The 144,179-nt window shown below is 30.1% G+C and overlaps 4 protein-coding genes across 18 annotated transcripts in view; 3 read left to right on the forward strand and 1 right to left on the reverse strand.

Annotated features, from left to right (window-relative positions):
• The window catches only part of LOC145185138 (arginyl-tRNA--protein transferase 1-like), a 19,432-nt gene extending 6,021 nt beyond the window's left edge, over positions 1-13,411 (reverse strand). Inside the window, exons 1-8 of one of the 3 annotated variants that reach the window (XM_090098939.1) lie at positions 13,325-13,411; positions 11,345-12,473; positions 11,108-11,171; positions 9,678-9,740; positions 9,104-9,387; positions 7,102-7,181; positions 6,011-6,121; positions 3,906-4,034 (exon numbers count right to left, since the gene is read on the reverse strand). In XM_090098939.1, coding sequence (XP_089955065.1) covers positions 3,906-4,034; positions 6,011-6,121; positions 7,102-7,181; positions 9,104-9,387; positions 9,678-9,740; positions 11,108-11,171; positions 11,345-11,444 — 831 coding nt within the window. In that variant the 5' untranslated portion in view covers positions 11,445-12,473; positions 13,325-13,411. Of the gene's footprint in view, positions 1-3,905; positions 4,035-6,010; positions 6,122-7,101; positions 7,182-8,537; positions 8,613-9,103; positions 9,388-9,677; positions 9,741-11,107; positions 11,172-11,344; positions 12,474-13,324 lie in introns of those variants that run through there. The other 2 variants (XM_090098940.1, XM_090098941.1) reach the window with 2 other exon arrangements.
• Positions 13,412-48,085: 34,674 nt separating this feature from the next.
• LOC149883625 (uncharacterized) lies at positions 48,086-65,859 on the forward strand. The gene is made up of 6 exons (XM_090099297.1): positions 48,086-48,209; positions 48,443-48,638; positions 62,335-62,805; positions 64,631-64,756; positions 64,945-65,218; positions 65,336-65,859. The coding sequence occupies exons 1-6, from the start codon at positions 48,087-48,089 to the stop codon at positions 65,697-65,699; spliced, it is 1,554 nt and encodes a 517-aa protein (XP_089955423.1). The 5' UTR covers position 48,086; the 3' UTR covers positions 65,700-65,859.
• A 19,703-nt stretch (positions 65,860-85,562) lies between these two features.
• LOC145186169 (eukaryotic translation initiation factor 4 gamma 1-like) lies at positions 85,563-113,498 on the forward strand. 3 transcript variants are annotated; one of them, XM_090097173.1, is made up of 25 exons: positions 85,563-85,726; positions 85,869-85,939; positions 87,150-87,187; positions 92,697-92,870; positions 93,661-93,805; positions 98,670-98,986; positions 99,306-99,678; positions 100,833-101,005; positions 101,706-101,787; positions 101,986-102,416; positions 103,753-103,953; positions 104,457-104,603; positions 106,902-107,009; positions 107,329-107,469; positions 107,550-107,796; positions 108,221-108,354; positions 108,442-108,632; positions 108,709-108,988; positions 109,196-109,368; positions 109,474-109,681; positions 109,767-109,865; positions 110,083-110,202; positions 112,803-112,884; positions 112,984-113,130; positions 113,234-113,498. In XM_090097173.1, the coding sequence occupies exons 2-25, from the start codon at positions 85,930-85,932 to the stop codon at positions 113,428-113,430; spliced, it is 4,218 nt and encodes a 1,405-aa protein (XP_089953299.1). In that variant the 5' UTR covers positions 85,563-85,726; positions 85,869-85,929; the 3' UTR covers positions 113,431-113,498. The 3 variants fall into 3 exon arrangements, with proteins under 3 accessions (XP_089953299.1, XP_089953301.1, XP_089953300.1); XM_090097174.1 differs by having other exon boundaries at positions 85,704-85,747; XM_090097175.1 differs by lacking the exons at positions 112,803-112,884; positions 112,984-113,130.
• Positions 113,499-122,825: 9,327 nt separating this feature from the next.
• LOC145186060 (dynein axonemal heavy chain 7-like) overlaps positions 122,826-144,179 on the forward strand; it is a 50,969-nt gene continuing 29,615 nt past the window's right edge. For 5 of the 11 annotated variants that reach the window (XR_016455348.1, XR_016455349.1, XM_090096988.1 and 2 more), the window contains exons 1-30: positions 122,826-122,958; positions 123,507-123,573; positions 125,326-125,410; positions 125,505-125,670; positions 126,096-126,189; positions 126,328-126,432; positions 126,513-126,591; positions 126,936-127,008; positions 127,153-127,278; positions 127,406-127,525; positions 127,962-128,595; positions 132,940-133,518; positions 133,661-133,933; positions 134,010-134,273; positions 134,378-134,526; positions 134,822-134,953; positions 135,210-135,264; positions 135,699-135,785; positions 140,207-140,313; positions 140,427-140,625; positions 140,812-140,952; positions 141,027-141,183; positions 141,473-141,528; positions 141,614-141,723; positions 141,895-142,063; positions 142,172-142,274; positions 142,965-143,092; positions 143,257-143,340; positions 143,507-143,635; positions 144,034-144,132. Coding sequence is in view for 9 of the 11 variants with exons in the window: in XM_090096988.1 (XP_089953114.1) it covers positions 123,508-123,573; positions 125,326-125,410; positions 125,505-125,670; positions 126,096-126,189; positions 126,328-126,432; positions 126,513-126,591; positions 126,936-127,008; positions 127,153-127,278; positions 127,406-127,525; positions 127,962-128,595; positions 132,940-133,518; positions 133,661-133,933; positions 134,010-134,273; positions 134,378-134,526; positions 134,822-134,953; positions 135,210-135,264; positions 135,699-135,785; positions 140,207-140,313; positions 140,427-140,625; positions 140,812-140,952; positions 141,027-141,183; positions 141,473-141,528; positions 141,614-141,723; positions 141,895-142,063; positions 142,172-142,274; positions 142,965-143,092; positions 143,257-143,340; positions 143,507-143,635; positions 144,034-144,132 (4,569 nt within the window). In the remaining 2 variants the exon portion in view is untranslated. Of the gene's footprint in view, positions 122,959-123,506; positions 123,574-125,325; positions 125,411-125,504; positions 125,671-126,095; positions 126,190-126,327; positions 126,433-126,512; positions 126,592-126,935; positions 127,009-127,152; positions 127,279-127,405; positions 127,526-127,931; positions 128,596-132,939; positions 133,519-133,660; positions 133,934-134,009; positions 134,274-134,377; positions 134,527-134,821; positions 134,954-135,209; positions 135,265-135,698; positions 135,786-140,206; positions 140,314-140,426; positions 140,626-140,811; positions 140,953-141,026; positions 141,184-141,472; positions 141,529-141,613; positions 141,724-141,894; positions 142,064-142,171; positions 142,275-142,964; positions 143,093-143,256; positions 143,341-143,506; positions 143,636-144,033; positions 144,133-144,179 lie in introns of those variants that run through there. The other 6 variants (XM_090096995.1, XM_090096992.1, XM_090096990.1 and 3 more) reach the window with 6 other exon arrangements.

The following is a 144,179-nucleotide window of genomic DNA, read 5'->3' on the forward strand; positions in this document are numbered from 1 at the left end:
AACCCTGACCTACGATACTTTGCTCGAAATGTAGAAAAATGTTTGCAGGGACTGATCATTACTTCATTATGCTGTAGTTTTATGAAGGTTATTATAACAACATTGATGTTTAATTTACTTTAGTTAAAATTCAGTAATGTTATTTTAGTTATTCTACATATGCTAAAAAATTTAGACCTGAGTACCAGAGTTATTAGAGGGAGAAAATGTAAATGTTTTATTTGTGAAAATGGGTGCAAATCAAAAATGGAAAAAATATTTGCCCCTATGGTTGAATGTGTGTCGGGAAAACTTGTTTATCAAGGCGCTAAAGATGTTTCAAATAAACCTGCAGAAAGACTAATTTGTCAAGATTGGTATGCTCAAGTGGGACATGGAATTCCACATCCCTGTATGAAATTAGAAAGTCAAAAGAATTTGACAGCCATTGTAAAATCAACATCCCCAACAACGCAAGGAAAAGTTCTGTCCAGTTCTATCAAAGATCTCAGCACTAATGACTCAGGGAACACCTTAGCTTTGAAAACTTTTGGTCCAAAGCAACTCACTGTCTGTTTCGGAAAGACTGAGGTTAAGAAACCCTTCTTTTCTTTAGATAAATTGAACAAGCTTCAAATAAAACTACATTCCAGGTAAATTTTTGTTGCTTAAAAATACTTTTAAAAATACATTTGTTATGAGTTTAAAGCGAATTTTATTATTAACTTCAATATGATTTCTGAGTAATCGCAACACGATTGAAGTTGCACAATTTCTGAGAAGTGAGGCAGGACAGAAAAGTGTGGAATCTGGTTTTAATATCAAACTGATTGAGAGCAACAAAATCATTGGAAAATTTTAAAAGAGATTGAAAAAATTTATTTGAAAATAATTAGTGTGGGTTACAGTTTGTTAATCAATATCTAAGATAAACATCTGCAGAGTGTCCTACCAAGGGCAGCATCATTTGGAAGGCAATGCTTGCAATAAGTTGCTTAAAAACATAGACAGCTTTGAACTGTTTTTTCAGGAGTCTAGTCTTGGAGTTTCCGCTGCCAAATACATTAAGGTACTTAGAGATTTTGAAAAAATAGTTCATGATTGTTTTGGAAAATCATTAAGCTCCACATATGTTAAAGATTTAGAGGAGTTCTCTATGAGCTATAGAAATCTAAGGGCTACAAATCCTTTGAAGGTACACAAAGTTGAGAAACATATCAAATTCATCGACATGAAAGATGAAGTCTTCGGTATGAATAATAACTTTTAAATTTGATAAAAAATAATTTATAATATTAGTAATTAAATACTCTATTTCAACAGTTGAATCGTAAAAATTGCTTAAATTATGACGAATTTATCAAATAAACTTGCATTTCTTTTGTACTTCTTACATTCTATAGGCTTAGGTTACTGGACCAAACACGCTCTTGAATCCATTCATCAGGATTTCAATCAGTTTTGGCGAATGAGAAAAGTTGGAAAGCATAGCCCAAACTGTAGAGGCGCTAAAAATTGTGGTTGTTGCTTACAACTACAAGCACTTTTAAAATAGCTTTCTATTTGCAGGAATGTAGTTTGTAAAAAGTAAAATATTAAACTTCCTATGAACAAACGTTTAGTATGATTTTGAAATGTAAAATATCAATCATAATCTAACCATAAAGACCAGAAATTTTCTTTTTTACTGTAATAATAATTGTAGCAAACCCTTCTCGACCCCTAATAGCCCTCCTCAAGGGTATGGTTCCTAAAAACCCTTTTCAACTTTTTACTTGTTTTTTATATTAAACTAGATCATTTATCATTGACAGATTTCAAATTACATCAAAAAATATTTTTCGTTTAAAAGTTAAGACCATTTAAAGTTTTTTCAGGGGGTAATTTTAAGCTTTGCATAGTTATAAATCTTAAACAAAAAGAGATTTTTTGATGAAATTTGAAATCTGTCGATGAATTTTGATCTAGTTAATGATAGAACAAAAAAAAAAAATTTTTATGATTAAAGGAGACTTAGTTCTAGGAAGGGGGCAGTTAGGGGTTGGAGCGGGGTTAGTTTTGCTCCAATTACCCTAATTTTTTGCAAGTCATTCTCATTCAACACCAGTATCAACATACTAGAAATTTGAGTATTCCCCATGCCTCTTAGTTACCTATCTTGAACAACAAAATTTCTGGGGATGTGTTTCCCAGGCCCCCACTAAAAAAAGTTGTCATTTACATTTTTTGAATAAGGAAATGTTTTCTAATGATAATCAAAAAAAAAAAATTTCTGGGGATGTGTTGCAAGGTCTTTGAGCATGTTCCTATGCACCGTGTTAACTAAAAAAACCGTAACTAAAGTTAGCTGACTAACTTTTTAGTCTAACTAAAATTAGTCAACTAACTTTTTAGTCTAACTAAATTTAGTTGACTAACTTTTTAGTCTAACTAAAATTGGTCGACTAACTTTTAGTCTAACTAAAATTAGTCAACTAACTTGTTAGTCTAACTAAACTTCGTTGAGTAACTTTTTAGTCTAACTAGATTAAGTCGACTAACTTTTTAGTCTAACTAAATTTAGTCGACTAACTTTTTAGTCTAACTGAAACTAGTCGACCAACTTTTTAATTTGCAAAAAATATATTGTTACTTTTACCCAAAAAATACTTTTTTAAAAACAATTTTATTACCTAATTGTCACAAATTATATTACGTACAAAACAATAAATTTTGATGTCTTTAAATTGATTTATTTGTCATAACTCGTATTATATTTATATAACTTCATGGTATTGGTTATTCAGTTTTTTTTAGCTCTAAATCTTGCTTTAGTCAACTTATTTTAGTTAGACTAAAAAGCTAGTCGACTAAATTTAGTTAGACTAAAAAGTTAGTCGACTAATTTTAGTTAGACTAAAACTAACCTTAACTCCCACCCCTATATTATTCCTTTGTTAAATTTTCCAGCTACTTAATGGCTTATAATTTTGCATAAAAGCCTTCACTTAGGAAAGGTTTTGCTAAGAATTTTAATTCACATTATCTTATATCCTTTTGTTACAAGTTATCATTTTTTTTGAGTAAATTATACTATACAGTCACATTATAAGAACAATTGTTGAAAATTTCATTCATTTTCAGTGAAAATGAATTTCATTGATTTTCAGTCAAAAAGTTATGATGAAAAAACTGTTTAGCTGTTTATTAACTTTTACACGCTACTGTAAATTAACTTATTATTGCTTTCATATAATGTTACCTGCCACAGCTTTGTTTTATATTGTTCTTCACTTACTTTAAAACTAAAAAATTTTACAATTCTCCTTAGATGTGCTGTAAAACAAGTATCCTTGCAAAACTTAAAAAAAAAAGCTTGAAGAGCAGCAAACTCCTCAGTGATTTTTTTTAAAAAATTTTTAACAGATTTTTTAAAATGTTTTCAACATGTCGCTTAAAAGTGATGCATGTAAAGATCTTAACTTTTAATTGTTTGGTTCTCAACTGATGTTATAATTGAAACAACTTACAGGCTAAGCTTTTTCAAGTTTGCTTAGCTTATAAATTAACATTTGCTCATCTACTGCATAATATAAATCCTACTCACAAGATCATTTGTAATTTTCTACTTAAAAGATATGCTACCTGACTCAAAGCTGCCTATTTTGTAATCAAGGTCTATTGTTGTTGTAGAAGTTTCTTTGAAGAAAGTTATTTCTTATGAGGTTTTGGTTACTCTTTGATTTTTTTTTACAAATTTAGAATACAGACCGCAAAAAATAAAAAATAAATAAACTTTGATGTTTAGATACTAAAGGTGTTTATTATTAGTAAAATAAAATTAAATTAAAAAAAAAAACAAAAAAAAAATTTTTTACATATTAGTTCCATTTAAATTATTATGTAACTGAAAAAGGTAAAGTTTAAAATTGATAGTTGTAACAAACCTTTTCTCGAGAACAATCACTAATAGATTCTTTATGAATAGACATTTGGTATTTTGTAAAGAGTAAATGTTCTTCATGAAAACTACGTTTAAATTCCTCAGATTTTGGACAGCACCGGATAAGCTTTACCTAAATTTGATGATTTTAGTTTATAATCTAATACATATTTATGTTAAATGTACATTCAAAAAAATTGCTCGCAATCAGCACCTTATTATAAGTAGTTTATGGACTGATAAGATATTAAGATGATAAAAAAATATAGATTTCTGCTAACTTTCCCATACTAAGAAAAGACCTTTAACAGAGATTGTCAGTAAACTTGACCTAAAAACTGAGTAATATAGAGGGATTGTAATGTTCCAAAATATTGAATTTTTTGTAAAATCTGCTGGAATGGTTTGGTTTAAGATTTAGTTGTTTACCTGTAAGATTGTATAAAAAATATTCATCTATAAAAGCACCAATATTTTAGATTTGTCAAAAAATACTTGCAAAAAAGTGCCCTAAAAATGAAATACATCACATTTCGAAATACAAAAGGTTTTATTAGCCAAAGTAATTACATTCACAAACAATGAGTTTCTACCACATACCTTTCAAGGAATCAATGCCTCTCTGTTTCTCAACTCCAAAAACTGTCTGTTTTTGGAGTTGAGAAATCTATCAACCTCCTGTTTCAGTTCATGCTCATTATGAAATTCCATGTTCTTCATGACATTTTCCATTGCTCTGAATAAATGATAACCTGGAGGAGAGATATCTGGTAAATATGAATGGTGAGGCAGAACTTACTACTCCATCTCCATCAGCTCCTGTTAGGTCTTCTTTGCCACATGTGATCAGGTGATGTTATAGACCAGAATTCCTTAAAATTAACAGCAACCAGCAAGTGTTTAGCAAAGATTTTTTAATGCATTGGAGCTAAGCACAGTATATCTTGACAGTAATTGTTTGCCTACTTCATCACCTCATGATAAACCATTCCAAATCTGGCCCAACAATTACACAAGAGAAGCTTGTTTAGAATAGGGTCAGTTTTGGTCACTTTCTGGGGTAGTTCATCTGGGTCCAGCCAGGCATTGGTCATTCCAAAGAACTCTTTTACCACTTTTAAGTCAGATACTAAGGTATCTGGCTTAGAAGTGGTTTTCTTTTTTTAGTAGCAAACTTTGCAAACCAGTCCTAAGTGAAGACTGTGCTTAAAGAGGCATCAAAGGATATTTTCTTTTTCTTTTAAACTGCCTCAGTTGCATTCTCTTCTTTGTTGAAATAAAAGAGTAAGCAATGAGTATGGTCATTGAGCTTCATTTTTGACTCCTGTAAAAAGTTACTTTCTTTTTCCCTTATATAGCATCATGGAAAACTCTCAAAAACTAACTCAATTTTTTTAGAATGAGCATAGAAGCCATTTTGCCTTTGAAAAGTATATGTACATCTTGATATTAAACAAAAAATCCAGGCAAACTCCAAAAACTGCTGGCCAAAGTATCAGAGAACTTGGTATTGATCATCTGGAAAAAAAAAAGAAGCAAAACAGCACAAAAATTTGTGCTGTTTTGCTTCTCCACATTCTGTAAAAAAAAAAAAGTTTAGATTTTGCAATCGCAAAGGATAATTGTATTTGGGGTATTTTTTTAGCAAACATGCTTGGTATACAAAAACTTATTTTTGATGACCCTCTTTAGATCAGAAATATGTTTATGTAAACGCCAGATTTGAAGAAAAATGATCAGATATCAAAGTGGTAAGGCTGCCTGATATTATTTCAGAAGAGAAAAGATTTTGAAAAAAATTACTAATTATTGTCTTAGAATAAATTGTTATGAATGAGGGGTGTATATTAAAAATAAGAAGAGAACTTGAAAATTGGATGTACTGTATTTAACCCTTTCACTACCAGCATCTCCAATAGGAGTCAGCAGTTTGGTCGGATTTTTTTATTAATAAAACCAGATTAAAGGGTTAAGAATCTAGTTTGCTGCACAGTTATTAATGTAAAAGACTAAATATTCATCTGATACCAATTTTACAACTTAATGATTGAACTCTTAATAAAATGTACTTTATTCTATTTATTAAAATTAAAAAAAATAATAAATTACCTCAAGTTTATGAACAGAATTTGTTGGTAAATCTTCTACTAACATTTCTATAGATTTTTCCAGAGACTTTTGTTTTTTCTGATAACTGGATTCATCAAATAGCAATCCATTCTAAAACATATTCTAATTAAATAACAAAACATGTAAAACTCAGTATCATAGCAACCATTATATGAATAACTGTATTGTATGATCATGTCTAAATTGATAAGAAGATTATGCTCTTGGATGTTTTATTTTTTTTTTTTAAATTACATAAACAGTTTGCTAAGAAATTTGTTAAGAATTCAAAACAAGGTACTATAGTTTATTGATCAATAGTTCGTTGAAAAACACATGAATTACATAGCATGCAAAATATAAAAAATATTGTTGGCCAGGTGTTAGTAAAGACAAAAAAAGATTATGGTAACATGTGGATCAAACAGTCCTGGGTTTAACTACTAGATGGAGCCTCTAACAAAATATCCATGTAATATTTTAACAGAGACAACATTCAAAAGATATTTATCAAAATTTCATAACAAACCAACCATTAGTTTAGAAGTTACAGTGGATTAATTGGCACTGTTATGTTTAGAAAAACAATTCAAACTAGTTTCATGTGTTAATTTATAATTGCCTTTTTAATGGGAAAAAATACTGCTCAAGCAGAGCAATCACTTCAAAAGTGATACCCAGACTCTGCTCCATCAAAGATAACCCACCAACTTGCATGTATTTTGCAAACAGCTTTTATAGTGGACTAAAGACAACTTTATTTGGCACATTCAATAACATCTTAGGCTAAATCAATCTGCTCTAGTGATATTTATATAACTTTTTGGTAAACTTTTAAAAATAAAAACATTTTCATGTTACTTCAAAATTTCCTTATTTTATAGAATTGTAAATGTGTAAATATTGGCATTAAAAGACAGTCCAAATAGATCATTTATTTTTTATTAGATTAAATTATTTTTTATACTCTAATAAGGGTAAAAACATCTAAATATTAGTAAAATGAAAATCCTATGAATGATATTTGAATTTTTTTCGGTTGATTTGATATGAAATGAAGCTACATCATTTTAAAATATTATTAGCAGAACCTCCTCAGCTTTCTTTGCCAGTTTTGCTAGTTTCAATTCCCTTCTAATAACCTTGGCTTTACGACATTTTATAGATATATCTAAACAACACAGAGAAATATATTTAGTAAAATATATTCACAAAAAAAAAATATTTGCAAAGAAGACATACTTTGGCAATCTAAAAAAAATAATTCATCAGCAAATTGTCTTAATCTAAGTCATAAAAGTTTTAAAGTACACAACAAATAAAACCCATTTGCAAGCTTTAAGATAACACAAAAAATGGCTTTTCTACCATTTCATCACAAAAGTTTATAAAAAAAAACTGTTACAGGGATGGTTTTTAACTTTGCATTAATTAGAAAGAGGACAAGAGGAAAATGATGCCATACTAAAATGTTTTCTGTGCATTGTCAATATTGTAGTGATGAGAGCTTCTTTAATGATGTTTGAAAATTTACTCTAAGGAGTATTATCTGTTTTACATTATAGCAAAACTGCTGGAAATTTATCATCAAGATTGAATGCATATTTACATATAAAGAATGTCATCTTGCTCCTAATTGAGATCAAAGATCTTGATTTATACAGTACAACTATTTGGTATTTTTTAGAGAAATAAATTTGGATTTCACAATTGTTTTCCAAACTATCACTTGCTGTAGTGCATGTAGATGTGTTTTTGTTAAGTCTTCATTATAAACCATCTTTATAGATGCAGATGACATTAGAATCACTTGTACATTAAGAAGCAATAACGCAACCTCACAATCAAATTCTGCAACTTGATTGTAAAGCTGCATCACTGCTTCTTTAGGTACAGATTTCACAAATAAATAATAAAAACTCTTGATGAGCTAATTTTGCATTAAAGGATCTATATTACTGATGAGTTAACTACTCTAAACATCTCACCAGTCAAGCTCTTGGTGGCATTAAACCAATCTCATCAAAATTCACACATTTTTGTGCACTAGTTTAAGCTTTCCTGTGAGAAGTACTCTGAACAGCATATTGGGAAAGCCTATACCTTATAAAGAACTCATCCTACAAAAAATTCTTTTAACTGGATCTAATAAAAAGAATTTGTTCGACTGAAAGGAAAAAAAAGAAAAAGATTTCAACAAACTTGAATTTTTTGGTTTGTTTGTTTGTTTTTTTTTTGTGTACAGATCATGTTAAATCTACATTTATAAAAAATATACTGTATGTTAGAACATTTCAGAAATATTTTGAAATATTTTGATGCCTAGGGGGTATTGAGTGCTGTTCTGATAGTAATATTTTATTTCAGACACCTGTCTTAGAACTCTACAAATGTGTTTTATTCATCAGATCTTTATTTTACCAAAAAAAAATAAAGTTAATTATATTTACAACAATTATGACTTTTCCGAGTCTATCATAGATTTAGGTTTTAAAAAGAGAAAAAAACTTGGGTCATATGAAATTACCTACATTGGTCATCCTTTGGAATTCCAATAGGGGAGGTCAGCAATTTACAGTCCAACTTTAGAAAGTTATGAGTTCTAAGACAAAAATGTTTGCCCATCCTTGAAAATTTCTCAATACCAAAAAAAATGTGAAGTAAAAAAATGAATAAGGTTTTCACTGTTGAAAAATTGTTTTCACAAATGGAAATATGCAAACCTTATCATGGCCTGAACTTTTACAACAATGAAAAACACATTTCAATAAAAGAGAAAACATTTTATCCAGAGTCATTGATATTTGCTTAAAATGTTGAAGAGTTTTATTAATTAGATAAAAGTTGTGGCAGAGAAAATCCATCTACATTCTTTTAACAAACAAAATATCTTTTATGCTAAAGAATTCTATCGCACTATATTTGTTTTTTAATACTATACAAAAATATGCTTGACATTTGTAATATGAAATAACAGTGAAATAAAAATTATTGACCTTGTACTGGATCGATTATTTTTAAGTTTAACATAATTATAGTATATTATATAACTTAGTTGTGCCTGTATTCTTATAATCCATAAAAAGAGTATACCTTTTATAAAATTTTTATCTTCACAAGATACACTTTCACTTTCACTTTCAAAGGTAGAATGGTCTTCTTGGTTTTCATTTGTACTTTGATATGTGTTGCAATTCTCTTGGAACTTTAAATCAAACTGCATGACTTGGGGGACATCAGGTAAGGCACCAATAAAGTCTTCTGCTTCATTAGAAGAACTTTTCTTTAGTTTACGATGGCCACTGGCAAGAAATTTATGAACTCGTTTTACAACTTTCTTCTGAGATTTTGTTAACTTAATATTTGTAGCATCACATCTATGTAACAATATTAAAAATTACATATTATAAGACCACACATTATAAAATCACTGGAGTAACTAGTTTTTGTACTATTAAAATTTTAATATTATTTACCAGTAAAATGCTTGTTTATACTCATTTTTTACAAGAAAATATTTCACTGAAATATATTATAACTTTCAAATCTACTATCTTCAAGTGAAAAGGGAATAAATTCCAGAGTAGAGAAATTTTGTAGAAAATAACATGAAAAATAATTTTAAACTATTTAATATAAAATGGAAAAAACAAGATGCTGAACTAACCTGATAGAATATTGTGGACAACAGGTTCTATTCATAATAGGTTTATAGCAATAACTTCCACTTCTAAGAAATACAACTAATTTCTATTACATATGCTTAGAGATTGCACAAATATAGTAAAAATATAACAAATCATTTGCTACTGACACTTTGTTGTACTTTTTTTCTTTTGAAAAATATCTGGTTCTGTTTGGATCTTAAAGCTAAAGACAACTCAAGCCTAACAATCCCCAAAAGATAGAGATTCTTATAATTATTATCAAGAGAATTTGCTACAAGACTTTTGTTGTTGGGCACAAACAAATGCTAGTCTTTTACATAATTTGAAAAAGAAATGACAAATTAATGCAATTTCATTGCAAATAAAAATTATTTTAATTATAATTTAAATGATTTTTTAAAGTCCAATTATTGGACCATGACTTCAAATGTCTCCAATATGTATGGAAGAATAATATAAAAATGATGTATCCATCCAGATTTTTAAAATACAAACATCAAAGTTCACTTTCATTCTTAGATGTAATACAGACTATTCAGATAACTTTAATTTCAAAGGTTATTTCCAAAGGGATTTAGTTGGAATTATACTTAAAAAGTTAAGGTTAGTTTTAGTGATTTATATTTAAATCAAGTGTTTTAACACCTCTTTCTGTGACTTATATTTAATCAAGTGTTTTAAAAATTTCTTTATGATGACTTTTGACATTAACTCTTTCTCTAAGGAATAACATTTTTGCTATCAACAAATTGGATAAATACTGGAAAATGCTCTTGATAATGTTTTTCAACTTTGTCAAAAATTATTTTGATTTTTTATATTTCTTAGAATAATCTTTTTGAAACATATCATATACAATTATACTGATATGTTCATTTTTGGATTCTTGGTGATATGAACTTTAACCACTGGAGCATTTTTCAGTTACTGCATTTCTTAAATTTGGATATCATAAACTATTTGCTCCTATAATTTTCTAAAATAAGAGTTTATAAGAAATATAAATATAAAAAGCCTTGTTAAAAAGAAACATTTCATTAGAAAAACTTTTTTTTTTTTTCACACATCCTAATGGTTTAATTTCTATTTGAATAGCCCTTGCTTTTTATCAGACATTAATGATAAAGCCTTATGCCTGTTTACAACAAATAATTAATTTCTATATGATTAAAAAAAAAGGTAAAACTGCAGAATAAAAAATTTCAGAACCTTATTTGGCTGTGCCATTGTCAATAGATTCATTAAAATAACTGTGATTTATTTCTAAATTTTTTCTTGAGCTTAAAAATTTTCCTCTGATGTGGTAAAGAATAAAAATTTAATCAACAAATTAACAAGATGATGCTTTTATTTTTTTAGTAACAGCTAAATAAAACCTAATTTATATGCAAAAACTAAATTAGTCAAACTTAATGATAAATATACACACCTTCGCCACCCTCTGTCTATCAAACTCATATAATCATCACACTGCAGACAATGAGCCCACATTCCTATTTGTATACATATAAAACTTGCAATTTTTGTTAAAAAGTAATTTGAAAATACACTGATTAAGAAAAAAAGTAAGAATTCTCAAATTATTTTCAGTTTTAACAAAAAATTTGAACTTATTGATTTTAGGATTTTTTAAAATAGTCAGCAAAAGCAAAAAAAAAATACTTACCATGACTCAAACTTTCGTTAGATTTCTTGCAATACCCACATGAATGACCTCCATTATCATCCTCACCAAAATATTGAACAATTCCCTTATTCATGCTCATGAATAATAACTTAAAAATTATATTTCCCAATTCAGCTAACGTTAACAAGGCATTCAAATCCTAATTTTCATCCATAAATGTTACAAGTTTGATTTTGTTGAGTTACAAACATTATTTTTATTTTTATTATTTTATAAAATGAACAAACACATTTCTAGGAAAAATAAAACTATTACTTCAAAAGCTTTAGTATAAAAATAAACAATATAAATGGTAAAAAGCTTAGAAATATGCCTGGGAAAGCAAGTTTAAAACTAATAATTCACAATGTTTCTGAGACCAGTATGGATTTTGCAAATAAAATCTAGCTTTATACCCTAAAGATTTTACAACAGCATTAGTTGAACAGACTTAGAGAGGACCAGCTGAGTAAGTTAGATAGCAAGGTTTTTTTTTACTGTGAAACATAACAACAATTAAATGTTAACATTGTTTCACTACTTCAATAAAAACGTGACACTTTAAGGAATACACAGGTTTTTACTCTTGTGGATAGGCAACCCTACTGAAGCATATCCACAAAATTAAGAGCTCTAAACTGTTCATTTAGAAATTTTAATTTAAAAGTAAGCTTCTGAACTCATTTAAACAGAAATTTAATGCTATACCATGAGTAAATTTTGAAGAATTGTTACCACAATAACCACATTCATTAGGACCACGATGTCCAGAATATGAAACAATAGTGTTAGATGCCATCATCAGTCGAATTAAGGCTAAATATTTATAAATGTTATAATTGCTATGTAATTTTCTGATTTAAAAGCAGTTAAAATTTAAATAAGTAAATGTGTTTTGAATAATAAAATATTTGAGCCATTTAAATTTGAAATAGGTTTCAATTACTTTTTTAAACAATTGCACTCTACAATATCTATGATATACTTTGATATGCGATTAAGCAGTATCACGATTACTTGGTTTTGAGAACTGTTAGTGAATAGGATAAAAAGAACGAAATGCGGTCGGTAAAAGTATATTCTTAAGACACTTCGCGATGAAAGTTTTTAAATAGGCAGGTAAAATACACTAAAATAAAAGTCCTGCATATCTCGGGTGATTTAAGGCCAGTCGGAGAAAACTTCGTTTTTTTTACGTGTTATTTTTGTTTAAACGCGTGTGAAGTGTTTTCACCTCGCGGGATTAATCACATTTAGAATTTGACGTTAAGTATACCGTTTTCAAAGGCCGACATTTTTTTTTTTTTTTTATAGAAACAGCCTATAATAGATAAAAAAAATATACAGGTAAATATAAACATTTATATTTAATAAAAATAGTACACATACATGTTTATATTTACCAATTTAAAGTGTATGTTCTTAATGAACTTGAGGTTCCAAAATTTTACATCCTTTTTGAGAACACTGCTCCGAAATGTCTTTATTGGTTTACCAACCAAATTCTTCTTATGGACAATTTACTAGATTTTCTGTAAAAGTATCTTTCTTCGATATGAATGTGAAGAAACTGGCACTAAAAATCTTCATACTTTTTCTTTTTTTGAGAATGATGATTTCTTTTAGACCTCCTAAAATTTCAGCTTTCATATAAAAACACTCAAACAGTTCAGCTATGCTCTTAGGTTCGAATTTAAATGTTCAAAACCTATTCAACTTTGTTTACTTTTTTTTTTTTTTTTTTGCTAAATTCGAAATTTTCGCAGCAGAAATAGGAAAAACGTAGTAAAATACTTCTTAAAAGTCATGACTTTTTAAGAGGTAATTGTTACTCGCCTGTAATACAAAAAGGCTAAAGGTCGACCCTGGTGTATGTTTTTTTGTTTATTTTTAAAGATATTCTCCTTTTTCAGAAAAGACTAAATGTGAATTGTTTGCCAAAAAAATTTATACTCAAAAAAAAATGTTTAGTGGTGCAACCACTGATCTCTATAATAACTGGATAGCGCAACTCCGAGCAAAACTTCTTATTTTTTGACGCCAAAATCGCCATATTGGAAAGCCCCAAAAATTTTAATCCCGTAAGCTTTAAGTTCTGTTTTTCGGCTTATCGCTTTATCGCTTTATCACACATATCAGATTTCATTGTTCTGGGGCTTTCCAATATGGCGATTTTGGCGTGAATTTTGATATTTGAGATGCGCTATCCAGTTATTATAGAGATCAGTGGGTGCAACCGAACATTGATAAAAGCCAGACATGCCTTAAATCACCCGAAATGCGTGCATTCAAAAAAAAAACGTCAAAATACTTTTTAAGGTTATATGAATTCCTATGGTTAAATTAAGCCTAACGATAATTCTTGTTAAACTGTAAGCAAACTAGCACAAGATTCAATAAAATTTATCGTTATTTCTAATGGCATCTTTAACGTTTGAAGGTGTATTTGTGGGAAAGAGGAGGAGGGGGAGGGGGACTACCAGGAGTGGTGCCACCTCAATAAATACGCTAAAAGAAGTATGTATTTAACCGTTTTTCGTTTGTTTTTTCTCAGTTTATTAAAAGAAAATGCAGAAAAGTAATCGAAAAGGTTTCAATACAAAAAAGCAAAAACAAAAAATATACCAATAAACAAAACGATTATAAAGTGGGACTTTTCTTGTTTCCATATGTTCACGAATGTCAATTGACATGCACAATTTGTTTTCTATTTATCTTTGAAAAATAATTTTTGAAAAAAGCAACAGAAATAATTATTGTTACTAACAAACTCACGGCGACAGTAATATTTAAGAAAATGTTCAGGAAGTGCATGCTGATTTATATAAGCGTAAAATTGGAAAGAAGATCAAGATCGTTATGATTTTTCTTCAATAATGAAGCTAATAATTTCACAATCTTCCTAAACCTGCATCTTTAAATCGCAATAAAGTTCAAACTAAATTTAGAAGTTCATGATCTCTTTAAACCTCTCCTGTAAACTTGTATTTACCGTGGCCATCTGTAAACTTGTAAACTTATATTAATCTCATGTAAACTTGTATTAATTGTGTGCATTAGTTGGATAAAGTATATATTGTTCTTCTCCTGTTTGTTGGTCGACTTTATCTTGTATTTTATGCAAAAAGAAACAACCTTTCTTTTAGTTAATCCTTCTGAGTTCGTCTTGCTGACTTAAAATTCCTCTGCTAAACACCTGGCAGTTAACTTAACACAACAAATATCCTATTCCTTATACTTTGACAGCTTCGTTTTAGATTCCACTCGCGCTATTTGACCATATAGACATATAACTTTTGTGACCAAGATCTGTGTAGGTAATTACGAACGGTTCGAAAAACCGTGCTTCCACACCCTTTTCACCCTTTTCACCCTACTTATTTAAAACTTTCTTCGTGAAGTGTCTTAAGGATATACTTTTACCAACCGCATTTCGTTCTTTTTATCCTTTTTATTTAACTGTTCTCAAGCTTAATCATCTTATGCTTGCAACTGTTGAGAGTGTTATTGAACTCGAGGAACTTCGAGAAAACTTTTTTTTTTTCCGTTTTAAGAAACATCTGCGAAAACAGAAAAAAAAACGGTTTGGAAAAATCTCGCAGAATGTTTTTGAGATTTTTTGAAGAGAAAACGAAAAGGATTTTCATGGGATTTTTTTTTTCCGAGAGTAGTTCTACAAGAATTTTTGAATACGGACGTCTTTTGGATATTTTTCTAAATAGAACTAGTCATTCCCAGCAAGAGGTATATCTTTGACTATTTTTGAATTTTATGATAATAAATTTTTGTAACGTGCATTAAAAATTTGTCCCATTTTGTTCATTAGTTGTGAACTTTCTTTTTTGAGTATCTTTTTGAAGGGCTGAACCTTTTTTGAAATCAATTTGACGAATTTCTTCTTTTGAAATTATGTTTTGAATTTTCTTTGAAATTATGTTTTGAAATTTTGGTTTAAAAAAAAAGATAATTTTCTTAACGAGATCATAATAGTTTTCAGTTTTTGAGAATAGAACGTATTTTACTGAGTATTTATTATAACAAAGTCTTATACTAATTAAAAAGCAACTGCTGATTAGCGAGTCGGAAGTTGCTCCATTACCATGCTACTTACCATGAAATATTTGACATAGCAATTATTTATTTAATTGTGAATATTACAATGGTAAAACCATATGTGGTTTACCTTCATCATCGTGTTTGAGCATATTTTAGCAAGTAAGTTTTGATTGGTTTAAACCACTTTTGCTTTCGATATGATGATGTTAGGTGTGGTGGCATATTGCCACCAATACTATAATCCTTTGCTATATTAAATGCAATCAAAGTAAATACAGAACTAGAGAACTCATTGCAAATTACGCTCTTATTTGAATATTTGAGGAAAAACGAAGAGAAATAAAGAAAAATAAAAAGAATAAAACTATTGAATTTATAGGTACGTTGTTCTTTATATTTAATAAAATTTTCATTTCTTTTAATCTTCACAAATATTTTAATAACAAAATATATATTTAAATCAATTATAACAATCAAGAATATATATTGTCTTTGAAGTAAGACCATTATATTAATAAACGCTTTAAAGAACATAAAATTGTAATTTCTGTAAGGGAGCATCATTTTGGGTTTTTTTATAAAATATTTACATTAAAAATACGTTAGGGGTAGAATTAATTCACTACGTAATGCTTTAACAAAAAGAAACCATTAACCAGAAATGTAAAACTGCAGTATAACTTTAATCGTTTTTATTAGGCCCCTGTAAAGTGGAAGTTTAATTAGATTTTTGAGTTGCATTTTCTTGTTAAGTTAAAAATGTTTCCCTAAAATCGGTCTGTAAAGATTATCAAAAAGTGCAAAACAAAACTGTATTTTATTTAAAAAATTGTACTTGCGTGTTGTTCAACTGCAAGCTATAATTCCTTTACGAAAACTGCCGTCCGGTATAAAAGAAGAAGAAAATTTGTATAGAAATTTTGTTTGAAGAGTTTATTGTTGTGATCTCATGGATGAGTTGCGAGAAAACTACACAAACAAACACTTTAAGTGTTTCACAGATCCCTTGAATTAAAAAGTAATCAAGAAAAGTCCAGGCATAGTAGATATCTATGGCATAGTAGATATCTATGGCATAGTAGATATCTCGCTTTTTTGTATGTAGCTTGTTTTTTTTGTACTTCTTGTAGTTTCATTCCTGTCTTTAAAATCAAAACGTCTTTAAACATATTTTGAAAGACGGTATTTAAAGTGAGTTTCCCTCAATTTCAAGAGATTTAAACATTAAACCTATTTAATTTAAATAATTTTACAATTATCCTAAATTATAAAATAATGCTTGAATAGAGACTTCTTTATGTTTGCCATTAGATGCATCATAGTATTCTTTTAGATACAATATATAATCATCTTATGTTTGCCATTAGATATATGTGAATTCAAAAGAATCTTCTGAGACTGGTGCTATAACTTCCTTCAAAGGTTTTAAAACACATCTAGAAAATAAACCTTTTAAAAAATGGAATACATATTTATTTCGTGAAAATGTATCAAACTTTCATAATGATCGATGGTTATAAATAAGCCATGGATGTAATGCTTATGATGACAAAAATTCCTCTACCATCTAACCTTAGTTTGGAAAACTTCATACTTGTATATTTTGTAAGCAACTTTTTGAAAGTCATTGACTTTAATTTATATTACTTTAATTACAAATTTAGTCCTACATATGGAGAAAGAGAAGGTGGTTCTAGAAATCAACAAATATTTTATACTAAGGCATTTCAAAATCTACTTCAAATTTTCTATCATTTTTAGGAAGTGCAGTAGTGACCATTTCTTGAGTGTCCTTGATATAATCTGTATTCATACAGCAAATGCTTCTAATAAAACAAGATAAGCTCATTAAAAAACGTCTTTTTAAGGGAGGACTGAATAAGAAATTCTATGCACCTTTATCTTATTTAATATTTGAGCTTCATTTTGAACGAAAAAGATATGCACGTAATTTTCCTCTCCTACACTGATCTTTAAATTCATTAAGGGAGCTCACAGTTTTATAATAAAAGCATCTTTAACTAAATGCTTTAAAACAAATAGTTTATTGTTATGACATACGGGCTAAACATAGATTTAATACATGCAATAAGTAAGACATGTACCGGAAAATATCTGCGCGGATATTTTAAAGAATATTTATTCAACTATTGTTTTTTAACATTGAATGTTAAATAAATATAAAAAATGTTAATATTCTTAAATTTCACTTCAGTAAGTTTGTGAAGTTGTGTACGTGAGAACGCACGCACTTTGCGTTTTAAGGTGAGTTTCCACTCATCCGTTTTTGCTACGGGAAAGGGAATGGGAAGGGAAAATTAATCACGTAAGCGTGCGCAGTTTATAATTTAATTTTGAAAATTAATCACTGCGCATGCTCAAGTAATTAATTTTCCCATCCCTTTCCCTTTCCCGTAGCAAAAACGGATGAGTGGAAACTCACCTTTACACTCGACTTCAGCTTTTGCACGGTCTTCGGCTGGACTTTCTTGCTAGCTCTAACTTATTTTTTTTTTGAAGTGTTGTATGTTTTTAGCTTCTTTTACATTGAAACTCAGTTTTCCTTTGACATTAGCCCAATATCTTTCGATAGGACGTAGTTCGGGACACAAGGTAGATTGCAGTGTTTTTCAACGAAATCTACTTTATGTTCTCTAAGCCAGTTTAAAGTTGTCCCTGAGTAGTGACATGATGCTAAATTGGGCCTAAAAAGCAGATTACCCATATTAGATCTTAAAAACGGCAAAAGACGCTTCTAAGGGATTCTTTGATGTACATTTCGGTGTTATTTATTCCCGTAGACTAAAAACAAAAGCTTCTTTCTCCACATTCCCAAATTGCTGAATGATATTGGTGTCCTGGAAGAGATTGCAAATATGCAGCACAATAAGTTTCATCATCAATAATCAAACAAGATTTTTTTGCACATCATTTTTTATAGAGCAGCTTTGAACCACGAATTGAAACATTTTAAAGCTTTTCTTCATGACAAGGAACTTTTTCCTTTTTATATTATTTATATTCACAATTTCTCTTCACTCTGTATAACAGAAACACATGTCTCAAATTTATTTGCTAAAGTTTAATCAGAAATCTCCGGGTTTCTGTCGAAGGCATTTTTCACTTTTATAACAAGATCTCGTCAAACGAAACCTTTTTTTTTTCCACTTCCTGATTTCTCTTTGATTTTACCAGTGTCCTTAAATCGTTTCACAACACTCTGCGCTGTTTTCAAAGCAATCTGCGGCTCTTTAGAAATTGTTTTATTTGACATACCAGGACTTTCAACGTGAAAATGAAAAACTTTTTCTCGCTTCATACCTTCATTTGATGACATTTCAATGAAGATTAGTTGTTTTGCTAACACTTAGAGTTTTTAGTAACACTAGTATAATGACATTTTAAAACAATTAGCTACTTTAAATACTACCCGGTTACCGTTAGCACCACAAAAAGAAAAAGAAGAGAATGTTCATGAATAAGTTTACATGGTGAGGTGTTTGCAAAATCACAAAAAAGTTGTTAAAGTTTTTCATTAACTTATATGATAAAAAATAAAATAAAGTAAAAAAAAAAAACGACCAAAGAACACCAAATAACAATGGGTATTGCCTGATTAAAATACGTCTAAACGTCGTTTGTATTGTATAAACAATTAATGTTACCCTTAGGAAAATGTGTAAATCTCTTGGTTATGGGGGGCATCTTTTTTCATCATTGGTTACAATAACATCAATTTTAAATAAACCCTCAAATCTAGACTTGGAGAAACAACATTTAACTATGACGGATTCCACCATGCTGCCTCCTTGTAGGAACACACACTCTGGTAACATCATCTGTTTTTCGTTTTGATAAACATATGCTCGTCTTTTTGAACAAAATATTTTGAACTTCAATTGAGCACTCCAAATTACGTTTTCAAAGTTTTTCATAGTCCATTCATAGTGAGTAAGAGTCTATTCTTAGTCCTTTTTTTATTTTAAGGTCCAAGTGATGGTTTTCTTACAGCAGCTCGAGCAAACCGATTAGGTTCTCGTAAACATCTTTTAACTGTAGTAAGAGATTTATTTCGTGTTTTGTTCACTTCAACGTGAACATCTGGTGCTGTGAGTCAACATTTTTGTTTGCTGATTACAGCAATATGCTTCTATTCTCTTGTTGTTTTAGCTTTTTGCCTTCTTAAGCGCAAATGATCAGAATGGCTTTCCGTTTGTCTGTATCGCTGTACCGCACGATGAACGTAATTCTTTGGTATTTTTAGAGTTGTTGCAATGGCAAGTTCATATTTTATAATCGTCGTGTAATGTTAAATCAGCAGATCGCTTTTCAACATTTAAATCTTATAAACGTTCCATTTTAGTGATTTCTTCATTTGAAATAAGTTAATCAAAGACTATAGTGGCTTTTGGGTCATGTAAGGCCGCTTGTTTACCACTTCAAGTTTCCTGAGATTCTTCCTTACTAGATTGAACTACGTAAAATCATGTGAGAGACAAATGTTAGAGACAGATATCGTTAGTACCATTGCTAGAGAAAAGTTTTACAACATATATTTTTCAAATTAAAAATTTTGTCTACTAAATTTAGTTAGACTAAAAAGCTAGTCGACTAAATTCAGTTAGACTACAAAGTTAGTTGACTAATATTAGTTACGCTAAAATGTCAGTCGAATAACTTTTTAGTTACGGTTTTTTTAGTAAAATTTGTTACAATTTTTAGTTTTGGTCACAGTACTACTTTTTATAGCGTTTGTACAACACAGTTAGTCGACTAAATTTATTTTATATATACGTGTATATATATATATATATATATATATATATATATATATATATATATATATATATATATATATATATATATATATATATATATATATATATATATATATATATATATATTAAGTTAGTCGACTAAATTTAATCAGACTAAAACTAACCTTAACTCCCAAAAGCGTAATAAGCGAAAATTAAATATTCAACTGTGAGAATATGTCAAAAGGTTTTCTAAACGCTTTTTTACAATCTATGATTCAAAATTTATAAAAGGTTGTTTATCTAATTTAGTAACATTTTGAGTCTATTCAAAAATATCATCATATATCTTTTTGACATTTATGCTTGACGCATCCTTCTGCTAAGCAAATTTGTCAAGATGCAGTTGCGTCGATTCTCAAACCCGTAAACGTAATGGGATATTTTTGATACTAGTTTAACAGTTCGCTCTACAATCAGGGAGTGAGATGGGAAGTCCAGAATATCTGGCTTAACAGAATTGTCTATGAAGTATTGAATTTTAGAATTGTAAAATGTTACGTAGTAGGCTCCGTAACATCTGGAGCAGTGAGGTCTATCAACTCATACCGGTGATTGGCATTAAAATTTTTTAAAGGAATTTTTTTCAATTCCTTTTGCAAAATGGTCAAGTTTATTCTGTAAATAAAAAAAAAATTCTTTATTTAAGTTACTCAGTCAATTAAATAATTTAAAAAGATACCTTTGTATAAGAGTCAGTATTGATTGAAAACCATGATTTCGGATCTTGTTGTCATCATCTTTAACCATGGCATAGAGAATGTTTTCAGGTCTCAGGCAGAATGCGTTATTTTTAATTTTCTGCTTCACAATATATATCACATCATCAAATGGGAGAATATTTAGCCGAATGATAACAGAAAAAAGAAGACGAGGAGAGTCGTGCAGCTTAGTTGATCTTTTATTTCAAACCATGCTGGAGCAAAAACCTGAACAGTAATATAGACTAGTTTTTTTAAAGACTTGTTTAGTTGATTGTCTCTTGTATATAAACAGAGAATGTAAACAGAGAATGCAAATAGCTAGAGTTAATCTCCTTACATGGTTAAGTGGGCCAATTTTATTATCAGTGTAAAATCAAGGCGACTACATTTCTATTACAGATATATACTTCTTTTTTCTCTCTGTCTGCTTATACGTAGTTGTGCAATTTATATACTTTTTCGGAATTCTCTTTTGCGTTATTTCTTACGCCATTGTTGCAACATTCGTATAATGAAATAAGCATAACAGTAAGCTATTACAATAAGCAGCTCATTTATCCGCAACTTTACCAGACCCTATTCCTTTGCAATACTCAAATAAAAGTCTTTGATTACTACTTAGGTTTTTCAGTACTTCTTTTGGAACATACCCATCAACTATAGGATTCGTGCTAGGTTAAAACAAAACTTGATGTGAATCCTGAATATTTTCATCACATCTTTAGACAAAAAGCCCATTTAAGCTTCCTAGTCAAGTTGTTACACCATCTAGTTTTTTAAAAAGTGCTTTTAAAGGTGGTTCGTTTTTATGTAGCGTGCACCCAATGAGGTGCAGTTTTCTTTTTAATAATTCAAGTTTTACCACTAAACCACTTATTGCGTCAGTATTGGTAGCATTATTATCAAGAAGAACTGCTGAATTCTTTCAACACTGTTAAATTCTTGCAAAACGCTAGACGTCTCTTTTGCAAGAACTACACCAGTTGCGCCAATAATAGGAACTGTTCTATGAGTCAAATAGGTTCCATTAGATTTTCCATCTTTATACGTAAATGTGAGGTGATGTTCAGATTCAATAGATTTTTTGAAAGGGAATTTCAGGTGAGTTTATCATGCTAGAAGTTGGAGTGGTCTGATAAAGTTTGCTATCCACACCAATGGAAATTAACTGATTTTTTTTTTCTAAATCTTTACTTTTACTATCTTTACTTGTGCTTTAGCCCTACCTAATTTGCACTTGTCAATCAAGAAGTGATTGATATCAACATCGTTTTTCAAAACATGCTTGATGTCATATAGAAAAGCATTTGCAAGAGCTACACTTGAGTTTAACAAACACTCATTTCTGACGAATCCAAAAAATCCAATCGAATTGTTGAGGTTTTCAAATTATGGAGATTCGAATTAGAGAGATTGTACTGTATTTGTAATTCTTTTTGAAGTTTTTGTTTACTATTTTATATTTATTTGTTTATTCCTTTAACAATCGCTAGTGCGCTGAATTTGCTGCTGTAACTTAAAAAACATTTTATTGGCTGCATTGCATATTCAAAAAGGTATTTTGAAACGAGATAACTTGGAATTTAAAATTTCAGATTGAAATTCCAAATATTTTAGCAACTTAAAAATTTAGTCCGTAACTGAAGACTTAACATACAATACCGTAAGCCATTTTTAATACAGCATTCTTGAAATTTGGTGGAGCTGTTGTTATACCCTAGTTACATATATATATATATATATATATATATATATATATAACTACTACAAAATGCGGGTTCTGGCTCATGGATATTTTTTTTGCGCATGCTCATGGATATTTTTTTTGCGCATGCTCATGGATATTTTTTTTGCGCATGCTCATGGGCATTTTTGCGTATTTCCATTTTTGTGGATTTTCATAATGAGATGACATAATGAAAAAAAAGGTTGTGAATGACTTAATTTATTCTTTGTAGTTCAAGTATGGAAAAAGATGTTTATATTTTTCTCTTCGCGTTTCTCTAATTCTTTGTGCATGTTGTTTTTGTGTTGATCATCGTGGAATTGTATGGCCATTCTGTGTAATTCTGGATCAAAAGTGGGATTAATTATTTCCGGTAGTTCACTGTAAAGGAATTCCTCAAATTCTTCTTGTTCTGTAATACTCATCTTTTTATAGCAAGAAGAATTTATTTAAGTCATTTTCATTTTTTTATTTCATCTGTATAATAGATCCATAGAATTTCGCAAGTGATTTTTTTTTAAGCGTAGTAATAGACTTGTCCTAGAAGAAGGTAAAAGCTTCCGGATTGACCGACTTGAGCATCACCAGAGTTGAGCGTGACAACGAGTCTTCTACCAGCTGCGACAGTAGGCATAGAATCTGCTTCTCCGAAATTTCTGTAAAAAGAGATGGTAGATGTAGAGCCGATGGAGGATGTGGATTGATACAGAAGTCCAGTCGATTTGTTGTTGAATGAAGTTAAATTTGCTCCATTCCATGAGGACAAGTAAAAATCTTCTAGTCCAGAAGAGGAAAAGATGCATGTGCTGTCACCGTCATATCCTGGAAAATACGTGTAATTGTTGGTGTTGTACGATGTCCAAGGAGTGAGTACAGAGCCGTTACCTGGAGGTATATTCCCATCATACATTCGAACTCTAGATTCCCACCAGTTTCCAGAGGCGCCAATGATGTGCATCCTGATGTATTTCAACGACACACCATTTCCTTTTCCGTTGGTGTTCATCAAAACATATTCGCTGCCGTAAGTGGTATTCAAATATCGAAACGTTCTGCAGTACAGTTTGTAAAGAGGGATGGTTGCAGGAATAGAAGCAAGTGTGGAAATGAACGGTTGAATCCAATACGTGATGGCTGTTGCATTTCTGTTGACGAGTTGAATGGAGACGTCGTTTCTGAAAGGCATGTCCAATGTGAAATATCCTCCCAAGGAAGTGGTGTTAAACATGTTGCATCCCTGCAAAGAGTTGGCGTAAAAAGCTCCTCCCAATGGTGAAAAAAGCAAATCGGTAGCAAGTCCTGTTTGATCCACTCCAACTCCTTCCGTGGTTTCTGCATAATTCCCTACATTGATTTCTCCGTCAGTGAAGATTCGAATGAAAACTTGACCTGGAATATTCGTTCCAGAGGTGCTGTATAAAGCCAGCCACAGTCTTCTCAACACTCCGGATTTTCCAGAAAACGCAAACACCGGCGAAGTGGTTAACGCTGCTACCGTCTGAGACTTGAATCCTAAACTGGTAAAACTAGATCCTGGAACGACACTGGTCAAACTCGACTTTTGCATCAACAAGTCTACATAATTCTTTGTTGCTCCATCTTGCGCGTTGGTTGGATCAGTCACATTAATTAATTTATGCGAATTCAAATCCAAATCTGCATTTCCAACAGTCGTTCCACCTGAAGCATGCGTGTCCACATAATTTTTCGTAGCTGAATCCGAAGCTGATGTGGGTTCTGCTAAATTAGTCAGTTTATGAGCTGTCATGTTAATGTCGGTGTATGAAATAGTGTTGTAAGAGACTTTGGTGTCTACATACCCTTTTGTCGCTGCGTCTTTTAAAGCGGTAGGGTCGGAAACGTTGATCAACTTGTGAGAGTTCATGTCGATGATCCCTGTGATGGTGCTAGATCCATCCGTTTTAACACACTGGTTCGAGCTGACGTCGACGTAATTTTTAGTGGCAGCGTCATGAAGATTAGTCGGTTCGTTCAAATTGATCGCCTTGTGAAAATTTAAATCCAAATCTGCAGTTCCCACTACAGTTCCAGTACCACCTGTCACGTGATTGTCTACGTAATATTTTGTAGCAGCATCGTGTGCGTTGGTGGGTTCACCCAGGTTTATGATTTTATGAGAGTTGTAATCCAAATCTGCAGTGATGGTGCTCGATCCGTCCGTTTTAATATAAACGTTGCTGGCTGAGTCTGATGCAAGATTATCAAAATAAGCACTGAATTCGTTTCTGTTGAATTTGTCAATCATTTTTTAATGGTGAAAAATTTTTTTAAATCCTTTGGATACATGGAAATTCTTCGAATTTTTAAATCCGTTTGCAGATCTAAAAAAATTCACCAAAGGGTGTTGACAACGTCTTGAAAGCTGTCTCCCTCTTCGCATTTTTTCAAGACGTAAAGACACAAGTGACCACAATAAGACGTGTTTCCAAATTGTACCCTTTCACTGTTGTAAAAGACAGGACTTTTCAAATAGTCAACGAGCTCGACGAGAGGTGGTTGAGCGTAAGAGTCAAAGCTGAACTTTTTGTCTCCGTCTTTGAACCAACACACCCAATGAAACCCATCTGTGCTCGAATCACCCGTGTTGACAATTCCACATTCTTTTTTTCTTGGCTTTTTTGGCAACGCGTCTCTGACAAAAACTCCTCGAAAGTTTTTTATTTTTAGTTTTTTTGCTGCTTCCATCAACTGAATAGTGGATAAAGCCTCGTTTGGTAAAACAATTCCCTCCACATTTATTTTTTTGTTTCTCATTTTTTATTTTGTTATTTTTTTTAAATCTTTCAGATCCGTGAAAAATTCTTCATTTTTGTCACTTACCTTTTTGTCTCTGCGATTATACCTCTGCACTCTTCGATCAACCTTTTTGACTTACCTGAAATTTCTTTGTTTTCCTCGATTATCTTTCTGCACTCTGCGATCAACCTTTTTGCCTCTGTCATTGGTTCTGCTTCTACCTCTACACCGTGTTCTTCCTCTGGCTCATGTTCTACCTCTGTCATTGGTTCTACCTCTACACCGTGTTCTTCCTCTGACTCATGTTCTACCTCTGTCTCTACCGATTTTTTCAACTTGTAGTGTCCATAAGCCAACGTGTGTATTCCATCTTCCAAAATGATCCTTTTGTCATCGTTAGAGCTGAGTGCGACTTTGTTGATTTCTTCGGTGAAAACATCGTGATGATGAGATCGTAAGACGTTCATTTTTCTGAGCTGATTTTCTTTTGTCATTAAGCATTCTTTATAATCTTGATGAGTGATGTGCTTTTCAACAACACATTTCTGAATTCCTTTGCATTTTTTGTGTTCTTCTTTTTCATTAAAGACCTCATAAGAGTAGAGCTTAGGACGAAGCCCAACAAACTCTTTAATTTGCTTACCACCTGCTTCATCCTTAAACTTACCGATAACCTTTTTATTTTTAAACCCAACGTCAAATGCAAAGTTTTGAACGGCAGGATGATCTTTAGGAAAGTCGCTCGTGTCAAATTTAGCTTCAATATCGTCAGCAATGTCTTTGTAAAAGTCTTCTGTTTCTATTTCATAAAAGAGCGAGTCAGTATCAGTCATGAGTAATTTCAGCTTATTCCCATATTTAGGTTTCATGTAGTCGTAGTGATGTTCATACATGAGTGTTTTGCTGATGTCAAGAATGCTCATTCCCAAGAAAACAGGTTTGTCGTAAAAAACAACTGCCTTTTCCATGTGAACCGCGATTAAGTTTTCATCAAAAATGGTGTTTCGTTTATATTTAATTTTTTTAGATAATTTTATAGCTTCTTTTCTCGTGGTAACGAGTCTAACATCAACGCGTTTTAGAATATTCTCCATGGTTTTCCCAAAGACAGAGTTGTTCATGAGTTTGAAAAATTCTTTATCAGATTCGCTTGTAGCTTTTGCTCTTTCTTTGGTGTTGAAGTCAATGTAGTCTTTCATGAAAGGTTCTTCTTCAAAGGTGATAGCACGATGAATTTTGGTAATGATCAACCCCATTCGTTCATAGAGTTTTAGGTTTTCATGGTGAATGACATATTTTTCCTTGTTGTTTAAATTGGGAACTAACTTTTCCACTTTTCCAACGAGCATTCTTTCAGGAGCTAAAGGGTAATCATTGTGTAAATCGTGAAGACTTTCAGGATAATCTAAATCGACTTCGAGAATGCAAGGTATGGATTTCCAATTTAAAAGTTCATCCTCTGTCATCCATCTAAATCCTCTAACTGGAAGAGGTTTGCTCATAGCATATCCATAAAGATTATTGGCGTCTAAATACTGAAGGAATTTCGAAGGTTCTGAAGGTTTATAATCATCACTCATGTATTTGTTGTTAGCAGTTCCATGTCGATTGGAGATCATGCAGATTCCACCGCGTATTCCTTTTCGAATCATGTTGAGCATATCAATATCGGTTATAAGATCTATTACAACTTCAGTTTTCTTTAGCATAGCATCCCAAGCCAAACCAGGAGAGGTGTAATACCAAGCAGGATCAAGACCGTAATGTTTCATGCAAGTGTCTCTAAAAGTTTCAAAGACATCTGCCAGTATTAGCACATCCGACACGTTGTACAAATCGTGATAATCTCTGAACGTTTTGCATTGAAACGTACTCCAAACCTTTTGCGCATGCGCGTATTCTTCGTCGCTTATTCCCTCGTGTCTAAGTTTTGAGAAAAACGCCTCTTTTGGCGGTAATTGCGTTTCTTGAAATTTATCGAATCCGTCCACCCAATCGTAAGGGTACACACCTTTTTTACAAAGCAAATTAAATTTTTCACCTTCAAAATGTAATGCAAGGCTTTTAAACTGCTCTGGCTTTAAATTTTTAGACAAAGTATCCAAACTGAAGGAAAGGAATTTAAAGCTGTCGATGAACCTCAATTCAATTTTTTTGTTTTTTGGTTTTCCATCTTTTCCAATGTACTCTCCCACTTTGATTTTTTTCGAGAAGCTGATATATTTTTCTTCATTGTTGGGTATACAGGTGATCTTTCCACCTAATTTCTTGATGAACAAATGAGTGTCGTAACCAGACAAATTATGAAAGACAACAGGAATGAATTTTGGAACTTGAAATTTTTTATTGCATTCGTCGTGAGCCGCTCCACGATATTTTCCAGTAAAATGACAGTGATCGCGTACTTTGTCGTCTTTGAGTTTTTTATTGCAAATGTGGCAAACTGTTGCGGATTTGAAATTATTTTTGTCCTCTTTTGTAAAAACCATCTTTTTTTTCTCGATTTTTCCAAAAAGTTCTTTTATTGCGCTTTCCAAATTTTCAACAAAAAATTGAGCCACGTCTTGGTTCTCGTTTGACGATACGGAAATGACTGGATCGTGCTCTAAAACGGTTTCATCAAAACATTTGATGTAATAGGAAAAGGAATTTGGAATGTGCCTTTGAAACTTTTTTGTGTAAGACTGGTTTGAGTTGGGAACGCACGAGTCTATCGGCTTGATAAAGCTTTCAAAGTCAGCATATACGATAAATGGAACCCTCATTGACTTTCCGATTCCTTTAAACTGTAGAGTTGAACCATTTCTAGGAAGTTCAATTCTCATTGGCGCGTTTTTATAACAATCTTCTCGATGATTTTGAAGCTTTTCTTCTTGATCATAACATTGAAGACACCTTCTACAAAAATGTTGTTTTCTTTTACCTTTTGTTGCTGAGGAGCCTGCAAATCGACTGAAACTATTAATGAGACAGTAATGTTCTGTGTCTTTGTTTTTAATATACAGCAAATCAACATTATGCTTTCGATCGAGAAAGTCAGATATTTTCAAAGGGTTGGGTTTTTCATTTTCATACTCAAAAACGTTGATACTAATGTCTGGATTATTTTTTTCAAACTTGCTAATATTATGGTAATTCACAGGAAACTCCATCCCATCCCAATTCAGCTTTTTCGACTTTTCAATCAAGTCTTCATCAATTCTTTCGTTGTTTTTATTTTTCATATTCAGCGCTCTGGTAACTGACCATTTAAAGCATTGATTGTCGTTGTTTTTCATGTTGATGATTGCCTTTTTGTCTTTTAGATCGTCAGTCAGCTCAATGTGGGATCCACCGCTGAGAGGTGTGTATTCGATAAAGTTTATATCCATTCTTAAAATCTTAGATAGGATGCTATTAGAACCTAAAGCATTGTATTTGACACTATTTTCCAAGACTTTTTCTTCCATTTCGCTCATTAACTCTCTTACATCTGTAGCTGCTAGAATAATTTCCGAGCTGGATGAAAAGCTTGCTTCACGAGTCACTTCTTCACCAGTCATCATGCTTACAGATTTCATTTTGCATGTTAAAATAATTCTTACTTTTGTATTCCTTTCTCCTTCCATGGTTTGAATGGCAGACTCTCTTACCAAATTAAAAAAGGATGCAATGTCTTGATATTGAGAAGAAGGCTCGTAAGAATATAACCTAGCAATACTACCCAATGCGTTTTCAGTCAACTTGAATTTTATTTTATAAGGCTTTGGCAAGGGCTTTTTATACACTGTTTTTAATACAAGTGATTTGATAGACTGTATCTTTTTATCGATTTGTTCCACTGATTCTCTTACCTTCTCCTTGACTATTTCAGGAACGTAGGGTTCTATCCATTCTTTAATATCATTAAACTTAGTTTTAACATACGACGCTACACTTTTTGCAGCTGCCTTCAGACTTGGAATAAATGAAGGTCTCGGTGGAATGACTGGTTTTGGTGTTATGACAGGTGTTAAATCTGAAACCGGTTCATCAAGGATGTGTTTTTGCAAATGAATTGGTTTAGGAGCAATAGGAGGCTTTACCACAGGTCTCGGTGGAATGATTGCTGGTTTCGGAGCAATAGGAGGTTTTACCACAGGTCTTGAAGGTTGCAAAGTCATTATAAGCTCCCCTTTTCTCATTTTAGAATACCCTCTTATTTTTTGATCTTTAGCGATTTCTCGCAATTCTTTCAACGTTTTGTTTTCCATTTTTAATATATCAAGAAATTTATTTAACTCAAAATCATTTTTCTAATATTTTTTTATTTCTTTTCAATTCTCTGAAAAAGAATTGAAAAATTTTTTAAATCCGCACGTGGATTCATGGAAATTCTCACTGACTTTTTCTTTCTAGCTTTTCCGAATTTAAAATTTCAATCTTTATTCCATCTTCCACTTTTCCATTTCGACGTTCTAAATATCTCCATCCATGTCCTGTGTTTTTCATTGCTTTGTAAAGGGATTTGTATTCAACCACTTCCCCGGTTTCCATATTGGTTGTTTTCACAGACACAGGCTTATTTCGAATTGAAGCAAGCCTCTCGTATTTTGGATCGATCGGTTTTTTTTCCGTTTTCTCATTTTTCATTTTTATTTCTTTTTTTGGTCGACCCACTGCCCTGTGTTCTTTTACACCTTTCAAAAGCGAATCTTTACTTATTAGATTATTTTCAATCGCAATCATCATCAAAGGTAACAATTTGTTTGAGGTTAATGTGATTCCATTTTCCATAAGCAAATTTTTCAGATAATTTTTTGTATATCTCATGTTTTAGTTTTAAAAAGAAAAAAATTTATTTAAATCATTTTTGTTAAGAATCTCATGACGGTCTTTTAAACCTAATAAACAACGTTCATGCTGGTTCCGTTGGATTCGAAAGTGATCAATCTGTCTGAAATGATCACTGCAAAAATAACGGTGTTTTCTGGTACTGCTGTTCGAAATTTGAGGTTGAGCACCAATTCTGCCGTTTCAGAAACAACTCTTTCTTTTTGCTTGCTAATGTCTACAAAAAACAACGGATACAAATTTTTATATTCAAGCAGAGTCAAACCAGATTGACAAACAAGTTCGTTTGTACCGTAATATTTATCGTCAAAAGAGAACGCGTCAGAATGAGCCATGGTAATTCTCTTTTCTCCAAAATTCAAATCGTAATCGTAATATAGATATTTTATTCCATTGACGGTTACGAAAAAATTGCTGACATCACAATGGTTGAAAATGGCTGGATTTAAAATTTGACTGGAATTCTTGTTTGTTTGAAGCCCAAACACGATATATCTCGGAACGCTTTTGTCTACGATTCTTCCAAGAGTCCAAGTAAATTCTGTAAGACCAGCAGGAACGACCTGTCTTTCGACTCTGTTTGACTTATAAGCTACTGGGATTTTAATTTTACTTGCCATTAATTTCAAGAATTCTGATTTATTCGAAACATCCAACTCTATTCTAGGCATAAAAAGTCTGAATTTTTTAAGGTCGATCATTCCTGCGGCAACAGTCTCAGCTCTGTAAATGGCGTCGTCGTAATCTTTTTTTGCAAATTTAATGACGTGTCTGAATCCATAAACAACTTTGTCGTAAGTTTCGCAAAAACCAAAAATGTGTTTTAATGGTATCTTGAACGAAAATGCGCCAATGGATGTCGTGTCTGCAAACAAGTGGTCTCGTCTTATAACAAATCCTGGATTTCCGGTGGCGGCTGAAGTGTCTTTATACCACATTTGCTTCAATCCATCTGAAAGCTGAAAACTAAAAGGGTATTTCAACAATCCAAGCATGGTTGTTCCTTGACCTGGATACATGACCTTTTCCACTTGTTGCCCTTCTAAATCATAGGTGACATAGCTGAACAAATACATGATGGCATTGTTTACCAGAGCAATGTTGTCTGCTGCTGTGTATGCAGTTCCATCCGCTTTTTTGAGAACCCCTTCAACAAGTATGTAAGCCTCAGACGGAACTGATTGACAATCAATTTCAAAATCGATCGATCCTGAAGAATTTAAATCGAGGACTGTTGGGTGGTACTCAAAAAAGTTGATTTTTTCAATTCCAGTGTCATACTCTGGCATTTCATCAACTCTTAATCTATCGGTGTTTATCATTTTTAAAATGAGAAAAAAAAATTTATGTCATTTTTGATTTGTTAAAAAAATCAAAGATTTTTCCATGGACATGAAGGGTTTAAAAAAATCAAAGATTTTTCCATGGACATGAAGGGTTTAAAAAAATCAAAGATTTTTCCATGGACATGAAGGGTTTAAAAATAATCAAGCAATCAAAAGCCCGCTCCCCATTTTAACGAGATCTTGGATTCTAGCCGCGTTCTTTTTCGTCATTTTCTTTTTCACTTGAATGGAAGAACCAAGCATTTTTTTATACAGCTCTTCCATTGGATTAATCCAATGATCAGTCTTTACCTCTTCGTTTACATTCGTGGCTAGTATTTGGTTTGGATTCACTGTTCCTGTCTTGGCGTAAACTTTTTCAAGCGCTTTTTTTCCTTTGTCGATGGCAACGTCTTTAGCAGTGGATATAGCTGAAGAGGCTAATTCTTTTCCAGCTGATTTGGCGGCTGTGATTGCTTCTCTTCCAATTTCGCTTGCGGCTGCTTTTCTCAATAAATGAAGAGACGATCGTGAAGCGTTTGAAGCTGCCATTCTCCTCAAAAAATTTTTAATCGCGTCCATGATTCCTCCACCTCCAACAACGTTCTTTTTAAAATATCTTCTGTTGTTCACAATGAGCATTTTTTAAAATGAGAAAATATTTTTTTAAATCCTTTGGATTCATGGAAATTCACAAGTGAATCCGTTCTCACGACTCGATGTATTTTTGAATCGCTCTGTATTGTTCTTTGTTTATTTCCCCCTGTCTCAAAAGCTCATCACAAATGGCAACGGCTTTGTTTCTCGATACTATATTTCCAGAATGTCCTGCGGCGATGCTCAAGTTAAGTTCTTGCGCAAGCACATTCGGATCACTCGGAAGAATGATCACTCCTCGACCTTTTTTTACCCTCTTTAGTGTGTAATTTTTTTTCCAAATTTCTGAAACAATCGTTTTCCACTTATAGCCTCCTGAAGATTTTGGCGTGTTTGGATTCCCTTTCTCCATTGCATGAGTGTTAATAAGTATATCTTCATAATTTTTAAGGTCGTCATCAGTGTACTTGGTTTTATCAGGTTCAGATCTTGTGATCAACTCCCAAAGACCTGTCGTCCCCTCGTACTTTTCTCCATCAATAGTAACATCGTTATTGTCGATAAAAATTTCTTTGTCTCCAATAAACATTTTTCCGCGTTCTTTTGCGTGAATTCCAAACACTCTGTCTGCTGAATTTTTTTTGGCTGCATATTTTGACAAATATTTCATTGCAATATCTCCAACATTCATTTTTCCAAAAGTTTTATCACTTTTTAGACTTTCAAAAGACGGCTTGCTTTCTGGATAAGTCAAAGCAAGTGGAGTGTTTTCAACCTCTCTGTATGCGATGCTTTTTAGTTCGTTTTTTATATTTTCATTGCTCTCAATCAGAGGCTTAAAAAACTTGTTCAAATCAGTCTGATAATTTGCATCTGAAATGTTGGTGTTGAGACTTTCATTGTAAAGCTTTTCTCTATTAGCTTTATATTCTCTCAAAATCTCATCTCGCTTTTCAGGATCTTGTATTCTAAAAAAAGACATTTTTAGAATACGGAGAAAAAAACTTAAAACAAAAACTCGATTGCGTTTACGATTGCGTTTACGATTTCTTTTTTTGATTCTTTAATTTTTCTTAGATTCTATGAATCCCATGGAAATCTACTATTTTTTAAACAGGTTGTTGAATGCTTTTATCGCGTCTTCTCTTCCTTTTTGGATCAACGACTCTTTAGTCAATTCGTCAATGACGCTTTTTGTCTTGGTTCGGATTTCTTCACTCATGGCTTTGAATTTTTGAAGCTCGCTGAGAATGAGTTCGTACTCGGAATCACTCACAAATCCATCCATAAGAGATTTTGAAATGTGGTCACTAATCGTATTCAATTTTGACTCGGAAAGAACTTTCAATTTTTCATGCTTTTCACCCTTTAGCATCATTTTTTTGTTCTGATGATTTCCGAAAATGGATAAAGCTCCCAATACAACAGCAACCCCTTCACACGCAATCGAAACTGGAGTAGCAACAACGGTTGATAAAAGTGCAATCCCTGTAACCCCTAAACCAATGCATACCGTTTGCAATCCGTCGTCGGTGAAACGAATTATTTTTGCCGCTCGATGGTATTTTTTACTCAAAGCCATTCGTTTCACTTTTTCATCCTCTATTTCTTTTTGGATCTCACTGATTTTTTGAAGTCGATATAAATGCCCTCCATCTGATGGTGCCGTTGGAAGAACTGGATAAATTTTTTCAGTGTTTTTGATTATCTCCATCTTTTTAACAAAGACACATTTTTTTTAATTCGAATCGATGTAGTTTATTTTACAAAGCTTTTCACCTTTTTTAACGGTGACTTCCTGGTTGTTATAATTGTGTATGGTCATAACTATGTCATCCACAGACTCGGAAAAAATAGCATCGTTTTTGAAATAATTCAATTGGTTGCTTATTTTATCCATCAAAGTGACGACAGCAATTCCTTTGTCTAATTGTAAACCTACAGACAACGATATCTGCTTGTGAGATACAGGAAGAAATTTAATGTCTTGTTGAGCAAAAATCTCGTGCTGTCTGTTGGTGTTGAAATAGGTGGGATAATCCAACTTTTTCTTTGTTACAATAATGTTTTTCGTATTTTTTTGTTCCAACTCTTTGATTCTATCCTCTAAATAGCTCAGTTGGAAATTAAAATTGTGAATCTCTACTGAGGCGCTGTTTTTAAGCAACTTGTGTGGGGCATGCATTTTTTAATATGAAAATAAAATGTTTTAAGTCGTTTTATTTTCAGTTTTTTGTGCTTTTACATTTCCTCGTCTAATTCTTTTACCTCTAAATCCAAGTCTTCACACATCATGATGCTATGAGACAAAGATGCATTTTTCACGATGACTGCCTCGACCAGTTTAACTTGAATAGACACAATCGAAGGACCAATATACACCCCCTCAATTCTAAGTCCTCCAATAGCGTAACATCGTTGGTTGATAAAATCATATCCAGAAGAGTTGACCAAATTTTTATTACTACGTTCTCCTTTGACTCCATTTTTTATATCAAGAGCTGTTTTCCTTCTATGAAATGTAGAAGTAATGAATATTTCGTCTTCATTTTTAAATTCGCTTGCGGATTCATGGAAATTTTTAGATCTTTTAGTAATATACATTTTAGCATAAAACACTGGCGCTGCTTCAGGATGATCAGGCTTATATTTTAAAATACTCAATTCGTCTGAATTAATTTGCTTTTTTCTTCCTCCTTTTTTAAGTTTGGCTGACAATTTATCTACTTCACCTCTAATAAACAAAGTAATCTTTTCCATTGTACTAATAAAATTTGCTTCTTCTTCAGTTTTACCCTTTTTAGCATCAAAGCAAACAAAGGACATGGAATACCCAGTCAATTTTTGTGTTGTCGGATCTTTATTCTCACACACACCATACGAAAATAATATAGGTGTTCGTAATACAAGAGGACCATCTCCACTTGGATAAGAATATTTTACTGGCACTTTTTGATAGACTACTGGTTTGGTTGCTGCGTAAATTTCTCCAACTGATAATTTGCTCTCATCAAAATTTCCAATTGTAATAAAATTCATTTCTTTTCTATATACAAGATTTTTATTTAACTCAAAATAAAAATTTTTTTCACTTCTTTATTATCCTAACCTTTTGACTAAGGAATTAACTTTATCATCATTTGAATTATTTCACTCATTTTACGACAGCAAAACTTCAAGTTATTCTTGGTTGTTCTAAATTTCATATTTTCTCTATTCCAACGATATTCATCTTTTACTTCTAAATAATCATCAACCAATTTATATTCTAAATCATACATCTTTTTAAGGATATCATTCATATCATCTAAATTCTCTGCTTCATACATACTACAACGTAATTCATTCAACAACAATTGATACCTAGACATGAACATATGCAAATCATTATCTCTCATGCGCTTATACATAGAATTTCAGACACATTTATTAATTCAATCATCGCATTCATTTCTTTTCTATATACAAGATTTTATTTAACTCAAAATCAAAAATTTTTTTCTTGCCATACAAAACGACTATTTTTGCAAACGTATCAATTCTTCATTATCCACCCACGAGTTGAATGAATCTGGATATCCTTTCCATTTGACTAAAGATCTGTTCTTTTGCTTTCGAATGACTTTTTCAATTCTAAATATGTCTTGATTGGTCTTTTGCATTTCTTGTTCATAAAACGTACCTTTAATTTCTTCACCGTTAGCATCAGCGATTTTATACGTGGGTGGATTCGTATGCTGAACTTTTGACACGGTAAAAACCTCTTCAGTCCATCTCGGTGTATACCCCTTTTCAAAATGAGACTTCTTTTTTACGATCCTCACTTTGTCTCCCATTGAAAATTTTGGTTCTGCTCTTTCTGTTTGCGTCTTTCCATTCAGGTTCATCCAAACCCTATATTTATTCTTTTTATCCCTGGCTTCCACTGGTGTCATTTTAATGGAAGAGTGTTTTGTGTGGTTGTAGTTATCAACCATTTCATCTAATACGTCAATGTATTTATTGGTATTGTTGGATGAAAAATATTTAAACATTCTCTCTTTCATCGTTCTATTCCATCGCTCGACAACAGAACTTTTTTCCTCGTTTTCAGTGGAGTATAATTGCACGCCTAGAGCTTGTACATGCTTGTTATAAAACTCTTTACCTTTATCCACCCACATCTTTGTACACCTTCTCTCCTCAAATATTTTGCCTAGAGCGTTAGCTACATCAACTCCAGTTTTACTCTTTAACGGAACAATCCATCCATACTTTGAAAACACGTCGATCACCATGAGCAAATATTTTACACCGTTGTTGAATTTTGAAAACGATTGCATGTCAACCAAATCTGCAGCCCATATTTCATCCATGTCGTTCACAAACACTTTTCTTCTTTGAAAATGATGAATGACTGGTTTATGAAGCTCGTTTGCAAGCTGATCCGTCCATTTCAGGTTCTCCGGTGCTTTTTTTTAAATCCTTTGGATACACCTAGACCGAATTTAGCTTTGGCTTTGATGATGGGAGTGATCAGTTTTCTTTCGTTTATCTCTTTTTGAGTAGGGTTTGGAATGGAGTTCATTTCTTCAAGCATCATTTGATCTGCCAAATTTCTGCTTTGAACGTCGTTTAAATATTTATAAGCTAAATCGTGGTGGTATGCTGCATTGTCCACTCGATCTACCGGTTTGCTCCACTCTTGATACATATCGGTAGATGTGAGTCTTTTGTCCAAGTTTGTGCCAGGTCCTGCAAAATTCATTCCTGGAATGTGCATTTCTCCTGGAAATTTTGCCCATGGAAGCTTTATTTTTTTTGAAAAATTGTTGATCGATTCCACCAAGTCTCCTCCTTTTGCCGTATGCGAAGATGATCCTTTGAGTGCATGCGAAGAAACAAACTTACATTTGGTCGTTCCGCAAACGTTACAAACCCCTTTAACCATATGTCTGTTGTTTTTTGTGATTTCGTTTCTCAAATGATTCGTTTCTGTTTTCCTTTTGCATTTAACACAATACATTTTATTTAAAAAAAAATATTTTTAAACTAAAAATGGAAGTGTCTGATTTGTCATGGAATATTGGAAAAATCAAAAGAAACAACAACAAGCTTTTACCGAGAAGCATTCGAGGAATCATCGTTGGGAAATCCGGATGTGGAAAAACAACGCTGCTTCTCAATTTATTGCTCAGGCCTGGATGGTTGGATTATAACCATTTGCAAGTTTTTGGAAAATCTCTTTTCCAACCCGAGTACAAAATACTAAAAAGTTCGTTCGAAAAAAAATTATCAAAAAAAATAATTCTCGACTTGTTCAAGGTACAAACCGAAATTGAAAAATTGAAACTAGATCCTGAATGTGTTATCAAAGATCTTTCAAAAAATTTTTCCGAAACCGAGGATATGGAGTGTGAATTTTTTGAAACGGCTGACGATGTGCCTAATCCTGAAGATCTTGATTCATCCAAAAACAATTTAATGATCTTTGACGATTTGCAATTGACCAAACAAAACAAATGTGAAAAATATTACATCCGAGGAAGACACTCTAACGTCGACTGCTTTTACCTCGCTCAAAATAATTTCATGCTCCCAAGACAAACGATCAGAGAAAACACCAATTTTATCTGCCTCTTTCCTCAAGACTTAAAAAACATTAACCACATTTATCAAGATCACGTTTCGAGTGATATGGGAAAAAAAGAGTTTGAAAAGTTTTGCAAACATTGTTGGTCTGAACCTCACGGATTTGCGGTGATTGATTTGTCGTCAAAAAAAGACAATGGAAAATATCGAAGCGGATTTGACACTTTTTATTTTCCAAAAGAAGCCATTTAAGAAATCGTAGATTTCAATGAATCCAAAGGATTTAAAAAAATGTTACATAATAAAAAATGTCAAGCATAATCATCGACGTGGATGGAAATTCCAACGTAATCATAACAGAATTTTTAGACAAAATCGTTTTTGACAAAGGAAAAACTTATGAAATGGCTTTTTTTGGGCTTGAGACGTACAACAGCTTTCCAAACATCATCAGCAAAAACAATTCTTTCCGGTATAGCAAGAACAATGGAGCTCATTGGGAAAACGTCGTCATTCCAGACGGGAGCTACGACATCAAAGACATCAACAATTATTTACAAAAGACTGTCTCAAACACAATAAAAAATTATGCGACTCAAAGCGCAAGCTACGTCACAGCAAATAAAATCAGCTACTCTCCTGATAACATAAAAATAGAAGCCAATTTAAACACTTTAAAATCAAGCATCACACTTGGAATGAATTATTTGATGGATTTGAACGTGGATAACAGCATCGCCCCACTTTTAGGATTTACAAAAAGACAATTGGACTCCAATTCGACATACGAGTCTGACGATATTGTTAGAATTTCAAGCATCAACACGATCAGAATCCTCAACAACGTCATCGGGTCTGCTTACGTCAACGGAACCCCGCTCAATTGCATCTACTCTTTTTATCCAGCTGTTGGTCCTGGTTTTAAAATCATCGAAAGACCCACTCATTTGACTTTCCTCCCTGTTAAGGTTCCAGAAATTTCCACAATGATCACTCGCGTTGTCGATCAAAATGGAAATTTGGTTGATTTTCGTGGAGAGGACATTACAATCCGTTATCTCATTCGAGAAGTGAAATAAATATTTTTTCTCACATTTAAAAATGAGCAAATATGTTAGTGTTAAATTAAATGTGCCTCAGGGGCAGATTGAAAAAATAAAAAAATCAATGATAGCAGGTAAACCTGTGAGCATCCGTATTTCAAAAGATGATTTTAATGGAAACGACGTTTTACTTGTAACACAAAATCAACATCGAAAACTTTTGGACGCTCTCCATCGAGGAGTTGGAGTCACCATTAAATTGAGCAAAACCCAATTGGAACATAACGCAAATGTGAAAGGAGGATTTATTGGAGCTCTTCTACCTTTATTAGGTATGCTGGGTAGTACACTTGCAACAAGAGTAGTTCCAGCTCTTGCCACCGGATTGTTAGCAGGCGTAGGATCTTCTGCAGGTTCTGCTATGGTTGATAAAATTGCAGGAAGAGGTATCGTTTATTTGAAAAAGAATGGAAATGGAATGAAAATGGGAACGCACAGAGGAAATGGATTATTTTTAACACCCTGGCCTAAAGGAGGATCATTCAAAGACGGAGTTTACGTTAAAAGCGGAAGAGGATATGAATCTATCGGAGCTGGTTTGCTTCTCGGACCAAACTCACCCTTTAATAGCATTCCCTTTTTAGGTGCTATTCTATGAATAAACTCTTGTAAATTGTACAAAGAAAAAAAACTTTTTAAAATGATATAAATAAATTTTTTCTTGCTATAAAAAATGACATACTCCTTTAAATATTTTGATAAAAGATCAAACAGCTACCATACATACAGCTCCGAAAATTATGATCAATATATCAGAAAACGTATTCATCTTGATAAAGATTCCAAAGCAGTTTGTATAGAGTTTAAAGCATATCTACGGTATAAAAAATTGTTAAAAGAAATAGAAAAATTAAATGAACTAAAAAAAGGTAAAATAGAGTCGTGGAAATATGATCAGATGCGCATAATGAGAATTGAAGAAAAAGAACAAAATTTAAATTATCAAAAACAAATGCTAGCAAGACATTATAAATATATAATTAAAAAACCTGCCCCGTCTGAACTCTTAGATTCACATTAAAAACTATTTTATATATTTTCAGATATATAAAATTTACATCTTCACAATATATACGTCACTATCGTTTACTGTAGAATAGAAAAATACGATGATCAACACAAAAACAACATGCACAAAGAATTAGAGAAACGCGAAGAGAAAAATATAAACATCTTTTTCCATACTTGAACTACAAAGAATAAATTAAGTCATTCACAACCTTTTTTTTCATTATGTCATCTCATTATGAAAATCCACAAAAATGGAAATACGCAAAAATGCCCATGAGCATGCGCAAAAAAAATATCCATGAGCATGCGCAAAAAAAATATCCATGAGCATGCGCAAAAATGCCCATGAGCCAGAACCCGCATTTTGTAGTAGTTATATATATATATATATAACAACATCTATCAAAAAACGGCGGAAGCAAAGTTGCACACCTACAGTTACGGAAAAAAGTATCCGGACAAACTATTTTTTGGTATAATTCTATATTAAATGAAGGAAACCTCCTTCTGTTATATATATATTTTTGTAGCTCTCGACAAGCTCTATCTAAGTGTACCATCAAACAATTACTACACTACGTAGATGTCTCTTTTGGTAAGAAAAACTAAAATGACTGTGGAAAAAAGTATCCGGACAGTTACTTTCTGCTAATTTTTGGTCAAGATTTTCAATAAAGTTCATGATGTAAGATCTTATAAGCATCCTAGTAGTTTAGGATAATATAAGTAAAAATGATAAAAACTATAATTTCTAATTCTGTAACATTTAGAATCTATTGACAACCGTTAACATGGTGAAAAGTAAAGAAGTTTACTGAAGTTGCTAGGAAATAGATTGAAGTGCTCTCTCAAAAGAAGGAAAACGGTTCGAGAAATAGCACAACAGCTTGGTATGCCCAAATCAAATATTCAAGATTTTCTGGGGAGAAATAAAGAGCATGGAGTACTCAAAAGTTTGCCAAGATCTGGACGAAAACGAAAAGCAACTCCAAGAATTGATCGAAAAATTGTCACTTTGGTTGAGAACTCTGTGAGACCAAATGCATTAGATATTGCGGATCAACTCAGAGAACTCGAGTTAGTCAATATAATTCCTCGAACTGTTAGAAACAGGCTGCATGAGTATGATTTATTTGGTAGAGCACTTGCCAAAAAACCGTTACTTACCAAACGACATATTGCAAAGAGGTTTGCGTTTGCAAAGAAGTATCAAAACTGAACCGTTGATGATTGGAAGAAGGTATTATGGTTGGACGGAACGAAAATATGCCTTAATGGTTCAGATGGTAGACGTTGGACATGGAGAATACCAGGTGAATTAATGCAACAAAAGCATGTTAAACAGACAATAAAGCATGACAAGTATGTCATGGCCTGAGGATGCTTCAGTTGGATTGTTGTGAGGTGTAATCATGATAGAGAGGATACATTGAGGATTCCTAAGTATGTTAGAATACTTTCAAATCATATGCTACCATCTGCTCAAAAGTTATTCTATGGAGAATTCTAATTCCAGCAAGATGTTGATTCAAAATATACGACAATAAATATAAAAGCCTTGCTCTAAGGCAAAAGTATCGAGGTGTAAGTTTGGCCAGCACTAAGTCCAGACTTGAATCCTATAGAAAATCTGTAGAAAGAAGTCAAGGAAAAAATCGGTAAGCTCATATTGACGAAAAAAGACGATATCAAGGAAGAACTCAGAAAATGCTGGAATTCTATATATATAACGAGGTGTAAGAGCCTGGTTGAGTCGGCGCCTAAGAGAATTGACGAAGTGTTAACTAATAAAGGAGGATGGACTAAATATTAACGAAACAAATTACGATAAAAAAAAAAAAAAGTTTTGTCCGGATACTTTTTTCCACAGTCATTTTAGTTTTTCTTACCAAAAGAGACATTTACCAAGTGTAGTAAATGTTTGATGGTACACTTAGATAGAACTTGTAGAGAGCTACAAAAGTATATATAACAGTATGAGGTTTCCTTCATTTAATATAGAATTATACCTAAAAATGGTTTGTCCGGATACTTTTTTCCGTTACTGTAATATACATATATATAAGATCTGCATTTTTGACAACAAATCCTTGGTTCTTTAGAGCAAGACAGCGAATAAAGTTCATAACAATACAAAAATGCTGTATCAGATTCGAAATTCATTTTATTATTACTTCCTTTAATCTCCTCATTGCAGTATTTTTCTTCAACAGCCGTCTTTCTTTTTGTTTTTTTAACTAATTTTTCCTTTTCTTTGTTATCTTTTTCTTTTGCCTTATCTTTTAATTCTTGAATATCCGGTGTGGTATTCAGAGATCCAGTTTTTCCACGTTTTCATGCCCTTTTCAATTCGATTTTAGGGGTTGCTAAAGGCACCGGACACAACTTTTATATACTAGACCTTATCCTTTCGTTGAAACAGAAGATCCAATGCATATTGTAGTTGCGTCATTGTGTAATTCATTGTGCACAATGAATATGTAGTTCAATGACTATATATGGCTCGTTGTGCATAATTCATTGTGCACAATGAATTTAGAAATGATATTTAAATTGTAAAAGCGGATGAACGTTATGAGAAAATATACAGCAAACATAGAATTTAGTTGTCTTGATATTACAAGCTATTTCGGCAATGAGTATTGTTATAAAGTTCGCGGATTTGGTGTTGCAGTACGATGGTTCGGGTGAATTTTCAAAATGGATACAGAAGTTGGAACTGGTAGCAAAACTTCAAAAAGTTGACGAGCTGAATGTGGTGCTCCCCTTATTTCTTTCTGGCGGGGCGTTTGCCGTTTATCAAGGACTCAGTGATGAGATAAAAGAAGACTACAATGAAGTGAAAAATGCACTGACTACTGCCTTCTCTGCTTCTCCGCTAACAGCATACGAAGAGTTCGTAAATTGTCGTCTTAAGGAAAACGAGTCCGTTGACGTATATCTCGCAGAATTAACAAGGCTGAGCAAGCTAATATCGTCTCACGTAAGCGAAGAGTGGATAAGGTGCGCATTTAATCTCGGATTACCTGACGAAGCAAGAAAACAACTCCAAACAGCACTCTCGATATCAACAATGTCGCTGCACCAGATCGCTGAAAAAGCAAGAAGTTTGGTAATCTTGCGTTGTAAAGAATCGTGTTTTGTTAGTCGCGTGAATCTTGGTGCTATTGGTCCAAGAAAGGTTCCTCAAGGAAACGGAAAAAAGACCATGACTTGCTACCGATGTGGTGAGGAGGGACATATTAGTCGAAATTGCAGCGAAGGAATTGAGAAGAAGAAGTGTTTTGTGTGTGGAATGGACAACCACCTGGCCCTGAACTGTTACAAAAAGTGTACGAACTCAAAAAACATGGAAGGGAAGCCACCCGTCTATGCGCGAGCGGCTTCCCACGAAATATAAAACCACCAACTCTCTGTGTTTATGTCAATGGAAGAAAAATAAAAGCATTGTTGGATACTGGATGCTCGAAATCAATTTGGGAATCAAGTCGGGATATCGTAAACGCAAAAAATGTCAAACACGCAAGACAAAAGGTCGTGATGATGAATGGAAAGTCAATTGAAGTAAAACACCAGATTGTTGTTAATCTTTCTATAAATAACACTACCATCGATTTGGAATGCCTGGTTGCCAACATTGTCCCCGAATATCAAATGCTACTTGGTATGGACGCAATACGACGGCTTGGAGGTGTCCAAGTTGGGAGAGACTGCGAAACCATAAACTTCAATGTGGAAAAACTATCTATCAGTGCTACTGCAGTCTCTCAAGAAAAAACGAATGAAGTATCCTCGCCTACTATTCAAAAGCTGATTGATAAAGACTTCGTAGCAGAATTCAAAAATGGTAGCTGGAGCGTGTCTTGGAAGTGGCTGATAGAACCACCAACTTTGACAAACAAAATTCCAAACTATCATATCTCTGATGACGTTAAAAGTGATTATGCAAAGGAAATAAGTGAATGGATAGCACAGGGATGGCTGAAACCATTTGAAGGGAGATGTAATGGCATCATTCCGTTGATGGCAGTAATTCAACGAAACAAATTAAAAGTACATCCGGTGATGGACTACCGGGAGCTGAATCAATTTGTGTCCAGTCATACTGCAGATGGCGACGTTTGCAGTACCAAACATCGCAACTGGAGAAAGTTGGGAGAAAATCTTGAAATAATCGATTTAAAGAAAGCGTATCTGCAGATTCGTGTCGACGAAGCACTGTGGAAATATCAAGTCGTGGAATATGAAGGGCAGCGTTACTGTCTAACAAGATTGGGTTTTGGTTTGAATGTGGCGCCCAGAATAATGACTAAAATTTTAAAAAAGGTATTATCCGTAGACAAAGTTGTCGAGGCTGGGACGGACTCATTTATTGATGATATCATTGTCAATAATAACATAGTGTCAAGTTGCAGAGTTCGAGAACTCTTGGAAAAATATGGCTTGGATTCTAAGTTGCCAGAAAAACTTGTCGGCGGTCGTGTGCTTGGATTGCGAGTGTACAAACAATGCAACCAAGTCCGTTGGAAACGTGACAACATACCTAAAGTTCCTGAAGGAAAAATGACACGTCGGCAAATCTTTTCTTGGTGCGGACAGCTGACCGGACATTTTCCAATAGCAAATTGGTTGCGCCCTTCGTGCAGCTATCTAAAAAGGGTTTTGAGTAGTTGTGGATGGGACTCTTTTGTGGACGAACGTATTGTCAAATTAGTAAACAGTTTAAATGAAAGACTTACAAAAGAAGATCCCGTTCATGGGTCATGGAACGTCAAAAACACTTCCGAAGCAACAGTGTGGTGTGATGCAAGCAGCTTAGCCGTTGGCATAGTGTTGGAAGTGGCTGGGGAAATAGTAGAAGACTGTTCGTGGTTGAGGAAACAAGATGATACGGATCACATTAACCTTGCAGAGTTAGAAGCCGTGATAAAAGGAATAAATCTAGCAACAAAATGGGGATTCGAATGTATTACCATAAAGTGTGATTCGGTTACTGTTGCCGGCTGGTTGAACTCCTTAATTATCGGTGACAAACCCGTTCGAGTACACGGTCTTGGAGAACCACTCGTCCGTCGCCGGTTGTCGTTAATTGAAGACCTTGTGAAGGAGTGCGGTATAAAATTAAAACTTTTTCTGGTAAAGTCGGCAGAAAATAAAGCCGATGCTCTTACGAGAGTACCGCAGAACTGGCTGCATTTAAACCATTCTGCAATGACAGCAAATGTTGTACCGCCTGATGTGAAGTCATTTCATAATCTTCATCACTTTGGAGTCAATCGAACCCTTTATCTGATAAAACAGACATATCCGAAGGAGAAGGTTAGTAGAAAAGACGTTGAATCAGTCGTGAAAAGTTGCGAAAGATGTTTATCGGTGGATCCTGCGCCAATAAAGTGGGAAGAAGGAAATCTTGAAGTTGGAAAGAGTTGGCACCGTTTAGCTATCGATGTAACCCACTATAAATCAGAGAATTATTTGTCTATTATTGACTGTGGAAAAAGAAGCAAGTTTGCAATTTGGAGAAAACTACAGAACGAGAAAGAAGCAACAGTGTGTTTCCATTTGGAAGAAATATTTCGAGAAAGAGGACCACCATGGCAAGTTCTATTTGACAACAGCAAGACCTTTCGCTCAAAACTCGTTAGTGAATTATGCGCAGAATGGGGAGTGTCCATCCTGTTTCGTTGCGCTTACAGGCCATCAGGGAACGGAATTGTTGAACGTCATCACCGCACTATCAAGCGAATGGCAGCCAGAAGTGGCAAAGATCCGCTAAAAATGGTATATTGGTATAACCGGGCTCCCAGGAAAAATGGCGAGGAAACATCGCTCCCCTACAAAGCTATATTTTCTTATGAGTGGAAACCATACACAATTTCTGCCAAAACCAACGAAGAAGTTCTCCACTATTTTCAAGGACAAGAAGTATTTGTAAAACCACCTGACTCGAAATGTACGAATGAATGGAACAGAGGAAAAGTTACAAATGAAGGACGAGGAGTTTCGGTAGAGATCAATGGATTGCCGAGACACATATCGGACGTCCGTCCTGTTCCCATCGCAGCCGATTTGCCTACTAGAGGATCGGAAGAACCCATTGCGGACAACCTGAATCACCGAAAATCGACGCGAATGCGGAAGTTTCCGAATAGATATGCAGACTTTGTGATCTAGAGATCAAGGGGTGTTGTAGTTGCGTCATTGTGTAATTCATTGTGCACAATGAATATGTAGTTCAATGACTATATATGACTCGTTGTGCATAATTCATTGTGCACAATGAATTTAGAAATGATATTTAAATTGTAAAAGCGGATGAACGTTATGAGAAAATATACAGCAAACATAGAATTTAGTTGTCTTGATATTACACATATGGAAGCTTCTGATGGGGGAGATCTCATTTCGAAATGTGTTGGTTTCTCAAACTCTTGTATTTCATCTTTGTTCTTAATCTGATCACCTTTTTTATGAGCATAAAAATTTATTTCAGGCATTTTTTTCAATTCATTTTGCAGACTTTCCATGATAACAACTCCTCGGTATGCCATCATAGAAAAGAGTCACCATATTTGTTAAAACAAGCTGTGTCTACCTTATTCTACACATAGCATTAAAATAAGTATTTTAATAAATGTACAAAGCCTGCAGATAAAATGCATGAAAATTTTACTTCTCTATGATGTATAATAAAATCGTAATCCTAAATATATGAGGGCATTGAAACTACAACACCACATGCGAAAATTTATGTTTGTTGATTACAAAAGCATTATTTATGACAGAGGGACGAATTTTTATTAGAAGTAATGAATTACTAATATACACATGTTGGTCTAATCACTTATGCACAAAAACTAATATTTTTGGAAATATGACCAGTATGCCATCATAGGCGCTATGCCATCAAAGGCACCTTTCCCCTATATATTGTTTCAAAATTATTGAAATAAGATAACTAGAAATCTCTAAAATTCAGCAGGTTGATTTTATAATTTCAATAATCACATTTTCAAATAAAAAACTGGTTTCAGGTTGAAGACTGGTTTACTTTGTGTTTGAGCTTTTTTAGTGAATTTGAAGTTTATTTTACAACCTGTTTTCAGTTTTATTTTGTACATCCTTGGTCATATAAAGTTTATCATGTGAATTTATTTTATGTAAAGTTTTTTTTGTGAATTTTACGTCTAATTCCAAAACGAAAGTTGACTTTTGTGTTTTCATTTGTGACTTTTCTATTTTCACCTGAATGCGCCTAGAGAAAATGGAGTTTTTTTTTATTTTTGGTGATCGGTTGAGAAAAACTTGAACTAACAGATAAAACATATTTATAATATTTTGTTCAAGAAAAACACTTTCAACACTTTAAACAGGGAACAGGGAACACTTTTTAACACTTTGAACAGGGAAAGATATTCTCCCTCTGCTTACAAGATTTGGTAACAGCACAAAATGATTTTTTGGTGAATGATAATTTACATTGAGACAAGATTAAAAAATTAATTACATTTGTCTTGGTATGCAGTGGTTTCAAATTAAAAAAAAAAAAAAAAAAAACTGGCGCCTTAAAGAATGTTTATTTTCAAAACTTAAAAAAGTAAAGTTTGTCAAGGTCCTAATAAGTTCCATAGGTACCCTAAAACAAAGCGGGATACTATTTAGAAAAAGCTCCAACCAAGGTTTCTAACAATTTTGTTAAATCGTTGCAAAAGCGATGTATAGCTTAAAAAAAGCACATATGAAATATTAGTTTTAAAATTTATTGCTATTGTGCCAATTTTGATTTAGCGCCATTTTTTTTTTATTGATTTATCATATGAATTTGTTTTTTTGTTTTTTTTTGTTGTTTTTCTAGCTTCAGTATTATTTTCAGTAAATAAATTTTCAGTAAATCAAAATGCAGAATTTTTTTTTTTGATAAAGAAATTTATTTGTTAAATTCATTTAGTAACATTTTATGTAATGTTTTAAGATTTTGTTTTTACTATTTTATTGAAGGAGTGTGATGGCTTCTGCAATAACTCACCAGCCTTTAAACTATGATGCTAACAGAAGAATACAACGAAAAGGAATATATTATCCTAAATTAGTAAAGAAGACATACTATCCGTTAGTGATAATATTTGTATTACTGATAGTGGTACTGTTAATATCTATCATTGTTTACTTGATACATATAACATCAAGTTCAATATTTTTACTAATTCTTGTGCCAATTTACTTCTTTGGCCATTGGATGATGTGCAGTTATCAAGGAAGAGCCATGTGTATGAACTCATTGCACTGTTTGTATACTTACTGCTGCTGTTCCATTGATTTTATTTCAACTAAAACTACTGAAGAATTAGTAAAGAGGTACCAGGATGAGGAAATTTTATCCAGAGAAGTAAGTTTCTAGCTTTATGAAAGAATTAAAGGTTAAATGATTTATGAAAAAAAAAAAAAATGAAAAAAAGTTAAATGTGAAAAGGAGTGGGGAAAAAAAAAATCAGAAAATCAGAAGAGTTATTTCGTTGAATAAAAATAAACTTTTGTTTTGAAAATTTAAAATAAACAGCAATATAAAGAATTAAAATCTTATTTCAATAAAATTTCAACTTTTTTTCCTTTTCCGAAAAGGACATTTCAAAAATTGTCAGCAAGCACCCGTTTTTGAATACCATAATGGAAACGTTATGCACAACAATGCCACAGTTCTTCTTTTCATTTCTATTAACTGGAAGTTTACGAGAAGGTCTTGGAAAACCTCTGCCTTCTACATCAGTATTAGCATCTGATTTCGACATAATGCTTATTCCAGACGGTGTTAGAGTAGGTAAGAACTTTCTGTAAAGCAATTGTTAAGCTACAATTGCATGACAATTTTATATTTTTTGTCCACTAAATACTTCTGCTAGCTGGACTATTTCCACTAAGTATTTTTCAGAGCCATAATTTAAAGTTGAGGTAGATAATTACCTGTAGTGGATAGTTTTATTAAAAAAAAAAAAAAAGAAAAAAGTTCAATTAGAAATACAACTTCTCATTTATATACTTGTAAGAAATTAGTATTAATAAGAAGTTGAGGAGAGTATAATGAAGCTATAGTGAGCCGATTTTGATTGGTTCCAACAAAATCTTGGTTAATCTTTTATTTACGTCGTGCGTTTAAGCAACGTTTTGCAAACAAGAATACTAAACTATCGTAACACCTGCTAACCTGCACAATGCTAAAAACTACATTTAGCAATTTACAGTGCCAACGACATATATACCCACCCAACAACAAATCGTCTTAAAGACAAATTGAAGACGTCTTGAAATTGGTCTTATAGATGTCTTAAACTGGTCTCAAATGAAACACAGTAAGCCGTCTTATTTAAAACGTTTTAAAGTTGCCTTACTAAAGTCGTCTTAAAGTTGTCTTAAACTGGTCTCAAATGAAACACAGTAAGTCATCTTAACTAAAACGTCTTAATATTATCTTATTTATCGACGGCTTAAAAAGACGTGTGTGTGTGTATGTATATATATATATATATATATATATATATATATATATATATATATATATATATATATATATATATATATATATATATATATATATATATATATATAATATATATATATATATATATATATATAGGGGAACACGGGGTTTTGAAAAGCACTTATATCTTATTCAGTAACTGTTCCAATAAGTAAAACTTTATCAAAAAGTGGAAAAAAAATTATTATGCGTCACATATGTATAAAAAAAACCCATATAAAAATTAAAAATAGCCTGGAAAAAACTCATTAACCAAAGTTACCTCAAATTATCATCTTGCCCCGTATGCGGGGCAAGATGGCGGCTTTAAAAAAAGTAAATTCCATTATACCATTACCTTCTCAAATAACACAATACACAGTGGAAAATTGTAGAGCAACAGCATATCATAAATGTTTTTTACTAATGTCGCTACTATCATTATATTTCAATTTTATTTAATAGTTTAATAGTCAATCATTACTATAATGCAGGAATTTCACATAATTTTATGTAAAAATAAAAGATTTGAAGCCCTACTGTTTATTACTTTTGCGGATGTTCATTTCAAACCTGTTCGCTTCATCACTTTAAAAGTGAATTTTCTATAAAACTTTCTAGGAATAAGTATAAAGTATTATACATTTTTGAAAAGCTCATGTTATGGAGATTTTAAGAAAATTATACATTTTTACTTATATGGTTCAGTTTAGGAGTAATTATTTGAACAATAAAATAAATGAAAAAAAATAATATTCTTCAAGTTCACTGAGACTTTTGGTAGTTACCCACGCTTCCCCACGCTTTACATTTAATGTAGTATTGTAGCCTAGGTGTTTATTAAAAACATGTATAAGAATGAGTTGCAGAAACGTGCGGTTTCCGAAATTATCGAGAAAAGAGTGATAAAAGTAAAAAAACAGAAAACCGCTTTTTATCGTGGTTTCAAATTTTGTTCATTTATAACAATAGCTTGGTATATGTTTTTTAATTTATTATCAATTTTTTATTGATACCATGGCATTCTTTTATTTTTGCACTCATTTTGTGGTGAATGTACACTGCCAATATATAAAGAGTTGAAACATTTATATCAGTATAAGAAACTCACAGTGGAAATTAAACCGACTCGTTTGACTATTGAATATTACTTAAGTTACTTTTGTGACTTGTTAAAATGACAACTTTTAAGTGTTTGAAATGTAAATTATTGCTTTCCTATATTGATGGAGGAATGACAGTTGAGGCACTGTCAACAATTTTAAAAGAAAATTATCAACTTTCTGAGGACAACTTGTGTTTCATCATTAGTGGTATTTAAAGGCACATTATTCCGTCTTTTAATAAACGATGGAGCATATCTTTAATACATATCTTCAGGCGTTGCATTCAATAGGAGAAGAAGCAGAAGCAAAACTTGTGGAATCATTAAGGATTGCTGATAAAGACAAAAAAAAATTAACATCGAGTTTAATGGAAAACGCAAGCCAGAAAAATATGCTAACTGATGAAGAAGCACTCAGCGTGTTTATTGATTTAGATTTAACAAAAGCACAATATTTGTATATGAGGAAGGTGACAAATGAACGAAACTGTTCCATATTCCCACCATATTGTAAAATTCAAGAAATTAAACAGACCTGCTATCCACCATCTTCTGCAATAGAAATTACGAACACACATGCGAATATTCTGGAACTGCAAGATTTATTGAATCACACTGTAGCTAGAATTTTGACCATAGATTCTCTGTACAGTATTGAATTCAAGCATTTACTTTCATATAGTAAATGGGGCTGTGATGGTTCCTCTGGCCAAAGCCAATACAAGTAGAAACTTCCAGAGGAATCTGAACTTATTTCTTATGCAAACTTGTTTACTAGTTCTTTGGTGCCTATCAAACTAATTGATAAAGTAACTGGCGCAGTTGTTTGGCAAAATCCGGCACCTTCATATGTTCGTTTTTGTCGACCTATATGCATTGAATTTTGCAAAGAGACTTCCAAGAAAACTAAAGCCATTGTAGATGAAGTAAAGAGCCAAATAAACTCTTTGCGTGAAATGTGCAAGAACTTGATGAAGATACTCTGCAGCTTTTGAAAGTCAACGAACTGATTTCAGGAACTGAAAGTCCCTATGTAGTTATGATATAGTACCTTTAAGGTGGTACCAGGGTAAAAAACGGCTATTTTTGATAAAATTTTGAAAAATACCAAAATTAATGTTTTGAATTCTTAAATCTACCTATTTCAATATGCGTTTTGCAAAAAGTCAAAAATCTTCTTAATTTTAATCAAATTTGGCCTTTTTTTAAAGAGCAGTTTGGTTCTTGCTTCATAACAACGACCTTAGAAACGCTTTTTATCTCGCTAAATCTCAATTTTTCAGAAAAAATAACTTTTGATAGAAAATAGATAATGGGCTGAAATTTTGCAGATTTAAAGATGAACATATTACGAATGTTGTCTATGAAGCAAATTTTTGTTATTTTTTATTTAAAACTCATTTTTATCATGCTTTTGTCCCAAACTTCCCTTAATTTTATATCTTAAAGTTCGAATGTCAACCTGGTAAAATTAAAAATGTTTTAAAAAATTCTGTTTCATAGACAACATTCTAAATACATTAAAGAATTCATGTTCAAATTTTCAAGCAGTTTTGACTCTTTTTGAGTTAGTTATATTAGATGAAAGAATAAGCAGGTTTGGGGGTAAAATAACACTAATTATGCGCATAATTAATGACGTTATCACTAAAATTTTTTTATTTGGCTACTGTTTTATATATTTTTTTTTTTCATTAATAGAAAAGAGCTAAAGTCTATTAATAGTTTTCAATTTCTTGTTAAAAAGTTACCTTTACCCTGGTACCACCTTAATATACCTATACATTATTTCATAAAAACAACTATTTAAAAATTGTTATTAAGAAACTGTCTTATATATTTCTATAATTAGTAGGTAAGCACTTTATGTATTTTTCGTAGTTTTTAATAATTTTAAGGTATTTTCATATATTTGTAAAGCATTGTGTTAAAGTGTAAATTAACTAACTGCCAATTTTGAAGTTTTTGATTTTTATTTATTTATTTTTAATATTGTATTACAAAAAATTCTTATAAAGAGTATTTCATAAGAAGCGTCATATACTACTTTACATTTGTGCAAAATTTCAAATCTCTATTTTTAGTAACAAAAAAGTTATCGATTTTTGGTCCGAAACACACCTTTATTTTCCACTGTGCGATACCATAAATTCTAGTTAATAAGATATGTAATACAAGCGGTTATGTAATTTTTTCAACACTTAAACTATATATTTATATAGGGCTACGCGAAAATAAGTCTACTAATCATTTCATAGCAAATTTCAACACAACAATATAAAGCAAATGTCAAGCAAAACATCTTAATGCATAATAAAGCCATGTAATAATGACTAAGCTACACAAAAGTTATTACATTACAGGTTTATGGTAAAACATGTACTTTGGCGAAAGGACAAACGAGTCATCTTGCCCCGTTCATCTTGCCCCTAGGCTACTTAATCTTTAAAATGACTCAGAACTCTACATAAGTAAGTTATCATAGCTTAATACTACTTGTATGGCTTCCAAATTGAACAAACTGAATGAGAAATTCTTGCTTACCTTTGGCTGGTGATGTAATGATGAAATAAATCAAATACAAGTGGATAAATTTTTTTTTTCCTTAATATAGGAAAAACCTTTTTAACAATTTTCTTTGATTCCGAAAATAATATTTATAAAAAAAAGCATAAATAAATCTAGTAGATGTAATCTACTTCCCTCTTAGCTACAGTCAGATTTCATATTTAGTTGAGTTTTGAAGATAACAACATATATATATATATATATATATATATATATATATATATATATATATATATATATATATATATATATATATATATATATATATATTACCTTTCAGTCTCCTGCCAATACAACATAAGTATATATATTTATATTGTATCAAAAGGAGACTGGAAGGTGGTGACAGAAAATAGAAAGGTGTGAATATATGAACTATCCAAATGCAATAACTGAAAAAAGAGACATGATTTCTTATAGAAAAATACTTCACAGCATCCACAAAAAACGATTACACGATTATAAAATTTTATTAATATTTTCGTGATGCTAGTGCGTTTTTTAACACACCCTGAATAAACTTATGGACTGTCTTCTCCGATTCCTTTGGATATGTCTTTCGGACAGCCGCTAAAAAGAGAAAATTAATGAAGCAATAATAGGTCAAGAAAGTCATTGTTTTTTTGGAAAGTAGCGTTAGAAGACACTTACCAATTATACATTTATAAAGGTGGGTTTCTTTAAAATTTCTCTATCCGCCTCTCTGTCTATCCATGTTGAAATTTATCATCAGCGAAAAATGTAATTTCTAAATTCTATTAGTTTCTCAGAAATCTGTAAAGTATGTGTTTGTAATAACATAGCCATAGGCCCTTTACAAAAATAGTTCAAAATTCTTTTGAATCATTAGTTGGTCTTTTGCATATAATCAACGCAGAAATCCGGAAACATATATAATACCAGTAGCTATAAGAGGAGACTATATTTTTGATGTTACTTATACGACTGGCAACTAAAATCGTAATCTGTTCGCTCGCAAAATTCTTGTTCTTCATTAAACTTATTTAAACATCATTTCTACTCTTCCTTCTGAAGAACCTTTGATAACGCACCTTTTCACAAGAATAATATCTAGTATAAACAACAGTCCATTTTAAAAATGATCTTGTTGGAGCATTACAGAGAAAAGTTCTAACTTTAACAGTGTGTTCAACTGATTTTATTGTCAGACCGAATAACTTTAAACTACATAATTCTTGTCATTCTTCCGTAAATGGATATAAAGACGTAATTAAAAGCGCAATTAAGGAAGGAATTAAAGCATGGACGTAAAAGAGTGGACGTGCAACTTATTACAGTTTAACTTTTTGTATTAGTTTAAACTTTTATACCATTTGTTTAATAAGACTGTTCATGATAAGGTAACTACTTCACGTGTTGACAAAGTACTAAACAAATTACACCAAGATAAAGAAAATAAGTTGTCTGCACGAACAGATTTTATCATTTTTTCAAGATAAACATTTGTAAACTTGGGAACTTTTTTCGTGTAAAAAAAGTCTGTGAATGATAAAATAGACGTGTAAGGATAAATTTAAAATGACTAAAAAAAGTATTGCTAAATATAAAAAAGCTTAAATATAATTTTATATCAAGATCTGATTTCATTAAATTCTTTCGTCCTTCATTCGCCAGCTTAGTCTTTCATTCACCAAGCTATTTTATAATTCATTTGATAATGCAAAACCTTTTCAAAAATGATTTAAGTTTATAATTATCTTACGAAATGCGGTAGATATTTCATGTTTTCGTTTTTCATATTTCATATATTTTTTCATTTATCATAAAAAGCACATAATAACCCATTAGTTTTTGTCAAATAAAACTAAGGTTATATATAGCTGGTAAATCATATTATGTTAATATTAAATTCTTAGCTATTCTTGCGGTTAGCCATAATTTGGCTTTGCTAAATTCTTTAAAACTGTGACAAATTATTTTTGTTTTCTTGTATTCATTTTATGTATAAGTTATTTAACCATAACTGTATATCTGTACCTCGGAGGGATACAGCACTATGTCCATTTTTTTCCATATTGACTTTATTACAGAGTTAAAATCAGTTTTTCTCATATTTCTTAGAGGAATAGAGCACTATGTCCAAAACCAGTTAGAACCGGATATAGCATATTTTAAAACAACACCAAGTCCTGTGCCAATAACACTTTTTGTTGAAAAAAAGTTTAAAACTCCTCTCCTGTAAAGTTGTGAAAATGGACATAGTGTTGTATCCCTCCGAGGTACAGATATATTTCTGTTGTTGAACATATATATATATATATATATATATATATATATATATATATATATATATATATATATATATATTACACACGTCTTTTTAAACCGTCTTAAACTGGTTGTTCCGACAACCGTCTCGTTAAGATGTCTTACGGACGTCTTAAAAAGGTTATTCTGATAGATTTCTTGTTAAGATAAGTTAAGGACGTCTTAAACTGGTTATTCTGAAAGACATCTTAAACTGGTTATTCTGAAAGACATCTTAAACTGGTTGTTCCAAAAGACGTCATAAATTGGTTGTTGCAACAGAAGTCCTGTTAAGATGTGTTAAAGACGTCTTAAAATGGTTATTCCGAAAGACGTCTTGTTAGGATATCTTACGGACATCTTAAACTAGTTGTTCCGACAGACGTCTTGTTAAGATGTCTTACGGACGTCTTAAACTGGTTATTCTGTAAGACGTCTTGTTAAGATGTCTTGCGGACGTCTTAAACTGGTTATTCTGTGAGACGTCTTATTAAGATATCTTGCGGACGTCTTAAACTGGTTATTCTGTGAGACGTCTTGTTAAGATGTCTTGCGGACGTTTTAAACTGGTTGTCGGAAGACGTCTTAATGAGGTGTGGAAAAGCCGTCATAAACACGTCTTTAACTAGTTGCAGACGTCTAGACGAGTTAAAGATAAGTTACATACGTCTTAAAGTCGTCTCATGTTGGGTGGGTTATCATCGATATGTGGTACAAAACTAGAGCTAACGAGTTTCAGCATTCCTTCAAGCTAATTGCTAGATTTTTTGACTTATTTGAAAATAGCTGGTGAAAAAACACTTTTAGTTTGTTTTAAACACTTGAGCATAATCAAGCTGTTGTGCATAGGTCATTCAAGCTCTCATTTGGCATGACACTTACACTAAGTACTGACTGATCCGATGGTGATCACAGAATAATACCAATTATGTATTTTTTAATATTTCTATGATTTTTACTGCTTTTTCATTTACATTTGGCCTTTTCGAAGAGGTATATTTTTACTTACATTTACAAGCTATTTATATTAAAAAAAAAAAATTAAGTCTAAATTTAGATTATTTATGGGGATGTGCGCGCTATCATTAAGTGGTTATTACTGACGAGACGTTTCTAAGTTACGCAAGTTGGTGTTTTTATGATAGCAAGTACTCACCACAAGGAGGTCTCAAGTTTTTATTGAAACTACTTCTGAACACATACATACATACAATTTAAAAACGATTGGAAAAAAGACGTTAACACAAAGACCCATCAACTCGTCATGTAAATGAACAAAAAAGCGGACAAAAGAAAAGTTAAAATAAACGACTGAGAAAAGACTTATTCAACCCGCCATATAAATAAATGATGAATTGGTATTTCAACCGAAAACAAGCAAAAACTATAAAAAGCTCAAAGAACAGAGTTTTAAAGTAGAGGAAGGAAGGGAGAGAAAGACAGATATTCACAGTGAGGTAAAAGGGAGTTTTTAAGAAAAAAGAAGAGCTTTTAAGAAAGTTTTAAAAGTAATCGAAGAAAAAAAAGAGAAATTTTGATAAACAGAAATCAGAAGAAATATTGATTAAAGAAAAATAAACATAAGTTTTTAGCGTTTCAAATAAAGAAGAAGAAGAACAGATATTCGAACGTTTATTGAGGAATATTGTATAATAGAGTATACTGAGGACGGTAAACACAACAAATAAAGATGTTTCTTTGAATATTTGAGTTTTTGTAATTCATGCAACTCTCTCAAATATTGCTCTGCATGAATTTTAAATGTGCTAAAAAACTGTCTAGCATAAATTTACATCTCAAGCGTCGGTCTGTTTCATAAAAAGACCATTGGGGCAATTCCAGAACAAAAGCACATAGTCATCCTTAAAATAAATTGTCACTGTATCATCAAGGATATATTCTAAAGCTTTTGAAACATCTACAGCAATTTCAGTTATAAAATATCACGTGGTTACACTTCAATAATAGGAAACCAATGGTTTTTTCAGAAATATCAATTTCTTCACCTGAGAAAAACTTGATTGGTCTTGCTGAAAACCCTTTTAGTTAAAGATTTCCTTGATGTCAGCACGACTTAACTAAAAAAAAAATACAAAAACTGTAAAACAATTTTTTTTTCTTGTACATCACGGTATTTCATAAAAAGTATGAATATTTTTTTTCTTGAATATCACGGTATTTCATAAAAGGTTTGAATATTTTCAATTGAGAGCCTGAGGAGATTCATACACTAACTCTGCGTACTGCTCGTTTTTATGTTAACTTGTGTTTTTTATTTGTTTTGTTTTTTTTCTGCTTTAATATATACCTAAAGCGAGCATTTTGTGCGCGAGTTTCGCAATAAAAAATAAATAAATTGTCTAAGGAAGCGGTGCAAAAGTTGGCGAATCCTTAAAAATTAACCAAAAAGCAATTAATTTCAATTATCTGGTGGTATAAGTTATATTATAACTCAATTTATTAGTTCCAAGCAATTTTCTTGGGGGGAATTTATGCCAGTTTTTTTAAATTTTGACTCACTATGAGCCGTAGTACACGCTGAAACTGTAATATCAGTTAGTAAAAGATGCCTTAAACAGCAAACCTCTTAGTAAAGCCAAAAATTGCGTTTTCCTAATTTGCTTTTCTAAAGACAAAAATATTAGACCTTTGACAATGCCTAACTCGTTGAGTTCTAGAATATTTTTTGTCCGACTATGAAAAGAATGATGACAATCACCGAAAATTTATTAGTAGTTAGAACATTCAGAAAGTTTTGATAACACTCTGCAATTTGTTCTTCTTTAATAAATTCTCATCTTTATTTATTTAAACTCTTTTGGTTTAAGCTGCGATTAAATGTTGCTGAATACATCTTCTAAATGGACACTGATTCCAAACATAGCTTCAACCTAAAAAGTAAAAAAGTTTTGAAGAACTTTTTTTAGTCTCTACTAAGCTCATCATCTCAATCCTGTTAAAAGCTACAGAAAAGTCCACAAGTGTCCGTCATTAATAACCGTCTGCGCTTCTTTATTTTTTTATTCGAGACGAGACGATTCTAAAAGCTTTGTCCCGATTAGCGATAAATATCGAGACAATTTTAAATTTTCAGTCGAAATCCGGGACGATACCGAGACGAGACGAGATATCCCGGACAAAATAGGAGCTTTATAATTTCCCGGAACTTACATCTTTTTGACGGGACATAATGAGACATAGCGAGGCATACTAGTTAATCCTTAATGTGAAATTTAAATAATGAATTTCTGGCACAATTACCATTATTTATTTCAGCTGCTATCATTGATATTTTTATACCATCTATATAAACACAGCTTCATAAAAATTAATGGTAGCATCTGAAATCAGGGGGAAAAAAATATTTTTGGGATAGTAATTAACTTTTTCCACTAAATTATCGTGTAAGAGGCGGATAAATATGTGTCCAAGGGCTAAGTTTCTGATCATTTAATGTTGTTTATTGCTGAGTATAGGTCAGTATTCACATCTAACACTAGAGTTTGCTTTACACTGATATTTAAAGGAAAGGTTATTCAAAGTGTCTTTAACTTTTTTGATCTATAAAACATTTGACTTTTTTTAAAAAGTGTAATTCTTGCAGAGACTAACAATAGAGCATGATGTTCAATACCTAGTTCTTTTATTTTTTCTCTTTTCCTTTTGCTCTCCAAGGACCACCTATTGTTTATGGGGTTTTTCAGAACCAAAAAGGCTACTTTTATTGGTCATAGGAGTTTCTTGAAGCCATTGGTATTCTTTTTCTTTAAAAGAATCTTAATTTCTACCACATTGTTATAGTTTTTTTCTTTTAAAATAAGTCCATCTAAAGAAGCATTAATTTATGTTCTCTTTGCTAATTTCTTCAGTTTTATATGATTTCGTTAAGTAAATCCTTTCAAAATCGTACTTTATCCACTCCTAATTCACGTATATTCGGGATAAGATCTAATCTTTTGGTTGTGTTTGTTTTTAAAATCATTAATATATATCAGAAACATTTTTGAGTACTTTATATCATTTTTCACTTTACACTGTTTAACACTTTATGCTATTGCTTCTTTGACAATTATCATATTAAGTTTCCTATGTTTAAGTAAATTATGTTACTTGTATATTACAGGAAAAACTGAAGTTGTTAAGTAATGCTATTTCAAATATCTAGTACTTCTTGAATAGTAAATCATTATTCAAATAAAAACATTTAAACAAATTTCTAAGTAGCATATGATGACAAAAAAATGTTTATTGAAACTATATTTGATATGATGAAACAAGTCATACAAGTAAAAAAGCTCAAATTCTAGAAATACAAATGTCATTGAGTCTATAAAAACCTTGCTTTCCGCCATTTTCATTTATTTTGATTTAGTAAACCACTGTTAAGAAATGGCGGAAGACAAAGTTTTTATGGGTTCATTGACATTTTTATTTCTTCAAAAAATATATAAAGTCAAAAGATTATCTTAAAAGTAAATATAGACTTTAATTTAGATTAAAAGTTTTCCATTTTTACTAAACAAAAACCTCTCATTTTTTAGATTTCTTTGAAAATAATGTTAAAATTTTTTACTACTTTTAACCATAAAATTTAAAATATAAGTTTTATGAAAAAACTGTTTTTACTTTTTAAATAAATGATCATTCTAATTTAATATTATTTAAAAAAGGGCACTCTATTTACAAAAAAAATTGTGAGGGGTTTATTGCCATTTTTTTGTTGTTTTGAGTCACTGTGCGTCATTTCTGGCTGGCAAAATAAATTTGGTTGGCAAAAAATTTTCTTCACTGTGAAAGTGCGAGTTAGTATCTAGTTTGTATTAAAAAGTATCTAGTTATTATAATTGATCTGTCTCGTAATGTTTCATAATTATTCGGGACACAATTTTTAAATTCCGAGACAAAATTTATGTCCCGATTTATAATTTTATTCCCAGACAACCTTTTCCTTTGTCTCGTTATTTTTTTCCGGGATATTTCTTGTCTCGTTACGCTTATCCTGGTTCATTTCGAGAAAATGATTCTGAGACGCAGACGCTTAGTCATTAAAGGAGGATATGTGTTAACATTAATAACTTTTTTGTGATTTTGATTGTAGGAACACGTGTTTATGTAACATGTTCTCTCTTTCGTTTCGGTGAGCATAAGCTCTCCTTTTTGAACCAAATATTTTGAACATTGATTTGTTACTTCAAAGTAATTTTAAAAAATCTTCTCCATCCGTCGTGAGCAAGGACCAATTAGACTTTTTTTCTTATTTTAAAGTCGAAGTGATGAATCTTATCAGCTTGCTCGACAGTAACTCGAGCAAACTGATAAGATTCTCGTAGACATCTTTTAACTACAATAAGAGATTTATTCCGCGTTTTGTTCACCTTAACGTGAACTTCTGGTGCTGTGAGTCAGCTATTTCGTATGCTGATTACAGCAATAGACTTCTGAAGGCTTTCAATTTTTTTTTCTTCTTTCTTTTAAAAATGTTATATGAACATTTCTTTCTTATAGACAATGGCAAAACAAGCTTTTCTTTCAATAAAATATTACTGTTTGTATATAATACTACCATATTTGTGCATAGTTATATTTTTACACATATTTGAAGTGAACATTGAAAAAACCTTTGGCAAGCTGTGTATCTTAAACAAAGTTGAAATTTTATAGGAACATTAAGTACATATATTTTTTCCGTAACTAGTGTCATTTTGGCAATTACAAATATCAAAATCTGCTCTTATGTTATAACAAAAAATCATAAAGACGAAGTAATAATAATAAAAGGTAGAGATTAAAAGAGATTTTCTTGCCTGTACTTTTTTTTCGCACATGAACAAAGGTGGTGGGAAATCGGTTCGATGCTATTGATATTCTATACTGGATCCACTGTGATATGAACTTATTGCCTCTCTCTTTTTTGAAGGCTTTACCTAAAATATATCTTTTTGAAATGCAGTTAGCCTCAAGGTGAGCAGCTTGAAAAGTTTACAGGCAGTCTAAAAAAAGATTTTATTTTTTTAAATTTTTGTATATCTTTTATAACTCTCAAACATTTGTTGAACATTTTAGCAAGCTACTGTGAGGCGAGTCTTTTTTTATATCTTTGCAAATGTGAGGCGGGGCTTTTTATAATTTTCTTATTGCTTTGCGGGGCTTTTACAACGTTTCTACATGCTTCTTTTATATATGTAGGGGAGTGGGGATGGGGTTTCGTGGTATCGTGTAGGTTAGGAGGTTTGGGTTAAAGGTGTGTGGGGATGCCTCTTTGGTTCTGTGTAATGGTAGCACTCTGACTTCTTCTTTTTAAACACGCGTACTTTTCTTTACGCGCAATATTTCTCCTTTAAACTCTAATAATAATAGTTCTTTTCCTTTAATGTACCGTAACCTTTAATAAAAATCTCTCCACTTTAAAATTATAAATACTATATCTTTTAAACTCCTTTTATAAAAAAATCAAAACTCCTTTCGTATCTCCCCGTTCACCTTCTCCGACCTCTCCTACCTCTCCGTCCTTTTTTATATTTCTCACTCCACCTTTTGATATCAGTTCTAATATTTTTGGGCGTTGGCATCTTTTCATTTTTTATTCGTTATTGTGTAAAATATTAATTGATGTATTTAGGTGGCTATATTGTTGTAAATGGCATCTTGTTTTATTAGAATTAGCTTCCTCACACTGCATTCAGATCACCTATTTTACCAAAAAACTCATTTTTTCCTAGCTTTTCTAAATGCCAATACCCTAACATTAGTTTTAAAATTTACTTTTTGCATCTTAGTATAAGGACTTTTTTAAAGATAGTTTTTATATTTTTGGCTGTGGCTGTGGACCACTAGGAATTGTTTAGATGTTTTCATTTCCTATAATATATATCTTCGTTTTTTATAAAACTCCTGGATGATAAGTTTTAACATATGAGATTTAGTAGCTTTTTTATTCCACTTCATAATAAGCATTAGATTGTCAAGAATAGCATTTTATGCATTACGATGTGACTTAGTATGAGGAGAAGTGTAGAGTTCTGCTGAATTATTTGTGAACCTTTTTTTTTTTCTTTTCAGGAAAGGCTACAGATGATTTTAAGGACTTTGAAGATGGTATCCCCATAGATTTAGATACTTCTAATAACTTTCCAGATGATATACCACCTGTATTTATTGCGTTTGAAAATTGTGATTCTGGGTTTGTTTGGTTAAAACTACAAGAAGAATATTTCCAACAGTGGAAAGGGGTATGCCTTCAAAGACAAATTGATAAGCCTAGTTGTTTTCTCTCATCTAAACTATTAACAAACTATGTAAAGAATGTAATACTCTCATCATCTGATCTAAAAAGTATGGCTGCAAAGAAATTTAACTTAAAACCTTATATGGTGGAGGTAAGTGCCGAATACCATGGTCCTGCTTTTAACATAAAAGTAACAGCTGCCAACAATTCTAAAAGTAATAATCTGGGATCAACTAACCTTATCCTGTTTGAGGCAGACTTCACTTTGGCTCTTCATTGCCCATTTTGGCCCACGGATGCTAATGGTATACTTTTCTAGACTGCTTAAACTTCTTTTGCTTCTTTGATTTAATAAAATAAAGTAAAATCAAGAACACTGTTTGTATTATGCGATATTTTCCATAACTGATCTCTTTTGCAAGAAATTTGATTGCTTAAAAATCTTTAAATATATTTTTTTGATTATTATTAAACTCCTGGGTATCGTTATCGAAGTTTCTAAACTAATCAATATATCTTGATTATAATGATAAACTTATTGTTATCAAAACACGATAAATTTGCGGCAACGTTATCGAAATGAACTACGATAACAATAAGCACGTTTCGAAGTTTTCGTTTAAAACGAAAATATCGTTATATTATTTTTTGTTTACTCCCGGCCTATAACGAGAGATTGCGATATTTAGCGATATTTAATATAAATTAGGCAGTTGTAAAATTTAAACTTGTTTCGAAAACAAATTTTTAAAAACGAAAACAAAATAATTAAGTGCTAAATTTTTGGGTAACAATCAAAACAAAGGTAACAACAATCTATTTTTAATATTCTTGTTATACAGTTCAAAATCTTAAATACGAAGTTTTCCTTTTCTGAAATGGTTATACATTGTTTAATTTACAAGTAATTACAAGAAATAATAGGATTTACCGAAATTGTTCCTAAAGTTCGTTACTGTTGGTTAGGTGTAATTTCTAGGAAAAGGCTAGTTTGTGATTATCTTTTAGTTGTAAGTTGCAAGTTACACATAGTTAAGCTCCTAGAAACAAAATTTCTTTCTCGGATTTCAACTATAATTTCTTCAAAAGAATTGTTATTACTTCATTTAGAATACAATGCTAAGGTCTAGAGGAGATATCTGGAATTTCTTCATCTTTGAAGCTCTTGGAGAGATTACTGAAAAAGATAAGGATGGCAAACCACTTCTACTTGTACACTAAGCAAGATGAAATGATTGGACAACAACATGCAAGTTGAAGGACTCAAACACTACTGGATTGAGGTCTCATTTAGTCAGAGCACATTCCGATTAGGTCTTTAGGTTATTGATATCGTTGATGGAATAAGAGATGCGTTTTGGCAAGGAACAGCAGAACAGGATTGTTTTTGGATGGTTAGACTCTTCGGAATTGACCCAATAAAACTTTTTATTTTGTCATATGCACGCTTTTAAAGTTTAATCTCAAAAATTCATTTAAGTGTTAAAACTCTTTGGATTATAACTTTGAAACTAAACTATTATATCTACTATATATACTGTTATATATAAACCATCTACTATATAAACTATTATATATTATGTATGTAAATGTTAAACTTTATAAATTTCAAATCTTTAAAGTTTTAAAAAATTTAAAACTTTTGAAATTGTAAAGTAATGATTTTTAAGTTAAAAGTTGAAACCTTAAAGTTCTTTATTAATATTAATTTGCGATTTGTAATTTTGATAATTTGTAATTTGCGTTAAGGTGTAAAATTTACTCCTAATCTAATATTTAGAAGGAAAAAAAAATTATTATTTGTTAAAAGTTTAAAAAGTATCGAAAAAAAATCTTTAAATATCGTAGTTTATCAAAATATAAACCCGAAAAATGCGCCCTCAATTTTTACCCAAAAGTTATCGCGATATTATCGTAATATTATGATAATTTATTAATCGAATAACGATAAGATTTTCGAAGTAACAATAATAATTCAAGTTAATTTCATCAACACATTGGACTTCAGTTATCATACCGTTATAGATATCGTATCGTTATTTTTCGATACGCTGGAGTTTTTAAAAGCTAGTTTAGCAGTCAAAACTAATAATTTTGTTTCAAACTTGTAATTGAAATTTTTTTTATTAGATTTTTTTGATAATGTGGAAAGAAGGAGTAACTGGCCTAGTGATGATGTTGTCCACAAAATACGAAGTTTAGGATGCCACGTGGCTCCTAAACCTTCGTCAGAGAAGCTTGTGAAGTTGGTTAATGGTATTTTAAATGAATTTTTACAAGCAATATAGACCTTAGTGTTTGTTAAAGCTTATGTAGATATTGCCCAATCAAGCTGTCGTATATCAGAATGTTATTGTATAATCTATAGAGTTAAAGTCTATAAAATAAACTTTCTTATACCTTTCTATAAACTGCGGTTATAGATATTACAATTTTTCATTTAGAACAAGTTGAATACACCACATTTGCTCAAAGTTCATACTTGGAATGGCGATACTCATTTTCACAAGCTGAAGTTCTTTTGTCTGACAATTTGCCTTCAATAGCTCGGTCTGCTTTTCTGGCTTTTAAAGCAATCAACAAGCGTCATTTCAATAGTGTAGGAAAGAAAATCCCAAGTTATGCGCTCAAGTGTATATTACTTTCTCTTGTGGAAGCCAAACGCGTTGAGTATTGGACTTCAGGCAATCCAGATTCAGTTACTACACAATTTTTAAAGTTAGATATTTAACTTTTTTTTTTGGTTTTTTAAACTTTTTAACTTCTATATTACAAAAGTAAATTTAGTTTTTTTTGTTTGTTTATTTTTTTTTCAAATGGTTTCACTCTGTTTAGAGAAATGCTGCAGGAGCTTCGTATACGATTAAAAAGAAGAAACTGTCCTAATTTTTGGATAGCAAGAATTAATCTTTTCGATATATTTGATGATGAGGAATTGAGAACATTTGAAGAAAAGCTTAAACTGATTAAGGACGTTATTAGAAATCCTATTCATTATGTTGGTGATGGATATTTAGAAATGATCCGTTTTTACAGACAAAGTTGTTGCTACCTCGGTGAGTACGGTTATGAAGAAGATATCGAAACATCGCCTCTGCTTAAAAAAGTTTGGAAAATCCCCAAGTATTTATTTCAGTGGTCCTACAATGATGAAAACATCGGCCGCAATTACGATCCTGTTGGTTTAGAGGTTTATTAAGTTTGTAAAAACGAACATTCTTGTTATTGAAGAACTGATTATTTTAACAACCATAAACAAGTAATAGAGTATATCCCCGTATTACAGCAATGGACACAATTTATGTACCTAATGCAAGTTCCGCATAAAATATGCACCGTATTTAAGGAGTCATCATCAATTGCACACTATGTAAAATACAAATAAAAAATGTCATATGAGTTTTCAAACATATATGTAAACATAACTTGCTTATGTAGAGTAATCTGTAAGAGTAAACGAAAAAAACACGTGTGAAAAAAATGTGTGAACTTTTTTTCTTTTGCTTTTTTAAATGCTAAAACAAAAAGGTCTTTAAAAAGATGTGGCACCGTATTGTTGAGGATGTTCTGCTCTTTCTAAACGTGTAAAAACTATTTTAAAAAAATAGCTTGTGCTCTGGCAAATTTTATAAATTCTCTCCCTATATAAAAAAAAAACTTTTTTCACAAAAATTGACTTCAAGCTCTTAAAAACTTATATCAAATTTTACTAAAAACTAAAACGGCAATTTCGAAGAAAATTTTTTTGACACTCATGATTCTCTTTTCAAATTTGAATTTGCTAGTTTCGGAAAAAAGTTATGAGCAAACAACCAAGGGAATGTTTATCGGGGGAAGAGTAAACATGCTAATTGCTCCGATGATATATATTAACTAGATTTCTAACTTCGCAAAAATTCTGCAAGAAAAAGTGAAGCAAGTTTTTAAAGCTTTTAATGCCGGTAGCCGTTTTATTTAAACTGGCAACTATTCATTTTTGTTTTGCTTTGATTTATAATTGCGTCATTTCAGGCTGGCAAAACAAACAAGGCTGGAAAAAAATTTGCTTCATTGCGGAAGCGGGAGTTAGATATCTAGTTAATAATACAGTACTGTGAATAGGTTTTAGCCCACTTATTAAAACTCATGTTTTTTTAACAGATTTTGAATAATAGCTTCCGATTATTTTTTTATATAAAATAATCTCTAACTTCAAACAATACTAAACACTATTTTAACAAACAAAAGCGATATTTATCAAAATTTTATTTAGATTTTTGTATTTAGATATCTAACGTGTTTATTTTTATTGTATGCTGATCTGAACCCAATTCGTATCAGCTCGTTTGTTTTTAGTTTGCTCTTGCATTTTTGTTTATTTATTGCTGTGAAGGCTTCATATTAGATGATAGTACAGTTTACAAAGATATTTCATAGATACTGTGTGTTTAATATTATTTTTTGTTTTTTTAAGAACGAAACTTCTTCTAATTTACGGTTTTGTTTTTTTTTCTTTTGTATTATTATTTTTATTGTTATTTAAGTAATAAAATGGGTAAAATTCCACTACTGGAACGTAAAAAAATTATCGTGCTTCATGAAGGTTATTCTCAACGATAAATTGTCTAAAAAACAAAATATTCGAGGACAGCCATTAGAGAAATTATAAAAAAAATTTAAAAAAACGGGATCTCTTGAGGATAAAATTCGAAGTGGAAGACCTCCAAAGCTTACAAAACATGACATAAAGTATTTTAAAAATGTGTCTCTGCGAAATCGGAAAAAAACCTCCAGTGAACTAGCCCAAGACATTCAGGCTGCGACTGGGACAAATCTTTCCTCATCTTGCATTCGACGACATTTGCTAAAAGCTGGGTTAAGAGGGTGTGTTGCAGTTCGAAAGCCTTTACTACGTCGTGGCAATAAAGAAAAAAGACTTAAATATGCAAAACAGCATAATAATTGGACTCAAAGAATGTTAAACCGTGTACTATACATAGATGAATAAGAATTTGAATTGTTCGGTAGCAGAAGACGACAGTATGTAAGAAGAAGGGTAGGAGAGGTTTATTGCCCTGATTGTCTACATCCAACAACCAAGCATGGGGGAGGTTCTGTTTTAGTTTGGGGTTGTATTTCATCATCTGGAGTAGGTGATTTAATCAGAATTGATGGCAAACTGACAGGAGAACAGTATAAAGAAATTTTTAGACATCATGCAATACCATCTGGAATGAGACTAATTGGTAATAATTTCATTCTACAGCAAGACAATGATCCCAAAACATTGTTCCCGAGTGGCCAAAAAATATTTACAGCACATGTGTGAGGAGGGAGTTCTCGAAGTAATGAACTGGTCTCCTCAATGTCCAGATTTGAACATTATTGAACATGTTTGGGATTATTTGGATAAAAAAAAGGCTGAATATAATTTCAAAAATCTCGAAGAATGTTTTTGAATATTAAAAAGAGAGTGGGACAATATTCCACAAAATTTTGTTGCAAATTTATATGAATCAATTCCTAGGAGATTCGCTTCTGTGATCAACGCAAAAGGCGGACATACGAAGTATTAACTGTTCTTTCTTTTTGTATCATATTTTATCAAATTATTTCTAGATATTTTTGTTTACAATATGTGTCTATAAACCTGTTTTTTTTTACTTCATAAGTCCGATATATTTTTACGATAAAATTAAAAATAATTATAAACTTATGGTGGGCTAAAACTTATTCACAGTACTGTATATCATTGAATTGCTCACACTTTAATAACACATTATCACGCTAAACGAGTTCGGTGTAAATTTCTTAGAGAATTTTATTGAGTTATAAATTTCAACAAATTAACAAAAGAAAGTTTTTTTCAAGAAAAACTTCAAGGAAAACTTTATAGCTCCGGTGACGCATTTACACGAACACAAATAATCGCTGGATTTCAAATCACTGGTTTGTTTCCACTTGATATTAGCAAAATTGATCAGACTAAAATACAAATTGCTTAAATATTTTAAGTACTATTTTAATCTGGTTCATCTTCATCCCTGGCAACATCAGTATCTATAATCAGTCAGCATCAAACTCCAACGATTTGCTACCATCAAACTTTAACAACAAAGTCAGTGACTCCTGAGTTAAACTGAAGCAAGACGATGAGAAGCTTGTTTATTCAAAAAATACAAAATTGGTGATGAGTTTCTTAGCATGAAAAATACCGCGAACCTACTTTGTGCGATAAAACAGCTCAATTTTAATTAACTAATTAAAAGGTTTTTTTTTTGTATATTTAATTTCTAATAAGCTTGGTTTTCATTTTATTTTTAATTGACTTAGGCTGATTTTCTTAATTAATATTCTTTTTATAAATATCTGAATTAATCGTTATCAAAATTTAATTACTTTAATATTCCCTAGTTTCAAGGGGAAAAGTGAACGTTTTTTTTCTTCATAAAAATCGTTTTTTTAAAAACTTTTAAAATATTCTCAATTTTTATAAAGTGTAAACAATTCTCTGTAAAGTAAAAAAAACACAAACTCAAAAATATTTTAGCAACAACAATAGTTAAATGGTAAAACAGAACGAAAAAACAAAAACAAAAAGCTTTTCATCACTATATATTTAGGGTTATATCCATTAATCTAAATGTTAAAAATTAGATAGTACAATACCATATAATATACAGTATGCAAAAAAGGTAATCGTACGCTTTAAAAAAAGCTATAAAAAAAGTTTTAAAGGTTACGTTAAAAAGACAAGTTGTCCGTTAAAATAGTTGAATTTTTTTTATCTTGATGCCTTACCAAGTATTGCTTTTTAAATCTATTGAATTTTAGATAAAAGATCAAATGATACATAAAATTGACTGCAAAACATTGATCACAATATCATCATTTATGTGAAGAAAAGTAGATTTGTTTTGACTGCTAAACTAGCTTTTAAAGTTCAAGAAGACCACAACGTCACAGTGGCACCTCAAACATTCAGAAATCATATTCAGGGAATATGGTTATAGAAGTAGAGAAGTTCGAAAAAAAACTTTCTTAACTGAAAAGCAAAACGCTGAACGGATTTTTCAAAAGACGAGAAAATAATTAATTAAAATTAACTACAACCTCGTCTCATCGTGTGAAGTCTAGAGAGTGTGGCGAAGAATAACAAACTGAGTTATTTGCAAGGTACTGTAAAACATGAAGGAGGAAATTATTTGGTTTGAGGAAGTATGAGTTGGAAAGGAGTGGGAAAATTGACATTTATTGATGACAAAATGGACGCTTCAATGTATTTTAAAATTCTCAAGGCCAACATGCAACCATTGAGAAAGGGAAACGATTTCATATTGGGATAACGACCCAAAACATACTGCTAAGAAAATGAAGCTATAAATTGATACAAACAATCTCAGGTTTTTGGAATGGCCATTTCAATGTCCGGATTTTAATCCGATGGAATATTTGTGGACAGAGAAATCGGCAACCAAGCATTTTGACGCAAATGTGACTTGAAATAAGCTATAATAACCGCTTGGAATTATATAGTAACAGAGGAGACCCAAAATTTGGTCAACTCGAAATTAATTCGTCTACCTGAGGTCATTAAGGCCAAAGGAGGCTCCATTCGATACTATTTTTCTTGAAATTTGGTCAACTGAGACTATTTTTGAACTATATGTTTATTTGTTTATTTTTTGCGGTAGCTTTGTTATGAAATTTCAAAATCTCCATGATAGGAAAGAAAACTGATACTATGATGAAAGAAAACTGATTTTTTGATTTTCTAATGTAAACTTTCTTGTAATAGCTTATTGTTATATTTCATTGCGGTCAATTATTGTACTTATGTCGCAACGAAGCGTAAGACATTTTATATTACGCCCTAGAGAATTCTGAAAATGTTTATGAATTGTAAAACTATGTATAAGCGGTTGAAGAGAGAGAAAAAAAAAAGTCATAGTAAAAGAAATATATAATCATAAAGGAAATACAATCGTCTTGATTTACATACTTTAGATTTTTGTTATCATTTTACCTGATAATTTCATATATTTTAGTCATAAAACACTAAAGATGAGTTTTTTTTTTAACCAAACATTTTTTTTTTTTTTTTTTTTTTTCTTTTTTGCATACTGAACCTTCTCAACGCAAAGGAGAGATATGATGTTAAAGTAGGAGACCAGGTTCTCGTAAAACGTCATGAACGTGGAGGAAAACTAGATTCAAAATATCTAAACAAGAAATACATAGTTAAAGAAAGAAGGCAAAGTTTAGTTACTGTAGTAGATGAAGAAGGAAACGAGTTGGCGCGTAACATACAATTTATAAAAAAGATTTTAAAACCTGATGAGTTTATACAAAAGGAAGTACAAGTTAATTTATCTTAATAGATAAAACTAAGCATCGGTTTTTTGGGTTTTTCAGCGTTAAACGAACAATAAAAAACAAAGTTCTACAAATATTTTTATCAATCTTTAAGATGAATCGGTTTTTCCGAAGTTTATTAAAAGAGAACTCTTTATGCGTTTAAAACAGCAAACATTTTGGTTTGGCAAGTTTATAAATCATATATAAATTTGTAATCTACAATTTCTTATAAAATTAAGTATAACAATTTTAATTGAGTTGCAATTCTGTGCAATGCCTTAAATAGTTGAAGCAAAATAACATAAGGTATCAGAACTTTAGCAGCAGACAATCGAAAATGGAATTTTTTGGAATTCGATATCGATCAGAAGTCTGAGTGTGATCAGATATAATCTGAAGGGAAAAAATCGAAGGTTCGATTCTATCGATAAAAAAAACCGGTTTTTATCCCATTTTTCTGTGAGGCTTCTTTCAACAGATTTCAAGCACATAAATTTGTCCTTGATGAATACCAGGCTGGTTTTTGGTGCATTGAGACTGTGCTTTGTGTCACTTACTATTTTTCCTCCCGTTGAGAGCACTCACTCTGATTGTGCAGACCTTGCAGAAATGTATAAAGTTTTTCTGGCTAGTGAAGATAAAAGAGGGAAGTTCTCTTCCCTTGACTTCCACCCTTTTAGAATGTCAAATTTTTTGTTTGCATTAAAATGACCTTCATTAAAATAGGTTTTGAACACTCTTTTTAGTGGTGGCTCACTTCATAAACTTCTGCTGGCTCTCTCTTTTTTGTTTGTTCATTTGTTTTTTATTGGCTTAAGAGACTTACTGATGAAAAGATTCACATTTATGTGAAGATTCGTGGATTGCTATGAGATAATATAGGTACCAATCCTTCAATGACTTATTTTTGATTGTATCAAGTTTTTCCAGGGAATAATCTTTAAATCTTGGGCCTAGCAGTGCTTCTATGACGTGGAATCTGTTCAACCGTGTCAGCTTGTGATGTTTAATTCTTGCATTCAACTCTTCATAGACCAATTTTCTTAACACAAGGGCTAGCTGTATATGTGGAAGACAACCTTGCTATTCAACTTTGGTGCAATATTTCTCATTTGAAAATTTGATTCCACAGGTATTGCTAATACCCAAATACATTATAGGTGTCTCGTCTGCTTCCCATGCCTCTGATATACTTTTCAATTGTCTGAAGAATTCAACTAGCTCTACCATCAGGTAAATCTCATCACTTGTTGAAATAAGTTCAGAAAAATGTCCTTTGGTAAAATGCAAGAAGTTGCCTGAGGCTGAATATTTTGAACTGTCATTTCCAGTTCTTTCTTCATTTTTATAGATTGAAGACAACATCATATAGTTACTATTCCAGTGCGTATCTCCTGGTTGAATAACACAGCGATACTCCAAACTGGCCCTTCCATACATTTTTTCCAGTTCTCTTGGGTTATCACCACATTGGTGAAGTCTTCATGCCATGTCTTTGGATTTTTTGATGACTAATTTTCCTGGTTGACACTCTCTCTCAAAATCTTTGTGCTGTGTTCAGTGGTTGCATGTGCCATGCAAACCATGTTGTCCGTCAAGTTGTCAGGATCTATGGAGCAGCATCTATGACACAAATCTTTTCCACAAAATTAAGGACAACATATTGAGAAATCATTTCATCAAAATTCTTCTTTATGTTATCACTTCTATGTTGGCCTTTGAAAAAGCGGCAGTCAAGAGTAAATCTGTGCACTTCAAACTCCTTTTTTATGTAGCTGACAGTGAGAGAAATGAAACTATCCCCATTTGCAGCTGTCCAGCTATCTGTAGTAAGTCCAACTCTGTTAACATTAGGTCTTTCTCCAATTTTTCTTTCCGTTAATACTTGAACCTTTCATGTTTGACCTTTGCAAGTTTGTATTATACTTAAACTTGATTCACTTTTGATGTTTGCTTTTGGTTTCAGTGCTAAAATGAGGTATTAAAACCCATCTATTTTAACAATTTAAATGGCAGATTGCACAAGGCCAGAAGATTCATGAAATCTATATCAAATTCCATTTGAAGATCACTGAACAAGCTCCACTAATAAAAAATCTTCTTTTTTTTACTTTAAATGTGTGATTCTTACTTTAAATGTGTCCTAATGCCAGTTGTAGGTTGTTGAGGCAGCTTCAATTCCTTTTTGAAACAAGTTGCAAACACTTTTTTTTTCCATTTTTGTAAATGATTTGTTTGCCTTCAACTTTGGTAAAATACTTCCAGATAAGATTAGGATTCATTTTGTTGAAAAGGGAGGTTGTTGAGATTTAAGAATGAGAAATTTAGAGTTTTGGGTGTATAAATAGAGTTTGGGTGTATAAGAATACTGATTTGTAAAGGAAATTTGATGAGCTTATTTACAATAGTGACTGGTTAAGTTAAGGTAATTTAAGTGTAGTTGCCGATTAAAAACGGTAATTTGATAAAAAAAGATACGCACCATTTATAACGATCATAATTTAATAGCGAAATGAATACTTAAACACTTAAATCAAGTGTTATTTTCCGATTAAAAACGATCATAATTTTAAAAAAACAATGCGCACTTAAATAACGATATTAATACTTAAAGTAAAACGATGAAAAAAAAAATAAGGTGTGATAGAGTTTGGGTGAATATAAATACTCATTTGTAAAGGAAATTTGATGAGCTTATATACTAAAAAAGTATCGATTTCAATCGGTTTTAATCGATATTTTTAAGTCAATGGAAGTCAAAAAAACCAGTACTTCGATACGATGTCGATGTCAGTACTTTTTATAACCGATCTCGATATCGATCTCATCGGTACCGGTGTTATTCGTTTTTTATCGAACTTTCTTCAGAGTAGATTCGAATGACCACTGCTTATCTGAACTTATGCTATTATGTATGCATTCTGATCGGTTCTGAACTTTGTTAATTAGAAATTATATTCTAACCATTTTCAAACGATTTGTAAACTTTAGCATAGATCATTTTATAAAGGTTAGATGCATTTCAAAGATAATAACTAGAATTCAATTGATGAAAAAAAAAGTTAATGTGTATTGCATTTTAAAATAAAAAAAGAGAAAGATAAATTTTTACAAGTGACGGAAAAGCATTTTTTACTATATGGACACTTTACCTTATTAAAAGTAATCGAAAATAACAACTAAAACGACTAACCATAATTTTACATATTTTAAAAGTAAATACGCAAGCAAATATTTTACGAAATGAAAAGTGGAAACCGACCGAAAAATATGTATATTTAATTGATGCTGTTCCACGGGCAAGTTAATAAAAATCGTAGGTTTTTAGGTATCTTTCATCGATAAAATAAAATAAACAAATTTCTTACTCTTTTAAAAAAACGGTTTTTTGACATGATGCAAGATTACATTTCTACAGATGGTGCAAATAAGGTTTTTTTTTTTTTCAGTTTAACCTGCTATAGAGATAAAAAAAAAACTTTACCTAGTGAAAAAGGATTTTTTTTTTGTCCGATTTTGAAAGCTTTTGTCAGTCGATTTTCATTTATTATTTTTGTTTGAAATTAAAAACATCGATAAAATAACCATATTTTACTCATATAAATAAGAGTTGCACATTTTAGTTATGAATGATGGGCTATCATGGTGTTTAAAAGACGAGTGACAAATTGCCTCGCTTACGCTGAGTAACTAATACCCAATGATATATTATATATACTAGATGTCTAACTTGCGGGATTTTATTGGACGAAAAGTGAAGCCGCTTTTTTTGTTTACAAATTGAATCCGCCATTTGTAATAAGGGCAAAAACTATATCCGACGTGCGAAATAAAAGTTAAAAATGCACGTTTTTGCCCGAATTAGAAATGGCTCCCACGGCTTCACATTTCGGATCGAAGTTAGACATCTAGTATGTATAATATATCATTGCTAATACCATGCTCACACGAGCGACGTTTGGCGGAACATTATTACCGAAGAAATGTTACCGGAACAAAATGTTCTTCAAAATGTTCCTTGCAGCGTTCACACGTAAAATCTGTTGACGGTACATAAAAGGAGTATCGCTTAAATAAATGTTAACTTATGTAAATAGAATTATATCGTTATAATATAGCAATTCCCTTAAACAAAATAAAGTTATACTTTTTGCATATAACCTTTTGATAATAGTCTACGAGAAGTAAAATTTTTTTAACGGATGACAACTGAAAAACGAGACATATCTCTTTTAAGGTGTAAGGAAAAACAAAAAGGAAAAATGTTTTAGAAAGTATTTTTATTCTATTTTTTCTCTAAACAATAAGTTATTTTCAATTAAACCATTCCTTCTGACTTTATCAACTAGGCCTGATATAGACTGAGCTAAACTCCACATGAGCTCAATATCAACTTTATGAAAGCAATACTTGATTCTAGCACATAATTTTTTAAGATTTTCTGCATACCAATTAATTTTGTAGACAAGGCCTTTCAAATACTCCAAAAACTCTCGATAGGAAGACATTCTGGCAAGTTTGTGGCGTTATCCGCTTTCTCAACAAAATGCACTTTTTTCTTGTTTAGGTATGTGATTACTGTTTTTGCATAGTGAAATGATGCCAAATTGGGTCAGAATACATATGCACCATCTGAATGATACTTATCAATGAATGGAATAAGTCTCTTCTTAATGTACTTAAGTAAATTTTTTGATTTACAACCAGTCAACTAGGGAGAAAATTGGGCTGCGAAATGCCATTTTCAGAAAAAGCAATCCATAGAAGAAATTTAATTATATTGTAGATACTATTAGGTACATTCTCAGTTTTATAGTGGTCATAAGAGAACTTTTTACCAGCATTTCTGTAATTTAAATAAAATTCATACATACATTTTTTCATCTTCTAGTATTGAAATTTGGTTTTTATTCATTTTTCTATAAAAAAAATAAAAATAAAAACACATAAAATATTTAAAAACTAGAAAAAAAAAAACTTTCTAAAACATTTTTCCTTCTGTTTTATTTTATACCTTAAAAGAAAGTCTTTAAATCCAGTCTCATTTTTTAGTTGTCACCCCTATTGTTATTATCTATTATCATCATTGTCAGTATTATTATTATTATTATTATTATTATTATTATTATTATTCCATAAATCTAATATATCCTTTGTTTTAGCTATATCCCATACAAATTTATTTATAGGAGATGCAACAAGAGTAGTATTAGCTATGCTATCATTAATAATGTCTTGATCTGTATGCTGAGACATTGTGGAAAATTTAAGTCTACTTATTATTGTGTATTAGTCACCTGCTAAAAAGAATAAGTTAATTGAATCTAGCAAAAAAGATTAAAAAAAAAAAAAAGAAACAAAGAAGTGCTTGACAATTAAATTAAAGGTTAAACTTTACAATTGGTATAAATTTTTTATGTATCTAAATTTTTGGCAATACTGCAGTTAAGCGGCGCACAGTGACTCAAAACAGCAAAAAAATGGTAATAAACCCCTCACAACTTTTCTATAAGTTAAGTGCCCTTTTTTAAATAATATTAAATTGCAATAATTTTTTATTTCAAAAGTATAAATAATTGTTTCATAAAACTTTTATTTTGTATTTTATAGTTAAAAGAAGTAAAAAAATCTGATATTATTTTCAAAGAAATCTGAAAAATGTGAGATTTTTATTTAACTAAAATAGAGTATTTTTAATTTAAATAAAAGTGCATATTTATTTTAAAGATAATCTTTTGGCTCTATATATTTCAACTTTACTCAAAAGTAAAAAAAAGTCTAATTTTTTTGTTAAAATTTAAAGACTTTTCTAAAAAAAAGGTTGCAAGTAATTGTATTTTTTCTGTTTATATATCAGCTAAAAAAATGTTCCACCGAGTTCCAAAAATATATACATTTTTTCTAGTTAATTAACATTTCTACTTTTAAATTATAAAGGGATTACTGCGGTCTCCTGCGGTATTGGAAGTTATTAAAGAAATAAAAATGTTGATAAACACTTAAAAACCTCGTTTTCCGCCATTTTTAAAAGTATTTATTATTTGATAGGTACAACATGTTTGAAAAAGCTTGACTGAACAACTTTAGTATTTCCTGTAATATAAAGTTAACTTAGTAAAATAGTGTTATTACAGGATGTAACAATGTGACAATTGTTAAAGCCATTACAAAATAAAATTTTAAACAGTGTAAAGTAAAAAAATATATAATGTAATTTAAAATGTTTCTGATTTATTAGTTTTATTATATTGATGGTTCTTAAAAACAATAACAATGAAAAGATTAGATCTTATCCCAAAGATACGTGAACTAGGAGTGGATAAATTAAGATTATGGAAGGATTTACTTAATGAAATAAAAAATACTGAAGAAATTCGCAAAGAAAACTTAAATAAAGTAAAGGTTGCTTTAGTTATATTTATTTCAAAGGTGAAGAGAAAACTAACACAATGTGGACGAAATTATGATACATTTATACAAAAAGAAAATCGTTGGCTTCAAAGAAACCTTATGAACAATAAAAATTGTCATTTTGGTTCTGGAAGGCCCCATAAGCAATGGAATGTTCTTGGAGAGCAAAGCAAAAGAAAAAAAATAAAAGAACTAGCCACTGAACATCATGAAGCTCTATTTTTAGCTTCTGCAAAAAGTGCAAATGCTGCTGGAGAAAAAAAAAAAACTTCTTTTTTAAAAAACAATATCTCAAATCTTTTAGAGATAGAAAAAGTTGATAAAACTTTGGATAAAACCTTTCCCATCATTATGAGTGTAGAGGAAGCTCTTGCATTAAAAATGAACACTGATCTCAGCGATAAACAATATCAAATGATCAGAAACTCAGCTCTTGTTCACAATGTACATATTTATCCTACCTTGCACGATATTTTGGTGGAAAAATTGAAATGTTATCCTGAGAATATACATTTTTCTGAAATTTCTGCAAAGTGTACTCTTCAAAGCATGTTAGATCACACTGTGAGTAGAATAACTGAAATGATTGATATGCCTAATTGTGGTCAAGGTAACGAAATATTTGGAGTTTTATATGGAAAGATTGGTTTTGATGGAGCATCAAGCCAAAGTGTTTATAAACAGAAATACTTTGAAACAAGCATCACAAGTATAGAACTTAAGAGTGAAGAAAATCTTTTTAGTACAGCTTTTGTGCCTTTATTGCTCAAAGTAAAAGATGGCGAAATTTGGAAAAATGCAAATCCTTCAAGTTGTCACTTTTGTAGACCTCTTCATCTACAATATAAAAAAGAGAGTCCAATTTTATCCAGAGAAGAAGAATCAGATCTAAAAAATCAAATAAATACCTTAAAGACGTTTTGCAAAGTTTTTGATATTGCAGGAAGAAAGGTGACCTTTAATATCAGCTATAGAGTTGATCTTACAATGTTTGATAATAAAGTAGTTAATGCACTTACAGAGACAAAATCCACTCAATCCTGCAATGTTTGCAATGCTAAACCCAACGAAATGAACAATATTGATTTATTAAAAGCAAAAACTGAGAATGAGTCAGCCTTGGGGCTTGAAATTTCAGCTTTGCATTGCTGGATAAAATGCTTGGAATTTATTCTTCATTTGAGTTATAAAATTGAAATTAAAAAGTATAAGCCAAAAACAGTTGAGGAAAAATTATCTGTAGACTTAAAAAAAAAACAGATTCAGGAACTCTTCAGGGAACGGTTAAGCTTACATGTTGACATGCCTAAAACTGGGTCTGGAAATACCAATGACGGCAATACTGCCAGAAGAGCATTTAAAAATAGTAAAGCTTTTTCTGAAATTACTAAAGTTGATTGTGATATAATTGAAAGATTGCATAATATTCTCATAACCATATCTTGTGGATATTCTATTAATATCAATGAATTAGATTTATACTGCACTGAAACAGCTAAACGTATAGTGAGTTTGTACAACTGGTATGTTATGCCTCCCACTGTACATAAACTGCTGCTTCATAGTTCTTCCATATCACATAAATTACCTTTACCAGTCGGGGTATATTCGGAAGATGCACTGGAGAGTTTAAATAAACAGATAAGAAATTCTAGACTTAAGCACACGGCAAAAATTTCAAGGTTAAATACAATGATGAATCAGATGCACTACCTTCTAGTAAGATCAGATCCAAAAGTATCAAGCATATCTTTTAGAAAACATAAGAGCTATCGAGGAAAACCGTTACCAGATGAAGTTATTAAATTAATTGTAATGTAAATAATAAAATGAATGTAATAAATTCAGTTTTTTTTTCTCTATGTATCAACCTCCTTTAAAAACCATTTTTATAAAAATATCAAGTAGAGTAATATATCAAGATAATGTGTTTGTCTTGAAGATTCTAAAACTTGAAAAAAAAAATTTTTGTACGCGTATAGTCACCTTAAACGCGCGTATACGCGCATAAGCGCGCGTTATACGCGTCGAAGCTACGCTTAAAAAAAAAATTTATTAATAAATTTGAAATCGTTGACCCAAAAATTATTATTTTGATATATAACATTATTGATTTACGATTTATGTCAAATTTTATTTAATTTTTATCGTTTTTTGATCGTTCTGAGTCACTGTGCGGCGTAAAATAATTTAATATTTTTGCTTTTAGCGCTCTCATTCGCAGAGACTAAAAGTTCTTAAAATAATTATAAAAACCAAAGTAGATAAATTTCAAAGTAGTTATTTTTTAAATACTTTTTTGTTTAATATTTTTGTTTTTTGTTTTTATTGTTGATATTTAACTATTTTATCATTTATATAGTTAATATTTAGTTATTACATTATTAATTATGTAAAAAAACTTAAATTTTTATATTTCAATGATAGTATAATTTTAGTTTGTTTTAGACAAGTTTTTTATTACAGTTATAGAAATAGGATACTACAATTATTGTTCTTGCTAAATATATTTTTAAAAAATATGTGGCTATGAAAAAAGTCGTTTTATTTATCAACTACAGAGGATACTGACGAGATACACAAGATAGAAACGCCGAAAATATTGGAAACTCTTTAAATGTTTGACGCCAGCAACACTCGTGGTTCAGCCAGGATTTCATCTTCAGCAACAATAGTTGTTGGAGCACTTGGTCTCCCACGATAAACACGTTGCATAGCCATCTAAACAAAGATTTACCATGCTAACTAAGAATAACTATTTACTTAATATAAACGATTTATTCAGTGCAGAATTAATTAATAAAAGTAATTTTTGTATATATATTTATAATACGTATAGTATATAATAAAAATGAAAAAATAAAAAAATTTAACAGTGACTATTACTTTTACTTATCTTTTGCTTGAGGCTTTTCTTTTCTTTTCTTTTTATACATTTCTAATTTTTCCATATTTCGTATGTGGTTTTCTTTCACGTTTCGCAACGTCACTTTCGGATTAATTTTTTTCATTTTCACCATCGCAGAGTTTAACAAGCGAAAATTAAAAATTATTTTACGCCGCTTAACTGCAGTATTACCAAATTTTTTTAGCATACAATGTAATTAGTTATGTCATGAATATTCTAGAAGAGATATAGACCTAACCTCTAGACTATTCACTGCAAACTTGTTATTTCACTTTAAGACTGCTTTAAGCCGACTACATTTTGAAAGTGTCACACACATCTTCTCTTTAACAATAGTGAAAGTATAACACAATGTGAATCATATTTCAGTTTAAGCTAACAACCTAACATCAACTTTATAAAAAGCCTTGTTTGAGTTGCTTTAACATTAAATATAAATCTTGCAGTCAACCATTTAACAATAAATCAAGCAACACTGATTTTGCACTCTTGACACTTTCATCTGTTACATTTTTTTTGTGTGATAACATACACGTACACGCTTTTTCTGGATAAACATTTAAGATGCAAGGGTTGAATTAAGGCATCGCGAATTGCGATATCTGTGAAAATATCTGGTCTTCAAAGTCTCAGTTTATGTAAAACCATGAAATTTACGGAGTAGGCAAATAAACATTATTAAAGTTTATTCGACTATTCCGTAAATTTAATAGGCAAATAAACTTTGCTAAAGCTTATTCGCCTATTCCGTAAATTTCGTGGCTCTCCATAAACTGAAACTTTGAAGACCAGATATTTTCACAGATGCCTTAATTTAACCCTTGAGCACTGATCTCAAAATATAACTGGATAGCGTATTCAATTGTCTTTTTCAAAAAAATTTGAAGCCAAAATTGGTCTCCCAAGATGACGGCGATCGGAGCTCTTAGCGGTGACCGATGTACATTTTTTAAGGCTTTTTACAGAAATATGAAAGAAAATAATTAAACAGTTTTGAAAGAAAAACTAGACTATGAAATAAAGTTTTAAAAATTTTAAAGAAATGAAATAATTTCTAAAAAAATCAGACAATTAAAGTATTTATTCAGATACCAAGGTACAAAATATTCGATATACTTTTTAAGTGCAATTTACGATAAAATAATAATTATGCATAATCTGTGTACCTTTTAGTTCTTAGTTACCGAATGCTGTGTACTAGAAGGTTGATAACATAACTGCATGGTAAGCGGCAGTGGTGTCTAATTACAATTTTGAAAAATTTTATATTTTCAATTTTCATAGCAAGATACCAGATATGTACAGGCTGCATGAGCTATTAGCTGAGTGCTGTGAGTACACACAACTCAGGGGTTCCTTCTAGGATTATTTAATACATAAATGTAACTAATGGATATAGTATTTAATAAGAACTTTAAATACAAAATATTATTTTACTTATATATTATTCTTTGTAATATTCCAGCTCTCAATGATTGAGTCAATTGTTTTTGACTTGTTATTCAAAACGACATTATCAACATTATGTATCTTATCAAAAAATGTATGATACATAAATTTACAATAAACTATCTGCATTAATTGTCAGAATGCATTAGTACTTTCTTATCATTTCAAACAAACCAGTTTTTTAAAATTCAAAGACAGAGGAGGTTTAATAAAACCAAGCAAAAGTGTCGTTATCATATGTCAAGAAACTGAAAGATGTTTCCAAATGTTGCTTGCCTCAATAAATGGCCACCTTCCAAATGAAATAGGAATTCAAAATGCCATTTCTAGTGCTGTTTTGAGATCAGTTGACTACTCAAAAATTTTTAATGAACAAACTTCTCATATGTTTGACTCAGCTATAACTGATAACCATTTATTTGCACTGATTACACTTATTTCAGAAAACTATGCAAAAATATCTTTATCACCTGGGTAAAAAACAAACTGCCAAAATAACTGGAAAAAAGCTTAGGAAGCAATTAACAAAACTTATCCCATTTAAAAACCAATCAAAAATATTTTTATGATATGATATGATATAATATGATATATATATATATATATATAGAAGATACAGCGAAGGATGACAACTTTGTTGGTACTTTAAGTTTCATACCGACGTGCCGGCAATCATCAGCCAAAATACATAATGAAAAAAACGTTACAAAAAGAGAACATTAAAGAAAAACGAAAAAACCATTAAAAATATCGTTAAAAAAGAATTGTTCTTATTAATGGCTTCAAATTAGTCAATTAGTTCAAGGAAGTGTGGCGCATAAAAGAAAAAAACGGAAGACCTTTTATTAAATGGAGTATAATCAGGAAATGCCAGCCTTATCAACCAAGCACAAGAAGATGCGCTCTATGTTTAAATGAAAAAACTGAAATTGCCATCTATAGAGTCGCAAATTTATTAAATAAAAAGCAAGAGCTGGTAAGTAAGTGTAGGCATATGAATAAATACATGCTTGCGTCATTTGACAGTAAAGACTAATTTGAAGCCATTAATAAGAACAATTCTTTTTTAACGACATTTTTAACGGTTTTTTCGTTTTTCTTTAATGTTCTCTTTTTGTAACGTTTTTTTCATTATGTATTTTGGCTGATGATTGCCGGCACGCCGGTATGAAACTTTAAGTACCAACAAAGTTGTCATCCTTCGCTGTATCTTCTATGTAATTGCTCTTGCCAGCACGCTATTGAGCACTCTCGAGTGAAGAAGTCTTTTACAAATCATAAATATATATATATATATATATATATATATATATATATATATACACACATACATACATACATACATACATACATACATACATACATACATACATACATACATACATACATACATACATACATACATACATACATACATACATACATACATACATACATACATACATACATACATACATACATACATACATACATACATACATACATACATACATACATACATACATACATACATATATATAACTCTAGAAGGAACCTCTGAGTTGTGTGTAATCACAGCGCTCAGCTAATAGTTTATGCAGCATTTATAATTTTTTAGTGCCTATCTAATGCCTAAAAAACATTTTATCTTAAAAAAAAATCAGCTGCCTACCATACTGTTGTGTTATTAACCTTCTAGCACACAGCATTGGGTAGTTAAGAACTAAAAGGTACATAAATTATATAACAAATGCTAACTATTTGAAACTTGAGACTTCTGCACAAGCAAACAAATACTTTTTCTTCACTATTATTAAACAAACTAAATTTAAGCAAATTAAAATTAAAATTTGTACTTAGTTTTACTGAGAATTTTTATTTTATTATATTTATTCTAAAAAACAGAAAGTTAATATAGAATAACTTATTGTAAGAATGTTTTGTTAAATAAAAAAATATTTGTATATTTGAAATTTATGTAAATATGTAATATTCCGTTATTTTTATGAAAAAAATCTTATGTTAAACAAAAAAACTAGATTTTTATTAAAAAATTATATATTTATCAATATTTGAGCTTAAGATATAAAACTTGATTATCATTAGTTTCTTAATTTTCATATCATCTTTCCTTAATTCCGCCGCCATCTTGGGAGGCCAAAACTGGCTTCAAAAAGTTTTCCATATACGCTATCCAGTTATATTTTGATATCAGTGCCCTTGAGATGGTTAAAATTGGCACCATGTTTTTTATGCGAAAACAAAGAAATATTCCGGAACATTTATTTATCGAAGTGTTTTCGTAGAGCGCAATACGCTCTACATAGCCATAAGCTGCTCAGAGCACAATATTGTACACGCATGCGCAATTATTTTATTATAACAGTGCGATTTATATTTCACAATTAAGCTTTTTAGACAGGCGGTTAGGGTTAGGGTAAGGGTAAGGGTTAGGGATAAGGATAGGGATAGGGATAGGGATAGGGATAGGGATAGGGATAGGGATAGGGATAGGGATAGGGATAGGGATAGGGATAGGGATAGGGATAGGGATAGGGATAGGGATAGGGATAGGGATAGGGATGGGGATAGGAATAGGAATAGGGATAGATATAGATATAGGGATAGGGATGGGGATAGGGTTAACATCAACAAGATTTAAAAAAAAAAAAATTTAGCGCAGGCGTACAAAGTATTGCGCTCCGAGTAGCATATAGTTGCATAGACGATAGTTCGTCTGACTTTTTTTTTCCGTGAACTTTGGGAAGTCAGAAGAGAAAACTTTGGTTATTTAAAAAAATGAATAATGGCGAAATTTAATTACGTTTTGCCGGTTTAAGGACGGGGGTCATATGCCATTGCTGAGAGTTTTAAAGCTTCTTTTTCGTAATCCTTCAAAAATTTAATAAAAAATAAATCACAAACTTTTTTAAAAGCATACTTTAAATTATCTTTTTCTTTTGTCATACTGCTTCTGAATAGCACTGATAATTTAATTAACTAAATTTTGGCGCAACCCATTATTAACCCCCCGAAACTTTACGATATTTCATTAAGATCAAAGAAAAGCCGAAGGAACATATTTGTTCCGGTAGATGAAAAATTGCATTAGCGCAAAAACCAAAGTTTTCTCGTCTGACTTCCCAAAATTCACGGGAAAAAATAGTCAGACGAATTATCGTCTAATGGCTCTGCATAGAGCGCATTGCGCTTCAAGTATTAACGGCCTTTATTTATTCTGGCTTTTCGGGGCGGTACAAAAGTTCCTCAAATGTTCCGTGAATTTTTGTTCAAGTTGCGTTCACACCAGAGAATATTTGTTCATGTTCCATTTTCCACGGAATGTTCCATCAAATATCCCCTCGTGTGAATCGCATATAAGCTGCAAAGTTTAAGAAAGGTTTATGATTAGGCGGCATGACAGAGTTCAGCTTAATTTTCCTCTGAATTACTATCTTAGTAACACATAAAAAGTAGTTTTTACAAACACATAAAATTGCTGCCAAATTTTAAATGAAATTAGTTTTTGATCATATTAATTGATTTGTGTTTTGATATCGGAAATTCATAACTTGAAGAATTTTTATTCTAACAAAGTAAAAATTGAAGCGGAAATTTTGATCGTTAAGTTTTTTATAATCTGTAAACACAAAAAAAAACAAACAAGAAAAAACTGCTATCTAGTAAAAAAAAAAAAAAAAGAACCTTCGATTCAGTTAAAATTAATAATCCTTCTTCTAGAAAATACCTACGTTTGAGACACTTAAACGTTCAGCTGCGTTTAACTATCACATAATTTCTTATACTCTTTAACACTAACCGTGATCGGGGAAAAAAGTATGTGATTCTAAAAAGTTTTTAATCTCAGATATTTTTCAAATTTTGTATCCTTCTTTATATTTCTACACTCAATCCATATATTTCTCAAATATTTATTTTGGTTGTATTTTAAAAACCATGAGACGTTTATATGAACGTATTTAGAGGAACGCTCGCTAAGATGAAATAGCACAATGCTATTTAGATTCCAGCTCTAAATTCTTATTATAGTCAATTTATAGGAAAGAAGTCAGTAATAAGTTGTTTTTACATTTAAGTTACGTCATGTTCTAACGAATAGTATGAAACTCCTAAGCCAGGAGGTAAGCCGCCATCTTAAAGAGGTTTTTAGAGCTGAAAATCTATTATTATCTCAAATATAGTTGACTTGACATATAAGTTTGTCTGTTAAATTGGATGTTAGGCGTCTTTTTTATGTTATGATGCGTTTATTTATATATGCAGGTAAACTGGCCGACAATTACTAAATGGAGGAGAATTACATAAATAAACTGGTATCGGCAAAATGATAAAAGGTCGGTAATAATGATGATTATCATAGCCATTTTTAATATACTAAGGAAAAAACCTAAAGGTGTTTATAGAAATAAATCATAGTTTGAATAAGAGCCTAGTTTAATGTGTCTTACCTAATGTAACTTGCCGTCTAGAGGACTCTCTTCAGTCCTAAAGTTAATTACGTCTATTTCAAGTTATCGTTTTAAAAGTTAAAGAAGTTTTATCGAAAGACTAATCATGAATTTTCTACTAAAATCTAAATAAAACTTTGTATAGTTTTATGATACAGGCTCAGACTTCTCTTATATATGGGCTACTGATATACATAACTGGCAATTGTAAAACTATTATCACTTTAAGAAAACATTTGTTTTTCTAATATATACTGGATACCAAATAGCCCATATAAGAAGGTAAATGGTTTTGTTTATTTGCTCAATCCAACCCCATATCAATCTGCCTGAAATATATCTAAAATAAAAGTTTTTAAATTCCAAGTTTTTAAAATCCAAGTTTTTAAATTTTTCTTATCTGAAACTATATTCTAAAGTAAAGATTGCAAAATAGAATAAGAAAATACGTTACTACAAATTTTTCTACTCTGTAAAACTAGGATTTCATAAATTAAAGGTAATGCAGTTTTGATTGTTTCTTTGTTCAAAACATTTTGATTCTGAAATTAAAAACATGGAATATCAGGGCTAAAAAATGTCTAGACAAAGCTAGAGTTTTAAGGACCTATACTTAAAAGTTAATAGACTTTTATTGTCATTTTAGACTATGCCAGTATACATATTGTAATCTTTAATTCAACAATCTGTTATGGTTTGTGAGAAAAGCAAATTCCTTACACCCAAATAACTGTTAGTGTTCTTGTAATCTAATATCTAGAAAGTAGTTAATGGCAAGTTAATGTCTTAGCTGACAAAATTTTAGCTAAATTATTAATGCTGGAAAAGATGATCAGGTTTCTAAATTAGTTTCTCAATTTAAGTAACCAAAAAGCTAATAAAAGTTTTGGATTAGAATGTATACAGTATTGTATTTTGTATATACTAAATCAGTAATATTAACACTATAGAGTTCATTAATGGTTTGAACATACATTTTATAAGCTGTAAGATAATTGATTTTCGTGCTATCTTCTACATATTCTCTCTGAAGTCACTAATATTGTAAAATAATTTTTTGTCTTCAGTCAGTAATACTGAATCATTTTTTGTTTAGAGGGAAGTCAAGGGGTACAAGCATATCAATCTAACCAGGTGAATTCTGCTTGTATTTTATCTTGCTTAAATCTTTTTTTACAGTTGAAAATGTTTTGAACAGTTAATGGTTTTTTATTAACTTTTTCGTGCTTTAAAATGTGAAAGTGAAGTTAAGAGACTGACCTAAAAAAAAACTGCTTCAAAAGCCTGTTTTTTTAAGGCTTTTGAAGCTGTTTTTTTACACTCATGCTAAAGTTAACTTATATAAAGTAAAAATTTGTTTTAAATGTTTAATAATAATATTTTCTTTTATTATTTTACTTTTAAAAAAGATTCTTTTCATTTAACTGAAAAACTAAAATGTATTTGTGTTTGTATTTATGGCTAGGGAATTAATCTACAAGTTTTTGAACCAAGCTTATGTAATAACCAGTTTATTATAAAGTACTAACATAATTTCTTAATTATGTTTACTCAATGAGATTCACTTTAATTTATAGTTTGATGCAACATTTCTTTATTATACAGCAGAAATTTATAGTTTATGCTGAAATATTGTTTTCTTTAAAATTTTGTTTTGTATGTTAAACTAGTGAATCTGCTTTTTTTTTTTTTTTTTTTTTAATGAAATTAAAAGAAATTTTTTTTTGTGAAATGTTAAATCCTCACTTTGATATCCTTTGGTTTTTTTTGTTTGACAGTATTTTTAATAATAAAACAAGAGAAGGGTGCTTTCATAAATTAAATACAGGTTCATCAAAACCTCATACAGCAGGATGATGATCTCAAACCTTTATAGCCCATGGCATTATATCTGCTTTGCCCATCCTATTCAAATGGTTCTTTCACCATTTGTCTTAACTGTTTTTGAGGTTGACATTTCAGGCCATTCAAGTCTTTCATCACTTTTACTTATATTTACTAAATTGTAACTATTTTGCTGTCTTTTTCTATACCTAAGACCTAACCACTAATGTGGTTAATCTTTTGCATACCCTTTAAACATTCCATATGATAAAATAACACTAGCTTTAAAAAAAATTAGGTTTTTAAAAAAATATATTATAGAGGACCCATGATTACTTTATGGGTCCCCCATAATGGTAGATTCCATGGTTACTGGTGTAACAGCAAATTTCATTCTTAAACTAATTTTTTTTTTTTTAAAGTTGTAATGTTTGCTAAAATCTGACTATTACTATTGGTAATTTTGGCATGCATGTAACTTTTTCTTTGTATTTATCTTTAAATTAAACATTATATGTTGGTTACTGACATGCAACAATTTTTTGCTGCTGAATATCTAACTTCCTAATTCTCTAAAAGTACACAAATTAAAAATTTCCAAAATTCTTTAAATTGAAGTTTCACTTATGGAAATGTTTTAGTGTACAATGAGCTTTTTATATTGATTTGTTCCTTTTCAGAAACTATTTTTATAAAGCTCGTTACACTAATGTAATGCTTTGATTCATAGAGTCATTATTTTTTATAAAAACCTGACTCAGGGTAAATTTCATTTTATTTTCCAACAATAAAATATTTAACATAAAAATGAATGGTGCATGAAAAAATCTTTCATTAGAACTCTGATTTTAAAAAAGCTAAAAGCTTGCCTTTTCAAATCTATTTTGAAAGTAACATTGTAGTTTTTCCCAAAATTTTTATGTTTAAAAATAATTTCAAAGTAAGCTGGATATTATTTTTAATTTAAGTCATTATCATCAGTTTTTTTATTCAAATTTCTGTTTTTTAAATTTTCTATAATAGGAGTTTAGTGTACAATATGAGCTTTTTGTATTGATTTGTTGCTTTTCTTATTTTAGTTGATGTTTCCAGAAAAAAAAATCTTAATAATCCATATTTTATGCAGCTTTTACATATTGTAATGCTATTTTTACTGCAATATATTCTGATAATTGTTTTTCAATTGGTGTCTGCATTCCAGCCAATTTTGATTTCATTTGTTTGCAAATTCTGAATTCTGTCAGAATTGTAATTTTTCTTATTTATACTTAAAACTAGGAAATTTTCAAATAAGAAGTTTTAAGTTTCAAACAACACTTAAAACAAAATTTACCAGTTTCTCTAGAAGTTTCTTATGATTCCAATAGTGGTTGAAATTTGCAATTAAATTGGCCAGGATGCAGACCTCTACTTTCCTATAGATATTTGAGATACTTTTGATTCCACCTATCTGTTAAAAAATCATCCTTTTTCTAAGAAGATGATATTTTGGTTGTCTTCATGATTTTATTAGATATTGAAATGTATCTACTAATCAAATTAAAAATTTAATTAGACTGATCTTCACATTTAAAAATGAAGTTTACTAATGTAACCCAACTTTGAGTATCAAATTCTGTAGTAATTTCTGTATTTAAAATTAATAAGTAGTCAGAAGTTACATTTATATTTAAGAAGTTATATTTAAAAAATTGGAAAATATGTAACTTTTGGAAATGTAAGAATCGAATTCTTTTTTGATTTAGTAACTGACAAATCACTTTAATGATATAGAAAGTATATGATCTAGCTCACTTTAACTAATAAATGTTTTAAATCATGACAAATATATTTAAGATATTGAATCATAAAATGTATTTTATTTAACTGTAAAGACGTAAAATTTGCCCAACTTTGGCACTGTAAAATTGGTATAGTTATTTCAAAATGGAATTCTTCATAAAAGAAACAACTGTTTTTAATTAAAATTTATTGAAAGAAATGTCTCAAAAAAGGAGACTATTATATGGAAACCAGCATTTTCATTTGAAGAGATTTTAATTAATATTAAGAAGATACTTCTTTACTTTTTTTTAATATGCTTAACTACAACTTTATTCAAAGCTCTTTTAAGTATTAGCTTAGATGGCCTAATATATTTTACCAAATTATTTCTACTTAAACTATTTTAGTAATTTAACTGTAAAATAATGAATACTTTTTACAGTTAACTCACTAAAATAATGAATACTTTTTACAGTTAACTCACTAAAATAATGAATACTTTTTACAGTTAACTTACTAAAATAATGAATACTTTTTACAGTTAACTTACTAAAATAGTTTATGTAGATTTTTTAGTTTTAACTTTAAAAATTTCAATAAAAAGTTATAATTAAAAAATGAATCTGAACTCAGTGTATTAGTTGTCTGATATACTAGTCAACTTAATATACTAGTCAACTAGATTTAAAAATCCATATGGTATATATATCTGTCACTTCTTTGACTCATTCTAAATGACTTAAAGCATCTGTAGCTTATTTACTAATATATATAGTTCTTATTACTGAAATATATTAGTCTTAAAGAAACTGATTTACAAACAAATGATACATTATAAATGACTAATTTCTGGTAAGAATTGTGCTGTTTACTGAGGTGTTTAAACTCACTTTTGTACAAATTTCATTGACTTAATTGGAAATAAATTGATGCAAACATAATGCATTGTTGATATATGGGATAAAAAATATCTATCACAGGATACTTTGTCACACAATGTGTCCTGTGCTAGAGATGGTCAGCAGCAACAATAATAATCAATAATTTGGAAATTTAAGTTTTAATCAAAATTAAAAATTCCCCTTGTTTAATATTTCATTACATAAGTTATGCAAAAACCACTAAAAAACTTTCTGATTGTGGATATTATATCATATGCTTAATAGAACTTGTTTTAACAAATTTCTGTCATATAAACATAGATTTTGTTGTGGCTTACAAAATTCACTAACTGTAGATTCCTGTAAAAATTAAATATTTTGACTAACACCTTTAAAGAGCCTATTTAAAAATAATTTCAAAATTTTGCTAAATTACATAACTTTGTTCAATACTTGTGACAGTAACACTTAGCTCATAGAAGTGAATCTTTTGGACAGAATGAACTCTTTCTGATCTTTAATAATGAGCTGAATTTATTTTCTATTCAGCAAACTTTGTAAGTGTATTAAACATATTAGATATAGTAAGAGTAAGTGAATAAAAAGATAGAACGCTTTTTGCAGATTTTGTTTCTTTTGCATCTAAATAATGCTATAAACAAAAAGTTTGGTATCAAAAAATATATATGTAAAGCTAAAAATTATATAAGTAAAAATATAAAAGTTTTAAACCAAAACTTTATCTTTTAAATGATGAAAGATTGAACTATTACAATAGTTGTCACTCGTTTATGTTTTCAAGATGTTCACTTATTTTTCTCGGTCGGTTTTGCTTTAACAAACTTCGAGATGTTTCTACTTTCTCTTCTTTGTCAGACAAGGAGCTGGAATATATTGGGCATTGGGTTTGGGTGTTCATTGGAGCGTTGAGTTTAGGAGTTTCTAGCACTTTAAAGAATGGTTGTTTTGTTGCATTTTTTCCATTAAGCTTTTCTAAATTTCTATGTGTTCTGTTGGAGGTAAGATTGGCTTCTAAAAAAAAGCAAAGTCAAACTTTTTATCTAAGTTTTTAATACTATATTTAAAACACTTTAATTCTTTATTTACAAAATTGACAGTATTCGACTCTTAAACCTGGCTTAATATTTATAGCTGTTAATAGTATTTTTTTTACTTGTTGTTAGTGAGTCTATCTCTGTGGTTTTAAGATTTAGTTAAATGTTAAAACCACATAGTTAGCCTCACTATTTTTTTTTATTTTTTTATTTTTTTTTTTAATTAGTAATTTAATTTTGCTGCCACTTTAATTTTGCAATTTTGGAGCAAGAATTTAGTTTTGCCAGCAAAAATCAAACCTCATTCATTAATGACCCAAGTTTTTTTGTAAGTCTATTTAACTAACTGATCAAAATTAAGTCACTAAAGTACTGATCAAAACTAAACCCAAAAGTTTTAACATCAAAAACAACAGGTAATAAATTATTTCAATTAACTAGTTGATCACTTTTTGTAAATTTTTGCTTGGCCATCAACTATTTCCATTCAAATTTTGTTAAGTATTGCCTAATTTTCAATACTGTTTTATACCTTATTTTAATTTCTTTGACAATCTGGGATAGTTTCAAACTTCATATTTGTATCTAAGCTTTGTACTTATATCTCTGATTTTATAAGTCTGTTGTAAGAATTTATTTCTTTAAGGAATTTGGTTATATTTCATATGGATGAATGGTTATAAAAAAGATTATTTTTCTAGCCAATAACATAAAGTAAGAACTCTAAAAAATATATATATCTTTTGAGAAACCAGAACTTTGGTGATATTTTAAAATTATCAAAATAATTTCTAAAATTTCAATATTGTTCTGGTTTCTTAAAATACCTGATTTAATTATTCATATTTGAAAAGTTCCATAAATCATTGGTTCAAAAAGTTTGTTTTAATTTTTGGTAATTTCTTCATCTCTTGTGTGCTGTTTTGTGCATGCCCCTCTAGTTATATTTTGAGCCTGTGGCGAGAACCATTTTATTGATAGTGTGGTTCTCGAACATAAAGAAACAAAAAAAAAAATCTTATAAAAGAATATGCTTTTGTTAAAGTAAACTATGCTAGTGTTTACTAGTATTAGTTCAGCTGGTTACAAATTTTTTGATGTTTTTTATTATCATTTTAGTTAGTCTACACTTTGCAGCCAGGTCTTCAAAACAATATCTCAGGGACAGGTACACCTATGTATAATCCAAACATTACAAGTCAACCTCAACAGATGCGTGCAATTAACTTATCAGCCTCACATATGAGTCAATACAGTCCTGCTCCGCCATTTATACCCAATGCTTATTTGTCGGTCAGTAACTTTGTAGGAAATTTTATTTTATAACTAAGATTTATATTGTAGTAATGATTAAATGATTGTAAAGAGTGCTATATACTTAAAAGTTTACAATGAAGTAAGAAGTATAAGTACCAAAGCTAATGGACAATAGCTTAAGACCATTTTCAATGATACCTTAGGGTATTACACTTAATAAATATGTGCATTTAATATTTGTACACTGATATAATTAGGTATCATTATTCCACATGTATCTTGTACATGCAGAGCTAGAATGCAATAGACAGTTACTGGTAGTTTTTGTCAAATGTGGTTCATCAGAAGAAAAAAAAAAAAATAATAATGCAATGACTAGCATATAGGTTTACATTAAGGTAGTAAACATCTTGATGTATCAATCTTCACCTTTTTACTCATCATTTTATTTGTTTTTATTCACCTTTTTTTTTATCATCAAGAGGCTTATGCAATAAGTGCTAAAATTCCTGTTAGAAAAGCTCCATTGAGTCTTCATTGGTGTAAGTAGCATGATAAAAGATTTTGCTTGAAATAAGAAACATAACATATATAGCTTTGTAAGTATAAGAAATATAAGCTTGCAAGAAAACAGTCTAGACCTGCTGTAGAATTAGAACTAGACCATTCATGGAAAGTTGAATGATAGATAAGAATTTTAATCCATTTCAGTTATCATTAGAAGATTAGGCCATGATTATAACAATGTTATTGTTAAGTTATATAAATTTAAATGAGTTATAGCTAAGATAAATTGATACTTGATTGGATCTTGGGATATTTTTAGAATTCAGATGTATCAACAGGATATTCAAACTACACTATGGCACAACAATACATGCAAAATGGTAACCAACATGCAAGCTATTCAACATATCAAAATATGCCTTATCAACAACGTGCCACTTACCAACCGATGTACGTAGTTCAAGGTACTGTCTTTGAGTTGCTTTTAGTAGCTGAAAGAATTTAAATTACATTAGGATGTGGCTAGCTTGTATGGATAAAGTAAAAAAATTTCTTTATTTTTATATGTAACAAAATGTAAGTTTTGTAAATTTGAAATTCACAAAATATTTTTTTCTTTGCATTTCTTTAAAAAATGTTGCACCCAATTTCATTTTCAAACACTGAGATTTTTTTTGATATATATATTTATTTTTTTTTGTGATAGCTTTGTTATTAAATTTCTATAGTCTTTAAACAAAAATTTTGATGAAATTGGGTGCAACAAATATTTTTAAAATTTTTACAAAGAAAACTTTGCACTTTAATTTTATTATCAAATAATTCAACCAATAATGCAAAATGCAACCAGTCCAAAAAAATCCTGAATTGTGTAGACAAATATAAATAACTAATCAGCAGGAATAATGGAAGGTGCCATTATTACTAAAAAAGCTAGCTGCAATTTTGGTGCTAATTACATTGACAGCAATGCCAGTAACAACAGCAGTAAATATAGAGCAACTGATTATATAAACAACCAAGCTGAAAATGCTGTTTTACTATCTCTACTAAATGAAAATATTATAACGGCTAGTTATTTATATAACTTGCAAATAATAAATTTGAGGATAAACATGTGAAAGTTTAAATACTAGGTAAGGTTTAGTTGTAACAAACAATAATAATTAGAAACACTTTTTGCAAACTGTCCTGTTTTGACTATTTTTCCTTAGCATTTAAGTTCTCATTTATTATGACCTGATTATTTTGATCTTGTTTATTTATTTTTTTTTTTACTTTCTTTAATGCTTGCATTAGTCTTCAGAAAAAATTCTGTTTAACAGTATTGTGAAAAAGTTAAGAACCACCAAAAAAACAAATCATAATTTATTTTTATTTTTAAATTTTTATTTAACTGAATATATTTTTCTGGTAAAAAAATAATCGATTTTACAAAATAGGCAAACAAAACAAAACAAAAAAAAACAAAAAAAAATGATAAAAACTTTTATACAAATAAAAAAAATGTATTTAAAGTTTTATAGGTAATTTTTATTTTAAAAAAAAAATTGTAAAAAAGTTAAGAACCACAGAACAAAAAGTGGTAATTTTTTACCTAATACCGCATAATTCTACCATGAATTTTTAAGCACTCATATGATTTGGCATTGAGTCTATTAAAGTCTCTAAAATATGTTTGGAAACATTTCTAAGTATTGCTGGTAAAATATTGTGGAATTCCTCAAGGCTCCTTGGTGCTTTCTTGGCAATCTCTTTATCAAGCCAACTCCAAAGATTTTCAATGCAATTTAGATCTGGGCTATTTGGTGGCCAAGTTTGACACTCAATATTTTTACTTTCGAACCATTCAGAGACAATTTTAGCCCTGTGACATGGTGAATTGTTTTGTTGAAAAATGAACGGATAGCTTTGTTCGAGTGCATCAATTCACGGTAACAAGTTGTTATTTAAAATATTGACTTAATAAATAGAGTTGAGTCAACCATCAATTAATTTAAACCTACCAAGATCATAATGTCATGCAGCACCATATTCCAACCAACCCGCTACCTTGTTTTGTTCTTTGAACTATACAATCGAGATTATATTTTTCTGAAGGCTGCCTGCAAATCATAATTCGGTTTTTTCTGTTATCAACCTCGATATTCATCATGAAGTATAACAGTCCTTGTCTTTTTTCAGACTGTCAAGAAGGAAGTAACAAACAGATGTTTTTCAGTTTTAAACATACTTTATGTGACCATAAAGTTTGTATTTTGAGTGATCCAAACTACAGCCTTATCCAAATTAAGAACAAGTAATTGGGAATACAAATATATTTTACATAACACTTAAAATGCATATTATAAAGGAACTATTCAATATGTGAGTGATTGTAACAATGACTTCTTTATTTCTTGGTCTGAACATGCTGTACGTCTTCCTGATGTACTCCGTCGACTTTTATTTCCACTCTCTAGTGATGGAAACCTTCAGGGCTTTGATACTGTTGTAACGTCTGCTGCAGTTCTAGCTCTCAAAATCTGCTGAAATGCTGGAATCAAGATTCAGATCTGGGGGTGAGGGTGGCCACACCTTGGGCCAGAAATCTCCCACTGTGTCTTTCAGCCATCTCTATATTTTCTGTGATATGACAGAGTGCCATCTTGCTGGGAAATCAAGTTGTCTTTTGCAGTGGAATTAGACTATCCAAGGTTTGACAAAGTTCTGGCCTTAATGAACACTGGATGTTTTTTTCATCAGAGGCAATGAGGCCAAAGATCATCACAGATGCAGGATGTTTGATCTGGAACTTGTATTTAACATTCTCAAGTACCTCACTGACCTTCAGGAGGCTCATTTAGTAATCTGTTTGATTGTTTGACACCAGATCAATTCTGAAGAGTTTTTTTTTTTGTCAGAGTAGAGAATTGTTCTTTCTTCAGGTAGCATAAAATTTTCTTATTTCTTTTCAATCTCTTCTATTTGTTAGCCTCAGTAATGAAATGTTTCTTGTTCAAACCCTTGAATTACCTTTTTCTCCCTGACCATATGCTCCAACAGCTTCAGCTATCAATCCATACTCCTCATGCTCCTATCTGGAGTTTGACAAATTGGACAACCCTTATAAAGAGGGTCTAACTTGTCTTATTTTTCCACTGTAAGGCTTCCTGTTAATGCTGCTAAACTTACACATCTATTAATAGTGGTGAAAAACTAAAAAAAAAAAAAAAAAAAAAAAAAAAAAAAAAAAGAATAGATATAGTTTCAATACTATAAAGAATATATTCAATAAAGTTTTTTCTACTTTTTTTAATAGTATTTTATAAACATGTCTGATATATATTGGTTTTCAAAACATCATAAAAAACTAACTAATCAAAAACAAACTCTTTTTAATTTTATGGCTAGAAAAATATTTTTTTCGCTTTTTTTTATTTCTTTCATTTTTTTTATTAGTTCAGTTTCATTAAAAGTATATGAAAAAACACACCAGAAAGTGTTATAACTGCTATTCATAATTTTAATAGTTAATTTAGGTCTGGTCATTTTACTAAAAAATCCTGCATGATTATTTAAGATTTTATTTTTAAAACTTTGAGAAGATCTAGAATTTAGATACATACTTAATAACACAGTGAAACAACAAAATGGCAGTTTATTGACATGAAAATGGCTCAAAGATCAGGGGTGTAGCAAGTAGATTATTAATTTTCAAGATTTGTAAGTCAACACTGAATTTATTTTAAACAATAGGTAGCATCCAACATTATCCAATATCCATTATCTGTACAATGTTCACAGTTTAACTCATTTACAGGAAGATGCAGTTAATATGAAGTGTTCTTTAAATAGCATATCAGCTTTCCCATTTGAAAACTATTTGTAACACTTAAAACAGTCAATAAAAAAATTCAAGAAACCCAGTTGCTCAAATTGCACGTAGAAAACAGGAGTTTGAGTTATCTCATCCAAAGAATATCATTATCTGGAATCCATTATCTGGGAGGTAGAAATAAAAAAGCAACATATCACAAGAACAGTCTTATACTATATAAAATACTGTTGGGAAGATTTTACTTTGGAAAAAAGTTGGTGTTTGTGAAGACAAAAGAAAACTAACGTTATCCAGAGAGTTGGCTGGAGAAGCCACAGTTTCTTTTTTGTAGCTCAGCTCCTGGCTCCTTATACTTGTTACTTGCAATTTTTAGTACAGAGATAGTATAATGCAGAAAATATTACTTTGAGTGTAGTTCAAGTCAACCAAACTTTGAAATTATAAAGTAAAATTTTAAACATAAAAAAAAACAATCAAACGAATTTGGCAACTCAAAACTTTGGCTTATTTTTCTGTAAAAACAATTCTCTGCCTTTTTCAAAAACTTTTTAGAGTCAGAGCTGTCGTATTTTTTGGCTCTGGCTCTAACAAAAACTTGCAACTTTAGTATGCAAGCCTAAGCCAGAGATGGTTTCTCAAGATTGGTGGTGATGTAAGGTGAAAATTGCTTGGTTTATGGATAAGTGAAAGCAAGTATTTCTCAGTAGTGAAACTAACTTAGAAGAATTAATTGTTAAAAGATGAAAGAATTAATTGTTAAAATCTGAAAGGTATAGCAATTACTTTGTTGTACCAAGGTTGCAAGATGATACAACAAAGGGTTTGCTTTAATTTTTATGTAGATTTGTGTAATATCTATACAGGTCAAATCAACCAGCACCTACATAGAAATGGTATAAAACTGCATGTTTCCGTCAGAGGACATGATGATTGAGCAAAAATGAGTGGTGTCAGTTTCAACAAGATATCAGCTCACAAGTCAAAGCTTAGATGAAATGAAATGAAATATATTTTATGCTATTAACTAGTCATTTTATTTGTCAAAGACTGAATAAGTTCTGTAAATAACTTTAAACAAGAACTAAATATCATTAGGAAGAAAATTCCAACCAAAATTTGCAACAATATTTTTAAATTGATGCAATAGAGATGAAAAGAGATGCATAGCTTGCAAAAAAGAACATTTGGGATACTTCAAATACTAGTTTATATGATGGTTATTGTTTTTTTGCCAATTTTGACTTTTTTTACTTTTTTTGATTTTTTCCAATTCTAATTGTTTCATGATTTTTAAACTAGGATTTTCGATGAAAAAAATCATTTATTAAAAAAGGAGTTCCCAATTAATGTTGGCCTAAAACATTTGGAAAATCTTTTTGAAATATTTGATAATATTTAACAAGTAATCTGACAATATTTCATCATATAGTTTAACAAATGAACGTTTTTCATACTTTTTACAATGAATCTGGTAACCAATTAAGATGTAATTTTTAAAATATTTTTAGGCTATCCAAATGTTGTGTTATCCGCTCAAGCTCAACCACACTCATCTCGTTATTCACAAACTCAAATGTCTCAACACATTTCTCCACAGCAGGCGCAGCAAATACAGCCGTCAGTAGAAGTGCAGCCAAAGAAAACTCCAATTATACTAACCAATCCAAAAACTGGTGAAAATATCCCAATTATACCTACCAAAAAAGAACCTGAAAAAGTACACCAGCACCCCACTTTTGCAGGAACAAGTGCTGGTGTTCATACACCAGCAGCTGAGAAATCCAATGAAAATAAGCTGCAAATTAATGCTATATTTGCAGCTCAGGTTATTATTGAATTATTTATTTCTTTAAAAGGTATTTGTGAAATGCGTTAGATAATATAAACCTTTCTTATGTATAACTTCTTATTATGCATCAATAAACTTGCAAGCCTTTTTTTCTTGAAACAGTCAATCATTCCTAAATGATTATTTGTTAGGACTTTTTGCTTTTTGCTCAAAAATTTTTAATTCAGAGAAGTTTTAGAAATTGTAGCAACAAGAATTTGATTGTTCTTTCTTGATAAGATAAAAAACCAGCTAGAATAAATGTAAGTGATTTTGTATTTTTCACATGTTGCTAATTGCTACCATTTGCATTTAGGTATTAGCAAGAGCTGAAAAAAAAAAAGATGAAGAGTTTCTAAAAGAAAATCAAGAAAGTCTCTCATCACAAGTGTTAGACAAGATTGAATTTGCTAACACTGTACCTAGTCAAGTTGAAGATGAAGAAGCTGGTGGAGGTTCTATCATTCGCAAGGATGAGCCTGCTGATTTAGCAAATGAAGTGAATATAGCTGAAGCTGTATCAGAAGAAAGCTATGATACTCTTCATGTTGAAGATTCAAAAGCAAATATGATGGGTGAAGAAATAATTGATTCTGTTGATGAAACCGTAGTCGAAACTGTACCTGAAATTTTAGTTGATCAAACATCTCTAATAGAAGATGTGAAGCTCTCCAGCACATTGAAAGCAGGTAGCTATTTTATTTTAACTATTTTTATTCAACAATATCTCGTTTTTATTAATGATGAACACACTCATTAGGGTATTCAAAAAAAAAATTTTTCAAAATTTAATCTTGTAATTGCTTCTTGTAAGGTTTCTCAAACTTGATATTACTAAACAATTTTTTGTTTATTTTATGATTGGACTACTACAGTTATTCTTATAATGATTCAAAAGTTCAAATATTTGTATGATCAGTTCTCTTCAGTTCTTATTAAAAGAAAATAATACAGTAGTAGGATCTATGCAACAGTTGTGTATTTTTAGTGACTCAATCACAGATTTTACCTACTCAGATACTTTGAGATCTTAAATATCTTAAGAAGTTGTATAGAAATAGAAAAAGTGCTATTACTTTCATTTTTCTTAACTGAAATAATTACAAAATTACATTAAGAAAATAACCTGAGTAATGGTGGGAGTTTCAGCCCTTAGCAAAATGTAGCCGTGAGAATGCCATGTCCTTAAATTTTTTTGATTTTTTTTTCTTAAATCTGATATGATGCACAGGCCTAGGCTTTTTGGTGGTGTCTTGTCAAATCTTGTTGAACAAAAAGTCAATTTGTCAGCTCAAGTTTAACTAAGTCTGAATAATTGATCAACTTTGTACACAAAAATTTTGATAAAGCCTAATGAATTTTTTTATACCATTATACAATAGTCTAATAAACTATATTATCATTATTATATTATCATTATTATATTATCATTATTATATTATCATTATTATATTATCTAAGGCATAAAAGTGATGAAAATTTGTTTTTTGTGATTTTTTATTCTTTGTTGCTTCAGTAATGAATCAAATGATGGTTAAGATTGCATTTAAATTTCATTCTACTGGACGAAACGCATAAAAATTCTGATTTTCATGTTTACCCACAACTTGACTAAAAAAATTGTTCTAAAACGAATCTCAAAGTTGGTGTTGATGGAGTGATGCAATCCTAAAATTAAAAAAAGATGTATAGTAATATCAAGGTTGGAGCACCTTGTAAGAAGCAACATAAAATTTTTAAAAGTCTTATTTAACATCCTCGTACTCTTTAATCTTTTTCTTTTTGATGTAAAATGTTTAATACAATTTTCTTATAATCCTGTTGAGAGTTCTTCTCATATTAGCTCAGCATAAAAAGAAAAAGAAGTCTTACAAGTCTTATGACACTAAGGAGGTTGGAGATGACATACTTAGTGCATTTGTTGACAAGCCTAAAGTTGAAGAAATACCTGAAACTATAAAGGAAGTTAAGAAAGATTTAGAAGTGCAACCAGAAGAACTTACTTGGGAAAACAAGGTAGTACTTAATTTTTCAGGAATAAAAGTAACTGTGCTTCATGCAAAAAAATATACTATATTTGGAATTGTTTCATACTAGATTTGTTTAACCCTTTAACTACCAAAAATGGCTGAAAATAAAAAATTATTTACACTCTAAAATTTACCGGTTAAATTTTCTGTAAAATCAGCAAAATAACATTACTATTTTTTTAATGTAAAAAAAGGTCGCAAATATAATAAAATAAGAAAAGACATTTAGTATTTTTTATTAAAATAATATAAAGTTACATAGTTATATGGACTTAACTAGTTCAACTAAATAATAACAACTAACTTAAAATATTTTATTTTTTAAATTTTTTACAATTTAAAAATGGAACACAATTTTTACAGTTAAAATAATAAAAACAATATCATAAGAAAGTCTATGTACCACTGCCGAAATAATACGGCATGATAATATTTTTATTTTCAAGTGCCGGAAATAGTCGACACAATTTATTTAGCGGTAGTTAAAGGGTTGATAAATTATTAGTTTATTACTTTGACATCAATTGAATTCAAATTGTAACTCCCATTAGTGTATTGACAATTTATTGTTTATGTACTCATAATGTTTTACTTAAAAATGTTTTTAATTTTATCTAAATCTGTTTTATTATTTGTTTTTCCTACTATAATCAATTACATTATTTAATTTTGTCATTTTACACCAGATCATTGATTGTGATATAATCAATAATGAAGATGAGGAAGACTTACCACGAAAAGTAGAAACAAAAGTATTAAAGTCTGAAGGTAATGGTAAAACTGTTTAAGTTTGAATAAATCAAACAAATGATTGAAATTTAATAAGTTTCAAATCATTAAAATTGAATATATTATAAACTTAAAGTGATCGATCTTCGTCGTATCAAGATGTTTGCTTGATACGATGAAGATCAATCACTTTAAGTTTATAAGATTTGTTTTAATTTTTTTTTTTATTTTCTTAAGATATTCAAGACACAGCGGATATTGAAAATGAAAAACGTCAATATAATCGTGACTTCTTACTTCAATTTCAATTTGCTCCAATATGTACTTCTAAGCCTCTGGGACTTCCTGACATAGATATAGTTCTAAATGAAGCACATGCTCCTACTAAAGCTCTGGTACCAGGGCAGAGATTAACCACTAATGATTTTATACCTGGTTATATGAAAGTCAGTGGAGGGCGTTCATCAGGTGGTTCAAGGTCTAAGACAGAGAGAGAGAGGAGAGGAACAGGACCAGGAGGTGGAAGTTCTGGAGCTACTAGCAGTGGACAGCAGAAAAAGATCAATATACCTCAGTTTGAAAAAATTGAGCTGCATAAATCAGAAAATGCATGGGTTAGACCTGCAGAACTAATTAAAGATTTATCTGAAGAAGAAAAAGAAAGAGATGTAAGTACTTAAGTTCTAAAAAAGCTTTGTCAGCAATATTAACCTCTGATTTATATTGAACAGAAACTCTTGAATTCTGTATCAGTTTTTGGCAACTTTCTACTTGTTCGGTTTCAGCTGAATTTTTTAGTTCAAATTATTACTGTGATGAACCAAAATTTTGATCAGGAGATTTTTTTTTTTTTTTAAGTTTAGATTTTTTAATTTGTTTTTTTTATTTAATGTGAGATTATGATAGTATTCTAATTACATTGGTGTTTTACATTTTTGGGAGCATAATCAATACATACTGATTGTTTAAATACCATGTGTCCCTTGAGTTACTACAAAAACAAATCAATTTTGTTTTCCAAATATTTTTTTAGTCAAACAAATTTGAATAATGTCATAGGAATTGGGTTTGTAGATATCATTCAATGACTGCCATCACTTTTCAGTATTAATTGAAGGGAATCAGTAAATCAAAAACACTGATCCAATATTGTCAGTAGTTATTTGCTGGGCAGCATTTGATATTTGAGCCTTTAAATTTTCAAGTGTTAAAGGTGGTCTGAGCGCATACAAGAACTGTTTTAGAGTGCCCCAATACCAGAAATTGTGAAAGAAAAAAAAGCTAATATTTTTGTGAAAGTCTCTGTTAGAAATTGTTGCACTATCTCCTTATATGCAGTGTCCCATCTGCTGTTGGTATAATAATAATGCTTATTTTTGATGGGCTCTCAAGTATGGAATCACATGTTGTAACAAATGCAGACAGTTGTCACCATTGATGAAAAATGATGCAATGATAATTTAACCAGAAAAACCTATCCACATGCACAACTGGTGAATTAGGTGACTTTTTGGCACTACTGAGATAATTTTTGTCACTCCAAATGAAAGTGTTCTATGTGTAAACAGTTCCGTCTAGGTATTTCCACCGAGGTATTGCTTCATCTGTTCACATACTTTATCTAGATTATCCAACTTTTTCCAAAAAACATGTTGCAAAATCTTTCTTTTTTGCACAATTTTCTGATTCCAATTGATGGTGCACTGATATGTAAAATTTAGTTTATATAAAAACCCTAAGCAATAGTAATGAAGATAAAGTATAATTGGTTCACCAGAATATATATTTGTATATTACATAGGTTTAGTTTTTGTAGTGACTTATGGGACACACTGATTATGTAAAATAGTTGTTTCACGTTGTTTTTGTTTATAATTTAGTTTTGAGTCAATTTAATAATTATATATATACACATCCTCGCACTGAAATATAATAGTGTAAATTTTGAGAACCTTTTAGTTCGTTAATGGCTTTTCTAAGATAGCCTTTTCTTTGATTGTTTAGGAACTTGCTAGAAGTATAAGAGGAATATTGAATAAACTGACGCCTCAAAAATTTATTTCACTTCTTGAAAAAATGAAAGAATTGAAAATTGATACTAAAGAAAAGTTGGAAATAGCTATTGACCTTATATTTGAGAAAGCTGTTAGTGAACCTGTATTTAGTGTGGCATACGCAAATTTATGTCATCGTTTAACTGATTCTGTAAGTTAGTTGCATATTTTTAATACTTAGTTTTTAGATTTGTCAACATTTCCAAAATAGGGAATAAAATATCAACATTTCCTTAATAGGGAATTGAATATTAGAATAACAACAGTAACCTGAGGTGCTGTTGTTATTTGATTGCATTAATACACTTTAAATTGATAATCGTAGGATATTTAATGATATTCTTGTTATGTTACTGAACTTCTGTTGGATTTTAACTCCTTTTATATTTTTTATAATTAGATGCATATATATTTTTATATGATGATGATGATGATGATGATGATGATGATGATGATGATGATGATGATGATGATGATGATGATGATGATGATGATGATGATGATGATGATGATGATGATGATGATGATGATGATGATGATGATGATGATGATGATGATGATGATGATGATGATGATGATGATGATGATGATGATGATGATGATGATGATGATGATGATGATGATGATGATGCATAGTTTTTTCTGCCACTTTAGTTTAAGCAACCCATGACAGATAGTTCTACACCAAATGGTACAATTACATTTAGAAGAATTCTTTTAAACAAGTGTCAGAAAGAGTTTGATAAAGACAGTTCAGATGAAAAGCTGTTGGAAGAAGACAAAAATAAAACATTTGATACTGTAAGTAAACGTTTATTAGCAAGTGCATTAAAAAATTTAATTTAAAAGTAGTTGCACAAAGTTTAAAATTGATTTCTGTTCCATCCTCTTCTCAAGACCTTGAGGATAACAAAGCAGAAGCCATAGCTAGAGCTTTTGTTCCATCTTCTTCTCAAGACCTTGAGGATAACAAAGCAGAAACCATAACTAGAGCTTTAGGCCTAACAGATAGGCCTAGCAACTAAATGATCTTTCAAGAGAGGCACATAATGGATGTTACAACTAAATGTTGCCTTACAATATTTCAGAAAATACCATAAGGCAACATTTAGTTGGTCCAGGGTTGTATAGTTATTGTGCAGTAAAAAAGCCACTCATATTGGCAAAGAACCAAAAGTAATGTTTAGGGTTCACATAGGCTCACTTAAATTGGAGGAAGGTGGAGACCAATATTATGGTCAGATGAGTTGAAGCTTAACCCAATTGATTTCAGATGGTAAATGAAATGTGAGAACCAGTTGGCAAACAACACAGGTGTACACTATTGGAGTAACAAGACTTTTTTCGACATTCACTGTCATTATCAATCATGCACTAATTATTAATTACCTATTTCCATATAAAGCTCTCTTCAATTAGTGAATCATTTGAATGTTTAATAAATTTATTCAACTCTTACAGTGGCAACTCAGTACTGATCTTTCATTGTCAATCATTAAATGAGTTAAATGTACACATATATTTGTTTGTCTAAAGATATATAGATGAGAATACTTTACAAAACTTTTAAAGTTTTCAGTTACATAAGAGCTGATGAATAAAATTATTTTCATCTGTGTGTCTTGTCTAGGATGTCCATTATGTGCCTCTCTTGAAAGATCGTTTAGTTGCCAGGCCTATCTGTTAGGCCTAAAGCTCTAGTTATGGCTTCTGCTTTGTTATCCTCAAGGTCTTCATTAGTTAATTAAATAGCAATAATCTTTTGCATAGTTACCACAAATTCCTGTGTAAAGACAACAGTGTTTTCTTACTAGGTTTTTGATAGAATATTTTATATTGTATCATATCCTTTATGACCTGTGATTCTTGCATCAGCAGAGAGCTTACTATTGGTGAATTAATAAACTAATTGAGTTTGATAGAATATCTCAGTAAGATAAACTATTTGTTCATATTTTCTAATCTCTTCTAAGTTAAGTAGATAGTGAGCAGTTTTAGGGAGTTATAAAAGTAAAATTAAAGAAATAAATGGCTTTACCCATAAATAGACATGATATGATGCCATAAAAACATGGAATGTAAATCCTGGAGTCTCTCCTTCAAGCCAAGTTACACATAGTTTAATAAGGTATCTTGATGTATAATTTCTGCATTTTTCTATTGGTGTACATGTATTGATTTTCACCTAATATTGGTATTTGTTGTGCCAAAAGAGAAATTGTTTGTTTAAACAGATCCCATTTCTTCCAGAGTAGACTTAGTCAATAAGGTATTAATAAAATTATGTTTTAGTGTAATATTTTTGCAGTATGTCTAAGAATAAATTTTCTTTTATATGGAAACAAAAGTTTAGTCGAAATCTCTATCGGTTCTCAATTTACTAAGCATCAGCATTTGTTTAATGATAAAGTAAAATCCTTTATATCCAGGTTTACAGTCTTAGTAGTGTGGCAGAGAATGCCATCTTCTTGTGGGTTGGGGAATGTGGCAACAATCCAAGAAAAGATGAGTCTTCAAAACTTGTTGCTTCAGAACATTGAGGTCTTTTGCCATCCTTCTCATTTTCCTAATGGGTCTCCTGTCAACCTGGCTTTTAATATCACTGACTAGACTCTGTAACATCTGAAGGCTTCCTTCTTCACCCTTGCTTACTTTTAATATGTCCTTTTAAACTGTCATTGAAGATTGTGCTCAGGGATGTTCCCAACTTCCTTCATTTGTGGAAATGGTATTTCTGTATAAATCAAAGCAACATGCTTTGTTTTATTTTTGGCTTCCATTTTTAAAAACTTTATATTGGGCAATAAAATTAATTTTGACTAATTTATAATAAGTTTTTGATTGTATACAAAGTAAAAAAATTTAGAGCAATAGGTTTTTTTCTGGTAAGTGACTTAATTTCATGGCAATTGTCATTTTTCGTGACACAATCTGTAACTATAAGCAAACAATTGTAATCCAAGTATATTTTTTTAAAATTTTGTATAATAACTTGCTACAAATTTTATTTTTGATGTGAATTTTTTTTTAGATCAGTTTAATGAATGAGCTTTAAATTATATTTAGCCTTACATAATTGATTTATTATTATATTTTAAGGATGCTGAGTCAAAACTGTGGAAAGCTGAGTTAGACCAGCGTGAAATTATGAATCGAAGACGAATGCTTGGAAATATACGTTTTATTGGAGAGTTATTCAAACTGAAGGTCAGTTTGGCTGTTACATAACTATACATGCTAATTGTAGTATAAGACTACCATTTTAGGTTGTAGGTTCTTATTCAAAGTTGGTTATTTCTGAATCCATTGAAAACAATCTGATCTTCTTTAGTCATTAACAATAAACAAAATTTCCTTTTTTTTTTTTTAACTTTAAATAGTTTAAAATCCATATCCTTAAATGGTGCATGAAGATGTGCAATTTATTTTTAAAATGTCAACAAAGACATTTATTTCATGTTAAAACATGTTATACCTAAATTTAAATAAAATTTATCTATTCTGAAAAATTGGTATCCCAATTTAGATGATTTCAGAGACCATCATGCATGACTGTGTTATTAAGCTTCTTAAGTGTGAAAAGTTAGAGTCTGCAGAAGATCAATTAGAATGTTTATGCAAGCTTCTTGCTACTATTGGAAAAGATTTAGATCATCCAAAAGCTAAGGTGGGGCTGTTTATCTTTTTCTTATTTTATGCCTTTTTAAAGGTTTTTAATAAGTATACTTAAGAATATTTTCTTTTCAGCCTCGGGTTGACCAGTATTTTACTCAAATGAGCAAAATTATTGATCGTAAAAAGATATCAACCAGAATTAAGTTTGCAATAAAAGATATAATTGATCTTCGCAGTTGTAATTGGGTACCAAGAAGAGATGACAGCAATCCAAAAACTATAGATCAAATACACAAAGAAGCAAAAGATGAAGAGAAAGAAATGGAAAAAATAAGGCAACAGGATAAAATGAGACCTAAAGAAAGAAGTTCACAGAGAAGTATATTTACTTAGTTTGTTTAAATAATCTTTTTTGTTTGTTTGTTGTTTTTTTTGTTTTGTTTTGTTTTGTAAGTATAATTATTTTTCATAGTCTCCTATTGCACTTAGGAAAATAGCAGTGGCACAACTCAAAAAATTGCATTTTTGAGTTAGGTATGCAGAAATGTTCCTGGATATCTTTTTTATCTTTGAAAACAATGACAATTCTTTAAAATGTTTTTGTGGCTTTAAAATTGTCATTGTTCTTACACGTTATTATAATGATTTACTTAAATTCAGGCCAAAATAGTGGATTAGTGATGATGGTGCCAAAAAAAAGTAGTATTTTGAGTTCTGCTACTTATATTCCCTGGGTGCTATAATAATTTATTTTAATTTTTTTTTTTTTTTTTGATTTTTTCTTTTTTTAAACTCTTTTGCAGGTGGTGGGCGTGATAGTCCAGCAATGCGTGGTGTAGGTGGGAATCCTGCAACTGGTGACGAATGGACAAAAATTCCAACTAAATCTAGAAATATTTCAACTACTTCTATTGATGTTACTAAATTTAAAGTTAAGGTATATCATTTTTAGTGAAGATAATTTAAGGCTCTAACCAACAATTTTTCTTTATTTTGGGGTATGTTAATTCTTTATTAATTCTAGAAACATGACTCTGAGAAAATTTCTCTTGGTCCTGGTGGCTTTAAAAACTCATGGTCTAGAGGAGCAAGTGGCGGTAGTAGTCGAAGTAGTTCTGGTGCATCCACATCTGCTGAACCTGATCAACAAAGACCCAATCGATATGATCTTCTTGGTGACCAAGCTCAACAATCTGGTATTGATAGTAAACGAGGGTAGGTTTCCTATTTGTTTATTCCAACTGTGTTACATTTTTCAATGATAGTTTCAATAGTATTCTTCTGCAAATAGAAGTCGTGGGTCTAATACTTCACGGAATTCAAGTGCTAAATATGTTCGTGATGATCGCAATGATCGTTTTGCCATAATTCGTGCTGTCCAAGATATGACTACTAATAATAGTCAACCTCCTACTCGCACTCAACATGATGACAGTCCACGTTCTGGTGCTCAAACCCCTAATGAATTAGTAGACAATTCTATTGATCAAGAGCCTTTGATAACAGTAGAAGAAATGAGGAAAAAGTCAAAATCTACTATAAGTGAATATTTAAGTATAAAAGATATAAATGTAAGTTGTTTTCACACCAAAAAAATTATTTTGCATCAGAATTTATTCTTTTTATTTTACATTATTTTAGTCATGTATTTTATACTGTTTATTTAGATCTGTTTTTTATGTAGTTATGTATTTTATATACTTTTTTTTATTTACTTTTGTATTTTATATTATTTATTTTGTGTATTTTTTGGCTAAGCTCAAACTTTTTCTTTTTAGGAAGCAATAGTTTGTTTGAAAGAAGTTAAGTGTCCATGTCTACATTACATATTTGTTGAAGAAGCCATTACAATAGTTATAGAAATGAAATCAGAAGAGAGGAAGTCTGTTGGTGCTTTGCTTCATGACATGATAAGTGGAAATGTGATAACTGTTGATCAGTTGTGCAATGGGTAAGTCACCTAATACAATTTAAATCATCAAGATGTTGTTGCATGTTTTAGGGTACTTTTAATCACAAATTCTATAAATAAATTTATTTTAAATTTAAAATGCAGGCTTGCAGCAATAGTAGAGAATGCTCCAGATTATGCTGTTGATATCCCACATTTCTATAAATATCTTGGAGAAACTATAGGTCCTATGGTCTATGATGGTGCTCTTCCTCTAAATAGAGTCAAGGATACTTTAGAACCATTAGTCAAGCCAAACAAAGCTGGTGATGTAATGGCAGAAGCTTTATCAGTAGCTGTTCAAATTGCTGGTGTAAGTCTTTGTTGTTGTTTTTTTTATTGTTTTCTGTTGTACAGTTATTTTTACATACTATAAATTCCTTTTGCTTAATTTTCAGAAAGAAGATTTAGTGAGTGAGTTATGGTCAAAATCAAGTATTAAATGGGAAATGCTCTTAAACAATAATGAAAATGTAGATAACTTTGTAAAAGACAAAGTAAGTAGATTTAAGATAGAAATTTTTAGTCTGTCATCTCTTTACTATAAACATATCTGGCATAAGTATTGTTATCTTTTTACTATAAACATATTTTGCATAAGTATTGTTATCTCTTTACTATAAACATATTTTGCATAAGTATTGTTATCTCTTTACTATAAACTTATCTTGCACAAAGTATTCTTAGATAAACTAATGATCTGTTTTTGTATAGAAAATGGAGTTCCTAATGAATACTTCTAGTAATAAGAATCATTCAAACAATGTTTTAAAAGGCTTAATGCACATACTTAATGAGAACAGTGAAAATGATAAGATAACATCTTATATTGAAGTAAGTGATTGTGTTATTGTGTTATTAGCTTTCAGTTCTTTAAAAACTTATTACTGACAGATATACAGTCATGATCAAAAGTTTTTATTGTGGTGTTAGGAGGCATAAACCATAAACCGCCACTTTGATTTGCTGTAATGGCACCCCATATCATGATTTTAGGGCAATGTTTTACAGTCAAAAGCAAATATTTGGGGTTGTATCGTTGACAAGGTGGGCGCCTAACGCTTGTAGAATGACCACCAAATTGTTTGATTAATGATTCGTCGTTAAATATTACACTCTCCCAATCTTCCACTGACCAGTCCTTGTACTTCTGACAGAAGGCTATATGGTCTCCAATATTTTTTTGAGAAAGGCAAGGTTTTTTTTGCTGGAACATGGCTCTTTAAATGAAATTGTTTGGGACTACCTCAGATGAAATTTCAGAAGCACTGGCAAATGGATATGCTTTTGCATAACGATTCATGCGATTATCTGCCCTTTGAGTAGTTACCTTTGGTCGTCCAGTTCTAGCTTTGCTTTTAAAATCACCAGTTTCATGATATCTCTTCAATATTTTTGTAATACAGCTATGTGTTACATTAAAACGTGCAGCAACAGAAGTTAGTGTCAATCCTTGCTCATGTAGAATAGCAATCCGAGCACGTTTTTCTGTTGTTAGTTCATTAGTTCTTCCCATAATTATCATTTTAATTTTTTGCTAAAATAACAACAAACTATGACTAAAACAAATTTAAATGTTTATAACAAATTATGCATGCATATAATATTAATACTCAAAATTTTCAATTAAAAAAAAAACATTTAAACACAATTTTCAAATTTTATGAAAATTTTTTAAATGTTCCAAACTTTTGATCGTGACTGTAAGTATTATGACATTTTGTAATGCACGTTTTGATTTTAGGAAATTTGCGATTTTTTTTTTAAAATAAGAAAAAGAGGTTTTTATATTGAAACTCACCTTAATTAGTTTTCAATCTTTAACTATAGTGTTAAAATACATTATTTACTGATGTTTGTAAACAAAAGCATATCTTATAGGGGTTTACTTTAATCTTATAGCAAAAAAATTACGATTCTATAAAGTTGAAATAAATTGGGTTGAAAATAAAAGCCTTAAAATTTGAACCTTTGATCGATGCATTAAATCTTTATTTCAACATAAAATTCTCAAAACTACAATATAACGCTTTATGAATCAGGTTTTTTTTTAATAAATCATTCTTTTGAAACATTGGGTTGTTTAGAAAGTCATTTCGTTTTTGTTTTTTTTTGTTTTGTTTTGTTTTTTTTTGTCTTTTTCTTGGTGAAAATAAAACACGATTTTTTTTCTAGTATATAAACATTTTATATTTTTTCCATTTTTGTCCAAAACTTTTTGCCAACTTTCGGGCCGGAAATTGATTTCACGCTCTTAAAACCTCTGATCTTTGCTGGCAAGAGTGATATTTGACGCCCTGATTTGAAATAAAGGTCTTCCCGTTAAAACGTTTTTTAGAGGGCCGGAACAAGTAATAGTCCGAAGATGCCAAATCTGGAGAATGCCTATTCAAACTCTAAAAGCTTTTAGTGAGTTACCAAACTTATATGAGGTGTCTCGCATTAGCGTGGTGGAACCCCTATACCTTTTCTATTTATAAATTCTGACCTATATAGTATACTTCTGGATAAATCGTGGGTATTGTCCGGTAGAAGTCAGAAAAACAGATCATTTTCTAGCCGTTAGAGAAGCAAATCATAACTTAATGCGACTAAGCAATTTTCATTCTTTAAGAACATCTGAAACTCAAATGTCATGTTTTGAAATTTAGCCAAGACGTTTCGCGTGATCATCAACAGTCGAATTCGACTAATTTAACCTCCTCTTAGCAGTCTCACATGTTGTTATTTGGCGGTTTGCATATATCAATTCCTTTATTTTGTCTTCATTGGGCTTACTAGGACGTGGTGCATCTTCAATATCGAAATTGCCGGAAATTTCGCAAAACAATTTTGACATTTTGTCGTTCGGTTATTTACATCTCCATACACCATATATAAATCGCCTTCCTTAAAATATATTTTCACCTTTTCGATAGTAAAAGAGTAAAAGGTGCCGAAAATCGTGCTTTCGATTTTCTGTCTTTGCTAGAGCACCAAACAAAAACTATTGCAAAAAATCAAACAAATTTTTTAACCAGCAAGCCTTTACTTAGCTTATTTCCTTTTTGTTCCTCTAAAATTTTTATACTTTCTTTCTATACTAAAAATAGTTTATTACTTACGAATTTGATCGTTTATGATTTGTTCTTGTCATGCACCAATTTAAATCTTACCAACTTTAAAAAAAATTTCTTCACAAAGAAAACTTATACGCGCTGTTTCTTTTTTTTTTTCCTTGCAATTTTTCGAAGCGAAATTTAAAGGTAAATGAATTTATTACTACAAAAGTTTACAACTGTAAAGTTTGATTGAATTTTAAAAATACAGCTAAAATTGTAAATTTCATAAATCAAAACGCGCACTACTATTTGTGTAGTTGGTTATCTTAAAGTCGTACTTCATAATACAACAAAGTTGCAGGTGTGCTTGATTACATTTCTATTGTTTCATAGAATGAAGGTGGTGATATTAAAAATGATCCATATTTCATAAAGGACCTTACATCGATGATTTGCAAAAGTACTCTCATTGATGGTACGTTGAGTTTAACGCAAATTATTAACGAATAAATACGATTCTGTAAAGTTATTGATTTAATAGGTTGAAATATTTCAAGTTGATATATTTCTTTAGGACCTTTAAAGAATTGTACCTGTAGCAAAGAAGTCTTAAATAATCGTAAAAATATCTTACTAAAATACATAGCCGGTAATAAGCAATTAGAATTATTTGCGCTGTACGGTATACAGCAGCTTCTAACGTCATTAAATCATCCTATTGGTGAGTTTTTACTATGCAGCGATTTATTTTCATTATTTTTATAGTCGGCACTGCATCTCCACTTGATCTTTTTTTTTTTTTTTTTTTTTTTTTTTCGATTTAGGACTTGCTCATGTTTTATTCCAAGAATTATATAGCAACGATGTTATATCAGAGGAGACATTATATACTTGGGAGTCAAGTAAAGAATTCCCAGATGGAAAAGGCTGTACAATTAGTTCGGTAAAAGACTTTTTATCTTGGTTGCGTAAAGCGGAAGAAGAATCTAACGAAGAGGACTCTGCTCTAGTCTTCAATTAATTGAGAGCTTTATTATTACAAATATTTTAGAAAAATAGCAAAAATAGCATGCAGAATTTTTGCGCAAAGAATTTTAGTAATTATTTTCATATCTCATGATATGAAGACTCTGCCCCTCCGACTTAACCAGACTTTCGTTATTTTGATATTATCAATATATATATAAGTTGTCGCATCCAACTTAAGCATTCTTTCATTTGGACGGATTCACTATGAATCTGTGCGTCTTTCTAACGAATTTTTTTAATTTATAAATTATATGACAGTATTATCCTAACCATCTTAATTCGTTTTCTTAAATTCGACGTTGTGTGAATGTAAACTGAACAGCTATTAACGAATTCATATGAAACTTTATCTTGAGTAATCTCTGTTCCCCTTCTCTTATATAAATGAACCCCATCAAAATTAAATTTTATTATGTATGAGTCATATCGTGTTAATAGTTTTTTCTTTTTTTTTTTCTTTTTTTTTTTTTTCCTTATTTTCCCTCATAGTCTTGCATTATTGCTTTAAAGTTAAGGTCCTAGTTTGACCAAGGTGATGAATGGTTGATTGTAATCTCTTCTCGTTCAACCTACCATTAACTTTGTCCCTCTGATTAAGAACCAATTTATGTACATTAAGATGCGTTTAATTCTTAAAAGGCTACGTACTTAAGCTGCGTTAGTATTTAATTTTTTGAATATCTAATATTAATCTAATATTCGACAGCCACTTATCCTCCAAAATATCCTTGGAACACCATGTAACTAAACTAGTTCCAAACTTCTGTCATCTCGCACAAAATGTAGCTATTATTCACCAGGATGATGGCACGCAGTATTTGCATAGTTAATATAACTGTGTATAAATGAGTAATAGAGTTGGATTAAAATGGTTTTGTTTAAATAATTTCTTGACTTATAGAGGACTCCTATATTTTTAGAAACCTTTGTACAAATGTAGTCAATATGTGGTTTCCATGTAACATTCTCATCAAGATAAATGCCAAGAAAACTAGTAAAAGTCTCCTTTTTTATTTCTAGTTCAACAATAAGATTTTTTAGCATGGTTGTTGGGAAAAAACATTTTTTAGATATAGGGTGAAATAGAATGTATTTTGTTTTATCAAGGTTTAAGGTCAATTTTTTTTAACATTTAAACCACTCATATACGCATTTAAGTTCTTTGTTCATATCAGAAAACAGCTCATTAATATTACTGTTTGATAAGAATAAATTTGTATCAATAGCAAACATAAAACTTCGAAGATTAACTGCTTTGCTTAAACCAATAATATAAATTAAAAACATAAGAGAACCTAGAATAGAGCCTTGTGGAACACCGCAGGTTATTTCAGTATAGTCACTTTGAAGGCCATCATTATAGGTAAGAAATTGCTTTCTATTTGTAAAGTAACTATGAAACCATTTTAGCATGTTGTTTTTGATTCCATATTATTCGAGCTTTTTAAGCAACATTTTATGGTCAACGGTATCGAAAGCCTTCGAAAAATCAATAAAGTCCCCTAGGGTATATTGTTTTTTTTCGAAAGATTCTGAGATTTCCCTAACAAATTGAATAATTGCGTGCTCAGTTGAAATATTTTTTTTAAAGCCAAACTGTTTGGAGTATAGTATATTATTTTGGTCAAAATATTTAAATATTCTATTATATATTATTCTTTCCAATAATTTTGAAAAAGTTGAAAGAACCGAAATCGGGCGATAGTTGTTGATATTTGTTTTATCGCCTTGTTTGTAAATTGGTATGACTTTCGCAATTTTCAATTGATCCGGGAAAACTCATTGTTTTATAGATGCGTTAAATACTTTATAAAGAATATCTTTCAGACTTTCATAACATTCTGAAACTATGTTACCACTTACTTCATCAGCACCAATAGCTTTATTTCTTTTTAAAGATTTAAAGACTATATCGAGCTCGTCGTGGGATAATTCAGAAGAGTTCTCATTGTTATAATGAGATTTATTTATAGGACACAAGTAGTCTTCAAACGAATTTTCGGTCATAGGAATTTTTTTAGAGAGATTGATTCTAATTTCAGTAAAAAAATTATTAAATATGTTTGCAATTTTGCTCGGTTCACATATTTACATCTTCAAATTTTATAGTTTGTGGTAAAGAACTTAAGTGATTTTTTGATTATCCTGTTATCTCTTTTATTATTTGCCAGGTGCGCGTTGAATTGTTTTTAAACTTATTGATCAGATTAGTATAATAATTTTTTTTTAGATTTTTGCGAATTTTTTTAAACAAATTTTTATATATTTTTTCATTTGCAGAAGATTTAATTTTTAAATATTTAATAACAGCTTCTGCTTTATTTTCGAAGATTTTTTTAAGCCTTTTGTAATCCAAGGACTTTTGAAGGTTTTATGACTTAAAACTTTTATTGTATGCAACTTTATTAAAGAACATGATTTGAAGTTTCAAGGCAAAAAGTTTGAGAGTCAATTTCATTTATTTCTGAATATGGTAAAAGATGGACTCGACGTAAGCGAACCGATGCAAAGTTTATTAGGAAGAATTCAGCTTAGCTTGAAAATGATTTTAATACCATATTAATGAAGGAGAGTAAAAATAAACAACTCGACAGACCTACATTACCATTTGAAGATTCGTCTTCAAAAACAAAGAAAAGAAAAGTTGCAACTTTGTCAGCTTCAAATTCTTGTGAGCTGTTGTTTGCTAGTGGCACACACCTGTGGAAAGAAGGTAGAAGAAAAGATGCTCAGATAGCAATAAAGTTGGCTTATAACAAAGATGATGAACTAGATCATTCTGATAATACATCTGAAGAAGCGTTGGCTCTTTTGTTAGATAATGAAATGAGCAAATCTCAATAACAGCGCTTAAGAAACAATGCGAAAAGCAAAATAAGTAATTTATATCCACCATTCAATGATGTACGTGAGGCAAAAGAGAGGTGTTTGCCTAGTCATGAATCATGGACATCAACAGATTACTCTGCAGGCATCAATTTCCAAGTATTGGTAGATCATACTGTTCTGCGGCTGTTGGAAGTACAACATGATATTATCAATTCGTTTGTTTTGATTGGCTAATTCCGCGCTCAAAGGTAGGTTTTGATGGGTCAACTGGGCAAAATATTTATACACAAGTTACTGATGAGCTGGAAAACAGAAGCTTTGTCCAAGAAGCAAGTTTGTTTCTTACCTGCTTTGTACCACTTGAATTGACAGGATTCTCTGGTCAAGTGGAGAAGATTGTTTGGAGAAATCCACATCCGTCATCAACATTGTACTGCCGAATTGTGCGGTTTAGGTTTGTAAAGGAGACAACTGATGTAATGAATGCAGAGCATCAATTTCTTAAAAATGCTATTGGAAGCTTAACTACAACTGCTGTGCCTAATTATGAAAACTTAACTGTTCTTCACAAAGTTGATGTTACTATGATAGATGGAAAAGTAGCCACTGCATTATCTACAGTTACTAACTCAAGTCAGTGCTGCTCAGTTAGTGGTTCAATACCAAGTCAAAATGAACCAACTTAATATTGTTTGCAATTTGCCATTAACTCCAACCGGATTAAAGTATGGCTTGTCAACACTTCATGCATGGATTCGTAGCATGGAGTGTTTGTTAAAAGTCGGCTACAAAGCTAAAGTGAAGAAATGGGCATCAAGGTCAGATGCAGACAAAGAAGAAGTTAAAGCTAAAAAAAATTTAATTCAATCTCTGTTCAGAAATGAAGTTGGGCTGGTGATTGATATCCCCAGGTCTGGTGTTTCTGGATCATCAAATAATGGCAATACTTCCCGACGTTTCTTCAGAAATGCTGAACAAACAGCAGCAATTATCAATGTTGATGTGCATTTAATTAAAAGGATATATGTTTTGCTGTGTACTTTGTCATCTGGTTTTATGATTGATGCCGATAAATTAAAAAACTATTGCTTAGAAACAGCACAGCTTTTTATACAACTTTATCCCTGGTACTACATGCCACAGAGCTTGCACAAAATCTTGATACATGGGTGGTAGGTTGTTGATAAGATGGTGTTGCCAATTGGGATGATGAGGGAAGAGGCCTTAGAAGCACGAAATAAAGACTTTAAAAAATTCCGTGAATTTTTTTCAAGGAAGTGTTCGCGTTTAAAGGCAAACGAAGACCTTTTACGGCGTTTTATATGCTCATCCGATCCAGTAATCAGTGCTTTACGATCACCTAAGCACCCTAAAAAAGAAAATTTTCCATATGGTGTTGTGCAACTCTTAAAAGAAAGCCATTCTTTTATTTTGTAATTTCGCCTGAATAATGTTATACATAATTATTTTGTTTTTTTAAATATGTAGACCTACCACTTACTAAGCTTGTACTACTTGTAGCATACATTGTCAAAGATTTTCGGTGATTGTGAATGCATGGGTACAATAATACCCAAACAAATTTGAAAAGTTCTGTAGACGCTTGTAAAATCTGTTAATTAGAAAAGCTAATTAACTAAGCTAGAATATAATTTTTTTTACAGGAAACCAAGTTTATCTAGCAACGTGTAATAGCACGTGTAATAACACTAGTTAATATAACACGTGTAATAACACATATTAAACTAAAAAAAGATTTGCTTTCTGCGAGCGAGGATCAAAGGGAGGATTTCATAATAAAACACGTGCTAAATAGTGTACTAAGCACAAATAAAACATATACAGCTAATAAAATTTAGCTGTTGCTAAGCAAAATTAGGTATCCATAGCAGCTAAATAAAAAATATATTTACTTTTTTAAAAAGCGTGACCTCATATTGGTACTTATGTAAAATTTGATGTTTTTGCTACCCAAAATTAGGTATCCATAGCAACGAATTAAAAAAATAACACCTTCATAAGAAGCGCAGACATCATATTATTACTCATCCTAATTTTAGTCAATATAGCCCTAATATTAAATTAGTTATGAATTATGTCCAGTAAAAGTGAATTCTGGCCCGCTGTATGTTGGTGTAGATTTTGCTGGACCCTTATATGTAAAAAGTTATTTAAAAACTGATGCTGTATCTAAGGTTTACGTTTTGATTTTGCCCTGTGCGTCTAGCCGTGCTACTCATATGGAATTAACTCCTGACATGAAGATCCCTGCTTTCCTCCGAGCACTTAAACGCTTTATTGCACGCAGGGGCATACCTGATAGCATTACTTGTGACAATTTTAAATAATTAAATTGATTGAAGTAAAGAAGTTTTGTTTAAATAATAAGATTATTCAAAAATTCATCCTACCTGCTTCCCCTTAGTGGGGAGGATTTTATGAAAGATTGGTACGATCAGTTAAGATACCACTGCTAAAGGTTATGGGAAAATCCCTCGTTACTTATGAAGAACTGAAAACAGTTTTATGCAATATTGAAGAAAATAGTAAAGATAAAGATAATTCGAAAAAAAATGTCTGTGCAGGTGAAACCGATATTGGGCAGAATGATGCTCAGGTCAATTAATAAACGACCAACCCGACAGGCAACTCTTGATGGACAATCTCTAAGACAATTAAAAGACAAATATTGTTAACAAGTCAACAGGGGGGAGTGTGTTAAAAGTGACAGTAAAAAGTTAATTATTAAGAAGCATGTTGAAAGTGATATTTATTATTTAACTATTGTATGTGGGTGTTGTTAAATGTGGTATTTGTAACTTAATTATTGTTATTATTGTTAATGGTCATTTTATTGGTTCGTGCTCTCCACAGACCTCTTTTTTATTACATATTCTGTTGGTGGAGCACCATAGACACTCTTGCATTTATACTAGTTAAAAAAATTTATTGTCTCTCCAAACGTTCAGTTTTTTAATCCTCGAGATTTTACATTTCGTTTTCAGTAAAAATTTTGTATTATTTTTGAGGTGACCTTCTAAAAACACAAATTTTTCATCAATTTTTTTCTTTAGCCATTGTTTTAAGACCGTAGAGTCATTTTCTAGTCATCTCTTTCATCATAAGTTGGATTCTAAAATAAAAAATGAAATTCGTATTATAATTGTCGTATTATTCAATTAAAATTAAATTTAAAAAAAGGTAGATGTGGTACTTTTTTCTTCAAAAATATTAGCTATGATAACTAATGTTTAAGTTACATTCAAATCTTAGCTTAACTCGGCTTAACTCATATACGAAAACAATTTCAAAAATAGTATTTACAAAAAAAAGCTTAACATCTTTAGTCTCGAATATATATGAACGAAAATGTCACTTTATCAAGTAAAATGAAGAAAACATACATTCATTTTGTATGTATATACCTTCTTCTCCAGCATTCATCATGATTTATTAAAGATTTTACAGCATACCAACTCAAATAATACTTTTTAAAGTTATGTTTGACTGGAAGCGTCAAGAACAAATACAAAAAGCTCACGCGAAGTCCGAGTTTTAACTACTGTTGTAACTGGAAGAAGGGGTGGGTAACACCAAAATTGTTGTTTAGTGATGTAGCTTTTATTAAGCTCTCATGGTGTATAGTTGATATACTTTTACAAAATTCTCGTAATCGACTTTTGATCAACTTTTACCTGAAATACTCCACAGTGGATCGTAGAATTCAACAAGTACATTTGGCAGTGCACTTGTTGAGTTCTACAACTGTTCTGTACAAATAAATTCTACACTAGTTTGTACATGTACACACTACTTTCTCCCAATCTTTTTAACTGTAATTGTTTTGATTGATTAGCATAAATAAAATGAAACGAAACCTAGTATTATGGTTCAAATTTTAACTAGATATTCTTCTAAAACACTTTTTATCTAAGTATCTTTCAAAAGAAACAGACTATTTGAAAAATGATGTTCCAATACTTAATGATTTACTGAGGAAAGACCTAATGATTGAGGAAGAAGTGCTTCTATCTGGTGATTTGTAAAGGTCATCAGAAAGAACCATCTCTTAAAAATAAACTCTGTAGCCCATAATAACTATTATGCGATCAATGGGACCCACATTGTCACGATTAAAACATCCCTCAATCACAACATTTCCTCCGCCATATTTAACAGTAGGTAACTGATATTTTGGATTGAGTAGGTCTCCTACTGGACATCTGGCATACCTAATTCAGTCACTACTGATTAGCATAAATTCCTTTGATTTGTCAAAGAAAAGTAATTATGGCCTATTGATCCATTGCAATTTTTATTCTGACTTTCAAATTTCTTGCAGATATCAGCGGTTTCTTAACTGAACGAAGGCCATACAGATTAAAAACAAAAAACTTTAAACACAAAAAATTTCAACTGGTTTGAGAAAGTTTGTGAAAAGTTATGCTTTAAAAACTGAAAAAAGTTTGGTGTTTCTAAACTTTTGCACGCTTTTTCTAAACTTAGAGATGTTGCTTATTTTAAAGAAACAGAAGCGAACGTTGAAAGTATATTTTTAGGTACTGATGACAATACACATTGTAAAGAGATAAATAACTTTTCTGCTGAGCCCCAATTTGTGTCTATCTAAGAAATTATGCTAAGAAAAAGTTTTTGTTAATGCAAGTATTCCAATAGAGAATATTGAAGATGAAGTTTATGCATCTTAGGTACAGGATACAAATCAAAAAACTTTTACTGGCAATGTAAATGTGATTAAAGTAACTTTAAGAGGCAGTGCACAGAAAATCTTCAAACTTTTATAGTTAGGTCCATTAGACAGAACTATATGGTCTTTAAAACAGCACTATCTGTTTTCTTTGACATATCTCCTGCTACTATATCTGCCATTATATATGCTTTCCTTCAAAGTTTAATAAAATCAAAGAAATTTACTCCTGAAATGGAGAGTTTCAAATAAGAGGTTATAACTAATATTATGGTTGTGATTGTGGAAGTACCATTTTAATGAATATTTTTGGATGGAAGAAAAGATTCTAATTTGAAAGGGTCCATCTAGAAAAGAAAGTAGGAAAACAGGTGTATTACTTCTGAACAAGAAGGTAGCTCTTTGACCCAATACACAGTTTTAAAATAACAAGCCAAAGATTTGATCAAGACACATTAATGATTAGTTCAGATTCTTAAAATTCTATGATTTTTTATCAACTCCTTAATCACTTTTTGAACAAGTTGGTTTGAAAAATGAAATCTTCATTTTTGAGTTGAATTGTCTAATAGCAAGTCAATTTTAAAGCAAAACATTTAAACAGTGGCGGATTTAGGTTTGGTTGCGTGGGGGAAGGGGAAGCAAGCCAGGTTGCTGAGGGACGTAGCCAAACTTTGAGAAGCTAATTTGTGAGTAATTAAAAAAAGTTTATATCAATACTACATATTTTTTGATACTTTTTTTTAAAAGAGATAAATTAAAATTAACTAATCTAACAAATTTAGTACAACAACCAGCTGCTAAATGAGGGTGGAGGGTGGGGTGGGGTGGGGGGTGGGGTGGGGTTATCTTTAAATAGAATAACTCCTAATGTAATATAATTCTTGCATACAAAGTACCTAACAATTCTTCATTTCAATTGATAAATGTATAAATGTAATCCATAAAAGTAAAATGTTTAAATTAAAAATGACATTCGATAATGTATTGAGAGTTTAACAACTACAGTTGTATTTGAATAATAAGTAATTTAACAAATATAGTTATTAAGCGATAAGTTATTTAAATGGTATTCATTGGCTGGATTGAGCATGTATGTTTATGGTAGTATTTTTCACTTGCAATGTCTAAGTACTAAATTTTGACATTGGAAGTGAAAAACACTACCACAAACGCATTAGAACTCAACTTATTAAATGCTTGAGAGATTTCCGTACTTGACCAACAATCATAAATATCTACAAAGAACCTTTAAGAGTACCTAAAAAGCCCAACGTTTTTATGGTGTTGAGAATTTCGGAAAGCATTTGAAGTGAATACAGAATTAAAAACAAAGTTAAGTTTGGCAAAAATGATAAGCAGATTTCTTACAACATCGCCATAATCTGCAGAAGTTAAAAATTTGTTTTCAACTGCAGGTGACATTTTTTTAAATAAAAGAAAAAGTTTTTTGCCAAAAAAATATCGGGAAAGAGTTATTAACTTAAGTTGTTGACTTTAAATACTAAAATGCCTGCACATTTTCTACTTTTTATTCAACTATGTTATAAGAAATATGAATTTTGCATATATTTGAACGAACAGTAGATCGTTCAAATATTTGCAAAATACTTATTTCTTGTAAAAATTTGACGGCTTTTGATTTCAATTGTTCGTTGATAATGTTAATTTCACTACAAATAGTATTTTTATGAACATGAAATATATGGATGTTGATTGATAGATTTCATTTTTACTTTAGAGTAAACTTAGAAGGAAAAAAAAATCTTTAAACCAGAAACTTTTATTTAAAGGAAGCTGCTACAGTTTTAGTCTCAAGCGAAACGGCTTATTAATACGGAACATTTTTTCATTTAAAACCATAGCAACCTCAATCCTAATAACGACAAAAAAAAATTCTTGGAGAAAGGGTTTTTAACTTAACGAAATTTGTTATCAATATCTGACTCTATCACATTTTGTATTCATATGTAATTTCGAAAGGTACATAACTAATCACGTATAGAAAGTTTATGTTAAAAGACTACATTTGTGTATATCAATATTAACATATCAGTTTATTTCTTGTTAACAAGAATTTTACAAAACACAAATAACTGCTAGTAGTGATTAACTAATAAATACAACGTTAAAAATAACGTTAAAAATAAATTTATCGCATAGTAAAAATAGAATTTTATAAAATGTTTATAGTAACAAACATAAATTAGATTTGAGAGATATAAAATAAAGGTATAATAAATAGTATGTGTATTCATATATTTACACCTAGAAATGTACATAAAAGCAAACTAAAAAAATTAAAAGATTTACATTTACAAAAATATAATAAGGAAAAATATAACAGTTGATGGATGTAACAAAGTTCTACTTTTCATACCTTTTTATGAATTAAAGGAATGTTTTATGTATTAATTAAACAAGCTTTATATTTAGTTCAATATTGAATATTTATTTTTCTGTTGATGTAAAAAGAATGTAAAAAATTTAAATTTTTTTCTCTTCAAATGTTATAAGTTTTTTTCATTTAGCATGCAAAACAATCACAAATCCAAAGTAACAAATTCTCCAGTAAAACATTTACCCAGCCTACCACAGGTAAAGCTTTCTGTGATTAAGAAGACTGGCAGTTTTTTTACTATCTAAATGAAAAGTATTCAATAATATTTTTAATGATGTAATAACAAACAACTTTATATTTTGATCTTATTAAAATGCAGCAGCAAGTGATTTTCTCTTCACTTATAAAAAGTTATGTATGTATAATTTTCAATAATTTTTTCTCTTAATATCTATTAAGAGAAAAAATTCATATATTATGGCTATAATGGACAACTCATTTTTTTGATGCAATTTTTAAAGTTATGATTTTTTTTTAAGTTTGTGATTATTTTTTTTACATACTGTATGTATGTATGTATGTATGTATGTATGTATGTATGTATGTATGTATGTATGTATGTATGTATGTATGTATGTATGTATGTATGTATGTATGTATGTATGTACATATTGAAATATACACATATACATGTGTATATGTATATATATATATATATATATATATATATATATATATATATATATATATATATATATATATATATATATATATATATATATATATATATATATATATTTATATATATATATAGATATATAGATATATATATGTAAAGTACACATGCACCATCTAGAACTTGATTACATAAGTCTGCTCTGATCTAGTTGAATTTTTGCACTATGGCAAGCAAAAATCATCTTTACATTGCAAATCTGGACTGATTATACTTACTGTATTTTTCTCACAGGTAACTTTCAGATTGTTTTCCTCATCTAGCTGTCTAACTAGTTTGATATCAAAATGGACTATCAGTTTCTTTCTTTTAAAAATATCAACAAATTCCTGCCTTGTTGTTTCTTCCAAAGTTTAATTACATTTTTAAAGTAATGAAGACAAGTATAATTAAACTCTTCATTTTTGTATCTTTTTTTTGTGAAGATACAAAAGTAAAGAGTTGATCTTAACAAACTAATTTCATGCAATTAAATTAGTTCATTAAGATCTACTCTTCACATAAAACAAAAAAATTTCATGATTTTTTTTTATTTGGATACCTCATTTTCAGAATCAGTGTTTTTTGCATGAAATGGATCTATTACGTTAACAACACCAAAACAAGTTTCAATATCTAATTCATCTTCAAAATTACTTAATCCAATCTAAGCTCTGTCTGTATTTTTATCTGTGAGCTTCTGTGATCTATTAAAAATTTGCATGGTCCTCTTCTTTTTCTTCAGGGTTTTTTTTATCTGGCTCTATTTTTTCTCATCATTCAAATACTAAACTCTTTCAAACTTTTTTAGCCTTCACTAAGCCTTAAATTCAAGTTCTTTATCACACTATATAATCATGGTCATATTTCTTTCAGATCTCTGGTCTTCAATAGGCTAAATCTTCTCATTTTGCCTCTTCTTTTCTTCTCTGATACTTTTGTTATCATGTTAATTAGTGGAGGAACAAATATGTAAAAAAAAGGTATAACTTTCCATCTGGAACTTTATTTGCTTTTATTAGAACTCCAGTTTAATTTATTTTATTCTTTCATTTTGTTTTATTTCTCTGTAAAGTTCAAGCAGATTTTTTTAAAAAAGCAAATCTGAAAAACAAATATTCAAATATAATGATATAATGTATACTTTGAAATAAAAAATATATAATATGTGGAAGGGTGTATGTGTATATATATATATATATATATATATATATATATATATATATATATATATATATATATATATATATATATATATATATATATATATATATATATATATATAATATTTCAGACCAGAATCATACCAGTATGGCTTCAAAATAAAGTTGAAAATGACTTGGAATTTTCAAATGAAAGCAGTGTGTCGAACTTAATTTGTATGTGGAAAATTTCAAATCTATTTTAACTGTTAATTAAAGTTCATGTTTATATAATCAGTTATATAAAACATATTTCTCTTACTACTTAAAGATACAAGTAAGAAAGTTCATGATGACCTCTCTAATAATTTTGCAAAGTATTCTGTAAGAAGTGAAATCATTAACACACCTTTAAGCAAGCAAAGACATAGTATTTTGCAGAATTCTCCAAAAAAAGACAGACAGGCTTTTAGACATGCTTTAGTGAACATTATTATGTAAGCATTTAAAAACTGTAGTTTTTAAATTTTGTTTGTTTGTTTTGTTTTTATATTAGCCCTTAAAGCAAGTTATTAAAAATATTTTTATTTTATTATAGTATTATTATTATTATTATTATTATTATTATTATTATTATTATTATTATTATTATTATTATTATTATTATTATTATTACTATTATTGTTATTACTATTATTGTTATTACTGTTATTATTATTATTATTACTATTATTATTATTATTATTATTATTATTATTATTATTATTATTATTATTATTATTATTATTATTATTATTATTATTATTATTATTATTATTATTATTATTATTATTATTATTATGTATTTTTTTTACAACTTTTTTAAAAATTGATATTTTTTTCCCCGATATTCTTAATCATGATTATCTTACTTAAACTCTAGGCAAAGTGAAGAAGTAAGAGATTCTACTTCTGCTAATAAAGAACTTAGTCAATGTAGTAAAGAATTACCTACCAGTGCTGAGAAAGACATTTTAGTAAAATAGTTACTTATAACATTTACAAGATTAAAAAACAGAGTCTAGTTAGTGTAGAAACAACAAAATAAATAACTTTCATTTTCTTCTACCCTAGGTTTTTGCGTCGGTAATGTTTTGATTTTGGATTTGTTTTAGCGTTATTACTACTATATACACAATGGAATTGATACAAAAAATGTTGCCCCAATGGAAGACACTTGGATTGAACATGTTTTAGCACTGGTACCTGATTCATACAAGGTTTTTGTGACATTTTAAATGACTTTTTCAAAATACATTCAGGGTTTGTACTTTTACTTGTGTTAAGTTTCAAATTTTAGATTAACCATTCTGAATATATTGCAAAGTTGTCTGATGAAATTCGTGAGGATTATCTGCTCAGTGTGAAAAAAGCAATAGGTAATAATCTTTATATCTAGTAACCAGGGAAACCTAACAAAAATGTAAAAAGTGTTACTTAATTTATACTCTCTCAGTTTTCAAAACTTTAACATCTTAACTTTTTAGTCATATCTTTTATGATTTTTTAACAGAATATCTTTTATCATTTCATGAAAATATAGAGTGTATCTTATATTACATTTTTATGTTGTGTTAAATTATTAGCATATTAGTAATTTGGTTTGTTCTAAGTATAATCTGTTTACAGTGTTTTAAAAATTTCTAAAGTTTTAAATGCATTTCTGAAACTTTATTTTTTGACTATTTAAACTTCTGTTTAGTATTCTTGTTGTTTTTTGCAGTTGATTTTGTTCTAAGAGATCCTCAACAAAAAGAAAAATTTGTTTATGAAGAAGTTTTATTTCATAAGTTAGAGTAAGTTTCATTTTGAAACAAAGAACCTTAAAATAATTACATTCACTAAATAAGTTGTAGTTATAAACACTTTATTTTGTTAACAAAATCTATAATAAATCTTTATGATGCAGATTGTATAAAATAATTTTAATACTTCATAAGGTTGTCAGAGTTTCGGATGTTGAAAACAAAAATATTCTCCTCTTCACTCCATTTAATTATGAATAATCTTCATATAACCAATCCAACAATGGCTGATGTTTTGAATTTGTGGTTCCACAATTATGGGTAAAATATTATTTTGGATTTTTTTTAAACTAATTTGAAATTTAAAGTGCAATTGTGAGATATTGTTTTTTGTCTTCAAGCTTTTAAATTTAAATTTATGAGATTTAAAACAATATTTTTACTATAGAGTTTTTCTCTTAATTGATGTTGGCGCTATAACCCAAAAAAAAGAGGCTTTGGAATTGTCATTATTTCAAAATCTTATGATGACAAGTATTGAAAACGCCCGAATGACATTACTCAAAAAGTAAGGTGTTTTAAATATTTTCAAGGTTGTAGCCTGGCATCCCTGTATATCAATATACCTTTAAAAATAATCAAATTTTCAAATAAACTGTATTTATTACATATATTTTGTTATGTATAAATGTGAAGGCTGCACTGCAAAAAAAATTATTTTGCTTTTATTTAAGCCAAATTTTATTTCATTAAGTATATGTCAGAAAAATAAATTTTACAAATATTTGGAAAATGGTAATTTATTTTAATTATTTTTAATAGTTGCTGTATAATAGATGTTACTTGTAGCTGTTTCTTGTTTTTGTTTTAAATAAAATTAAAAAGTAAATTTTAACATCGCATTCTCTTTAATTGCTTTTTTTAGCTATGGCTTTTCAAAACTGTTTTTAATTATTTGCTGTATTATATTTTGTGTTTTTTTTACAAATATTCTTTTTTTTGAGGTGGTATCCTGATGTCCAGAATATTTTTTACCAAGCTATCAAGCATAACCTTATACCTAAAACTGAAAATTTTGACCTTGCTTATTCTTTCTTTAATTCATTGGCTGTTTTAATGACTAACCAGCTCCAAAGTCTAGCTGTATCTTCATTAGAAGAATATACCCAGCTATTTATGCCAAATAAAAGTTCTTTTGCTAAGCCATTCTCTCATCCAGGTTTCATTATCCGCCTTGTGTTGGATGGTGATCAAATTAAATTTGAACCAGACTTTAATGATTTTAATTTGATTTTGTTAAATGTATTTGATTTAATGCTTAAAGCAATTATGTCTATACCACGTGTTGAAACAAAGGTTTATGCAGAGTTAAATGTTGAGAACAGATTTTTAAAGCCAATAGTTTGTATCAATATAATAAACAATTTAAAGGCAAAAGTGAGTAAATTAATAACTGATGAAAGTTATGGCCCTTTTGAGCATGTAAAGTTATATATAAAGTACAGCAGTTTGATATCAAAACAAGCTGATGCAGAAGTAGCAGATTTTTTATCAAAAGATCATACTTTTGAAAAGTTTGTAGAAGAAGTTAAAAAATACAATGAGTTAGTTAAAGAAATATCTTATGCATCTGTACAGGTTAAAAACTTTCTTTTTACAAATAATGTTATAAAAATATTGAAGTGCTTTTTTTTTGGTAAATATTGAAGTGCTCATTTTTTTAGCTTAACAATTTAAATGAAGTTTCTGAAAACTTATCAGATTTGTGTTTTACCCATATTGTGACATTAACATTAAATCAAGAGAAGTATCAGACTTAATTTTATTAACTTTTATATATTTTTAAAACCTTAAATTAAAGAAGCATTCTAAAAAGGTCCTTACATTTGCTTAATTTTTTAAAAATCAAAACTCATGTCCACACTTCATATTGTTATGATTCGGTACCCACACTTCATATTGTTATGATTTGGTATCCACACTTCATATTGTTATGAATTGAGGATACCAAATTTCAGCTTCTTTTCTGCCAACTATATTTTTTATTTAAATTCTTTTTTACATTCTAGTATTAAGGTGAAAATTTGAAAATCATCTTTTTCAAAATTTCAGTCACTTTTCTAGAGCTCCCTCAAAGCCCCTCAGACACGCCACTATTTCCTGTTTAAAATATTATCTTTTTTAGTTAAACACAGATAAATAGTTGTAATGCATTAAGTTAATGCCCATATTTTAAATTTAAATCAAAGAGATCAATCAAAAGTAGACTAGATAACATTTGCTAAAATATCAACTTTAATAAAATGATGTGTGGCTATTCCAAAACTGATGTTAAGACTTTCTACAATTAGTGGTTAGAAAGAATAACATCAGCAACTTTTTTTTTGTTCCATTATGTTGTGGATGAATTACATTCACAGGTTCATCAGCACCAATTCTAGATTTTCTTTAAGCTTGTATATGGAAAAGAGAAAGTAGTTTGTTTATTCTCAAAAGTTTGATTGTTATCTTTTAATAAAGCATTTTTTAGAAAACATGAACATTTTTCCTGCATAAATGTTGCATTCCATCAACAGAGTTGTATGTTGATGTTTCACACGGTGGAGTTTGTCCTAATATGTTGAGTGCTATCAGCACATTCATAGTAGTCATCTCTTGGAAATATCTTAGAATTCTGTTTAATTAGCAAATGTATCAACAAAAAAAAACTTTATGATCTGAAAAAAAAAGTTTTTCTTTCTTTTACTTTTACAACCAGGTGCCTTGATCATCTAAGTTTCAAATTGACAACTATCTTAGTTTAGGCAGTTTTAAAATTACCAAAGAACTTAGTCTCTATAAATGGAGATAAAGTTCTTTGGTAATTTATATTATAACTTTTTCCAAACTTCTCTGAAAAAGATTTTTAAAATGTGGTGTCAACAGGCAATTGAAGGAAACTTTTGCCCTAAGTTTTCTTCTTTGCATTTAGCAACAAATTACTAACTGTGGTATCAAATACTTATGCCACAAGATTGTTACTGAGATAAATTTTCTAGAAGATCCAATCTTGAGTTGATTTAAGTCTTTCTTTTTGAATCAGCAAAAGTATGAACACCCAGCAGAATAACGAATTCTGATCATCTATATATTGGAGGTTCATGATTTAAGTCCCACTTTGAACAGAAATCTACTTCTAAAGCAGCACTATTGTTATTTGTCATTAACTTCCATTTCCACATCATCCTAATCATCCTGTCTATCTTTTTCTACCCTTTCTTTTTCTTTATCACCAAACTTTAGTTTTCTTATTGTACTTTACTTCTTACATTTTTGCTTTAATCTCAACAAAATCTGCCTCTTTTTTGATCTAAATGGAAACAAATATTGTCATCTTTCTTTTGGGCCTACAGAAGTCTGTATGTCATGAATTTTTGTGTAGCTTCAGAAGACCCAAGATCAAAAAGATATCTAAGTAGTTGCCACATTTTATACCAGAAAGACTTTTGCGTTTTCTATTGTTGAACAACCTGTTTCACTAATTCCAGAGAGAAATGTTATTTAACCAAATTTCATTTTGTCTTTGTCTTGATGCATGCCATGCTCCAGAAAGTTAAAACAGTCTCAATAACAGTGTTCCTTATCTCTTGATTTGTTATATGGTCTCAGACATTTTCTTCATTGTAGCATAAAAAAAAAGTTCCAAAGTCAGTTTGGAATCAAGTAATTTGGAACAAGTTATAGATGGTGATGGATGTCCAATTAAAACCAAATCCAAAAAATATTAAATGTATGAGTTAGAGGTTTTGGTGTTGAGGATGGCTGTAAAGGCTGGTCGATAGTATGATGGTGAAGGCTGGTCAACAATATCTGACAAATATCTGGAATTGGTGGGCAAATACTTGTGTATAGTTTCTACAATTTCTACTGTTTCTTGTGAACACTTTAATTTTAATTTATTTTGCTGAAAAAAAACTATTAGTAGTAAGCAGGAATAAATTATAGCAATTAAATCATGTCTATATACACTACCGTCCATATGTTTGGACTCACCAAAAATAAACAAAGCGCATTTTAACTCATAAATAAAATTTATTAAGAGTGTCTACATTGGTCTCATCATAAAGTACTGTGAGAACATAGTTAAGAGAGATGTTTTTTAAAGAAATATATTCTTACATTACTAAATTTGTTATTATTTACAAAATAAAATAAACAGAAACATTTTAAAGCAATATCCACTTGTATTGTAAAATAAATAAATTTTTAAATAAGATTACTTTTTATTTTGTCTATTCTCATTATTAGTTAAACTTTTAAGCTGAGTGTGTTATAAGATTTTTTTTTTTCTGTTTTAAAAAGTTGATAAATCTATAGTTTTTGAAAATTAATGATTTGATTGATTTTGAACTATCAATTTTTGGTCAGAAAATTTTTTTAACTTTATTTCTCATTTTTTCAAATTAATTATTTTATTTTAGTATTCTTATAAGATTCGTTATTTAAAATGGTAAAAAGAGGGCAGATAAGTTTAGGAAAATGTATAGAAATTTGGACCCTTCATAATTTAGGCTTTTCTAATCAAGAAATTGGTCAATGCTTCAGCATTTCAGAGAGTTGTTTCAGTGAAATGAATAAAAGAAAAGTGAAAACAGGGTCTTTCTGCGATTATAAAAGAGTAGGGAGACCTCATTCTACTACAAAAAAAGAAGATAAGTATATAGTAATTAATTCTTCACGAAATTGTAGACGCACAGCGTTAGTGAACATCATACCACAAAAATAAGTACAATGGCGGTAAAAAGGCAACTTCTTGAAGTAGGGCTTAGAGGTTGTGTGGCTGTTAAAAAACGAGGTCTTACAACCATCCACAAACAAAAAAAATTAGTCTTGGCCAAAGAACACAAGAACCGGACGGTAGAAGAGTGGAATAGAGTACTTTGGTCAGACAAATTAAAGTTTGAGATTATTGGGAATAAATGGTGTTCATTTATTCGTCGTCAGGTAGGAGAAAGAATACTGGAGCAATATACTATGCAAGCAATTAAGCATGGAGGTGGGAATGTAATGGTTTGGGGTTGTTTCGGTGGTGGCCAAGTGAGATAAATCACCAAAATTGCTGGGAAAATGGCAAAAGAAGTCTATTTAAGGATTTTGAAAGAACATATTTTAGTCTGTAGAACCGAATTAATTGGCAAACGATTTGTGTTTTAATAAGATAATGATCTCAAACACACTACTAAAGTGGTTAAGCAATATTTAAATGAAAAACAAGAGGAAGGATTGTTGAAGGTCATGACTTGGCCACTGCAGAGTCCTGATTGTAACCCAATTGAGTTATTGTGGGATCATTTAGATTGAGAAGTCCAAAAAACTCCACCAAGGGGTAAAAATGATCTTTGGAAGGTAATCCAAAACATATGGAAAAATATTGATGAGTAATATTTTAAAAAATTGATTGATCACATGCCACATATCTGCCAAGCGATAGTCAAAGCTAAAGGTGGCCATTTTGACGAAAAGATGATTTTAATAAAAACATTTTATTTTAATAATAATTTTTGATACTATTATATATATTTTTTTCATTAAAACTAATAAAAGAACATAAAATTGTCGATTTGTTTTATTAAAGTCACAAATCAAAATTATTCTGACACATTTTTCTCTTAATATCTGTAGTTGCGATAGGTGTGTCCAAACTTATGGATGGGAGTGTATGTTAATTTATGAAATTTGTAATAAATGCATGAAATTTGCTACTATTTTAAACAGGAAACTGGGGGTTGTCTTGAGGAACTTTGAGGGGTCCCTAGAAAAGTTTTGAAAATTTTATAAAAAATATTTTTAGATTAACCCTAGCTCTAGAATGGGGAAAAATCCAGTTTGGGTAGATTTGATAAAAGTTTCTATAATGAACAAGGCTAATCTGCATACATTATTACTCTTACTAAAGGTTAAAAAAGAAGGTTCTAGATTCTTTTTTAATTTGAGTTTTTTCAGGTTGTAAATGTGGGTATGTTTGAAATTCATTGTGATGAGTTGATTCACAGCCTTAGCAAACGTGCTGAAACCTTACGATTAAAATTGCTTAACCAAATGATGCAAAATCATCAATCAGTAAACAAATCATTATGCAAAGAATATGAGGATATTACTACTAAAGCTCTAACCTCTCCCATAAGCACAGATCATCTGATGGAGTTGTCTAATTTTGTTAAAAAGGCAGAAACAGAAACATTAACTTTACTTGAACAACAGTTGATTGATGCCAAAGAAAGGCTAACATTTTTAATAGACTTTATGACATTTTCTTCTGCAGATATACGTCTGAATAGCAATCCTTTTCAATGGCATCAAAGGATGCCAGATGTTTTTGAAGAGCATCGTTCAATTATAAATTCTAATCGCATTCAATATGAAAATGCTCTGAAAATGAGAAGAGAGAAGTTTATAGAAGATCTTGATGTTTATTTTAAGCAGGTTGAAGAGTTTGAGACTCTTGGAGATATAAATGAGATTAATCGCTATTTAAAGAAAGCAAATGCCTTACACACAAAATTAGATACAGCTTCTGAAAAAGTAATGGTTAAAAAAATATTGTAATGCTATTTTAGAGAATATCTTACGATTTTTAAGTTTGTAGAATTTATTATGTGAATTCTGAAACTAAAGTTCTGCAATCTAGGGAAATTTTTTTGATATTTATTTAAATTTTTTAAAGATTTCTCTCATAAACGCAGAAGAAGAATTATTTGATTGGGAAGTGACAACATATCCTCTTCATACATTAATAGTTAATAAACTAGCACCTTTCCTTAAACTCTACGAAACTACGGCAGAGTTTGATGAAAAATACAAATGTTGGATGGAAGGTCCACTTGGTTCATCAAATCCAGATACTGTTGAGCAAGAAACTAACAATATATGGCGCAACTTTTACAAACTTGAGAAGTCATTGAAAGAATTCCCAGTAGCACAAAATATTGCTACAAAGGTAAAATTAATAAGTAGAAGGTGTGATAATAAAATATTAAACTAAAGGTTAAAAATGTAAAGGTTTTTCTATACAGATGAAATTAAAAGTTGATGCTTTTAAAGAACACATACCCCTGATATCTGTTCTTTTTAATCCTGGATTACGAGAACGACATTGGAAAGTTATGTCAGAAATTGTTGGCTATCAAATACAGGCAGATGAAAAAAGCAATCTTAGGAAGTTTGTTGATATGAGATTAGAACCTTACATATCAAAATTTAGCCTTATTAATGAGGCTGCTAGTAAGGAGTTTTCTTTGGAGAGAGCAATGAAAAAGATGACAGGAGAATGGAGCGAGGTAAAAATACTTTTAATGATTAATATGTTACATTTATATGAAAAATTAAATTAGGTTTTATTTGTTTAATTTTTTGGTTTACTAATGTTTTAAATGTTGTTTAGATAAAATTTGTGATAATTTCTTATCGAGAAACAGGAACTTACATCCTTTCATCTGTTGATGAAATCCAGAATTTGTTAGATGACCACATAGTTAAAACTCAAACTATGAAGGGATCTCCATTTATAAAACCGTTTGAAACTGAAATACGGTAAGAAAATCACTAATCCAACTTGATTTGAATATCATTATCACTGATGTATGCCTCTCATCTTTTTAGTAAAGTACCTCCTTTCATTTAGTTTTTCAATAAGCAATTATTTTATTAAATAAAGATATTATCTGTCTTATCTATTATCAAAGTTATTTAACCATATGCAATTGTATTTTAAAAATATCGTCTTTTTTATAATATTGAGTAACAGTTCAAGTTTCTAGAAACAAATTTCCTCTTTTGTTTTGGCTAAAAATGAATTAAGTTTAATCTGTAGTTCTTTTTACTGTAGATTATGGGAAGATAAGTTGTTGTTAATTCAAGAGATCTTAGATCAATGGCTAAAAGTGCAGGCTACATGGTTATATTTAGAGCCTATTTTCAGCTCACCTGACATTATTACTCAAATGCCACAGGAGGGAAGGTAACTTAGAGTACTATTTGTAATGTTTTGAGTTGCTTATGCTTTCAGTTTTTTTGTATCTTTTTAAATATAAACCTAGGATTTGTTTACTGTAATTGAGTTTAGCAAGTTTGTATTGTTTATTTATCTTTTTATTAGAGCTATTGTTTATTTTACGAGAAATTTTTATGTAAATGAAATTGATTAAGCTTTTAATTCTTTATGCTTGTTTTTTTGAAAAAAAAAAGGATCTTTTGATTTACTTATTTTTAACTAGGCGGTTTACCACTGTTGACAGAAATTGGAGAAATACTATGATAAATGTTTTTAAGGTAGGCACACTAAAATTTGTTGAAATTTTTCTGAATAATCTGCTTTGCTATAAATCAATAATCTTTTAGACTGTATTCTAACAAAAAATTCATTTTATTGAACATATTCTACTAATTTTATGTTACATAGTCTTTTACTGAAGTTGATCTTCATGCTGTGCCTAGAGCCCCACAAATCCACAGTAGAGGCCTACAAATATAAAGGGACCCATTAAAAAAAAAAAAAATTTTGTTTAAGAATTTGAAAGATTTATGATCTTTAAAAAGTTTAATGTCTTTATACATAGTTTTAGATTACATTTTTGTTTAATACATAAAAAGGATGTTAATACTATTTCTTTGAAATGTAAAGATTTACTTTCTAAAGATACTTTTTACTGAATTATTTTTATAGTTACGCTGTTACTTTTTGCTTTGGTTTCTATTTATAATAGGACAACCATGTAATGGAAGTTGTAAAAATTGATAAGCTGCTTGATCAATTGAAGGCATCAAATGATCTCTTAGAGCTAATTTTAAAGGTAAAGCAGGTTGTAAACTGAGAGAATCTTTACTTCAAATTTTTTTAAGTTTAATTTAGGGTGTACATATATATATATATATATATATATATATATATATATATATATATATATATATATATATATATATATAATTTTGTTATTATATAAACTAAATATATTTTTTTGTCGTTATGTTTTTTTACGGTTTATAACATCTGATGATCGCTATTGCGTGAAACTTTAAGTAATGTAATATAAACCAAGCTAATTATTTAGTTTATATAATAATAACAATAACAAAATAATATATTCGCTCTACTTATTCTACGCTGTATTGAGCACTCTTACTGGAAATATTAACATAATTTCTACAATACTATATATATATATATATATATATATATATATATATATATATATATATATATATATATATATATATATATATATATATATTTTACGGTGGAGCGATTTTCATAGCAAAAAAAAAGAAGCTTTAATTCAATTTGCCTAAGGCATTGATAGTTGCATATTAATAAGAATAGGAAAGTAATTTTTTTTTTCTAGTTTTCATGACTTCTTCAGGTTCCTCCATGGGATTTAATTTTAAAAAAAAATCAATTCATTTTAATGTTATATTCTTTTTAGTTTAATAAAGTTTTGAAGCTATTTAATCTCTTAGAATATTGAAAACGTAAAGTTCCCAATAAAACACAAAATAAGTGTTACTTTTTATGAAAAAGAAAAGGAAATATGAGAAAAATTGGTTTCTACTTTCACAACACACACAGGACATCAACTCTAATCCATTGCTCATAGCAATAGCATATTTTTTATATAACTTGAATTTATAGCAAATACCACAATCAATTGTAAAAATATTTATGATACTGAGAAATAAGGAAACCAAGAACAGTATTTATTCAAACTCTGATGTTGGGTGTGCCCCACTATCAATAGGAAAGGGGTGGGGGGGCTTTGCCCAACATCTAATCTATGTTTGTTACTGCATGTTTTCAATAAATTTGTTTAAGGTTTTACTTTTTTTTAATTTGTACTCTTAATGATTTTAGTATTTTTATTTGATTTTTACTTTTATTTGATTATTAAAATGTTTTTTTATATTTCAACCAATAAAAAATGAAATGAAACTGTTTTTAAAATCACTAGCTGAGTTGCCAACAGGGAAACTAGGGAAAAAGCTGCTGTAATTTTGCTATAGAAAACTTACATGTTATGTAAATTTTCTATAGGGCCCTAATTTATAGTTCTCTTAAAGTTAAAGTTCTGAAAGTTTTTGTTAAAAAAAAGTTTCAGGACTTTTTAGTTTAAAAAATCTATTAAATAACTAAAGAACTGAGGTTCCCATTAGCCTAAAAATTCATATTACTCACCCTGTTAAGATGATTAGTTAACCCTGTTAAGATGATTAGGTACAAGGTCATGTCTTGAAGGCAACTTACCTATGCAAAGGAAAACTCTGATAAAAAAAAACTTCAATTTAAATGTGGTAGGAGGAGCTTGAAAAAAAACTCAATCCTGAACAAAGCAAGTTAATGCTGTTCTAACTCTTCCATAATGTCCTATTTAAATAAGAAAATGGCATTATGGAAACCACCAAACCAACCAAATGTGGAACTTGAGAGGTTAAGAGTAAAAAAAAGGTAACAAAGAACAATGAACATTTCATTTAAAAATCCTTTAGACATTTATATTTATTTCAATGAATTTATGAAGTGTTTCTTAGTTTCAAATCTTGGTAAGACACACTGAGATGTTAGCTTAGCTTGAATGACACCATCTCTTGATTTATTACCACGAACTGATGTAGAAGTATTTAATACAATCTTTATGCATAATTCAACTGTTTAAGTGTGGCAAGGTATCTTTACAATATCGGTGGTATCAGAATTGTAAGAAATCATTTTTTTAAATTATCAATTAAGATCTACCTTGTTAAGGGAGGCTCAGTAACATTAAGATTTTGCCAATTAATCATGTCTACATAATCCCCAGCATTTAAATTCAGATTGGGCACTTTAAATGTTTGAATAGGGATCTGGTTATCATATGATTCCCTACATTTGATAACTCGCCTTAAACCTAATTTTCTAATTTGCATTCTTTTATCCACTAACATAGCCAACAAAATATTTTCAGGGTTACAGAAATAGGCATTTTTTTGCAATACTGGATCTACAATATTGTTAAGTTTGTTGGATAAAGAACAAGATTTTTTTTTATCATTCTAAAGAAATATTTGGATCCATACATACAAGTTGGTTTCATTTTTATTTCAAACCAGCTTGCGGAGCATACTTTAACAATATACTTGGTCAAAATTTTAGGATCTAATGATGGGTTTATTGTGGATGTATATAACCTTAAAATTCTGTTGGCTGTTGTTAACCAATGTGAATGTGAGATCTTTCCAGGATCTCTTAGTGACAAAGACAATTATATATTACCTCTTGAAATTCCATTACAAATCTCAAAAAGATATTTCTGATCCGTGTTTAATTCTTTTGGATCAATACTTGGAAGTTCCACTTCAACAGATTCAAATGAACCAACTGATAGTCTCTCATAATTTTCTTACATTTTTTCAATAGTACTTTTGAATCCTGAAGGATGATTTGTCCCATCTAGGTGTTGTATTAGATGGTGGAGATGCAACTCATTAGTGTATAATAAGCATATAACCCACTGTACAGAGCGACCAAGAAATAAATCTAATTGACTGAAAAACCATTTTTTAATCCTGTATTTGTGACAGTATCATCACATCCAACAGCCTTTACTTGCTCTAGTATGAAACTTTTATTTGGATTCTCAAAAAAGGTTTGAATACTTGATGCAATACTCATTACAGCTTCAGATGATGGCTTTACATAAAACAGATATTTTTATCCAGGTTCAGAAACTGTAACAATATACTCCTCTGTAACATTTTTGGTAATACTTCATCCCTTTTTTATCCTGATGAAATGTCACATCCTTCTTTCCATTAAAAAATAGTCTTTGAACTTCAAAATGATCATTTTTTTGCACATCTTTGAAGTTGTAATCTTCTATTTTTTTGTTCTCTTCTTATTTTACTTCGATCAACTATTTTTTATGGATTTTCTTTTGTTACAATATGAAAATCCTTTAAAACAGCATTAACTACTAATGAAGCAGATGGATCTGAAACTCCAATTCAATTGCAGGTTAGCGCTAAATTACACATTTTGAATCTTTTTTCAGAAGTACAAGTAAAGTTAGATTCTGATGATGAGTTGATATCAGAAGTTTTAGTTTTAAACAATTCTTCAGATATATTACCTGAGTTTTCAAGAGATGTTGCATTTTCAATTTCTATTTAATATGTAGATTAAAAAGAAATTTTTTTTTTACTTTTTCCCACTATATTGTCTGCATAAAAATATTTTCCAGTCGCAATGATTGTATTGTTTTTCTATTCATATTAGTATAAAGAAGTTGGATAACGTTTTCTATCAACATTACTGATTGCCATTTTACGAAATGTTCTCTGATCCACAAGAAAATACCTTTCCCTAAAGGAACTTTAACTTTGCAATAACAGGCAATAAAGTTTTGACATTTACAGATACATATATCATGCACAGTTATTTCACATATTTTTTTAAACATGGACACCTTGTCTTGTAACTTAAGAAGATTCTTTTTTAAAGACTTATATTCTTTGTTTATGTTTGCAATCAAGCACAAAATTTGTTGATTGGAAGTTATTAGAATGGATGCTTTTTGTCATATACCTTTCAAATCTTGCAGTACAATATTTGAAATATCCCTCACAGATGGATCCTTTCCATTAGAATTCTCCTTTAATAACAGCCTACAAAATAAATGTTTCATAAGATCTGATTTTGTAGAAAGAATGTTCTTATCAAATTCCTTGGCTAAACCAAACTATTTACAAAATGATACCTTTTTAGTTTTAGGCATTTCTTTCTGATATCAATATTTAAAAAAATATTTAAAAAGTAAATATCAATAGTAGATAAATTAAAATGTGTATAAATTAGTAGCAAATATTTGCATTTTGACATATTTGAACTTGTATGCACATATATTCACATTAGACAATGCTTTAGTCTATTTTGGGTAAAAGTGTCATTTTTGAGGTCAAATAGGAACCTGAAGAACTAATCTGCATTAAAAAAAAAGTAAGGTTCTTTTTTTTATTGTTAGACATTGATTTGTAATTCAGGTGAACCTAATTTAAAATTTTTTTAAAATCGCTCCACCCTAACATATATATATATATATATATATATATATATATATATATATATATATATATATATATATATATATATATATATATATATATATATATATATATATATATATATATATATTGTATGTATGTATGTATGTATGTATGTATGTATGTATATAATGCATATATTTAGGGACTAAATGAATATTTGGAAAAAAAAAGATTATTTTTTCCAAGATTCTTTTTCTTATCTAATGATGAGCTGCTAGAGATTTTATCAGAGACCAAAGACCCCACCAGGTTTCTAATTAGTTGATAGTTTTATAAATAAATCTATTTATAAGAAAACTCTTATGTTAAAATAAGGTTTTTTTCATAAATTGTGTTTACTTTTTATTTTTTGCTACTCTTAGAGTAAAACCTCACTTGAAGAAGTGCTTTGAGGGGATTGCTTCACTTGAGTTTACAGAGGATTTCGATATTAAAAGCATGATGAGTTCTGAAGGAGAAGTTGTTCCATTAATAGCAAGTATTTCTACATCTGCTGCTCGAGGTTTGGTTGAGAAGTGGTTGCTTGAATTACAAAATATCATGTTCCAAAGTCTTAGAGAGGTATCTATGTTTATACATTATCATTTTACTTTTTTAATATTTGAATACATTATCTAATTACTTTTTGAATAAATATCTTTTTACTATATTAGGTATCAGTTAGGGATTATGCAATTTAAGTATGTTTATTTATAATGTATTCCATTTATTTGCTGTTGAATATACATACTTATTTTTACTGTCTAGACAATAATTCAGGCTATGGTCAGCTATCCAAAGGTTGTGCGGACTAAGTGGGTTAGAGAATGGCCAGGCCAAGCTATTTTAGCAGTCACACAGTTTTATTGGACAGCATATGTGCATGAAGCTATAAAAGGAGGTCAGCAGGTATAAATATTTAACTATTTTAAAAGATTCTTTTTGTTAATAAATTTGTATGTAATATTTTATGCATCATTTAGAAATTGAATGACTATCTTAAGCAAAACAATCAACAAATTGATGAGATTGTGTCATTAGTACGAGGAAAATTATCAAAGCAACATCGTGCAACTTTAGGTGCATTGGTTGTTTTAGATGTCCATGCTCGAGATGTGCTAGCAGAACTTGTTAATGAAGGTTAAATCCAGATTCTTTTTTTTTTTTAAATTTAAAATCTTTTATTTTTTTAAATTTAATTTATTTTATTTTTTTTATATAAATAATCTTTTCTGTATCTTTTTAGTTTAATTGCTAAAGATAATTTATATAAAGCCATACATATAGATCCTAAGAGTGAAAAAAGATCACTACTGTAGAGTTAAAGCTATTTTAATCAATCACAATTTGCAAAAAAACTGTTCACCTTGTTGCTTAAGTAAATGTTATTTAAAATTTGCAGTTATAAAATGGTATTTTTAACTTACAGGTATAAGAGATGAAAATGATTTTAAATGGCTAGCTCAGCTAAGATATTATTGGGAGGTAAACTATCTGCACCATTGCTTTAAAAAGAGTTGTAAAAATCTAAATTTTCTGTAATGTTTTAACATTTTTACTTTTCCTTTAGAATGATAACATGATGACTCGCATGATTAGTGCTCATTTGCCTTATGGATATGAGTATTTGGGGAATTCAGGCCGTCTGGTTATAACACCACTTACAGATCGTTGCTACAGGTAAAATTTATTGTTATAATACATTGTTAATGTTGATGCATTTGGATCATCTGCACTTATTTCTTTTTCATGAGTTTAATCTTTTCTAACTCTTTTTTATTAGTTTAAGATGAAAAATTATTTGAATTTGAATTTTTATGAAAATTAAGTGGTTTAAATATTGTTATACAGAACACTATTTGGAGCCCTACAATTGCATTTGGGTGGAGCACCTGAGGGCCCAGCAGGGACAGGAAAAACTGAAACAACAAAAGATCTTGCAAAGGCAGTTGCTAAGCAGTGTGTTGTATTTAACTGTTCTGATGGACTTGATTTTATTGCATTAGGCAAATTCTTTAAGGTATTTTTATTTTTTGTTTTATTGTAAAACCATTTTTTTTATCTTTTAAAATAATATTTATCAATTGTACCGTACTTTCTTTGAACACTGCAGTTAGCAAATCTTTAGGGTCTTGCATCATGTGGAGCATGGTCATGTTTTGATGAATTTAATCGTATTGATTTGGAAGTATTATCAGTAGTTGCTCAACAAATTCTCACCATACAAATGGGTAATTTTTTTATTAGAGTATCAGTCTTTTTGAGTTGAACATGTATGAAAAGTTAAAGTTTAAATATATTTCTAGGTTAACTGTGAATTTTTGATTTTTAATAAGTTGTTCTAGACAAAGCTTTAAATTCCATTTTGATTGTTCTGTAATTCTCTGTAAAATATTTAAAATCTTTAAAAAATGATAATCAAATGTTTGTCATCAAAAAGAATAGTTTTAAATTCCATTTTGATTGTTCTGTAATTCTCTGTTAAATATTTAAAATCTTTAAAAATTGATAATCAAATGTTTGTCATCAAAAAGAATAGTTTTAAATTCCATTTTGGTTGTTCTGTAATTCTCTGTAAAATATTTAAAATCTTTAAAAAATGATAATCAAATGTTTGTCATCAAAAAGAATAGTTTTAAATTCCATTTTGATTGTTCTGTAATTCTCTGTTAAATATTTAAAATCTTTAAAAATTGATAATCAAATGTTTGTCATCAAAAAGAATAGTTTTAAATTCCATTTTGGTTGTTCTGTAATTCTCTGTAAAATATTTAAAATCTTTAAAAAATGATAATCAAATGTTTGTCATCAAAAAGAATAGTTTTAAATTCCATTTTGATTGTTCTGTAATTCTCTGTTAAATATTTAAAATCTTTAAAAATTGATAATCAAATGTTTATCATCAAAAAGAATATATTTAGGAATCAATTCTGGTGACGAGATGCTACTATTTGAAGGCACTGAAATTAAGTTAGACTCAACATGTGCTATTTTTATCACTATGAATCCTGGCTATGCAGGAAGATCAGATTTACCTGATAATTTAAAAGTAAGTATTTTTGCATAGACACTCACAGTGGTTAGTAGAAGTTAAGAAAATTTGTATTATGAGATTAACCTGTAACAATTTTAAATACCTTTTTTATATTTTATATACCTTTTTTCTATTTTTAAAGACATTTCATGCTAATCATTATTTTGTTTTGTCCCTAGTCATTATTTAGAAGTGTTGCAATGATGGTCCCTGATTATGCTCTCATCTCAGAAATATCTTTGTATTCATTTGGTTTTGTCAATGTAATTTTCTATCTTGCTTGTTTTTTGAATTTTGCTTACTATCTATTATTATGTCTAATTCAGTTTGTAATTTGTGTTAGGTATGTTAACAAAATAATCAGCATTGAAAATGATACTCCCTTAAAAATTCTGAAATATTTCTTTATTCTTTTTGATTTTTTCTAAGGCTCGTCCATTAGCTGTAAAAATAGTTTCTACATACACACTATGCTCAGAGCAACTATCATCTCAATGTCATTATGATTATGGCATGAGAGCTGTCAAGTCTGTCCTAACTGCTGCTGGAAATTTAAAGGTAGTTTTTTAAGATTTGGTCACTATTTACTTAGGTTTTCTTGATACAAAGCTTATTATTAGCTTCAGTGAAAATTTCTTTATGAATAAAGTTGCAAGCAAAGTAAAAGACTTTTTAAAACTACTTTAACAATTTTTTTACTTTGCTTGCAGCTTTATTAAAAAAATTCAAATCTAATTAGACATTAACTGAATATTTCCTGGGATATTTTCTTAAACATCTTTAATGCTAAAACACTGTAATCACCAAATCTTAGAACTTGTAACTTGTTATCTAAAATGAGTTAAGAAAACATTTGTAGAAAAGCTACTAAAACAGACAAGATTAGTGTCATTAGCATGTTCTCATATAGTTTTGATTTTAAAAAAATATTTAAATCTCTATTCTAACTTCTTTAGCTTAAATATCCAGATGAAAATGAAGAGGTGCTTATTCTCCGATCTATAATTGATGTTAATTTGCCCAAGTTTTTAGCACAAGATCTTCCTCTATTTAAGGTACAAATGTTGACCTTTTTTTTTTTTTTTTATCAGAAAACTCTGAA

This window comes from Hydra viridissima, unplaced genomic scaffold (assembly GCF_058129835.1).
Source record: "Hydra viridissima isolate aposymbiotic clone 2 unplaced genomic scaffold, HvirCarnegie_v1 scaffold_9, whole genome shotgun sequence".
Taxonomy (NCBI): Eukaryota; Metazoa; Cnidaria; class Hydrozoa; order Anthoathecata; family Hydridae; genus Hydra; species Hydra viridissima.

Bases quoted from the DNA above. Each gene is read 5' to 3' on its own strand.
- LOC149883625 (XM_090099297.1), top strand. From the start codon at position 48,087: ATGTGTATGAACTCATTGCACTGTTTGTATACTTACTGCTGCTGTTCC. The intron at 48,210-48,442 runs GTAAGTTTCTAG...TTTTCCGAAAAG, and splicing joins AGGAAATTTTATCCAGAGAA to GACATTTCAAAAATTGTCAG. The intron at 62,806-64,630 runs GTATACTTTTCT...TTTTTTTATTAG, and splicing joins TTGGCCCACGGATGCTAATG to ATTTTTTTGATAATGTGGAA.
- LOC145186169 (XM_090097173.1), top strand. The intron at 87,188-92,696 runs GTGAATTCTGCT...TTATCATTTTAG, and splicing joins AAGCATATCAATCTAACCAG to TTAGTCTACACTTTGCAGCC. The intron at 92,871-93,660 runs GTCAGTAACTTT...GGATATTTTTAG, and splicing joins TACCCAATGCTTATTTGTCG to AATTCAGATGTATCAACAGG.